We start from the raw sequence: 144,179 nt of genomic DNA on the forward strand, positions 1-144,179 counted from the left end.
AACCTGATAGTAGAGGATGACACCTGTAGGGCATTTTGCTTTGTGCTGTGTTTATTTGTTACTCCATTTATTCATCCTTCTCATACTTTTCTGGAGTATTAAATGTAACAGGTATCTGGTCACACTTACAGGTAATCTAACTTAGACACCATTAAAATATCCAACTACGCCACCCAGTTTTATTAAGAGACTGGGAACTCTTGAAATTTACTTTGAATAGCACACAGGTTTCTTTAAATTGGGCAGGGAGCAAACACACAATGAAAGATGCAACAGTAATTTCAGGAAAAGAAACAGTAACTTCTATTACACAAGACAATATAAAATACATTAAAAACATAAATGAACATAACAAAATCTAAACATATCAGGAACGAATTTCCTTTTTTTTGAAAGGAAAGCACACAGTCAACACTCAAAAAGTCCATTAAAAACAAGGTTTGGAGGATACAACCTTTAGTGGTGCAGAGTCCAGTTTGCGCACTGTGTTACCCCAACACTTAATCGTTCAACTGTCCACGGATGCACTCTGTTCAGCGGACACTCGTTTCCCAACAGAAGTTGTGTCAAATTGTTGAATCTCTGTCAGCGTCTCTTCGTTGTTCCTTTTTTTCCACTCTGGCTCCTTGTGTTGCTACGACCTAGGCACGCCTCATTTCTCGTCTGTCAGCTTTGCTTGGTCCTTTCATGCAGATTCCCTCTCTCGCTGAACCCACATCTGGTGTCTCCTTGTGGAGCTGTCTCTTCCTCCCTGGAAGTAAGTGTTGCAGTCCTCGTGCCTCACATCGGGCCAGCCAGGTACCCTCGTCTGCCTACGAGCCCCTGTGCTCTGTCCGAGTGTCTTGGCAACGTTCTCAGTGGACCGTTCCTCTCTGCCTTCTGCTGCCCAGGAATTTAAATCTCCTTTAGTCCCTGCCGTTGTCAGTCCTGGACAATCAGTTTTAACAATTAATAAAAATGCAAGTTAACAAAATATATTGTTACCGACCATTAATGAGTACAGATCTGCTGATTAGAAACCAATATTGTCAAACATGTTAATTTCAGGTAAATACAGGCATCCTCCAAGGAAGGAGCAGTTCTGTTATCACAACTTGGTATTGTTTGTAATCTCAACCAGCCAAAGTGACTCCTTTGCAATACGGCAAATACCTACATCCTGCAGACAGCCTTTTAACTTCTCACCCCCCAGTCCCAACAATGGGTGCCTAATGGAACCACCCAGTGCACAAAAAAATGTCCCCCTCTGACATTAAACACACATAGAAACCAATTTAGAGTCTCCAATGCATCTATCAAATGTAACTTTAGAATGTGAGAGAAAAAACCAACACTTCAATTGGGAAATCTTGCAGAACTCACAGAGACATTCTCAGGCCAAGATTAATTTGAACCCCAGAGCTGTGAGGCAGAAGCACTAAACACTGTGCCACCATTCGTGTGGTGCAACAGATGTCACTCGACCAACCAAATAACATTTTGCGCACAACACTTGTAGGGTTAGATGGAATAGTGGTGACAGCAAATGTTGTGATGTGCACATTTAGACTTTAATAAAGAAAGGTGCCTGTTCATCTGGGCACACTAAAGGTTTGATCCATAGTGACCAACTTGATGACCAAGCGGTCCATTAGACACTGCATACTGGCAAGGCAGTCTACAAGACAACAGCACCTTGACTGTCTGAATTCTAACATTTTTCATAAATCCTGTATTGAGTCTGTCTTAACATATATTCAGCCACCTTGGTTTGGAAACCTTAAGGTTGCCAATGAAAAAACAGAATAAATAACATTGCTAAATGCAGCATGTATTCTAATAAGGTACCAAAAGTCAAATGAGAAAGGCCAGTTTAATAAAGGAGAGTGTATTCTCCCATACAGGACTCTCCGCCTACAGTCACAATGCCAGTTGTTGCCATTGGACCACAAGTTCCAGAATCGGAGGATAAAGCACAACTGGCTCAAATACTCCTTCATCTTAGCCACCATTAGCTTTTTCAATAAGTTCTACTTCAATAAAAATCCACACATTTAACATATGTGCCCAATTGTTCTTCGTTCTCGATGATGATTAGTAAAGTCTTAATGCTTAATCTTAATCAAGATTAAACTTAATGGTTTAATTTTTATATGCACAAAGTATGATTTTATATCACAATACAGTATATCATAAGTATTGAATTCACCACTTTATTTTATTTTTTGTATAAAATTATGTTATCTTTTACGATGGCTTGGTTTGGATGTAAAAATCTTGGTTGTAAAGCAAATTTTTCTCTGAAACGAAATTAATTCAAATCAATTAATTGGTTCAGTTAATTCAATTAAACAGTATTCAAATATTAATCATGTACCTTCCCCGATAATCCAAACACCACCCTACCGAAACTTCTACTATTATAGAAGTTACCTATCGAACTTTACTGGAATTGAGCTGATGATGGGAGAGAGAATTGGGTCTGTCTGGGGTAAAATTAGCGTAGTTTCAATAAGGCCTAATGTTACTTTGGGCACACGTTTGTTTATCTTGTATGCTTTCAGGAAAGGATTACGCCCAGGATGTGCCAAACACTCCACAGATACCCCTCCCTTTTACTTAATAGGTTTAATTGCACAGAAAAATGAAGTATTTCCCCCTACCCGGTCAGCCTGTTTTATTAAAGTGTGCAGTCGATTCCTAAAACTGAAAACGAGTTCTGCCGTCAGTGTGGAATTTCTGCGGTTTGTGGTGTGAGAAGCGAGAATTTGCTGCCACCTAGCGGTGTAAATAAGGTGAACAACACAGACCAATTCTAAAGCCCTCCTGTGTTTCATGCAAATTCGGAAAAACAAAAAGAAATCAGTGCATACATACAAATATCGGCGAGTGAATTTAGCAAAAAAAAAAAAAAAACGTGAATGTAATTAACTTAAAAAAATATTCACACATTTGCTAGCCCACTGAATCCATTTTTTTTAGAACCGGAGACCATCCTTGCAGCACAATACGCAAATTAGAAATCAGTCCCGTACTCAAGCCACAGAAGCATATCGATGACATTTAATTAAAATGTAGCAAAAGCCATCGCAAAAATAACTAGATGAATTAAAAAAAAAACAAAAAAACAGGTCCCCACTTGGGTGCTGACGTGTTAATCATTCGCTTTTTGTTAAGCCCGTAATAGAGACAGTTATGAAAATGAAATTGACAAGCGTCGTTTCAGTGCAATGGGCTATTATGTGGCCCGCCTCTCTGTTGCCCGCACAAGCTCGGATGTCACTGACGCGCAATCACAGAATTTTAACATTTATTTCCCCTATTTCACCCACACGTTTATGTTTACCGAATATTTAACAGTGTACTATAAATTAAGGCTCTCATAATCTGTGGGCCTGGCAGTTCAGTTTACGATGTCTCATCATGAGTGCTTCGCATCCAATAAAGATGTTGTGTCGTGGGTACAAACAAATTGAAATCGCGCGTGATCGCGGGTCGTTACGTTGAATGCTTTATGCAGGTTGTCGTTTTGTATCTCACTGGTGATTTTTCTGGATTTCAAACACCGTGAAATAATGAACCTGGAAGTGCGCAGTCTTCTTTTTTTTTTTTTTTTATCAAACTCCATCAAAGTCCACCGGCGATAGTCAACATTATTCCACTTCTGGAATATCGAGTGTAAAAAATAGTCTATATTCAGTCCACTTAAGTACAGTATCCATTTATTTACTTATTCGATGTTTAATAACTGGAAAGTGCAAATGTGTCGAATTAAGCGACGCATCAAGGATGGCAATCTGCACTCACAGTTTCGTTGCTAAACTGTAACAAGTCATCTCTTCTAGATAGCATCGCAAAGCTTAGTAATATAAACACTTGTTATGAAAAGTTAACAGTTTTGTTTAGAAAGGCGTTTCAGATAAATTGAAGGGGACTTTTAAATGATCAGTTAAAGAAACATAGTAAGTGTGTTTGTTTTTTCTTATACATTGTACAACGGTGTTCTACTCCATCTTTGTTCAGTGCTTCCCCTCTTTGGTATTTTTTATGAAGATCTGATTAAAAATATAAAACAAATAATTATGTAATTGCCAAGGAAATATTTTACATGTAAACCTAACATTAAGTAATCTTTTCAAGGAAACATGTTAATTTCTTATTGCGCAGCTCATAATAAGATTGAGAACCCCTGGTTTAGTAGATGCACTAAAATAAAAAGTTTAGAATTGTGACCACATTGCAAACTGTACCTGAAATCTCTACTTATTATTTTTTCATATAAGACTAGCCGTCCCTGTCTAGTTGTGAAACAGTACAAACTTTAAAAATCAACAAACATAAAGGTACCGCTAGCTAAGCGGAGGCCCACTCCTGACGTCACGCAGCCCCGTCTCGGTTTAGCGCGAATATATTGCTCCTGCAAACGAACTTTGATTGTTAGCGCGATGAAAGATATCGCAAAATCAACAGGAACGTTCAAGCAAATTCTAGAAAAAAACATCTGTTAAGTAGTTCTCTCGTGAAAAGGGGACAGACATTTAGACAGCCACACAGACGTTGGATTTTATATATAGAGAGATGAAGCCTCGCAACCATCAAGATTCAGCATTAGCAGAGAAGGAAATATTCACTTGAGCAATGAGGGGGAGCACAACATTATGACAGTCTCGAGTGGATGCAACACAACTACCCAGAAACAAGAAGTTAAAGTTAGTGAGTCTGATGGTGAAGAGGTTGAGGATGATGTTGAAGTCTGGGCCCTGCCTGATGATTGGCAGCACAAATCTTAGAACATTTCTGTAGACCCTGTATTATGGAGACCAGGTATCACTCTTAAAAACAAAGGTGCCAGAGTGGTTCTTCAGAGCAATGCCACTGGAGAACCATTTTTTGGTTCCAAAAAGACCCATCCAGAAGAAGGTCCCAGAAAGAACCGTTTCTTTATTCAGATCTGTACCAGGTTCCAGTAACACAGTTCCAATAACACAAGTATTTCTCTACTAGTACTGCAATGACGCCTGTCATACATTCAAAAACTTTTTTTTCCCTACATGTTACAAAATTTTTCAAAGCACAAAGATCCAATTTCACATGCAAAGAACCCTTCCCAGAATGAAATGGTGTTATGTCAAGTAATATTTCTATGAGGAACCACACAACCCATTAAAGAACCGTATAGTGTCATTAAAGAACAGGATTTTTAACAGTGTACAGAGCAAGTAACAGAAGTGGCTATTCAGCAAGGGTCAACTTTTTATAAAGAAGCTGTTTTGTCCTCTGTCGTTTTTCTATTCTTTTGTTCTGCACCCTTTTCTGATTTATAAGTTGTACTGCCATAATACAGATAGTTAAAAGGTATTGTGTATATGTCAGTCAGTTTCTAAGCCGCTTAGTCCAGAACAGGGTCGTGGGGGTCTGCTGGAGCCTATCCCAGCTAGCATAGGGCACAAGGCAGGAAAAAAACCCTGGATAGAGTGCCAGTCCACTGCAGAGCAAACACACATATCCACACACACCAGGGCCAATTTAGGAAACACCAGTATACCTAATCTGCATGTCTTTGGACTGTGGAAAGAAACCAGAGCACCCAAAGGAAACCCACGCAGACACAGGGAGAACACATGCAAACTCCATGCAGGAAGGAATCAGGATGGGAATCCTGGTCTCCATAATGCGAGGCAGCAATGCTACCACTGAGCCACCATGCCACACTTTGTGCCTATGAGCTTTACCCTATTTTGTTGATTTGCTAAATTTTGGGATACAAAAATTAAATACTGTATAATTATAATTATTTATTATTTAACACCCCTATTTATTGTTGTATATTTTGTTTAGAATTTATTACCCTTGTTTAGTACATATAATTACAAAAGATGCGCCCATAGGCCTTATTTTGTTTGGTTGTTTCTATTTTTGGGTAAAAACAACTGTATAAAACTACTTAAAGAAAAATTTAACAAGCGTAAAATAATAATTTTAAAGAAAGTAAACTAATGATGTGCTCTGCCCATTTTCTAAATTTTGTGTATTTTGGAAAGAACATCTTATTTGTAATGTACAAATCATTAACAATTATGAGTGATTACATAGATTCCACAGCAACAGAAACTCACTTCAGTGGACCTTCATTTGGAATCTAAGAAAATGCATACAGGTCCTCCTCGGTGGCTGTCTTTTGGAAGTTTGTTTTGCTTTAATCTCGGCTTATTAAATGGTTTATACTGTAAAGTATATTCCATTCAATTTTCTTAAAAATAAGGTGCCAAAATGGTTCTTCAGAGCGATGCTATAGGGGAAGCATTTTAGGTTCCCAAAAGAACAATTGACATGAAAGTTTGAGAAAGAACCTTTATTTATTTCAATCCTTAGCAGGTAACATAATGAATACATGAGAACAGAATTGTGAAATAGCAATGGCTTTATTATTATCAAATAGCTCTTACTGCATAAAATAACATAGTTTAAGTTTAGGTTTTCTTGATCTGTTAGTATCCTGCTTTAGGTAGCCTACAGTACTATAATTAAAGATTTCTGTATTGTCCACATACAGTATTAGTTACAAATTTAATAGGCAAATAACCCGTCCCAGATCAAACAATAATTCAAGAAGGAACCACACAGTCCAGTGACATTCCATTAAGGAACATTTAGTTTTAAGAGTGTAGAGTCTTAATTGGTCTTTGTTTGGAATCAAAAGAGAATTAAACTAACCTGTACATCGATGATGATGTAGGAGAAAATGTGAAGTACACAAAGGAGAACATACTTAGGCAAAGTGAGAACATACACACACCACAGGGGCAACAACCAGGCAGGGAAGTCAACCCAAAGAAATTAGGCCTGAAAAGCATCAGTGCCCAACCACTGTGTGACCTATTGTGAGGGATGGCTGGCATCCTTACCCAGCCGGGACGGCCTCAAGATGGAACGGACCCGGGGAGTGAGCGTACACAGGGCATTATATCCCCCAGATTGCTAGATGGCAGCCCTCCTGGTTTGCAGCAGTGCCTCGGACTCCCAAAGGGCATCCTGGGAGTTCTTTGACTCTGTGGGTACTACCAGTGAGTACTGCAGGGGCTGTGGAGCCCTACTTCATGGGGAATCCGCATCATTCGGAAGTGGTTTCGGACCACCTGTACAGAACACCAGAAGTGCTTCTGGGTGGTAGATAAAAGGAGCTACCTGCCTCAGTCCCAAGAGCCAGAGTTGGGGGGAATTTGGATTAAGCTCATGAGGAAGACGAAGACAAAGAGTTGTGCTTGTGCTTAATTGTACTTGTGGCTGTGATGGGAAACACTTGCTTAAGAAGATTTTCCCACAATTAAAAGCTCTTTATTCATTTTACATTTGTGTCTGTGCCTGCTTGTGTTGTGTGTTTGGGGAACTGGAGCACCCTCTGGTGGCCACACTACTATCCAAAAAAAACGAGTGATTTAAACAATTAAAATACTGTATGTCAATATCAGAAATACCAGTGAAAAGGATATTTTTTTTCCTTTTTTTAGCATGTTGCCATGAATTTTCTGCATGTCATGTACCCTTATCTAAGACATTATAAAGATGTGTATTAGTATGGAAGCTATCAGCATTCGAACAACTGCCCTCATCCTTCATTCATGTGTCTATTTTCAATCACAGGAATACTGTAAGTCCTTTTAAATGTGTTTTGAGAGACCTTATTATCCTGTTGTTTGAAAAATGGCTAATTTTCTGGTATCATTTTATCAGTTGATGCACTTGCTCACCAAGACTTTGCAGTGGGGCAGTCTTCTATCTAAAGGGCTGTTAATCAGTCCTTCATTTCAGGACTCTTAGTCTTACATGTAAAATTATTCAGTTAGCTACTACTCTGCAGGATGTGTTCTTTTCACCTGCGTGAGGTTTTATGGGAATGCAATGCCCTACTAAAACTGTTTCAACAAAGTATAGTGACATACAGTAAATACCTTCAAAAATGATTAAATTGGTCCAATTGAAAAAACCAAGCAAAAACAAACAAACAAAAAAAAAAAAATTCTGTGATTCAGCAGACCTCTACTGTTGATTCTGGAGCCTTGAAATTAAGAATTAGCTGGTCATAAGAGGCTGTTGCTACAGGGTCCTCAAAAGGGATCAAAACATATAACAAAAAGTGTTCTTTGTTTTTCAAAGAAATATTCCTGCCATTAAACTGGCTTATCTAGTCATCTTCAACCCCTTTATCATTATCTCTGAGATTACTCTCTACCATTAGTTGCACATGCTATCATCCCCGTGTTAACTTGTCTCCAGTGAACAGACAATAGTGATGCAGGGAGAACTGAATACAAGCTGTTGGAGCAGAAAACGCGTGCAGAAGAAAATGTTTTGTTGTGTTATAATGGCGACAGTTCTTCAGCCATGTACAGTGACAGAATTATGCATTCTAGTTCTAGTATTAGTGAAGCATATGAAGGTGATAATCTGCATAAACATTAAATTATGACACCTCTTCTAAATGTGCGTTTTGTAACAAGATCTTTGGGCGACTTCAGAAGCGGCCATTCACTGATCTCTAAGGCTGGTTCATCAGGTCTAGATGATCCCTTGAAGAATTTCAGTCAGTTGATAAGTGACTACAAATTAGATGTAATTGTGGCTGAACCAAACAGATATGCAGGCACGGATTCAGTAGCACACACTGAAACTCAATTCCAGGGTGCGTAAGTGGTCAGATGTCAGTTAGGGCGAGCTGCTGGGTTTCCATATCTATACATATTAATAAAAGGCAAAGCCCTCACTGACTCACTGACTCACTGACTGACTGACTGACTGATTGACTGACTGACTGACTGACTCACTCATCACTAATTCTCAAACTTCCCGTGTAGGTGGAAGGCTGAAATTTGGCAGGCTCATTCCTTACAGCTTACTTACAAAAGTTAGGCAGGTTTCATTTCGAAATTCTACGCGTAATGGTCATAACTGGAACATATTTTTTGTCCATATACTGTAATGGAGGAGGCGGAGTCATGTATCGCGTCATCACGCCTCCTACGTAATCACGTGAACTAAAAACAAAGAAGAGATTTACAGCACGAGTCAAACGCGGGAACGAAGGTAAATGACGTTAATTTTTGACTGTCTTTTAATACTGTGTAAGCATACATATTAACACATGTGCAATTAAACGTGTGCATTTACGGGGTGATTTCTCAGGCTTAAAAGCTCGCCTTTTATCAAACGCGAGAACAAAGGTAAATCACGTTCTTCACTGTCTTTTAATACTGTGTAACCATACATATTAACACATGTGCAATTAAACGTGTGCATTTACGGGGTGATTTCTCAGGCTTAAAAGCTCGCCTTTTACTAAAAAGGTAATTGCAAAACTATTTTCAATCATTCTATGATCTGCTTCTCACAACTGAAGGCACCGTGGCTGATGTTACGTCACTTGCTGTCCAACCATAAGCGTTAACCTGCTAGGTAACCGGACACTCACTTCACTCCCTTTCGGGAATCGAACCTCTGAGGTTTTCTTTTGTTCTTAATTAAAATTTAAAAGCAATACTTCACCGCTGCTAAGCCCCTCTAGCGCTGATGTCCGAGGTTCGATTACCGTAAGCAAGTGCAGTGAGTGTGTAATTACATTCACGGCATTCGTAGTCTGATTCACAATCTGATTGTATGGGTGGTTAGCTACCAGGTAACGCTTATACTTGGCCACCAAGTCAGGTCGAAGTGATCACTCGAGTAAAGGCAGCTTCACAAAAAAACTGATCCTTAACAAACTGTTATTAGTATACTTTCCCTCAATTTAAAAACGTTTTATTTTCTTCTTAATAAAAATTTAAAAGCGGTACTTCGCCGGTGCGAAGCGCGTGGATTTGACCGACTGACACATACAGACATATTCATGAGTGCAGGTACTTCGGAAAGACAGCACCGTGTAAACCTAAAGTTTAAATTAACTTCATAGACCTACAAAAGGTTGCCATTCATTTGAGGCAAGATTGCTTTCTTCTGTACAACTATACGTTGCATTCTCAAGAGTGTGCTTGCACGGATTCAGATACATATATATATATATATATATATATATATATATATATATATATATATATATATATATATATATATATATATATATATATATATATATATATTTATATATATATGTCTATATATAAATATGTAAGCTTATAAGTACTGCCTTACTTCTCTTTAAGAAAGGAAGATGTAATGATACTTGATTTAAACGATTCCATGTCTTCCTGGGTTTGCGTAGCTTATTGTCAATATCTTTACACCTGTTTTTAACACTTATTTACTGAAACGGGCTTTCACGAAAAAAGTTAGGGCTTTGCTACAGGATACACCCTCCACAAGTTAAGCAAGTAAAAATAAAATATATATTTCTGTTTTATTTAAACCTTTTAAGTTCGTATGCATAGCCCCATTTGGCTGTTTAATTTTTTTTTTTCTTTCTTCAGTAATATTTAATCTCCTTAAAGAAAAAGAACATATCCATTTTACTTTTTTTTGTATCTCTTTAGTAATATTTTAGTGTAAAAGGATAACCAGTATTTAAACCTTTTATGTTACTTTATAAAGTTATTTTACACAATGTTGCAAAATTAATAAGAAAGCTACATATTTTGGCAGCTGCTGCTTTATTTTTCAACTAGCAAAATACCCGCGCTTCGCAGCGGAGAAGTAGTGTGTTAAAGAGGTTATGAAAAAAAAAGGAAACATTTTAAAAATAACGTAACATGATTGTCAATGTAATTGTGTTGTCATTGTTATGAGTGTTGCTGTGTTTTATATATATAAAATACACACACACACATATAAACATATATATACATATACATATACACATATATATACATATCTACATATATATATATATATATATATATATATATACATATACACATCCACATATCAACATATATATATACACATATATACACACACACACGCTTTATGGGTGATGATAGTTTTACTCTTTTAATCTTTATTTTATTTTATTGTAGAATCAACTCCTATCTGCGCACAGCAGGGCAGCCTGTGGGCGGATGCGTATGGTGTATTCACTCCATGTTATCGTGCATTGCGCTGTCAGTGGTATTTTGATAAAAGAATTTGAACAACATATAAGAAGCGTATAAATTATTAAACAGTAAAACATTAACATTTAAGAAGTAAAGTTACATTAAGTACTACTGCAGTGCCTTCGGGTATACCTCATTTTTTGTTTGCCCATTACATGCTTAAATGTATACATTTTTTGGTGCACCTACCGGAGAACACGCGACATATAACCGAGCGTGGGAGAAGCATGGATTTTAAACACGCGTTGAGTTCATCTGCTGGTCTCCCTCGTGGAATAACTGGTAATGTTTGACTAAAATCTACAGCGAGTAAAACGACATTACCTCTATTTTTTTTTTTACGATCTCTGAGATCTTGCTTTTTTCAGTTCAAGGCTTCATAAGCTCTTTTATGTTGTATGGTGTACTTATCCCAAACCATCATCTTTGAATGTTGCAAGACTTTCGCCTTGTATGTAGATCGGGGTAATTACATTCATTGCATTCCTAGTCTGAATCACAATCTGATTGTATGTGTGGTTACCTGGCACTGTAGGGTTGCCACCCGTCCTTTAAAATACGGAATCGTGCCGCGTTTGAGAATGAAATTGCGCGTCCCGTTTTGAATCAATACTGGACGGGATTTATCCCGTATTTTTTTTATCATGTTTTTTTTAAAGCAGCGTCTCATGCAAATCATCCCACACGCATTTTATGAAGATGCCTCCTTTCCTACTTTTGATTGGGTAATACTTGATGTCATCGTTAGTTTGATTGGTGTTTTTAACTGTCCAGTGAGGAGGGCGTGTCTTTTAAGTACAGTCTGCAAAGTGTTGGCACTGAGATGTGGCGTCAGCGCCATAGTTGAAGCCCCTAACGTTGCGGTCAGCAAGTCGGCTAACATCCGCCATGTGCCGTGTTTCAGTTGCGAGAAGCAGATCATAGAATGGTTGAAACTGTTGCCCCTAACGTTGCGCCACGGCGTGTGGTTCGTTTATACCTCGTGTCTTCTCATTAAACTTTTATCTCGCGAATATGTTATTGCAATCCGCAGCGGGAGCGTTTCTATAAACTTAATTTAAACTTACGTTTTACACCGTGCTTTGTTTCCCTTATGAACATGCTTGTATGCTTAACTCGGTCCGTTCTCAATTGTTTAATTAATTTTTTGCTCTTCGCTGTTTGCGGCTATTCCTCCATTTCCCCCTACTTCGTTCTTTTATCTCGCGAATATGTTATTGCAATCCTTAACGGGAGCGTTTCAATAAACTGATTGAAAATAGTTTTGCATTTACCTTTTTAGTAAAAGGCGAGCTTTTAAGCCTGAGAAATCACCCCGTAAATGCACACGTTTAATTGGACATGTGTTAATATGTATGGTTACACAGTATTAAAAGACAGTGAACAACGTCAGTTACCTTTGTTCCCGCGTTTGATAAAAGGTGAGCTTTTAAGCCTGACAAATCACCCCGTAAATGCACACGTTTAATTGCACATGTGTTAATATGTATGCTTACACAGTATTAAAAGACAGTCAAAAATTAACGTCATTTACCTTCGTTCCCGCGTGCGACTCGTGCTGTAAATCTCTTCCTTGTTTTTAGTTCACGTGATTACGTAGGAGGCGTGATGACGCGATACGTGACTCCGCCTCCTCCATTACAGTGTATGGACAAAAAATATGTTCCAGTTATGACCATTACGCTTTGAATTTAGAAATGAAACCTGCCTAACTTTTGTAAGTAAGCTGTAAGGAATGAGCCTGCCAAATTTCAGCCTTCCACCTACACGGGAAGTTGGAGAATTAGTGATGAGTGAGTCAGTCAGTCACTGAGTGAGTGAGTGAGTGAGTGAGTGAGTGAGTGAGTCAGTGAGGGCTTTGCCTTTTATTAGTATAGATATATATATATATATATATATATATATATATATATATATATATATATATATATATATATATATATATATTTCATAAACCTGAGCAGAAGGTTGTTGATAAATTGCTTATAGTTTGGAAAAGTAGTTTTGGCACAGAAGCTATACAAACTGTATCTTGTACAACAACTCATTGGCCCTCTCTGTACTGACCTACAGGTAAAGTTTATTGGTGGTTTGACAAGAGTCTGTAAACTGATGAACAATTATACCTGCTGATGTGTTTCCATTTAACATTTTAAATTCATTCATTTATTTAAATTTTTTTTTTCTTAGTCTTACTTTAATAACTGAAAATGACTAATATTTTCAACATAATTGGGCATCAGAAAAATATTTTAAATTTTACTCACATTCTATTTCTTTCTCTCATTCTCTCAATTTAGATAGCTGAAATGGATCACACACTTTTTTTTCTTTTTACTATTTGATGTAGCTCACTGAGCTCTGAAGGCTGTAAATGTAAGACTTACATTGTATGCTCTTTCTTCCATTTTTCCATGGTTCCCTCAGAATGCCCCCTTCCTCCAAAGTCCACCCCTGTTAAGGGTTGGGAACCCCATTCCTGCATCTGAAGGACCACAGATTCAGCAAATACTAATTCCAAAAATATTTATAAACTCTAATAATTTAGTCAATCCCCTGATTATTAAATCTTATTTCTACAACTTCATTTAATTCAAATTACCCTGCATTGGGTCGATTGAGGGGGGTGCAGTGGTGCAGTGGTAGCTCTGCTCCCTCGCAGTAAGGAGACCTGGGTTCGCTTCCCGGGTCCACCATGTGTGGAGTTTGCATGTTCTCACCATGTCTGCGTGGGTTTCCTCTGGGTGCTCCGTGTTTTCCCCCCCACAGTTCAAAGAGGTTAGGTACATTGGCGATCCTAAATTGTCCCTAGTGTGTGCTTGGTGTGTGGGTGTGTGTGTGGCACTCTGCCCGGGATTTGTTCCTGCCTTGCACCCTGTGTTGGCTAGGATTGCCTCCAGCAGACACATGTGACCCTGTGTTAGGATATAGCGGGTTGGACAATGACTGACTGACTGTGTCGATTGATTTCATTTATTAATTTTATATATTGCAATACTGGCATTAGGAACCAAATTAATCAGGGATACAGTCTGTACAGCATCCATTTCATATCACTCTCGACACCCATTACCAACCCAACTCAGAGAGCTGTGTGACTAGCAAACACAATCTGAAGTAGTCCCTCATACATACTTTCCACAAAATATGTTAAACACAGAATATGCTAATTCCTGTGATTTTCTTTTCTTCAATTGTATGAAACCTAGAATTAACCAGTCAGTTTTAAATTAGTGTCTGACGTCATCATTGCCCTGTTAATAGTGGAGGTTATGAGGCGTCAGATTTACAGCTCTTTGCATTTGTGTACAATGTGTTGGATAAAAATGAACTGATTTTTAATCAATTAAAAAATAACTGTGATAGATTAAAGATATAAAGCTGTAGAATATATAATCACCCTACTGTTACTTTGTATCACATCTCAGGTTAAATCTGAATCCATACTGATTTTAAACAATGAATTAGCCTTTAATTGGACTCCAGTTCAGTTCTAGGGTAGAATGTCTCCTTTGTGCATATTATGCACAAGTTCCATTTGGAATGTTTGGTTACCCTGGGGGTCCTATGTGATAATCTAAAATCCTGATCCTATCAAGCTTTTACTGTGCAGCACCCTAGAACCTTATACTAAAAAAAAAGTTAAACAAAAAATTGTTTATCAATTGTCACAAATTACGTGACTTCAGTATCCATATGCTGGCCTACTTCACTGATCACTTCAGTAGTCGCTTTCATTTAAATAATCTTATCTAGTTGGAGGCAGTCAAAGTTGCACCCCTGTGAAGCCGATCATCTAATGTGAGACCAATTAAACTGCAACTGGCTAGGATTAAGCCAAGCAAGTCTGATTTTCTCTTTGGTCAGAGGGGAGGACTTTTTTGTGTGAGGGTTCAGAACCAATGGGCAATCAACCCAAAGTACTATAAATAGAATGAAGCAACGAGGAAAAGGAACACACGTGTTTTGAACCTCACAAACAGAAGAGAAGCTTGTCTGTCTCATATTTGTGTTTTATGTACTTAAACAGAATGAGAAAAAATAAAAGAAGGACAGAGACTGCTGCTGAACTAGATGCAGCTGTTAACCCTTCAAACAGCACTGGCTCTATCAGGCAGCATGCCATTGGCAGTCAGGAAAAGGGGCAAACATGACTGTGCAGGAAGATTGGTGCTCAGTTGGTAAATGTAACATGGGCAGTAATTTCAGTCGTGTAATTTGACATGGTGAAGCAACAAGCTCAGTGACTGCGATCAGCACATCGGCTTTACCGGGCACAAGGCACAATTAAACTAAGGACAGGGAGTCAGTACATCTCAGTAATTAAACAAGTATGGTCTTTTAAAGGTGACAATTGGCATCTAATTATTATGTACATCTATCTATCTATCTATCTATCTATCTATCTATCTATCTATCTATCTATCTATCTATCTATCTATCTATCTATCTATCTATCTATCTATCTATCTATCTATCTATCTATATAAAGAAAGGAAGGATGGGGAAAGGCAGCTACTTTATGACACTGCCTTTGCCAAGACGCTAGATGGCAGCTTCTCTACAGGAAAGAGGTGCTCTGGATTCCCGCAGGGCACCATGGGATCTGGTGTTCAGCTTCACAGCCCTGCTGGGCACTGTGGCTGATACCAGGAGATGCTGCAGGGAGACCTAGGAGTTTCTACTTTCTGTGTAGCCCAGAAGTACTCCAAAGTCATGGGCATTGAAGTCCCGAAGTACATCTGGGCTGAAGAAAATGCAAGTTCTCCATCTGACAGAAGGATAGAAGCACTTCCAGGATAAGGACTATATAAAGGACTATATAAAGGACTGCTGTAAACCCAGCAAGCGAGCTGGAGTTGGGAGGTAGAAGACAGAGCCTGTATGGTTATTGTGCTTATTTACTTGCCTTTGTATGGTGGCTGTGATGCTTAGAGGCACTAATTATAAATATAAAGGAATTAAAATACCTTTTAGTACTTTTACCTGGTGTCCAGGGGCCTCATGCATAACACCATGCATAGAATTCACACTAAAACATGGCGTAAGGACAAAAGCAGAAATGTGCGTATGCACAAAAATATCCAGATGCATAAATCTGTGCGAACGCCAACTTCCTTGTTCTTCCACTCCATAAATCCCAGTCAGCGTGAAAAGTAATGCACGTGCATGCGCCTGCTGCCCCACCCGAACTCCTCCTAGAATTACACCTCTTTGAATATGCAAATCAATGTAAATAGCCCTTAAGCTCAGCATTCTGTGAAAAGGCAATGGCAAAAGCATGAGGGAAAATAGATGAATTTCAGCGAATACCAAGTGGAGGCAAGGAAAAACACATTATTTGTTGGTTTAAAAAGTGGTATAAACAACAAAAGGAAGTTGATTGAGTGACATAGAGTGTTGGAGAAACTCGAATGCACAAGTTCACAAAGTCACACAGTACCTGAACTAAAAAAAAAGTTGTCAGATATCAAAGTAGCCATGAAAAGGCGAGACGCAGCCCACCGTCTGAGTGTCATATGAAAGCTTATTAGGGTACAGAGAAAAGAAAAAAAAATAAGGACACAGTGAGAAAAAAGCTTGAAATGTCAACTTCAATCTCGAAATCTCCACTTTAATCACGTAGTTTATTTTGTCATTAAAGTAGAACATCATAAACTTCATCTTTAAATCGTTTAATTTACTAGTTTCTCAAATACCATCATAACTAAAGTAGCATGTTAAATGCTTTGTGTTCTTCTGTGTGCTCTATGTGTGTGAATCACTATGTGCTTCTTAAACGGGCTTTCTCTTCCTCCGACAGGACATGGAATCCATTACATTCATGATATTACAGTTCTCTGAATAATTAAAATACTGAGATGTATACTTGATATTTTCATGATGATAGCAGTTAAAGTACATTATTAAACATGGGAACATGGTGGCGCAGTGATAGCGACGAGCTGGCGCCCTGTAATGAGATTGTTCCTGCTTCCCCCAAGATGCTTGTTGCGCCGTCCGCGACCTTCAATGAAATAATTTATTGCAGCAGTACTGTCTCTTTCAGACGTACTAACCTCCAATTCCTGTCCTTCCTTTTCTTTCTCCAAGTAACCAATTGGCACACAATCAGCTCTGTAATAGATGTTAAGCCATCTGTAAGTTTAGAACGCCGATTCTTCAAAACTTTTAAGGAACACTGAAATATCTTCGTAGTACATGTTTAGTTATTCTATCCATCTGTCCATCCAGAGTCATGCCAGCTCCAGCAAGAATACAGCGCGAGGCAGGAACAATCCCTGAACTAGCTAGCGTTGCGCCACCGTGTCCTCACATGTTTAATTATTAACAATATAGATTATTTAAATGATGTTAACATTTTATCTGTATAATGTTATAACAATATTTTGCTGCATTTCATCTTAAAAATGCTATCATCACCATATGTAAATACCCGCTTTGTAAAGTGGCTCAGGTTGTGCAATGTTATAACTGTATTGCAAGTTTACAGTGAGGTAATTGTACTAATAAGTACAAATAGTTCTACAAGGAGCACTTGATAGATTGATTGAGTGCATTTATAGTTCTTGGGATGAAACTGTTTCTGAATCGCGATGTCCCTACAGGAAAGGCTCTGAAGCGTTTCCCGTATGGGAGCAGTTCAACAGACAGTGCGCATGGCTAAGGCAGCGTGTGCTTGATGCTGTATACTGATAATTCTCTTTCCGATCCGCTGCTGTAGAGCTGTGATTCCATACTCAGATACAGTGGGATATGTACTCTAAGTGGTGCATTGAGAGGAACAATGCTAAAGCAGCTATGGTATTTGGAATAGTTTGGCCATTCCGTGGACCATTATATTGTTACAGGATAATTACAATCGGATGCCTTAAACTAATAAACAATATGCAGTTAATTTCAGTGAATTTCATCTATCTATCTATCATGCTTTTCATATTTGCATATCTACCTAGCCTCAATTTTTTTCAAGTTTATTAATAATATATTCCGTATCTTGATTATAACCTTAAAAGGAGGAATTACACAATTAATATAAAAACAAATATTTGGCATTACATTTGGGATATAATGTGTCTAACTTGTCTCAGTATTTTTATTAGTAGTAACAATCTTTATTATATGCCATTGGACTGAAAACAAATGTATTATGTATATACATAGCCATGGCAACTCTTAATTTGTATGCCATAAAACTCAAATTACACATTACAGTGAGCATCCTGATATTCCAGAATGTCTGTTTTATCATTTAACAAATGTGATGGAGACTGCTGAACTCTTCTCGGAAAAACAGTGCACTATTTCTTACTGAAGGCCATATAACATGTCAGATTGATCCTTCAAAGCCTCCTTTCCTAAATTTGGAATGGATCTGGAAGCAAGTTTAGGAAAAAAATTGGAAGATGAAAAAGGACAGGTACATACCTGAATTTTTTTAGTCACATTTAAATCAGTGTTTGAAGTGGATCTAAACTCATTGCTGATGCTCCATAATGGGACTTCTCGCTATATAATGACACATGTAGTGGTTATCTCCAGGGAACTGTAGTGAGGGGAGCCCCCCTGCTTGTCATTGTTTTTTTCCTAAAATCTATTTGTTTTCTAGCATTTAAAATGCATTTGTTTTCTTACCTTATATATGTACCCCTTTGTTTTTTTTTCAAATTCAATCACTGATTTAAATAATATGGGTCAATTGAGTTGAATTAATAGTGTGAAGGGACTGATGCACATCCTTTCAGCTGAAATGAATGCTTGGCCTACATATGTCTTCTTTAAAGCAGATGTGCTCTTTTATCGCTTTTATATTATTTTCGTCATTTGACACATTGATGTTTGATCATTGATGTTTAGACAATTGCCTAACCAGCCAATTGATTAACTGGTCATTTTTTAAATTTATATAGTGCTCTTTGCAGAATGTACCATCCAAAATTCTTGATGAAACAACAAAATTTAAAATGCTCATAAACAGGATCATGAATCACTACAAGAAAATAGCTATGGAAAAGTTTTTTTAAGTACTACTGAATCTTAAGTAGACTGAGAGTATCTTTTTATACAGTATAATACACTATCATGGCTGTCCGTTTGTCTGTCCAAGATTTTAAATTAACTGTAGCTTGCATACCGCTTGACCTATTAAAATGAAATTTGGTACACATATACTACATGATGTCTACTATCCGCTTTTGGGGTAATTATTGACCTCCAAGGTTATTCCTCTTTTTATTTTTATTTTTTTTTATTGTAGAATCAACTCTCGGCAGCGGCCAGCAAGCCAGCCGTGCGACGCGTGCGTGTGGGCACTGTTCTCATCCCTACCACCTTCGCTGTCACTTCCCCTAAATCTTCATATCTTAAATCATTCTTGAGGCAGATTGAAGACTTAAGTGCCAACTTAAGTGAAAAATTAAGGAAAATGTACTAAGTAATTACAACACAAACACTGACTTAATCTATTTTAACGCGAAAAGATGCAGATGAAAGAAGAGAAGAAGTGGGCCGTTAGGGTGGAGAAAAGAAGAGCTGCTCAGGAAGCAGCAAGCACATCAACCTCTAAACAAATGAATACTAAATGTACAGAGAAAGAGTTTGAAATCTATCAACGCTCAAGTAAAGTGTATTCACTATATGTTATCGTGCAATGTGCCATTATTGGTGAATCAATGATATACTAAGGTCAGGATTAGCATTATCAGAAGTTTCAAATGGGTGATTATGATTGCTAATACAACCAATTAAAATGAAACATAGGACAATTTTGTGATAGTTTTAATTTTTTAGTGGAGTCAAATATGTCTACTGATGAACCTTCAGGTTAGAGATGTATAACAGATCTTTGGAATAGGGAGAAGGCAATATCAAAAGATGTCAAGTTTCTGGCAGTTTGAGTTGAGACAAGCACAGATGATGATCAATCAGCAATGTTGGAAAAAGCAGCTTTGTTAATTAGTAGCAGAGTTTTGAGGATATTACATTATCAAATGGGAAGTCAGATTAGTTCAGCCAGGTGAGAGGTGTTGTGTTCCAGTGGCATTTTTGGCAGGAAAATGCTTAACCATCCAGAGACGCTGTGCAGAGTGTGTGTGTGAGTGAGTATGAGAGAATGAGATAGATGATCAAAGACCTGAAGTGTGGAATTTATGAGACCCGTTCATCTACTTAAATCCAATGGCCAGTTTTTATAATATGTGGCCACCAGTGAGCTTCAGGAAGTATCCTGGCTTGGAATGGCTTGCAGAGTTGGGGAAAATGAATGCAAATAATGGTGCCTCTGTCTCCAAGTGTGCGTTGTGAGAGGGAGCCAGTAGCGTGAATGAGCAGCAGAAACAAAATCACTGGAGTCATGGGAGCCTGGAGCTGCTTTCAGTAAACCTCACATGACAGGTAAGTGAGAGACACTGCATTTCACAATGTTTAAGGATACCAGGATCAGTTAGGATAAAATGTCAACCAAATAATGTTTTAAAAAATCACATAAATTTCTCAACATTTAAAACAGAATGGTATACATATATTCATAAATTTCCAGTTTTTGCTCAATGGGCAGACTGTTAGATAATAATGTAGATATGTAACTGATGTGATTTATGGTAATGATGATGACTACTCCAAGAAAATCAAATGAATGGCTTCATGCACCTTTTAAATTGCATCACAAAAAAAATAAACAATGAGTCTGTTTAATAGGATATAATCTCCGAGTTCAAGGAAGAACTAAAAAGTAAAGGCTGCTGCCCCACCACACATGTGACCAAAGGTATACTAAAAATATTGCATGCTAGGGGCACCAGACAACCATATAAGAAAACATACTCTAAACAGAAATATTTTTCTATCACTAAGCATACTATGAAAAATTTAGACATGACTACAAACATTTTAAAAATACAAATAAAGTATTGATTTGTGTTCACTACTTGCTTAATTTTTTCACAACAACATCTGCCTTGATCTGCCTTGAAATCCTGTCCATGGAAACCACAAACAGCAGCCAGGGATGTAAGGGATGTCCAGCTGAGGAGACTAGAGATAGCATTGTTGCTTTAGACAGGTGATGTTGTCCTTTTTGCCTCATCTGACTGTGACCTTCATCTGTTGCATGCACTGCCAAATGTGAAGCTGCTGAGATGAGGATCAACACCTCCTAGTCTGAGGTCATAGTTCTCTCTCAGAAAAGAGTGGATTGCTCTGAAGGTGTTCAAGTATCTTGGTATCTTGTTAATGAGTGATGGATAAAGGGAGCAGTATGCACTGGTTCATGGTGGTGAAGTCCTGTGTACACCATAGTCATGAGCTGTGGGTAAAGACAAAAGAATGAGATCATGAGTGCAAGAAACAGAAATGAGGTTTCTTTGCAGGGTGGCTGGACTGGACAGGCTTAGAAGCTCAATGATTCAAGGTAGAGTCACTGCTCCTCTTGATCAGGAGAAGTCAGTTGAGGTGTTATGTGCATGTTGTCAGGATGACCTAAGGGCGGCTCTCCCAGAGTTAATATGAGCATGTCCCACTAGGAAGATACCCTTTGGCAAACCCAGGACAAGCTGGATGAATTTATACCTCTTGGTTGGCTTGGGAACACCTGGGGATTCCCCAGGAAGAACTAGAATTTGCAGATAGGTACAGGGAAGTCAGGGTTGCCCTGCTGACCCATATCAGGAACAGTGGCTTCTGAAAATAAGATGAGAAGATGATGTCTAGGAAGAAGGAATCATTCTTGGAAGGAGTCAAGCTTTCTGTGTTAAGTTATAGATTCCACAAGATGAAGTTATTGTTCCTATCCTATCTGGGAGTGATCATCAACTGGACATCATTTGAACATGAGGGTATCATGCAAGTGACCAAGTGGTAACATGAAGATATTGATAACATGAAGAAGCTTAGCATCATGAGCCACACCACAAGCTGTAGTGAGTTCAGTTGAACACCAAATACTACATTTCTCACTACATCACTTAAAGAGTTACGAACACTTTCATGGAGTGGAGTATTTCATTATATCCAATGCACTTCTTCAAAGAAGAAGCATAAAGGAAGCATGATTATGGGAGTTGATGATTGACAGTGTGATGAGACAAGAGAAAGAAAGAAAGAAAGAAAGAAAAAGAAAGAAAGAAAGAAAGAAAGAAAGAAAGAAAGAAAGAAAGAAAGAAAGAAAGAAAGAAAGAAAGAAAGAAAGAAAGAAAGAAAGAAAAGCTGCATTTTTTAATCAGAAGTATGGTGATTCTTGTCTTTAGATTCCTATTGGTGATGGAGAGATATTTATTTTACAAAGTGTGTCTAATTCAATAGTAAGATACTCCATCAGACATTCATCTGTACCATCCTATTCCCATCTAATGTTGTTCACGAAAGTGTAGCTTCAAAGATTCAAAATGGCATTCGATTTTGTGTGTTTTAACCTCATTATTAACGCGTGGATCTGAAACGTTGCTGACCGAGCAGGATGCGACCATTCAATGGCGCTGTCCCTCGAGAATAATTTAAGACACCATTACCCACCTCCTTTAAAGCCTCACACACAGCCATCAGACAATTCCACGTCAACGGACGGGGGCAGTATGTGTGTTTGGCGGGGGGATATGATTTTATTTTGTGGATGTTGCGTAGAAATTCGTGCTTTAAACGTATGCGTCAGATCATCTTGAAGAAACTAGTTTTGTGAAACACATTTGATAAACTAAGCCACATCAAACTTAAAACTTATTATTTTTTTTATTATAGACAATAAATTGAGTTAGACTCCGAAATAACCTAGATAGATAGTTAGATAGATAGATGAGTGAGAGTCGGTTTTCAAAGGTGCAGCAGGAGCTCGAGCGGTCGATCGGTGTAGTTATTGGTGTTTCTGACTCCTGTGAATAGCAGCCAATGGTGTTTTAAAAGGGGGGCGGTAAGGGGGGGGATGCAGGGAATGCAGCTGAAGCCATATTGGTCGCTGGGCAGGTGACGTACGAGTCCCGCAGTCAGCTGAGAAAGGAGGTGCCCCTCCCGGCAGTCCAGCAAAGCGAGCAGAGCCAAGCTGAGAAGAGCGCAGCGGATCAGGGAGGGCACGGACGCGAAGGCGCTCGGGCATCATGGCACCCATCGGGCTGAAGGCAGTGGTCGGAGAGAGTAAGGAAAGACGGGGCTACTCACATCCGAGGCTGGGTTTGGTTAAGGGGCGAATCGGAGCAGTGGAGAGCTGTCGGCTGCTTGGTGCTGAAGCGGCTTCTCGATGCAGTCCTGTACGCCATGCAGCAGTGTTCTGATCATCTTTGCGGAATCAGGGATTTAGACAAAAGACACCTGGTTGGGTTGCTGCAGGCATACTGTTTATCTTCATGAGTTGTCTTTTATCTCTGGGTGTATTCGTTTGCATGAGTGTCTGTGCGCCCGCTGTCTCACGATCCGCTTATTTGTGTCAAGCATTTGGAAACGAAAGGGGCGGCGCTTCAGTGCGCGGTGTAGGTACCGCATGAAGAATGATCCGCCGGGGCGATTACGGTCTTCTTGGCACTGGCAATCGGAAACAAATAATATTTATAGCTAAAAATCAATTTAATAATAATAATAATAATAATCCATATAAAAACGACGAGTTACATTTTTCATTAAATGTGCAGTACGGAGCGCAGCTGTGCAATTTGACTGACAGTCACGATTCCCTGGAGATCTACGGCCGATCTGACGTCAATAGTCTCTTCTGTTTACTGTTATTATAAGTAGTATTAGTGTTATTATTATCAACCAAAAACATGGTCATTTGTAGAACAAATCGTAACTAAAGCGGACTGGAAGTGTAGACGTACCGTTTCTTCATAACGGGACAAGCTGACTCTTGCGGTTCCTCCTTAATCCGATTTTTAATGCCTGGGCCCTGCGCAGTTTCCAGTTCCTAAACTGACATCCCACATCCCATTGTCCTGTATAAAGGACAGGGGGCGCTGCACTGGCTGTGCTGCGACTTGGGGTGGATGTGACCCACACCATTCCAAAGGGCTGCACCTCCAATTTTCGCCCAAGTCAAAGAGTTAAAATAGCACAATGATGTGCGAAATGTCGAGTACTTAAGAGATTTTCCGACAACAACGTCCACATTTCAAGGCTGTCACAGCCCAGGACTATATGCAGGGTAGGAAGACAAATGAAAATATATTGCTGGTACGCTTTGGGGGAGGATGGATTTGCCTTTTGGAGAGTCTTTTCATCTGTCTGGAGGTTGCGTGTGTTGGGGATTTATTGCCTGTTTCAAGCAGGCTAGGCAGCTGCATCCGTAGGCTTAGCAGTCGTTTTTAATGCGCTAGTCCAGATAGTCTGTCTGGCTCCACCTGACTTCCTTTCCTTTCGACCTGCTTGCTCTCTTTACCTTTTCCTTAGGCTTAGTAGTGTTCAGCCTCACTTCTGTTTGTGTGGCCATTTTACTGTATAGAGCTAAATATTGCAGCCAGATTTGTTGTGTTAATATTTATTTCTTTAAACCGTTATGACATATTACCTTATTTTACTTCTTCTCCACATTACTTAAATTGAACATACTTCCCAGAACTGCTTTCTTGCCATCTTTTTAAAACTCATTTTTATGCATCATTTTCCCATTTTCTAATTTAATTCCACTTTATTTAACTCATCTGTAGTGTTATTCAACTGAATCTGCTGGTCATAATTTCAGTATTTCATTCTGGCATTACCTTTTGCCTGTTTCTATTTTTAGTGTGACCTTCTGTATCAGATTCCTCTTCTATTAGATCAATTAATGCTCAAGTAATCATAAATTTATATAGCAACTCGGCTCTGAATAAAAGAGCTAGAATATGAAAGGCTGGACCCTTCACTGTAAAACATATTCAGTTTTTTGGGTTACTCAATTTGAAGTGAAAGCACACAAGGAAAAATTATGATTCTTTAATAACATTCTACTGGATTGTGTGGCTACACATAGAATTATATTAATTCTGGGAAGGGTTATTTGCATATAAAATTAATTCTCTGGGCTTTAAAAATGTGGACAAAACTGAAATCTTTAATGTGTGGTAGTATGATACCTAATACGATACTAGCAGATCAGGAATATCTGAACTTAGCCTATACGTTATTATATGTAGCAAGAGTCTTATTAAAATCATAAACCCAATGGGATTTGTCAAATCTGATAACATCTTTTCATATCTATTTATAGAGCTGTTTATGGATGTAAATAAATAAAGTTTCTTTTTGGAACCTTCATGTGGATGATTCTTTTTGGAACCAAAAATGGCTTCCTATATCATCAGTTGGAAGGACCACTTTGGCACTTTATTTTTAAGAGTGTAGATGTAAAATTTGAAAAAATTAAGAAAGTCCGAGTGGTTAAATTGTGAATGATCATTCATTCATTCATTCATTCATCATATGTACAGAACTCAAATCTGTCTTTGCAGCATTGGGTGAAAAACAATATTCCGTCTTGGACTGGCCACAGAGACTGATGAGCGAAATGATTTGCACAAAATTAAATTTTCAGTTAAAAAAATGTTTTTAAAGAAATTGTGTTGTGTTTCCAGAGAAATTCATTGTCGTTAACATAAGAAGAAAGGCACTTAATATCTGGCTAGAAAGTTTCAATACTTTGGCCCTCTAATCATTCCCAGTTGTATTGGCTAACTGTCTCTCTCAGCCCTTCAACACCTAATAACTAATAAGTGGTGAGTATGCTGGTGCAAAATGGCTGCTGTCACATCATACAGGTGGATGCTGCCCATTGGTGGTGTTTGAAGTGTCCCTGCCCCCCTATATAAAGTGCCTTGAGTGTCTTAGAAAGCACCATATAAATGCAATAATTTCTTCTTCTTCTGCTTCTTCTTCTTGTTCTTCTTCATTATTTCCTCATGTGTTTGCCTGTCATTTAGTATTTCAATAAAAATCTTCAGTGGAAAAAAAAGAATCACCAGAAGTGTGCATATCCTCAACTAGGATAACTCAGTTGAGTACCAGCATGGGTTGGCAGTGGCGACTTTCTGAGCACTGAGTTTTCCTGTGGAGCAGACACCATATTGTACCTGATATGTCTTTGTTTGGAAAATATGAGGCATGCAACATTTTTAAAAGACATTTTAAAAGTCCTCCACGGTGATATGAATGAGAGGCATAAATAGAATTGATTTTACCAGTGTGGTACAAATTGCATGCTTTACGAAGATGCAGAAAAGAATTATGGGTAAACCCAGAAGTGTGAAAGAGTTTTTAGGAATCAGTATTCCTTGTTTTTCATCCAAAAACTTTAAAACCCCAGACCCCAAAAAAACTCTTTAGTGTCATTTTTGTGAATCATTATGTAAACCGAAATCACTTATCATGGGGGGCACACACACACATACACTTGCAGTCATATATTACAATTTAGGAGTCTTTTATCAACCCAATATAGACATGTCTGCTGTGTGGGAGGAAACCAAATTGCATTTAGACATGCAAAAAAAATATTAACACGTAAGAGTCAGTGAGTGGGGTATTTTCAAGGTTAATTAAATAGTATTCAGTGTTCTATCTATCTATCTATCTATCTATCTATCTATCTATCTATCTATCTATCTATCTATCTATCTATCTGTCTGTCTGTCTGTCTGTCTGTCTGTCTGTCTGTCTGTCTGTCTGTCTGTCTGTCTGTCTGTCTGTCTGTCTGTCTGTCTGTCTGTCTGTTTCTTAGCTGGCACCTCAATCATCACCATTACGTTTGTTTCACTCACCACCATTTTGTGCATTTGGTTTTCATTGGTGCTGCCCTTTAGAGATTCTGGTTACTATGATGGTGTGTGTATTTCTAGGCTTATGGTGCTTACATTATGTGGTGCATGACATTGGGAGCCAAAATGATAAATATGGCTGCATGGTTTGCTTCATGTGCAAAATTTGTTGAAAGATGAAAAAAAAGATGTTGTGAGAATCCTTAATTTTTAAGTAGTCTCACAGTTTAGAAACTCTACCATTGACTCGTTTTATTATGGACTCCAAATTTAGAGAACTCCCTTGAAATTTAATGATCATTTGAAAAACTTTGTGTTTCACTTTTTCAACTCTGGACTTCCTTTCTTAATACACTGTCATCTGATTAAATAAAATGGACCAGTCTGAACTTTTATGAATATATCACTACAGTGACAACAGTTGCCATTTAAATCCAGTCACCTAATGGTGACTATGGGCCAATAAGTCACTTCAGAGTTCAGCATACATTTACAAGTATAGCTAATAAAAAAAAAAATAACATTAATCCAAGAACTATGTAATAAAAATTCATAATAAGACTTTTGGAATCCCTGGTTAGATAATCTCTGGTCAACAAGGCCAAAACTGTCACATGGAAGCCTGAACTTCACGTCTGGCCCTTTCCAAATGACAACATCCAAATCAATGCTGACGGACTGCTGAATAATGTACATATGCAGCTATTTTCTTTATTATGGTGTTGTGAAATGTTTGTTTGCTAGCTGTTATATGTATTATGCTTTTGCTTCAACTAAACCAACCAAAGAGAAATGGCATACTACATTTACATTTAGGAAAACATGCATATACAATAATTCTTGTCCAATTTACCACAATTTATAGAAAACTTTAATAGCAAGTAAACAGCAATTGAAGGTATGTTTGGATCATCACTAGTAATTTTTACTATGTTTTCGACATTGCATTCCTCCTTTATGTGAAGGCTTTTGAATAATGATTTAAATCGAGCTGACATCTTGACATCATCTCTTATGTCTCTTTTATAATATAACAGCAAACTTAGTGATAAAATTGTCATGTGCCTGCACTGTGCAAGGCTTCATGTCAGTAACATACTTGAAAATGAATACAGTGGGAATCAAATCATTTGCCTAGTCAGAATTTGCTTTTTGAGCCATTTGTTTTCTCTACGACTCTAAACTTGAGTGTTTGAATATGGATGGATGGGTTGTTATGCAATTTTTGCTGTATTATAAGAATAATTGGCTTTGTATCTAGTTGACACCATGTTATGCCAAGTGATCTGTGGTTAGATGGATATTGGGTTTAGGATTCTGTGCAGTAAGGAGGCTAGATACCTCATTTGAATCCACCCTGCTTTACCTCCCATAACATGATACAGTAACTGATAAATGTTTGTATGTTTAAGTTCATACTTACAGAAAATCATGCTGTTTATTACAATATAAAAACTGTGAATGATTACAGCTTTGGATCAGCTTGTACAAATCCTTAGTTACTTCTTTGATGTACAATGTAGGGTCATACTGTATGTGTTGATGAATTGTAATGATCTGTATGACATTAGGATAAGCATGTCTAGAATATACAGCAATGCATTGTGAAAGATTAGGCCTATACTGTTAATCTAGAGTAGTGCTATAAAACATCTCCCTCATCTATAGGTGCCAGTGGGTCAATGGCTGTTACGTCTCTTGGACATGAGCATGAAAGTCAGTGAGGTCATGATGTGGGATTATTCATGATTTGTAAACTTTTGTAATTTTCATATGCAAAAGTACATTTGGAAAGCAGGAAAAGAATGAAATCTGTGTCTAGAACTTTGTGGACTGAGGACATCAGGCTTTAGCATAATATCTACTTGTGCCATTGTGGATGATATAAAGAATGTAGTGGGTTTAGAGCAGTTCCAAGTGGGCCAAAAAAGGTGAAAAGTCAGTTGTGTTATATTTGACTGGACCTTTTGTTTGCTGTATAGCTAATCTGATAGGTTTATAGTGCTATTGTTCGTCAGATACATCCATGGACGCCCTAGGGACTCACAACATGTCTCACTCTGCATGGGTGTGTGTCTCTTTGTCATTTCATGGCCCTCCAGTGCTGTGTACTGTGAATGATCCATATGTGCATTGAGACTGCCCATGGTGAAGCTGACGTCACTTCTGACAGGTGGTGTCCAGTAAGCCAGCCTGACCTGAATGAGAGGAGTCTGTAGGCCTTCTTGACAGATGCCTTTGAGGATGGACTAGTTGCCTTGGGGCCATTTGCAAATGTGTTTTGTAGAGATGGCTGACACCTCCTTCAGCTCCTTCATTTCCAGCCGTGCAACTGGAAGTCGGCTTTTCTGATAGAGGCTTCCTGTTGACACAGATCTTGTTTTAGGCACTAAAGGGGAAATTATTTATTTGATGAGGCTATTCTTTAAAACAGGAGTTTTTTTTTTTTTTTTTTAATTTAGTGGGTGCAAGCATTGTGATTGAGTCCATCCTATGACCAATACAAGGGAAAACAATCTGCTAATCAGGGTTCATGGCACAGCCTCCTTCTCACCCACACATTCCCAGACACGTAATCATTCTGGAAGCTTCGGTAATTATGACGATCCCCGGACTCAGGACAGGCTTTCAAAGGTGTATTGCCTCTCCATAATCCTTATCAGATTAGTGAGGAAAATCCTTTTGCAGTTTTGTGCATGTAGGTTACACTATGTGCAGAGAAACCAAAACACAAAGTAAACAGCCATTCGTATCAGAAACAAAGACTGGACACTGCTGATTTAGAGCTGCAAATAATACCTGGAGCAGCAGCAACCAAAATAAGCAGGAGTTATGTTCGCTGTGAAATTAATGGGCTGTTGCTTCACCTCTAGGATGAAATCAGGCTCTGTAGACATGTAATTGACATTGACAATTCTTCAAGTACCAAGATATGCTGTGTTTTGATTTGTCAATTCCCTGTCTGGGTTCTGCTCAGTTGATAGTACTATTTTGATTCCTTAATGTCTAAGATTTGGAAATCTGCACTTCTGTTGATTACATGTTAGAACCTACCGTCATCCACTGTAAACTGTATCTGCGTTCTTTGCACCAGCTTTATTCTTCTTTCATAAGTCTTTTCGGCTCATTTTGCTCATACCAGGTCTCACAACATATCCTTAATACAATTTAAGACATTTTCTCCTAATTCTTAATTATTACTAAAAATTTCAATTTATCTTCTAAATGCATATCCTTCTAAAAACTAGACTAAAATTATTGAAAAATGTACTGTTTTTGAGTTGCAGTTTCAGAATTCCACCACACCACATGTGGCTGTCAAAATATTTTCACTGTGGTGCCAGGATTTCACTCGATTTCTAGTGCTTACATCACCAGTTAACTTCAGATACCTCCATTCATGTCCTTGGTTTATTAATATATCTACCTTATATTCCAATTCCTCATAGAATGTGGGTTGCTTGTCACTTATTTATTTATTAACCATCACCTTTCTATATGTTTGTTCTCACATTTTACCATTGATTTCCTATATGACTCAATATTACTTGAAATAGTTTGATTGAAAATTACTTTTGAGAGCTGGAGTGCGCCCCACGTTTACTGGTTTAGCTCTGGATTTCTTCCCAGTTCCCCCTCTCCAGATAATAATAACCTGCATGTTCTAGTTTACTTGGCTCACTCATTTCTTAGACAGATGTTCTTCTTTTTTGGATTGCAAGGCATTTTCTGAATTGTTGAATATTCATCATTCAATATATATAAATAGAGAGAGAGAGAGAGAGAGAGAGAAAGAGAAAGATAGAGATAGGGAGATAATGATTTTTTGTTACTCTTTTATTTTTATTATTGTTTAATAAAGATAAGCCTATAGTTTTTTATGCCTAAGAGACCTTCTTTATGTATTTTATGTTTTCCCAATGCTACAAGTTGGTTTTCTCTCCTTTTATAAGCTTGTGTACAGTCAAACCTATGTTTGTCCTGTATTGGTGAATGAGTGTGTGAGGGTGCCCTGATATTCAAGATTAGTCCTGGCCTGATGGCCCTTGCTGTTCTGACTATGCTGAACATTTATTTTCTATGCTGAATTTTATTTCACACCCACTGCTCGGGATTCTTATCTCTAAATTGGAACGAATACCCAGCATCCTTCAAACTCTTCAAACTTTGAATCCTGCATGGCTTCCAACATACAAACCATCCACACATCTATTCACAGGCCTGCTTAATCCTATTGTGGAATTACAGAATGGTGATGTTTAACACAAGCCAGGAATCAACTCTGGACAGGATTCTAGTGCATCACACAGCACATTAGCACACACACACATACTGTTCTAATGAACAATTCTCTTTTTTTTCCCTCCTTCTCTGTGAGATCTGAGTACATGTTGTTAATGGAATGTGGGGTTTTAGACTTCAAGCATTATGACATGTGCATCTATTCCTTATCTTATGCAATATATAAAAAGTTGAACTTTAATAATGTCATATTGTGACTCCATTTTGTTTATGAGTTAGGCATTGCTATTTTTTAGCGATTGCATCAACCATTTCCACAGCAATACTTTACAGAATCACTTGAGAGTTTGTGACATGCGATATTATTTGGAATGCCGACATAAAGGTTCGGACGTTCAAGTTGGGGTCATCCGATATTAAGAGACCTGTGTGCTATGCATTGCTTTATTCTTATCTCTCTGTTCCCGGTTGCCAAGAAATATTTTTCTTGTTATTAAGACTTTGGTTTTAGGTTTACATTTAGAAATTGATGTTTAATCATCTGTCTTTTCCAGTTATAACCTTGCCTGTTTTTTCAAAAACATCTCATCTCTTGTTCCTTTTTATTTAAAATCTCTACTGTCTCCTTCTGAGTTTGTACACCCACATTCATTTATACAGTACATGAGTTAATTATTACCAGTTATCCCAGCTTTTGAGTGTGTGAGGGAAATCGAACTGCCTATAGAAAACCACTTCAGATGGAAGGAGACTATGCAGATCCACACAGACAATGGTGGGCAAGGATTCAATGCCAGTCTCCTGGAGCTGTGTGGCAACAATGCTTAAAGCCTCTTTATACTTGACAGGTCTGTGTTGCCACAAGAGTCCCCAAGGGTGTGCATGATGTAGTGTGACCATGTAGTGACCAAGTACCTCCAGAATTTTGTAATCATGTGGCACTGTAGGCGCTTGTTCACATTGACTGTTCATTAAAGGAAGTGTTGTATAAAGTGTAGATACCTGCACCTACACAAACCAATAATAAAGCACACAGTGACAGCCCTATGTCCACAAATTTATGGTAAAAAATTACCCAGACCCTGAGCAAAGATGAAAGTTTGTATAGGCAATAATATCTGTAAGATCAATATGTACAGACAAAGAAAAAACTATGGAGAAAAGCTGGAGGATGCTGTGCACTGAACATTTGAACTACGAACAGATCAGGGTGCACATCCTGTGTGTGCGATTGCCCCTGCAGCTCCATGTAAATGGGTCTTTACTACTGCACCACATCCTGTCATAAATCTGCATTATGGCTTTCCTGAAGTTGTCCTGTGTAATTTTGGAGATTATTATTCATATCTTTTTATTATTTGTTTAATTTGAAGTGTCATTTTCTGTATCTGCCACCATTTTGTTGCTTACTTGGTGGCAGCCATATTGTTGTTGATAATGACGTCTGTTGTCAAGCATGTGATCAGGTTTTGATGTGACGATCATGTGACATAATCGGAATGCAACTATTTAAGACAGTGGTGTGCTATTGTCGGAATCCTACTGTTGGAATTTTCTGAAATCAAATAAAAGTGCTACAAACTTATTATAGTTAGGTCGATATAACTCTACCCAGAGTTAGGACTTTTTCTAGCTTTTTTGTTTTGCTTTGACTATATTTCCACTTTGCATATTTATTTTGGTCTTTTGTTTTTCTCCATTTTCACATGTTTTCAAACCGCTTGCCTTTCTTATTACCTTCTTATCACACTCTTGTTTATTTAATTTTTTTGTAGTCATTAACTAGTGATCCATTCAAATTACCATTTTTTTTCCAGACATGTTGAGATTCGTATTGTCTCTGGCTATTCATAATGTCACTATGCCACCAGATATAGAGCAAATCAGTGAAACTGTTATATCAGTAGTTAAGAAAAATTGGTTGCCTTATTGGTTAGTGGAGAAAATATTGTTGTCTAATTTTAGACAATCAGCAAGTGCAAAACCGACCTCTGCAAGACTGAACATAATCAGTAACTAAATGGGTGACGAAAAGATACCAAATTAAGCTGCATCACAATGAACAGTTGTCTTCATCAGAAATATACTCATTATAGACATCGAAATTGAAATATAAAGTTTTTGAAATACAGGTTTAATTTGATGGTGTTGCAAAAACTGTATTTAGTTCTGTTGAGATGTGACTGGGGCAGTGAAGCTGCCAAAGGGCATTTAATGTAGTGAGACACATTTCGTTTTTCTAATTCCTTTGTTATGCAATGTAGAGTGAACAAGATAATGGCTGGCACACATAAAAAAATCAAGCAATGTGACTGTGTCCTGAGGGAGTAACTGCTCCCGCTCTCTCTTGTCTCATTTTGTCTTGCTCTAACCTCAGATACAAAAACCTTTGCTTTTAATGAATGTAATGTTTAATTGCAAGACTTAAATTCTATATTACTTGATGTGTAGCTCAAGTATAGAATTGGCAATGCAATAAATGAAAAGTGAAAAGATGATGAAGGTCAGCAGAGTGCATGCAGACATCCTGGAGCTGATGACAGCAGCAGTGAACAGCATGTGTGAAGAAAGCATAATTATTGGGTTAGAACATAAACCATTCTGGTTGCCCTGCCTCACCTTGAATAAAATGTGCAAGGATCTCACATGATACCACACTGAAAGGTCTTCTGTCCTCAGTATGCAATAAGCATCACCGTAGCCCTTGGCATTTACATTTTCTCTGAAGAACACTAGGTGAAAGCACAGTTTGGCAGAGAATCATATTGGCATCCTCATGTCACATACAGTATTTTAAAACTCTTTGGGCCACATATCCTCTTTAGGATGGGTTTGAGGAGGTGCTGTGACTTCTGTCACTTTAACAGGGTTCAACTCGTTAATGGAATATCTAGTATTTTAATTGATGGATAGCATATCATCCTCTGAAGAAAACATTGTGAGGTGATTTGTTTCAGGGTCACATAGTGAGTCAGTGGTTAAACTGGGGCTGAACTTTGAGTTCTGTGGGTTGCAGATCCTTTAAACACTGGACCATACAGTGATATGACTTGACAGCATAACACTGGATAAGCTGGGTTTAAACTTGAATGAAATGAGGATCATACCAAACGCTTCCTAATATCAGTGACCTAGGCAGGTGTCTCTTGCCCTAGTGAAAAAGCAAGATTGTTATCTGATTACGATTGCTAGATGAAAATCACTAGAGAAACTCTGCACAGTTCTCCTCTGCACTGCTTTCCTTCCCTGTCTTCCTTTGCCTGTCTGGAGCAAGGACAATAACAGACTGTGTATGAAGCGTCAGATCTTATTACATTTCCTGCCGCAAACCAAGCTACATGTAGGTGGGAGGAGGACTGGTGATCATATTAACCCTCTGCAAGCGGAGTCAACTTCCAAATGATAATGCCATGGATGACTATGCGATTTGAGACAAGTTAGGTCATCTGAGTAGGCATCATTTGATGACTCCTGAGGGTGAGGGTACTGTGGACCATCTGAGTAATTTGTCTACACTGATAAACCAAAATAGATAGATAGATAGATAGATAGATAGATAGATAGATAGATAGATAGATAGATAGATAGATAGATAGATAGATAGATAGATAGATAAATAATTGCTCTAGGAACAACATGGATTATAATACATACAGCAAAACCATAAAAAGTAAAAATTGGCATGTATAGTAAGTGCAAGGCCCAGACCTGTGCACAGAATTTAATAATAATAACATAAATAAATGATATCCCTAAGCCAGTGTGTGTGTTACAACTGGCTAAGGTAATGAGAATCAATTTTGTAAGCGGCATAATACAATAATAACTAGCAAACAAACATTTCACAACACCATAATAAAGAAAATAGCTGCATATGTACATTATTCAGCAGTCCGTCAGCATTGATTTGGATGTTGTCATCTGGTAAGGGCCTGAAGTCAAGCTCAGGCTTCCATGTGACAGTTTTGGCCTTGTTGATCAGAGATTATCTAACCAGGGATTCCAATAGTCTTATTATGAATTTTTATTACATAGTGTCTGGATTATTGTTATTTATTGTTTTTGTTAGCTATATTGGTAAATGTGTGCTGAACTCTGAAGTGACTTATTGGCCTATAGTCACCACTAGGTGACTGGATTTATATGGCAACTGTCGTCACTGTAGTGATACAAGGTGAGACACAAAAATAGCCAGATTGGTAAAAAAAATATATTTTTTGATAAATTACAGCATTCTAAACATTGTCACCTTTTATATACTCCTCCCGATCTCTACACCACTCCATACATATCTTCCATTGATTGAAACAGTGCTAGAAGTCTTCTTGCTTGAGGCTCTTCAACAGGCTTGCCGTTTTTGTCTTCACTTCATCCATTGAAGAAAAATTTGTTCCCTTCAGGTCACAGGGAGCTAAATTGGGCAAATAGGGAGGATGATCGAGGACAGGAATGTTTTGTCAGTCAAAAACTGCTTTACAGAAAAAAAGAAAATTCATAAGAAATCTGATGTTGATTCGCTGCTTGATTTTTTCACCCAACATTATCGTGGCAACTCATGTAGCGATTGTTGTAGGCCTACAAATACTGACTGGGCAAGTCACAGGATATACCTAGCCGGTCGGCTATTTGAGAGGGTGTGTAGGAGGGGATATAGTTCTATGATTCACATCCAGCCGACCTCCAGACAGTTTTCCAGGAAAGCCCCAAGCTCAGTCTGGTTATTTTTTTGTCTCACATCGTATATTCATAAACGTTCAGACTGGTCCAGTTTTATTTAACCGATGACAATGTATTAAGAAAGGAAGTACAGTGATGAGACAATGAAATGCAAAGTTTTTCAAATGATCATTAAATTTCAAGGGAGTTCTCTAAATTTGGAGTCCATAATAAAACAAGCCATAGGTTGAGTTTCTAAACTGGGAGACTACTTAAAAATTATGGATTCTCACAACATCTTTTCTTTTCATTGGGCAACAGATTTTGTACATGATGCAAACCATGCAGTCATATTTATCATTTTGCCTTCCAATGTCATGCATCACATAATGTAAGCACCATGAGCCTAGAAACACACACACCACCATAGTAACCAGAATCTCTAAAGGGCAGCACCAATGAAAGCCACATGTACAAAATGCTGGTGAGTGAAATGAATGTAATGGTGATGATTGTGGTGCCGGCTAAGAAAGAGAGAGAGAGAGAGAGACAGACAGACAGATGGACAGACAGATAGTAGAATACTTTTAGCAACATCATGGAGTATAATACACACAGCAAAACCATAAAAAGTAAAAATTGTCATATACAGTAAGTGCAATGCCCAGCACTGTGCACAAATATAATAATGATATAACAACATAAATAAATGCTGCCCCTAAGTCAATGTGTGTGTTGTAATTGGCTAAGGCAATGCGAGGCAATTTTGGAAGGGTCATTACATAGTCTGATGGCTGCTTGCATAAATGTGCCCTATGAGCAGCACACGCTGGTGGAATGAGCCAGTGTGGCTAAAGGTGCTGCAGAACAACAGATCTGGAGGATAATGGGCAGCATTCAGTCTTACTGGGCTGTCATCGTCTTTTGTGCAACTGCCTCCCATGAGTCCAGAGTTAGTTCTACTGTATAGTACAACTGTCCTTCCTGATAATTTTAACTGGCATCTGGCATCCCCTGAACCAGTGTTTCTTCATAAGCAGAGCACATCACCCTGACCACTATGGACTGCTCCCCTTAACTTCTTGTATACATTAACAGGGCAAGTGTCTTTCAAAGAAAGAAAAGCCTCCTGTGGGTCTTTTTGTACAACAGATCTGCATTATCAACTAATTTAGTCTGCTGTTTGGGTAATCCCCCATGTATTTATTTCCTGTTGTGTCTAATGGCCTTATTGGAATCTGCAGTGTTCATGAATACAAAAGGTGATGCAAGACTGGCTACCAGTCAGACATTAAGTTTGATTTGAATCCTGAAGTTTTTCTTAAGCACATTAATTACATTTTGGCCCATCTGTTTCCTGTTGCCATTTAGGAGGACTCTACTGCTGCTGGACAGCTGTCCCCTCCTTGGCAGATATGAGTGCAGTGCACTTTTACAACACCTAAAAACTCTGCTGTGCTGATGGGACCCAAAGCATGCTGTGGAAACACAGAAACAAGGATAAGCTATTAATTGAACAGTCTCCCTTCCAGGTTACTGTTTACATTCCATAAAGTAAAGTGGACTGTGCTTTGGTCAGTTCATGCAAATTCCTCATAAAATGTCAATTGATGACTGTATATATGACTCATAAAATTTACGATGGTGAGGTGATTAGCCCCATTTTCACTGTAGCAAAGTTGCTATAGATTTAGTGCACTAATGAAGGTGGCACAGATGGTCATGTGTAATAAGACCTTCTGTGGTTTTAAAAGGTCTCACCCTATTTTCCTTGTCACTTGATATCAGAGACTGCTTTCTCTAGATTTGCCATCAGTGAGTCAATACTGCAGACGTTAGCCCTCTGAATGAATGCAAAAAGAATAAGGCAGCTGCTGCCTTTGGTTTCTACAGTATACCATTTGGATTCTCATGCTAAATGCTAAATTTTGTAACAGATTGCTGTCTGAATCAGCTGGTCTCAATATTTAGGTATGGTGAACACTATTTAATGCATTAAACTGAATGACAGAAGACTGCATTAGCTTATATTCCCTTCATTTCCGCACAGGTACCTAACCTAAATGCAGTGTTACTGCTGCCTAAGGCTATCCTGGGAAGGGGCCCTGACTTTCTTCTCCCACATCTGTCTAATATAAAGATATATTGAGCCTGTCCTGTCGCGAATTGTCTTAGGGAATAACTATTTCAATTTACACAGTTAACTACAGAGCTTTAGTTCAAACCAAACATATGCTTAATTATACGTTTTTAATAACAAAGGCAGAGCATACAAATGAACTTAAATTAGAACGTTTACTGAATAAATAAGACAACCTTTTAAACAATAATGACAATAATGATAATAAAAATAAAGATGATAACTTTAGCACTATTTCAACTTACAAAAAATATATGCATGCTAAATTCAACTAAACATATAAGACCCAATAAATTATTATGCCAAACTTTGGTAAAGATAATTTCAGTGCCAGGTCAGATAACTGACTAACTGCAATTTATAAAAGTTAAATGTCAACTGTAATTCACAGTCATGAATTTAATTAATAAGTCACCATTGTATGGGTCCATACAAGCATCCACATGGTCCTGTTGCTGGACGGTATCCATCGCTTGTAAATGTAGTGGCCATAAAACAAGCAAAGCACCCATTCACTCCCATGAGCAAAAAATAAATGAATATATAAATAAAAAGGGTTACTGCTGTTAACATGCCTAATACCCAATTCGGCTGAATGAAACGGTCATACACCACTCAGAGATCCAGCGTTTCACAACAGCATCTCTCCCATATGAATTGAAGAATCCAGTCCTCTCAAAAGGTTCTTCTGCTAACAGGTAAGTGTCCCAAACCTGTCAATTATGACGTCTTTTCTTGTACCCAGCTTTTCAATATTTTAAGCATTCTCTGAGGATATCTTATTAAACGAATGTAAACCATACATTCTGTGAAGCTCAGCAAGTTACTCATCTAATAACTTAGATGCAAAAGAAAAAAAATCGCTTTTCTCTATTTCCTATTTCTGTTCCTTTCTTTTAGTTTCTTTCAGGAGTTTAGGAGTTCTCCAACTCCATTCTCATGCATGCACACCCCATCCCTTCCTCCTTCAGCCACACTGCAGCATTTTCCTAAAGCCCGCCCCTCACAGCAGGTGATTGGATGCTGCTGCCCCACTGACCAATCAGAGACACACACCTACACACAGGATAGCTGCAGGTCTCTCTGCTGTGCAGAGTAAAGAATGGTTAAAGAGACAGTGGTCAATTAACTATGGCAGTCCTGAAATCCAACTGAGCTACTTGTATATTTGGGATTATATAGTGAGTCAGCTCTGGCATTTTAACCAACGCATTGTGATTTTAAGTCTCCTTAAATATAAATCTCAAAAGACTTTAAAATGGATATAATCCATTCATATTGTAATATTACAATTTTTTCAGTCACTGGAGCTACATTTTGTCAGATTTCTGGTTTTCTGCAATTTTAAAAACTAGAATTTTCTCACTTGTTTAAACACCAGGAGTAGGTACAGTTTATGTACCTGGTAAATGTACAAGTTGGATTTTGATATGCTCATATTTTGGTATCATGCTATTTTACATCATCAATCAATCCATATCTGAAGTAGTCAGGAACACAAAACGTTGTTTGAAAACACTAGTTTTTCAGGACACTGTGTTCTTAAGCCTTATTGACAAACGTTGTCAGATCTTCCTGTCTTCTCTGCCTTCACCATTTGGGTCTGTATTCCGGAGTATACCCACCTGGGTTGCGTTCTTCTTAGCTTTTTCTCTTTATCTTTATGGAGTCTAATTCTGTCAGGTCTCTCTGTCCTGCAGCTTTCTGGATCGGTCAGCTGCCTTTTCTCTACAAATCTAACCTCAGAGCAATGTTGACAACAACAAGTCATTTAAACCAACAAGCATTCCATCTAAATTCTCTAAAATAACATGAAGTTGACATTTCAAGTTCTACAAAGTTCAACTGCCTGCCTCACTGCTTGGTAACTTACATGGAATCTAATTTGTCAACTATGTCAGTCCCTAATCTTTCACCGGTGATGCTTGAAATTGCTAGTACTCTGTGAGCACTGTTCCAGTCTCCAAATTCTATGAATTGGCCACAATGAAATTAAGTTTTTCAGTCACTCCTGCTTCTTTTACCATATCCTCTCCACTTCCTCCAGCAACCCCCTTTATTCTATTAACCGCTGATCTGTCAGCTTTTCATATTTTGCAGATTTTGCCATTGGAAAATTATTCTACAGTCTTTCCATGTGTTATACAGCTTTACCTAGATGAACTCTGTAATTTTGTTTGTATTCTACATATTTCCCTCCAAAAGTCTAATGCTGTCAGCTCTTTTTATCCTATAACATTTGCTGCTGGAGTCTATCCTGGTAGGCCTTTCATGTCCAGACAACTTTTATTTTCTCCATATTCTGTATGGCTCTCCGTGGGTCCTGTATTTTCAAGCAGATGGCGTCTTTTACGGTTCTGTCACAATAACTATAGATACTGTCGACTCTTCATTTTTTATTCTGTTCACAACTAGACTGTAACTGGCTGTCTACAGTTTTGAACTTTCACCAGTAGAATCCAATCCTTTGTCTGCTATCAGTGTCCTGAAGACAAAATGTCTGAGAATGAGGTAGCATGGAAGATCTAAACACAGTCTTTTTAATGGACAATTTAGTCCTTGATTATAGTAAGAGCACAATGCATTTTACTGCTGATTACAGGTCAGTTCATAGCAACTCCAAATGTTGTCAGAGCAGAAGAATAACATACACAGTAGGCAATAAAAATATTAATGGCACATTATTCACACATTGAGTTGCAGCACTGTTAATTCCTGACAGCGAAAACTTCTTCTTCTTCTTCTTTCGGCTGCTCCCGTTAGGGGGTCGCCACAGCGGATCATCTTTTTCCATATCTTTCTGTCCTCTGCATCTTGCTCTGTTACACCCATCACCTGCATGTCCTCTCTCACCACATCCATATACCTTCTCTTAAGCCTTCCTCTTTTCCTCTTGCCTAGCAGCTCTATCCTTAGCATCCTTCCCCCAATATACTCAGCATCTCTCCTCTGCACATGTCCAAACCAACACAATCTCACCTCTCTGACTTTATCTCCCAACCGTCCAACTTGAACTGACCCTCTAATGTACTCATTTCTAATCCTGTCCATCCTCGTCACACCCAATGCAAATCTTAGCATCTTTAAATCTGCTACCTCCAGCTCAAAATGAAATATTTTGTTAAGCAAAAAAAAAATAATCATTTCATTAACTAAAACTAAAATAAAATGAAAAAATGTCAAAACTAAAATTAAACAAAAATGAGAAAATAAAAATCATAAGTGAAACTAGTTAAGTCCTGTGGTGTGCTGGCACCCTGCCCGGGATTGTTTCCTGCCTTGTGCCCTGTGTTGGCTGGGATTGGCTCCAGCGGAAGCCCGTGACCCTGTGTTCGGATTCAGCGGGTTGGAAAATAGATGGATGGAAAGTAGTTTATGTAATTTTAATTTTGATTTTCACCACACTAGTCTTTGGGCTTAATGTACATGAGAGCATGCAGCTGTCAGCAAACGTATTAAATATTATTTAAAACGTTGAAGTCGTAAATGTGGTTAGAAATGAGCATTGATTCATGGCATGTGCAAGTATTACTCGCTGTTGGCATCTGAGTCTGTGGCTTTCATTGATCATTTCATCCATCAGTCAGGTTTCCCTTCTAGAACTGAGAGTGAATACCAAAGTCTCATCTCTTGTCAATGACATACTCTGTGGATTTCATTGGCCATAATAGACCATCAATCACAGATGTTCCATTGTCAACGAATGGCTGGCAACTTTCACTAAAATTCAATAAAAAGGAACTTAAAATTAAAATGGGCACATTTTACTTTGGATGATTCTGCAAATCATTTGAAAATTAGACCCATGAAGGATTAACTAAGCTTGAATATCCACACTCGCTGTTTAATTTCAGTCAGGATTTAAAAAATTTATCATTATACACCAAAGAAGGTAGGAATTTCAGCCATTCAACCTTTATTGGAACAGATATTGCTTGTTTATTGATGGTTCCTTTGCAGTGACAGATTATGCAGATGTGTTGCATACAGTCAATGGGATAAAGTGAGCTGACGTTACACGTATATGTTTGCTTTTAATCAGGTTATTAGTACTGATGTTTCAATGTGGGCGGTGCGGTGTCACAGTGTGAGTTCTTGTTACAATATCGTGATGAACGTCTCAATGTTAAATGCTTCAGCAGTAGCAAATGGATGAACTGCAATAGTCTTAATATATTTAGAATGCTGCAGTATTGTAAAGTTTTTAACAGGGGATCTCAATGTCCTGTGCTTGGGAGCTCATCAGCACTCTTAATTCTGAAGTACTCCATTCTGTTTATTTTAACAAAGTTAATGTACTGAATCGGCTAACTTTATTTAAAATCGCTGTGCTTAACATATGGCTAGTAGTGGTAAAGCATTAGAACTATTTGATTCATTGCAGATGGCAATCTTGGTATATCATGCAAAAAAAAAGAAGGAGTTTGCATCTCTAAGTGAAACAACTCCGTCTGAGTGTTTACTTTGCAGTAGGGTGGAGGTCTGACTGGTGCAGCGCTATATAAATAAAATGTATTATTATATCTAAACTGAGCAGCAAATGAATAGCCATTAAATGGTTGAAGTTGTCCAGCGTTTAGCTGTGAAACCAATAACGAAATCCGCTCTTATCCAATTCATTGTTCCTTATCACTGTATGTGATTTTAACTATATTTATATTGCTACATGTAAGTGTTCAAAAATTGTATTATTTGTTCATGGCTTTCTTCTTTTCTCTTTCTTATTTCTTAATACAATTCAAAACTTTATCCTTGAAATATTTCTTATTGTTTGTAACCTGTGTTATTAATATCATCTTTGCTTTTATTTTATTGTATCTCTCTGACTATTTGTGAAGCTACTTAGGCATTTGAAAGGTGCTATAAAAATAAACTTTGGATATTATTTAATAGCTAAATATCTAAAGTGCTTCGCAGTTAGGAGACCTGGGTTCACTTCCCGGGGCCTCCCTGCGTGGAATTTGCATGTTCTCCCCGTTTCTGCGTGGGTTTCCTCCAGGTGCTCTGGTTTCCTTCCACAGTCCAAAGACATTCAGGTTAGGTGCATTGGCAATCCTAAATTGTCCCTAGTGTGTGTGCCCTGCGGTGGGCTGGCGCCCTGTTTGTTTCCTGCCTTGCTCCCTGTGCTGGCTGGGATTGGCACCAGCAGACCCCCGTGACCCTGTAGTTAGGATATAGTGGGTTGGATAATAGATGGATGGATGGATATCTAAAGTGTGTCATTAAGGACTCTCAGTTGGCAAAATCCATTTATTCCTACATGTGTTGCTAGATGACATCCTCCCAGTTTAAACTCACAAGGAGCCCCCCAGGTTTTGCATGTTATTTATTAAGTGAATGATCGGAGATGTTGCTATAACAAATGTTCAGAATTTAATGTTCTGTAAATGGATGCTTGTAGAAATGCAACATATATATGAAGAAACTTTCATCCTATCATTTCTCCAATTATTGTTATTAACACAGTTCAAGTAGTGATAAAATAAATCTAAAATGTGAGTATATGGGTGGTGAACTTACTGCTCACAAGAGGAATCTCAAAAATAAAATCAAAAGCATTTTTGAAATCAGATAGCCATTTGTTTACACTAGTTGCAGGTTAAGCTAACAAATGACATCAGAGCACACTTGCAATTTAATTTCCTGCATTTTTGATTTGTAGTTGCAAAAGTGTTTTCACTATTTAAAACAGATCTTGAAATATCATTGAAAACCTATGCAGTTATCACTGCAATTCTGCATTAAAATTGTCCAGACCATGGAACATCTGTTACATAGCTGTAGTTACATACCCTGATGTTTTTATTACATTTTGAAAGTACAGATACAATGTAACTATGTAAGTACACTTGTTTTTGGATCAGTGATAAATTGTTACATTGTAATTATATTAACTGTAGAATAACAATGACAACTGAGTAATTAACTATAGTGTTACTTTGTATTACACAGTAAGTACGGAGTAATAACTCATAGTTACATTGTACTTATAAAGGTAATTACATAGTAGTTGCAGTGTAATTATGGACACTTAATGTAAAGTGTTACCGATACATCCATCCATCCATTTTCCAACCCGCTGAATCCGAACACAGGGTCACGGGGGTCTGCTGGAGCCAATCCCAGCCAACACAGGGCACAAGGCAGGAACCAATCCCGTGCAGGGTGCCAACCCACCGCAGGACAAAGCTAAAATTAAATAAAACAAAAAAAGAAAATGGCAAAACACTAAAAGTAAAAACTAAAATGAAAAAATATCTTAAAACTAGATAAACGCTGGGTTGCAGAGTGGTGCATTAGGCAGCAGTGTGGTGCCTTCTGATAGTCTGCATGTTCTTCTTGTGCTCATGTGGGTTTCTTCTAGATACTCATGTTTCTTCCCACACCAAGCATCGAGGAGGAATCTGTTGGTAGATAGGTGTCTTAAATTCTAAGTGTGTTGATGATATTTCAGTTGAAATGGAGCCATTAGAACTGTTCAAGTGAAGCTTTACTTTTACTTTCAGTTCCAGTAACAGTAAAGTAATAATTAGTGATGAGTGAAACAGCCGAGTTTAATTTCAAACACTTTCATGAAATTGGATGCAATGACAAAACATTAAATTGTACAAATTCGCAAAACATTAAATTCACTACAAAGACTTTTTTCCAGAATTGTGCAATGTAGGTAATCAGCAGCACACCAGTAAAATATATTATATATTATGGCTTTTGTTCACATGGCCACAGAAGACTGAAGTGTGCTTTTTTAGAAATGCAACATGTTGCACATTTTCTGGTACAAAGAGACCCCAAAACACACCGTTGTGCGCATTACTATGTTTTCTCAACTGGGAAAATGCATTAAACGGGAATTAGCTCATAAAAACACTCCTAGACAGGAACAAAACACTTTTATTCTCGTCTCAAGGGTTTGAATTTCATGGATCACAAAACAGATGTTTTACTCAAGCTTTCATTGCACATTTAGTTTTGCCTGAATTGCAAACTCGTTGCTAGAAAAAACACATACACTAACATTTGGTATTATAAAATCAGTCAAATTCTTAAGTGAATTCATTGTTATTTCATTATCCTATTAATACCCTGTACTCAAACAAAACATATGATTGTATCTTTCATGTCACTCTCCTTAACAGATCCAAATATACTTATAAATATTATTACAAGATAAACATGTTGTGCAGGAAATATGCTCACTTGGTGCACAACAAAGCCATTTCAAAATCCATCACCCTTCATCCTCTTTGTTTAACAAGTTAACTGTTTTTTTATTTAGTCATTTGTTGGACATTACAATTCTAGTTTTAGTCTCATTTCCACACCTTCCATTGTCTTTAATAAATGAATAGAAATAATAAAACTGCTCCATGCCCATTGTGTTGCTTCTCATATTTCCTCCTCTCATTTGCTGCTTTCTCATGACTTCATCCATTTTCACAATGGTCTTCAGTTACTACATGCTGCTTGCTGTGCTTTGTAGATCTTCCTCATAACTGACCACCATCCTTTAGCTGTCCACAAGCCGGTATGTCACTGTTTTCATGTCCTTTATTCTTGGGGAATAGCCAAAGAACTGCTTCTGTGTGGGACACAGACTTTATTTGGTGTTATCTACATACAGTGTTTCCGTGACTATTATGCATTTCACCTTACAGTGCCCTTGATATGCCCGTTAACTGATCTTCATATCAGAGGTATCATTTCTAATGGCTTATAAGCAGCCTAGTAATAGCAGAGGAAAAAGTTAAACGTGTCTTAAACAGAATATGATGAATGTGCTTCACACACACTGACAATTGCTGCTTTACATTTAATTTTTTTTCACTTCTTGTTGACATTCATCATTTAAAAAATGAAATGATCATGGTGGGGCTACATGATCTTTTTGAACTGAAGCCATGGTCTAGAAGTACATATCAAAAGTACGTATTTGTGTTTATCTGCTGAGGTTACAAAGCCCCTTCACTACAAATTCAGATGTGCATCCCATGGTGAAGATGTCTAGTCACATCTGCCCCCTTTGCTCTTTCCAAGATGAGCTTTGCTCACCTGTGCTCCTAACTGGACTTTTTTTATTTTTTTCAGAGATTATGAATGATGTCATCAAGAAAGTGAAGAAGAAGGGAGAATGGAAGGTGAGTTAAAGCATGAGTTAATGGTGAACAATAACATGAGGATAATGTGTATGTAGATGATGAGCAAGTAAAGAATGAAGCAAGCACATCTGGAGAAGGAATGAATGAGAAAGTGAAAGTGTGGGTGATGGTGTAGGTGTGACACAGGTTGAAGAATCAAGCCAACAAATACATGTGGATGAACAAATAAAGCAAATATAAGGAGCGAGGAATGGAGTGAATGAGTATATTTGTTAAGGGAGGAGTGTGAAAGGCAAAAATGTGAATGAATTCATGGATGAGATGGTGAACAATAGACGGATGTGTGAGGGCTAAGAGAATGGAGTGAGACACAGAGAGTACTGGTAGAACTTAACGTTTCTTTCACTGATTGCAGGTTCTGGTAGTTGACCAGCTGAGTATGAGAATGCTGTCATCATGCTGCAAGATGACGGACATCATGACGGAAGGGATTACTAGTGAGAATGCTGTTCTTTTAATGCCCTTGTTTTCCATGTTAAAATGCTTGCCTTCTTTGGTCTTGTCACCGCTGGCGGAAATGAATGGATTAGCTGGTGTCTAGTATCTTATCACACTGACAAAAATAAAACACATGAAGCATCCTGTGTGAGATTAGTGGGAAACCAATAGTACACAGAGGGTGATATGAATGTAGAGCATATGCATAATTTGTGTGACCTGCTCTTGGGGGGTCTGCACATATACAAACCTCCCACACTACATGTGAAGAACCTGCCCACATGCTGACAATGAGTTGTGGCCTATATGTAGTTTCTGTACATATAGTGACCCAGCAGTGTGACCTACACATGGGGTACCTGAACATTTAGGGAGCATGTAGTGTGGCCTTATTGAGCATGTGGTGGGGCTATCATGTAAGCAATAGCATGTCTGTCCTTCACATGAATTGGTGAACCTACATTGTGGCCTATATCTGAAGTGTGTACACATTTTTGCATAGTCTGGTCACCATGTGTGGCAACTTCACAATTAGTGAGATGGAAGTGTGGCCTGTGTATAGGGTATATACACAGCTGGTGATCATGTAGTGTGGCTTGCAGATTGAGCACATGCACATGCAGTAGAGTTTCTTTACATGTAGTGTCGCTGTAGTGTAGCTTTCTTGTATGCACAATAACTGACCATGGAACATGCAAATGAAATACCTGCACATTTCCCAACTTGGGAGTGTGCCTTTTATGTGGAGGTTGTGCATATCTTGTGATCTTGAAGTCTGGAATTCACATGGAGTTACCACATAAATGTTGAACCTGCTGTGTGGCTTGTGTCTCAAGTGTGTAAATATTTTATGGCAGCGTAGTCTGGTCGTCATGAGGGGCGCCTGCACAGGTAACGACCATTGATTATGGGGTACCTACACAGTTAACAAACATACAGTGTACTGTACATTTTTAGTGTCAGACCCTGCAATACAACATGCAGTTCATGGCAATATAGTATGGCTTACATCAAGGGTTACTACACCTTAGTGACCCTATGGTGTATTCGTTTCATGGGATTCTTGCACATTTTACTTGCACATTTTACCAGTATAGCTAGCGAGCTTAAAATATGGCCTGTATATTGCATGCCTGTGTAGTCAGTGACAAATCAGTGTGGCTCACTCATGATGTTTTTGGTGGACAGTCCTGCAGAATGTGACTCCTTGTTTGACTGTGGTTCACTTTGTAATTGACAGTTGTTGAAGACATCAATAAACGGAGAGAGCCACTGCCCAGTCTGGAGGCCGTGTACTTAATCACTCCTTCTGAAAAGGTAAATAGAGATTTGCTGTCTTAGGCTAAACTCTTCATTTTGTGTTTTCAAACAATTTGTGCTGTAGTATTTTTTTATTCTCTATAGTACTTTCCAGCCCTAGGCTGTATAGATTATATACTCGATTCTGCTTTTCACCACTTCTTAACTCCAGTTCCCTTGCCTTCACTTTCTATTATCTGCTTGCTTACTTCTAACTTTTTTACTATTTTATTCAGTTCAAACCTGTTTTCATAGCACAAAACAGGCCTACCAAAACAAAGAGTTTAAAACATGTGGTTCCAGGGATGTCATACCACCATACATTCATCTACAGTACTTACAGCACTTGAGCCTGCTATAAGACACTAAAAGTCTCTGTGTCATGATTCTGGACTTGTCCCATTTTTTTTCCTTGTGAATATGTTTTTCTTGTATTCGTAGGGTTATTATTTATTTTTTAAACAATTCATTTTGTTTGCAGTGGCCGTTTTGTGTTAGTGGTTGTGACAGAGATCAGCTTAGGAAATTACATGTGTCTTGTTAAATTTAGGTGCTTTCCCACCATAGGAACTTTGTTTTCCAGAACCAATGAGCTCCTGGACAATGAAGGCCACTTGTAGTCCATGGCCACTTTTGTGTGTTGCACTCCCTCTGTACAACAGGATCTGAAACATTTTGTAAAATATGTGACATGCACAGAAGAGTGATGCTGTATGAAGTGTGTCGCTATCAGGAGTTACAGGGGACACCTGAACCTTATTACTTTGAAGTGATCACAAATTCAAGGGGGAGATTATTGCTGTGTTACAGTACACCAGGAAGGCCGCTATGTAGAAATGAGAAATGCACCATGATCGGGACTTCACCCCCCCTTTGAATTGATTGGGACTTCATGGGGAGATTTATTGCTTCGACTGCATGGCACGATGCACCATGGAGGTAGCTATAAAGGGTGATGAGGTGCGAAATAAAGCGCTCCATCTTCACAGATAATTCTTCAAAGTCCAAACTACTAACAGAATTGTAAGATGGTGCCAGTGCTTGTGGTGAAGCAATCAGCACAGTTCATCGCCCGAACCCCACCCACAATAGTTCTTGTATGGACGAGAAGTATATACCCTGGAATAGGAGCTAAAAGAAGTACCAGGAATTACTTACCAGAAACTACAAATGTCCCAAGTTCTTGCAATGGGAATTCTACAAATGTTTCTAAAATGTCCCTGGCTTTTCAAAAAAGTTCCTGTGCAGGGAAAGCATCTTATGTGACAGTTAAAAGATTAGTGTAATTAAATTATCTGAGCTATGAGTTTGTTTCCATTATTTCCTTAGTTGACTTCATGGCTCCAGACTTATTGTTTTTGTTTTTTAAATACAGTTCATGGTATAAATTGGTCTGGAGTCTATCACAGCTAGCTAGCACAGGGCAGGAACAAACCCTAGAATGGGGCCCAGTCCATCACAGATTGAACACACACACACCAGCATTACTATTTCACCTAACCTGCATGTGTTTGGACAGTGGAAGGAAACTGGAGCACCCATACATAATACAAAACTTGGGGAGAAATTTTAAGTGTAAAAGTAAAATATGTAACAAATTAAAAATAGCTTAATGTTAGAAGTATCAAAAATAAAACAAATGAGTTGAAGTTGTGTGTAACTGAGCATAATTATGATTTTACAGCAATAACAGAAACCTGGCTAAATAACAAAGATGGGGATGAGTATAATATAGATAGTTACACATATTTCAGGAAGGATATGACAGAAAAGAAAATGAGAGTGTTTGCTGCCTATGTTAAACAAAATTAAATGCATGTCTCCTTCAGTTGGACAAGGAGCCACATTTTAGTGAGGATGTCTGGATTCATCTGGAAAGCATTAGGAAAAGAAGCCTTATTTTAAGAGAGTGCTATAGACACCCAATGCAGACAGTAGTTTCAATGCACAACTGTGAAGTTAACTTTGGTAGGGCAAATTTTGAGCACATATGGTAATGTCTAAAAAAGATAAACTGTGGTAAACATTTAAGTTTAGAAACAGTCAAAGAGCAGTGGAACAGATTTACAATGTTATACATATAATGCAGGACAGATACATCCCAAACTTTATAATAAATAGAAAATTGAAAAAAGGCTCTGCAGTGGGTTAGAAAGGAGTTAAAAAGAAGTTGTAAAGGAAAAACCAGCTATATACAGTGTCTTAGACTGATAACTCCAATGCAGATTCTAGGGCATATGAAAGCATGAGGGCAATAATGAAAAAGGATATTAGGGAATCTAAAAAGCAGATAATGCCAAAGATGACACAAATACATTCAGTATTTTAGAAGTAAAAGAAAAGTGAAGGAGGAAGTGAAGTGTATTAGGAATTGTTAAAGGGGAATTAAAAAATGCAGTAAATAACCTCCAAGCAGTAACAAGGGCTACTAAGGAAGTACTGAGTGACTTGTAAATTGTAAAGTGGTAAGTACTGCTTAGATTAAATAGGCCGAAATCAAATAAATCACCAGAACCAGATAATATTTATTCTAGAGTGTTTAAAAAGGTTAGTGAGCACATATTTTTAAGACTTCAATATGCACAGGGAAAATTCTGATGGGCTGGAAAATGGCAAATATCCCGTTATATAAAAAGGGTGATCCAAGCAACTATAGGCCAGTAAGCTTAACATGCATCACAGGTAAATTAATAGAAGGAACTAATAAGGAAGAGATTGAGAAAGAACAGGAGTTTTACAGTCAGCAAGGGTTCAGAAGAAGGAGGTCATGTTTTACTAACATGCTGGAATTCTATGAGGAGACAACAAAAGGGTACGATCGAAGTGGAGCATATGATAACATTTGATAAGGGACCATCAAGCTGAATGAAGTGGAAGTTCAAGATGCACTTTGTAGATGGGAACGGAATTGGTTAAAACACAGGAACCAGAGAGCTATGGTGCTAGGAACCTTCTCAGAATTTCAGTGATGTTAAGACCTCAGGGGTCACTGCTAATATATATAAATGATTTAGATAGTAATATGAATAATAAGCGGGTTAAGTTTTCAGATGATACCAAGCTAGATGATGGGCAGATAATCTAGAATCCAGTAAATCATAACAGAGGGACCTGGACACCATACAGGTTTAGACAGATTTGTGACAGAAGAAATTTTATAAAAGTAAATATAAAATATTTTATGTAGGAAGTAAAAATGTTAGGTTTGAATACATAATGGGAGGTCTGAAAATTGAGAAGAATTCAGGAGTCTTAATGGACTTGACACTATCAAGTGCCAGAAAGTATTCAGAAGGCTATTAAGATGTGTTAACAGAATGTTAGGTTGTATAGCAGGATGTGTGGAGTGCACACATGTCCAATGGGGGTTATGCTTTATGCAATGGTGAGACCTCATCTGGAGTATTGTTTGCAGTTTTGGTCTCCAGGCTACAAAAAGGACCCAGCTGTGCTAGAAAATTCCAGAGAAGAGTGACTAGGCTGATTCCAGGGCTACAGGTGAGGAATTATGAAGAAAGACTAAAAGAGCTGAGCCTCATCAGTTTAAGCAAAAGGAGATTAAGAGGTGACATGATAGAATTTTGAAGGGAATTAATACAGTGAATCAAGACTGTTACTTTCAATAAGAACATGGGACACAGTTGGAAACTTGTTAAGAGTAAATTTCACACAAACATTAGAAAGTTTTTCTTCACACAGAGAATCATAGACATATGGAATAAGTTACCAAGTAGTTTAATAGACAGTAAGGCCTTCAAAATTAGACTTGATGTTATTTTGGAGGAGTAAAGTGGACTGAATGGCCTATTCTTGTCTACATTTTTGTAATGTTCTAAAATACTGTATACTGTAACAATAAAGAGCCGAGGCTAATTTCTATCCTGCTATCCTTGAATTCTCATGGGTTTCCTTAGGGACTCTGGTTTCCTCCCACTCTCTAAAGATAGGTCACACTTTCATAGTGCTCTGTTGGTGGTAGGTGAGAGACTAATAAAATGTAGATTAGAGTTAAACAACAATAAACTACAAAGAGATAAATACAACTTCATACAAATCTGACACTTAATAAATAAATACTCCTGCACACATATGTCATTTGCTTTTTTTGCTATGCAATACAATCTTCTCTTCTACTGTACAGGCTGGACCTACCAGGTAATCCTTTCAGCCATCTGTTCTAGTTGGCTCAGAGAAGAAGTGGGAGGTGTCTTAATATTTGATGAATTTTAGCAGCTCTTTCCCTCCTCTTCTATATTCTGCTTTAAATGATGTCCTTATCTGTGTGTAGCTCTCCTACTTGCTAGAGTGGAGGGACCACATAGCAGTCCTGTTTTCTGTTTGACCCCATTGGCCTTCCTCTTGACGTCTCCCTTGAAGATTTTTTTCACTGAACTCCATTGAACATCAAATAGCTTTTGACCATCTCAGATATGCAGGTGTTGTTTTGTGAATGCCTTGAAATTTGCCCTTTATTTCACTTTTTATTACCATGTGGTCATGGTACAGTGGTAGCACTGTTGCCTTGGAGTAAGATGACCAGTGTTCTCATCTTGGATCCATCTTGGATCTATACGACTTTCCTCCGGATGCTCCAGTTTTCTCCCACAGTCCAAAGACATGCTGGTTAGGTGGATTGGCAACGCTGAATTGGGCATAGTGTGTATGAGTGTGTGTGTGAGACTGGTGCCCTGTCTAGAGATTTTTCTTGTCTTGTGCCCTATGATTACTGGGATAGGCTCCAGCCACCCACAACCCCACTCAGAATTAAGTGGGCTTTGAAAATAATATGGTACTAGCCAACGCCCGCCTTAGCATATGGCAGTGTAAGAATAGGAACAGAAAACAGTGAAAAAGGAATTCAGAAATCAAGAAGAAATAAATACTTCTTGAAGGATGCAGTGTGCATGTAGGATTTCCAGCCAAGCAGGATTACATGTGAAAGTGATAAATAAATCAGGATTTCCGAATTTACGTATTATGGCCATGGCATCCCGATAGTTTTGTTGCATGTATCTTGGACTTCCTGGAAATGTGGACAGTAATATGATCATTTTGCCTACACGTACGTTGTTATTTTCAGCGTTTGCTTTCAGTGCGTCTGATAGTTCCACACGCAGATCTTGTTGATGTCATCTGAGATAGTTGAGACGCGCGCCCTCTGTTTTAACATACGCATCTACGACGTACTGTTGGAATAGTTTGCTGCTGGAGTGCAAAATACTAAATGTATTCCTCATTGCTAATCTGTACGCATAAAATTGGCATTGAGTAAGCCTTATTCGTTTAGCGGTTCTTTTATCAGGAACATGTTGTAAATCTTTGTGCTAGCCAATGTCTCCGTTAGGGAATAAAAGTGGGTAAACCATAGGATCGCAATTCATATTGAGCGTGGAAATCTGTTTACAGGAGTTGCCTATGGGATAGATACAAATGTCCCTTTTGGCAGGCGGTTCGCCATCTTCTCCGACAAAAATCGCTGCAACATTGGTGTGACATATCGGGGCATTGTATCGTCGTAAATCTTGCCCCGGGTTTTCCCTGAAAACCATTCGTACAGATGCTGTTGGATTGGACTGAGCGATTTCATGCATGTGTTTGTATGATTTAGCGAAGGGGTTGATGGTTCTGAGCATGGAATCTAGGTGGAGAAGTACATTTTCGCTGCATGCAGAGTTTGCTTTATTTTGTAAGCGTACTTCAGTAGCTTGCGCTGTGTCAAAAACATACAACTGTCCATATTCTGGAGAGGTAGAAGTGTTAGCGTATAGTGGAGAGATTTGGTGATAAATTTGCCCGTGTATTTTAAAACAGTATGGTCCGTGGCCAGGAGGTTGAGTTATCTGTGCAGCCATGGAAGCAAACGCTAGAGAAGAGATGTATTCTTGAATGTGTTCACGATAATTTTTAGCTTCTGATGTTTGCTGTGTAAGAAGCTGTTGTAAAGACACAGGTGGCTCCTGCAAAGGTGGTAAAGCTACTTTACTGTTGTGGCAGCATCTCAAGTACTTGTTGGATGTATTACACTCAGCAGGCCAGTATAGTGCATGACATGGAGGAGGACGAATAGGAATTGAGAAATGCCGTGTCGGCTGCATGTGGGCGGGATCGGATTTGAAGAGGAGCCGCAGGTAGCGTGGGGTAGGGTTTGGAAGAGGACGAATAGGAATCGAGAAATGCCGTGTCGGCTGTGTGTGGGCAGGACCAGTTTTGAAGTGGAAGCAGGACAAACCAGAAGAGAAATACTGTATATATAAGAGATGGTATTACCAGGCTTCTCGTATCACCTTTATCCATATACTTGACTGTCTCCATTCTAACTTCCCTCTTTTCTTATTTTTCTGATCTTAAAACTCAAAATGCTCTCTGTGTTCTCTCCACAGTCAGTACAAACACTGGTTGGTGATTTTAAGGATCCCCCCTCTTCAAAGTATAGGGGAGCACACGTCTTCTTCACAGACTGTAAGTATGATGAAATGGCTCACAGCAAGGACCATTACTGCCCTGTCACAAATAACACAAAGCCCTGCTCCTTTACAGTTGAATCAATGAGACATGTGGGCAACCAACAACAAACTGCTTCTATTATTTTGATTTAGACATTTTGTGCCATGAGCCCTCTCTTTGTGAATTGTTTTTTAAGAGGCAAGTTGTTCATTAGTATTTTAGTATTTGCATATATTTACTGAGGGTGGCTTGCACTCACTTTTCCTTAAATAAATATTCCTCACTGGGGGCAAATACACCCTCTAGTACAGTGATTCAAAACCTTTTTGAGTCACAGACCAATTTAACAATCTGATAAAAGCTATGGACCCCCTTCCTCAGTAATATTCACATAAACACAACTTTGCATGCAATGAATATAATGTACTTGATTGTCTCATACATATATGACATACACATATACTGTATTATTAAACTTTAAAGTAAACAATCTAAAAAAACACTCCTTTTTTATGCAAAAAGAAATGGCCACTCATTATAATTATGAAATACAATCCTCTTGTGCAAATTAAAACAGATCTACTACTACTACATTTTCTACTACCATCACTACTACTACTACTACTACGACATCTACTCTAAATCAACAGTACCAGGCTGTATAGTGAATATAAATGTTAATTTTTATCTGACCCTCACAGACCCCTTGAAACCTATTCATGGACCCCCTAGGGGTCCACGGATATCAGGTTAAGAACCCCTACTCTAATACATCTCTTACAAAACACACAGTAATGAGGACAGTCACTTTCAAGTTGTTCTATGATTTTATACTGCTTTATGAGTTTTTGTAAGGCCACTCATCCCCTGCAGTTATTAGTGCACATAGTTGCTCTCAATTTTTAAATTAATGGTGAGTATTTCCTCCTACTGAGTCTATCCCCAAGTGTGTTTTATGCACCGGATTTACCCCTGTGAGTACAGCAGCTGTTTTTTTGTCTCTTATTAAAATAGCCAAGTGATGATATAGTAAAGATTACTTGCCCCACATCTGCCTTGTATGAGGATACTCCAGTGAGGACAGTTACTGTACCTTTTCTTACAAAATGTGCAACAGTGAAGGCAGTTGTGTCACAACTTGGATTTATGCATTTGCCTTGTCTGTACTGCTGCTTTAAAATATATCCTTCAGAGGATGGCTTGCCTCATTTCTCCTGTCAATAAACATACCCAATATAGTAGAAATTCCTACTTTTATAATATATATGCCCTTAAGGTGAATTGTCTCACAGAATGTTTCATTTTTCAAGGACTCGAGTACACATGGTGTAGCTCAGGTACATTATAGGCATACATTTCCTGAGTACTATAATACTATTTAGCCAGTCTGCAGCTGCATGATACATGTAAATCAACAGATTTATGGAGGTTTCCTTTGTCTTTTCACAGCCTGTCCAGACCCCCTGTTCAATGAGGTGGTTAAATCTCGAGCTTCCAAGATGATCAAAACCCTAACTGAAATCAACATTGCTTTCCTCCCATATGAGTCTCAGGTGGGTGCCATGGGAGCACTGGAAATGTCCAGAGTGCTGAAGAGAATCAATCAGTCAAACTCAGTGAGGGAAGCCCCTTCCTCCAAGACACTGGGGTTAGTGAGGTCACAATAGGGTCAATACAAAGGTCTGCATATTCAAGACAGGAGTGTCTCCCTGGGGAGGTATTCATGTGGATGAGCATGCAAGGCAATGATCAGCCATTTGCTATTCTTCTTCTTTGGCTGGAGTGCATGCCATGCAGCAAATAGCTGGTTTCAAACTGCCAGGCCTTGGAAGAGTACTATTATGGTGACCCAGCTTCTGTCACAAATGATTAATGCCACAGACTCAGTTCCGCAGTTTAGCTGACTAAAAATCCCTCCCAGATGACCCACTCGGCCCTTCATTGATCGCTTGATAAATGCAAATCCTGAGCCAATCAGGAAGCACACTCTGCTATCAGAATGGAGGGAGTCCATCTGTCACAACTGGCTCAGTGGCCATCACATTACTACAGACAGATGGGAAAATGGAGGAGGGGAGAAAGATTTAGAATTAAAAGGAGTGTAGAGATCTGTAGCTGGCAGTTTCTGTTCATGCAGAGGTTATTCTGAAAGTAGGAGTAGTTCATATATTGTATGAAATGTAGGATACATTAGGAATACTCTGAATGTGCTTGCAATATGCTAAAATAGGAGCGACCCAGAAGTACTACAGGTGAGGTAAAATATGAGTGTCCAGTAATAGTGGAAACCAGTAGATTGTAGTAATAGATTTGGGCAGAAAAAAACTAGGGGTGTCCCATAAGTTGAAAGGATGCAAAAATAGCAGCACAACATACTGTAAGATGTAAAGGCAGGAGTAAGCATAAAATAGCGCATCCAATCCAAATTTTAGGAAGTCTAAATCAGATGGATACCAAATGAGTTTACAGGAAAACTAACAGGGCATCTGAATCATGGACAGACTAAAATAGGGGTCTTATATACAGTATGAGCTGCAGACATGGAAAAATCAGGTTGTTGCAAATAAGCTGCAGACTTAAACAGCAGAGGGGGTGGGAATTTCTTATGCATAAAGTCAAGAGGCTGGCATAAGATAATAAAATGTGCAGCGTATGTCCAGCGTCCACAACAGGACTGGAATGTCCAATGATAAAAGGCAGCAAAAAACACAAAAAAGAGGGATATAAGGCCTAGAATGAAAACAGACAACAAGATGTACATACAAAAAGGGATGTAAGCTACATCTATTGAACAGAGGTTCATAAATGCATGATGCGATCAAAACAAATGGATTTACCATTGCACCATTAAGCCTGTTTTAATAAACAGCCATTATGCTATGCTAGTCTTAGATGAGCTGCAAGACAGTCAATATACAGTCATCATACAGTATATGATCTATGAGCACACTAATATATTTGACCTATATTTAAAGTATAAAGTAAAGATGCCCAGTTTTGAAACACAGCATGTCAAGCAAATATTTCAAGGCAGTTCTATAATAATTGAATTCGGACAATACTAAAATAGGGCAACCCCAGAAAATGAATTTACAATATTTCAGTGAGATTGCATTTTTTGAGATTTTGTTTTCTTAATGTAATCCATTTAATATAATCTGCAGGTCTATTCCCTGGACAACTCTGATGCATTCCAGAGCTTCTATAGCCCACATAAGACTCAGCTAAAGAACCCTGTGATGGAGCGTCTAGCAGAACAAATTGCAACTCTCTGTGCCACCTTGAAGGAGTATCCAGCAGTGCGATACCGAGGGTGAGGAGATAGAAATATCCTCTCTATGACACTAGGCTGCTTTTAACCTGTCTGACCTTTATTCCTCTGTCTATTCCTCCTACTTAAGAGAGTACAAAGATAATGCCACTCTGGCTCAGTTGGTTCAAGACAAGTTGGACGCCTACAAGGCCGATGACCCAACCATGGGAGAAGTGAGTTAAAGGGTGATGTTGGTGAGGGTTGGTGAAGTTAGAGTATCTGTGTCATCTTTGAATTCTCTACTGAAATGTCCAGGGATACCAACTAGGTGGCATCATTTTGAGCTATTAGTAAAAGCTCTCTTTACTTCTGTTTCTCTGCAGGGACCAGACAAAGCCCGTTCTCAGCTGCTGATTCTGGACCGTGGCTTTGATCCAGTGTCACCAGTCCTTCATGAACTCACCTTCCAGGCCATGAGCTATGACCTGCTTCCTATTGAGAATGATGTCTACAAGTAAGAAGAGCCTCTTCATCCATCTCCAATTATTATGCACATGTTGCCTTGGTGTCCACTCTAAATGGACAGTAGATAGGTCTGGAGCAGTTATCTACTGTATATTTCTGCACACTCTGTTGATTGGCACATCTGTTTGTGTCCTAATGGCCAAGATAGAATGCTTTCCAACCCACCTTCTCTTCCATGAATGTGAAGGATAATGGAGCCTCATTAATAAACAGCTACCAATGTCCTATCATGTGGACTCACCACACTCATTTCCAAGTTTCATTTCCTTTTATGTGGTTAGGTATGAGACAAGTGGTATGGGGGACTCAAGAATGAAGGAGGTGCTGTTGGATGAGGATGATGATCTCTGGATGGCCCTGCGACACAAGCACATTGCTGAAGTCTCCCAGTGAGTAATGCAGAATAGACTTTTTCAATAATTTACATGGATGAAAAAGGTGAGGAGGATGCTTTTCTACTTTTTTTTAATTACTTTGTAGTCTTCATGTTTACAAATACCAAATGTTACTAGTTCAGAGACGTGCCTCTAGCTAGGGTACCTATCATGAAGCCCCTCATAAAATATCTGCTCAGTTCCGATGAGTTACAGGTTGAGACAAGAAGGGCCAACTCAATTTACCTGTCACTCAGTGAGACAAGAGGGGCTTCTGTTTGGATATCAACTCAATTTTTTCCTGTCACTAGCTCAGAAAGAAGAGCACCTCTTCATCTTTGTAGTGTTGTGTCATTGAGTGATGCAATCTACTGCTGTGTTGACCAGTTAGTGCTGATGAGGAATTTGGTGAAGTTGAAGAGGCTTCTATTGACCTTGAGACTCAATATTGACTGGTGTGGTCAAAGTAAGGTTTAAGAGTGCCAATTGTCAGTTTGACACATTGACCTTCTTTTTTCTTTTTCTTTTTAGGGAAGTCACCCGCTCTTTGAAAGAATTCTCTGCCAGTAAGAGGATGCAGACAGGAGAGAAGGTGAGTGGAGGGCTGGCTGCTCTACTCATTTCTCTGCTGGACAAAGCTCTTGCTCCTTCTTAAACAGCTGTCTATTGTCTATCTAGACCACCATGAGAGATTTATCTCAGATGCTGAAGAAGATGCCTCAGTACCAGAAGGAGTTGAGTAAGGTGAGAGAGTATCTGTTCCTGGTGGTAAATAAAGACATTTTGTCAAGGCAAAGCTCAAGTTCTCTTGTATAAATGAAGAGAGCTAGATAAGCAGAAAATAAGTGTGATAACAAAAAAATAAGACAGTGACTTGGACTGCTTGCCTTTTTTAGTACTCAACTCATTTGCACCTGGCTGAAGACTGCATGAAGCACTACCAAGGTACTGTGGACAAGCTCTGCCGTGTCGAACAGGCAAGTCCAGATTTAATTTTCCTTTACCTTAGAAAAACTGTACCATGCACACGAACCTTTGGGAGTTTTGTGGCTCTGCATTGGGGTCTGCATTTAATATATGTTACTGGCTGCTGTACGAAAAGCTGAGGACAACACCAATTATGTTAATACCAGATTGATGTGCCAGTGACTTCAGTGCACTCATTTTCATTTAACAATTTTAACATTTTTTTCACAAAATTATTTAGAATATTGTGTCACAAAATACATTGATCTTCTCAATGGAATAATAATAAGATTTAGCCTAATAATCAGAATACTTAGAATATCATGCCTTCTTACCTGTGTCTCAGATTCACTAGCATGAATTTGTAAAATCTCCTAATCACTCACCCAGTTCTTTAGATAGCCCTCCTGCAAAGACAGACAACTAGATTGACTCACCTTTTTCCTTAAAATGTCCAATGTTTAGGTCAACTCATTTCATCAGATGTATCAACCCAAGTCATTATGAGGTCAGATTTACACAGGCTCCTTATGTGATGCTCCCAGAGATCAGTTCACTTTACCCAAATCTAGAGTATATTATCTGTACTCATTTTAGTTTTTCCATTATGAACCACCAATCTCAGTTTTTCCACTAATAATAAAGGTGATGTTTTCTTTCACAGGACCTGGCAATGGGTACAGATGCGGAGGGTGAGAAGATCAAAGATCCCATGAGGGCCATCGTCCCCATTCTCTTGGATGCCAATGTTTCTACTTATGACAAGATCCGCATTATCCTTCTGTACATCTTTTTAAAGAATGGTATGTTAGTGGAGCACAGAGTTAGGGTCCTTGGAGGCAAGTAGAAGGGTGCTTCTATGCTGAGCAGTGTAGATTTGTTTCACTCCAAACTGCCTGGTACTTCATTGGAACTGGGCCCTCCATGTGATAGTCCTTTGAACTGGCTAACTTCCTCTACATTGTCTCTGTTATATATTCCTACTTATGGCTTTTTGCCTTCTTTCTTTCACAGAATGTACATAGTATATGCATACTTTACAGCAAGAGATAAAAAAAATATTTGAAAGGTCAAAAGAGAAATCAAAAAAAATTGATAGTGAAGCTAAAACACACACCAAGCAATGCTTTGAACACTACTCTAGTAAAAAGACGATAATAGAAAATTTAAGAACCCTCAGTGATAGAAAAGGAGAAATCTTGGAAGATGAGATAGTAATACTAAACAAACTGAACAAACATTTCATAAGTAAAAACATGATGAGTTCAGAGCTTTTAAAATAGAGTCAAGATGTACAAAAAGCTCACAATGTGTTGATGACTAATAAAATTCTGGACCTGATGGGATTTTACCAGTTGTATTAAAAGAAATGAAAGATGCTGTCTATAAGCCTTTATTAGGCATATTTCAGTAGTCACTTGAGAAAGGAGAAGTACTGGAGGACTGAAAACTTGCAAATGTGACTCCAGTCCTCAAGAACAAAAAGGTTCTTTGTAATTACAGACCAATAAGTCTTACTTCTCTGCCATGCAAAATTATAGAAACTATATAAAAATAATTTAGAGGTTGACACAACATTTTCGTGAACTAAGCAATGTGCAGAAGCAAATAAAAAGGCAAATAAAATGTGAAGCTATTTAGTTAAAACTGTTGAATATAAATATGCTCAGACTATATAATGCACTAGTGAGACAGCATCTGGAGTACTGTGTGCAATTTTGGGCACTATGTTACAAGAAAGACATAGTAACACTTGAACTTGTGTAGAGGAGAGCAACCAATACCATACCCATACCATATGCCATACCCTGACAGACTCAGAAAATTAATTAAACCAGTTTAGTGTCAAGTAGATTAGACTGCATGGGAACTAATCCAGGTCTTCAAAATACAAAAAAGACTTTGACAAAATAGATCCAGCAGAATTCATTCAACTTAAAAATGAATAATGTATTCAAAAAGATACCAGTAAAAATTAATAGGAAGTGCATTTAAGACTGAAGCTAGAAATCACCCCTTTGTGCAAAGAGTTGTGGGAATCTGGCGCAAACTACAGAGCCATGTAGTTGAAACAAAAACCTTGACAACCTTTAAGAAGTATCTGGATCAGATATGGAACAGTTGAGTTACTGTACTAGCCAAACAAGCAAGCAAATAGACTGAATTATCTCATCTCTTTTTTCAAATGTATGTTATTATGTTTATAGTAGCCCTTGTCAGTTTAATCAGGCTTGTCCACTGTCAACAAGCACAGCAATACTGCAGGCAACCCCAGGTCTACTCACTTGGTTTTGTCTCTCTCTTTGTATTGCAGGAATCACAGAGGAGAATCTGAACAAACTTATTCAGCATGCCCAGATCCCACCAGAGGATAGTGAGATTATCACCAACATGGCACACTTGGGAGTCCCCATCATCACTGATGTGAGTGCAGACTTTGGCCAGAGAGACTTTTTATCTGATGCCTGCTACTGCTGACTAAATGCTGCTGTCTGCTTGATACTTACTCATTTATCTCTCTTCCTCCTGTCCTATTAGTCCACACTGCGTCGCCGTAGCAAGCCAGAGCGCAAGGAACGTATCAGTGAGCAGACATACCAGCTCTCCAGATGGACGCCGCTAATCAAGGACATCATGGAGGTCAGACATTTTGCACGATGTACTTCATAGTATGCATTGACAGATGGTCAACCAGTTCCAAGGAGTGGCAGAAGATAATGTTGGAAAGACTGAGCAGCCAGCAGTGGGTTGTATTGCTCTGTCTGCTTTACAGTACAGCTGAGTCGAAAGTTAAAAGAGCTGAATGAGATCTCATTTATAACACTGTTCTGGTCACACCTACCTGCCTGCCCTGGATTAAAAGTAGAATTCAGTTTAACTCATTTGATTGTAATATCATAACAAACTGAAGTGTATTTGTTTGGAATTTTTTATCAATAATCAACATCAAACACACAAACTATAATATCAAATTTAAAACCAAATGCTTTATATTCATCATATCTATCTATCTATCAAACCAACATTGTACAATTCAGGGTCTTAAAGTGCCTTGCCTGAGCTTTACTTGTCAATGTTAGGCTTAAGGCAGGAAATAACCTTGTAGGGGCACCACTTGATTACACCGCACACTCACTCATGTTGTCACGCATAATTATGCAAGACCTATCAATTGAAACTGAATGCTTTTGGAATGTGGAAGGAAATCTGGAATCCCTCAATAAAACATACACACATTTTATATATATATATATATATATATATATATATATATATATATATATATATATATATATATATATATATATATATATATACTAGCAAAATACCCGCGCTTCGCAGCGGAGAAGTAGTGTGTTAAAGAGGTTATGAAAAAGTAAAGGAAACATTTTAAAAATAACGTAACATGATTGTCAATGTAATTGTGTTGTCATTGTTATGAGTGTTGCTGTCATATATATATACATATACACATATACACACACATATACACACATATACAGATATATTATATATACATATACACATATATTTTTTATATATATATTTTTTATATATATATATATATATATATATACACATACATACATACATATACACACATAGATGCACTTACAATAACATAGAAATCAATATAAACAACATTAACATCATTATCATATGAGAATATGAAGTAATATATAAGAAGCACATTTCATATAAATATAAATTATTAAACAGTAAAATCTTCTTCAATAATTTGCTACCGTGGCTTTTCGTTGGTCTGTCCAGGATTTTAAATCACATGTAGCTTGCAAACCGTTTCACGTATTGACTTGAAATGTGGTACACATATAATACGTCACGTCTGCTATCCGCTTTATGGGTGATGAATGTATTACTCTTTTTATGTTTATTTTATTTTAGAATCAACTCCTATCTGCGCACACCAGGGCGGCCGTGGGCAGATGCGTATGGTGTATTCACTCCATGTTATCGTGCATTGCGCTGTCACTGGTATTTTCATAAAAGAATTTGAACAATATATAAGAAGCGTATAAATTATTAAACAGTAAAACATTAACATTTAAGAAGTAAAGTTACATTGAGTACTAGTGCAGTGCCTTCGGGTATACCTCATTTTTTCTTTGCCCATTACATGCTTAAATGTATACATTTTTTGGTGTACCTACCCGAGAACACGCGACATATAACCGACCGTGGGAGAAGCATGGATTTTAAACACGCGTTGAGTTCATCTGCTGGTCTCCCTCGTGGAATAACTGGTAATGTTTGAGTAAAATCTACAGCGAGTAAAACGACATTACCTCCTTTTTTTTTTTTACGATCTCTGAGATCTTGCTTTTTTCGGTTCAAGGCTTCATAAGCTCTTTTATGTTCAATGTTGTACTTAATAAGTACTAATTATCCCAAACCATCATCTTTGAATGTTGCAAGACTTTCGCCTTGTATGTAGATCGGGGTAATTACATTCATTGCATTCCTAGTCTGAATCACAATCTGATTGTATGGGTGGTTACCTGGCACTGTAGGGTTGCCACCCGTCCTTTAAAATACGGAATCGTGCCGCGTTTGAGAATGAAATTGCGCGTCCCGTTTTGAATCAATACTGGACGGGATTTATCCCGTATTTTTTTTATCATTTTTTTTTTAAAGCAGCGTCTCATGCAAATCATCCCACACGCATTTTATGAAGATGCCTCCTTTCCTACTTTTGATTGGGTAATACTTGATGTCATCGTTAGTTTGATTGGTGTTTTTAACTGTCCAGTGAGGAGGGCGTGTCTTTTAAGTACAGTCTGCAAAGTGTTGGCACTGAGATGTTGCGTCAGCGCCATAGTTGAAGCCCCTAACGTTGCGGTCAGGAAGTCGGCTAACATCCGCCATGTGCCGTCTTTCAGTTGCGAGAAGCAGATCATAGAATGGTTGAAAGTGTTGCCCCAAACGTTGCGCCACGGCGTGTGCTTCGTTTATACCTCGTGTCTTCTCATTAAACTTTTATCTCGCGAATATGTTATTGCAATCTGCAGCGGGAGCGTTTCTATTAACTTAATTTAAACTTATGTTTTACACCGTGCTTTGTTTCCCTTATGAACACGCTTGTATGCTTAACTCGCTCCGTTCTCAATTGTTTAATTAATTTTTTGCTCTTCGCTGTTTGCGGCTGTTCCTCCATTTCCCCTTACTTCGTTCTTTTATCTTGCGAATATGTTATTGCAATCCTTAACGGGAGCGTTTCAATAAACTGATTGAAAATAGTTTTGCATTTACCTTTTTAGTAAAAGGCGAGCTTTTAAGCCTGAGAAATCACCCCGTAAATGCACACGTTTAATTGGACATGTGTTAATATGTATGGTTACACAGTATTAAAAGACAGTGAACAACGTCAGTTACCTTTCTTCCCGCGTTTGATAAAAGGTGAGCTTTTAAGCCTGAGAAATCACCCCGTAAATGCACACGTTTAATTGCACATGTGTTAATATGTATGCTCACACAGTATTAAAAGACAGTCAAAAATTAACGTAACTTACCTTCGTTGCCGCGTGTGACTCGTGCTGTAAATGTCTTCCTTGTTTTTAGTTCACGTGATTACGTAAGAGGCGTGATGACGCGATACGTGACTCCGCCTCCTCCATTACAGTGTATGGACAAAAAATATGTTCCAGTTATGACCATTACGCTTTGAATTTCGAAATGAAACCTGCCTAACTTTTGTAAGTAAGCTGTAAGGAATGAGCCTGCCAAATTTCAGCCTTCCACCTACACGGGAAGTTGGAGAATTAGTGATGAGTGAGTCAGTGAGTGAGTCAGTCAGTCAGTGAGGGCTTTGCCTTTTATTATTATAGATATATATATATATATATATATATATATATATACTATTATATATATATATATATATATATATATATATATATATATATTGTGGAGCACCGGGATGCACACAGCCGCCCTAACCCAACACACAAAGGCAGACACAAGTTCCAGTCCATCACACACGATTTATTTACAGTTGGGGAGTGTTTTCTCTGTCCCCACAGCACAGTACCTGAGCACAATTCACAGTCCTTTACTCTTCCTTTCTTCTCTTCGTCTCTCTTCCGTCCTTCCACCTCCACACCCTCTCCGGCAAACTTTGTCCACTTCCTCCCGACTCTGGCTGCCTGAATGGAGCGAGGCGGCTCCTTTTATTCAGGTGCTGGGAGTGTTCCAGGTGGCTCTTCAGTATTACCTGCATAGTTTTACTGTCAAATAATGCAAAGAGTACGCAACACGTGTTTCGGCCTAATTCTGGGCTCATCAGGCATACACACTCACTGCACCCTCTCTCGGGGATTGAACCTCGGACGTCAGCATCACATTGCGCCACGGCGTGTGGTTCGCTGCTTCTCACAACTGAAGAGGGCACTGTGGCGGATGTTTGCCAACTTGCAGACCAACCACAAGCGTTACCTGGTAGGTAACCACCCATACAATCAGATTGTGATTCAGACTACGAATGTCATGAATGTGTATACTGTATATATATATATACAGTATATATATATATATATATATACAGTGATCCCTCGCTATATCGCGCTTCGCCTTTCGCGGCTTCACTCCATCGCGGATTTTATATGTAAGCATATTTAAATATATATCGCGGATTTTTCGCTGCTTCGCGGGTTTCTGCGGACAATAGGTCTTTTAATTTCTGGTACATGCTTCCTCAGTTGGTTTGCCCAGTTGATTTCATACAAGGGACGCTATTGGCAGATGGCTGAGAAGCTATCCAGCTTACTTTCTCTCTCTCTCTCTCTCTCTCTCTCTCTCTCTCTCTCTCTCTTGCGCTGACGTAGGGGGGTGTGAGCAGGGGGGCTGTGTACAGCTGCTTCCTGAAGGACATGCTGCACGGAGCTTCGCATACTTAAAAGCTCAAAGGGCACGTATTGATTTTTTTTATCTGTCTCTCTCTCTATCTATCTCTCTCTCTCTCTCTTCCTGCTCCTGACAGAGGGGGTGTGAGCTGCCGCCTTCAACAGCTTTGTACCGGCGGTGCTTCGCATACTTAAAAGCCAAAAAGCCGTATTGATTTTTTTTTTGACTGCTTGCTTTGCACTCCTTTGAAAAGGAAGATATGTTTGCATTCTTTTAATTGTGAGACAGAACTGTCATCTCTGTCTTGTCATGGAGCACAGTTTAAACTTTTGAAAAAGAGACAAATGTTTGTTTGCAGTGTTTGAATAACGTTCCTGTCTCTCTACAACCTCCTGTGTTTCTGCGCAAATCTGTGACCCAAGCATGACATTTTAAAAATAACCATATAAACATATGTTTTCTACTTCGCGGATTTTCCTATTTCGCGGGTGGCTCTGGAACGCAACCCCCGCGATGGAGGAGGGATTACTGTATATATATATATATATATATATATATATATATATATATATATATATATATATATATATATATATATATAGACTACAGCAGAACTCTGTATTAAAGCAGTATATGGTACTGTATAAAGGTGATTTAAAATTGGTTATTCAAAGCTAAATACTGCTAAAAGTCTTGACACTCCGTTAAAATCAAACCCTAAAATTCATACTTCCTTTATATACGGTGGATTTCAATAAATGTCTGCCAACAAAAATCAATGAAACTTGCTAATTAATTTTACTTACTCTAGAGCACTGTCCTGTTCTCTTCTTATAATATTCTGAAAAACAGCACCTCCATCAGCTGTTGAAAAAATCGTGGTTCATTCTGTTCAATCACAGCTTAGCTCCGTTGGTTAAGTGTTTCTTTTTTTTTTGTTAAATTAAAAAAAAAACTATGATTGTTGATTGGTATTGCAAGCTTAATGATGATTTGCATGTGGACAGCAGTATTGTTTTTTCAAAAACACAAAGCTATACACTCTGTAGTACAAGTAATGTAATCAGTTTATCTCATATTTGCTGAATATTACATGTAAGGCCAAGTGCACTGCCACAATATCCTACTTGCAAGAGAGTATTAATGACAGTATTCATTATTCTGTCTCCGGGATGCCCCGAGTTTTATTATGGCTGGACCTCAAGGTGCGGGTCAAATGCCATCACCAGGTGGCTTCTTGGCACTATGGGGAAAGAAGGGGATGACAACATTAGTGTCAACACCCCCTCTTGTGTTGCCGGGTTATTACATACCTTGACTGAGCCTGTAAGGAAGTCCTCCAACACACATGAATGACAATATACTGTATACTGTATATCTAAACCAGAAGGTGACTTACTTTTTATTTATTCACTCCCTGTGTTTGGAACACAACATTTTAGACTCTTATTTCAACTGTGTGCAGGAGGTCCAGGATTTTAGAGAAGAATCACACGTCAGCATAAGAATGACCCGCAACATGCAGGCTTTAATTATGAATAAAGACTAGAGGATGAACTGAAAACTGTGATTCAATAAATGCCACAGTCCAGCTAGTGGGAGCCTGAAGTATTATGATAAAAAAGAAGGGGCAATAAATATTCACCTTTAGTCATTTATGTAAACTGATCTTCAGTGAGTACAAGCTCAGAGCATTGTAACAGTTTTAGAGTTAAAATACAAAATACATAATACACATATAAAAACACTGATTTTGGTTAAATACACAGTGAAACAAAGCTATTCCAAACTGGTTAACATAAATGGAGCCTAACAATATATTTCATTTAATATTATCATTGAGACATAGCTAGTTTAGAATGGAAGGGAGGAAAACAAAAACTATAGTCAAAGCATCCCTGTAAAAAAATAAATCTCTAGGAGGGTCTCTGGTCAATAATAATGCAACATTATAGACAAAGTTGGACTCAGTCCTAGTTCTGGAGACCCTGGCCAACTGATTGGTCACCTCCTTCTATGAATGGTACATCAGAGTTTGTGATGGGCTGTCTAATAAACTTTTTATAGTTGAAAAGTTGGTTCTAGGCATAAGACAAAATTTTGTTGTATGAAATTTCAAGATAGAAAATACTGCCAATGCAAAATTGTATATTGTATGACATTACCACACAGGGCCGTCTTAACAGCATCATGGGCCCCTGGGCAAAGTAATGCACTGGGGCCCCTACCAGCTTGTCCCAACCTAATCACCTACTCTCAAGAATTAAAGTATAAATAGTTGATAGAATCAAACATATTTATTAGTACTTTAAATAAAATCAGTTTTAAACAATAAGAAAACATGCCATAAACCTAAGACTAATCAACACAAATATCCAAACAATATAACAAGATTTGAAGAACAAAAATTTCAGCCTATACACAATATGTTGTTACATTATACAAATAAACATAGCACAAGAGAATTACTATGAATTATTTATTTTTAATAAAGTATTTAGCACAAACTTTTGCATTTTTTTTACAATGAATTATTTGATTAGTACTTAAATACATACTATATATAACAAAGATTAATATAAGCAATATAAGTCTTGAAAAATAAAAATTTCAGCACATGCACAATAAATTGTGTTGAATAAGCGGTTGCTGATGGAGTCCCGAATGAGGCACATTACCTGCACTGTGAGGGAGTGTCAGTTACAGCACTACGGCCATGTGGCCATGTGTAACAGGATCCTCATTGTTGAGGACCCAAGTGGCTGGACCAGGCCAAGGGGACGGCTATGTAACACCTGGATGTGGCAGATAGATGGACATTTCCGGAGGGTGGGAATGGACCACATGTCTGCCTGGGGGATTGCCAACCAAGATCCTAAGCTGTTTCATTGTATGGTGGGTATGGCCACGTGCTTTACCAGTGCATGCTCCCCAACCTGACCTGCACAATAAATTAATTGGTATACTATATAGATTAAACTGTCATAAAAATTAGTATAAAGCATTTATTTTCATCAGTTATTTAACATAAACTTTGCAAATTTTCTTTGATGGAAATTGTTTTATTATTACCTCAAAATCAATAGTCTTCAATACATCAGTTTAAATGCACATCAATGAAAGCCAGTTTAAACACTGCTGTCCCATTGTGCTACAAAGCTGATTTTTTAAAATTAATTTAAGTCTTGAAAATGAACGTTCTCCTGATAAGTTAGTAATCATCATACACATAAATATTCTGAGAGCAATTTGGGAAACACAGCTTTCAAGTTGTCTGAAATTATTTTTTCTTGTAGAGAAAACACACAAATGTGCAGGGTGGCATACTTTAGTTTGTTTTTGGGTAAAAAGTATGCAGCATGTTACATTTTTTTAAAAATGTACTGCACTCTGCAATGATGTGAGTAAGAGGAATAAATGGAATTGATCTGACAGGTGTGGTATGAAGCTGCAGAAAAGAACCCAGATAAACACGGAAGTAGATTTTAGGAAGGAATATTCCTCATTTTGCATAAAAAAACACTAGCGAGTTCCTGCAAAATTAATTTTAGTGTCACTTTTGTGAAAGTGCATACAAATTGAAAGTTGTCAGCAAGGCATTCTTTTAGTTAATTGATACTGTTAATTAAGGACACTATATTAGAAATGATATTTGGTATGAAAATAAGGTATAGCTGAGTTTCATCTGCATATAAGTCAAATACATAGACATCTGGTGGAGACTTGCCCTAAAATATCCATGTCTGTAATTTCTGTCAAAGATTGACTGAAGCAGAATGGACACTGTCTGATATTTAAAAATATTTAAACTTACTTTACAACAATGCATAGAATATTTAAAAAAATGTATTGTAAGTTCTTTGAGTTGAACTGATTAATGTATTATCATTCCATATTGTAATGCTGTAAAAATGTGAAAAGTGGGGTAAAATTCTTTTCACGTTCAATAGTCTTTGAGAGCTATGAGAGCTCTGCTGACTGTCGCACTTTTGATTTGCAGGATGCAGTTGAAGACAAACTGGACACCAAGCACTACCCCTACATTTCCACACGGTCCTCTGCCCCATTTATCACACACCCTGTCAGGTAAGTGTCTGGAAATAAAATGGACAGCTGACGCTAACCTGCAGTATGATGCACTGAAGTTTTACTTTAGTGTTTTCATCTGTCATGTAAAGCACTATAAACAGACGCTTCTGGACACCTTTTTACTGCCTGTTCAGTTCAGGACTCCCAATATATGGTTCCCCTGATGGAATAAACGTTTTTGAAACAAAGACGTCTGTTCTCAGGATGGCTTTGCTTTTGCTCATTTTAAGATGTGTCTTGATATTTCATGCTAGTCAGAAATGCACTTCGTGAAAGCACTGGATATAGACATCTAGCCCTGACTATACTTTGTTGACTCACAGCGCTCGGTATGGACACTGGCACAAGAACAAGACCCCAGGCGAGTATCGAACTGGCCCAAGGGTGCTGGTCTTCATTATTGGAGGTGCGTCTTTCAATGAGATGCGCTGCGCCTATGAGGTGACACAGGCCAATGGCAAATGGGAGGCCATCATTGGTGAGTATGCCAAGGGGGAGTGGGTGGGATTCTGAAGAGTTATGCATATGGCCAGTACCTTAAATCTTCTGAATCGATAAATGTCTCCTTACTAAGACAGCACAATGCACACATTGAAACTGCCTTTCCCTGGGAAAACAATGAATGGAAGTAAAGGGAAGCTGGTCAGCCTTAGACATTTGTTGAAATAATTATTATAAATCTTTGATAACTAAGGGGCATGCTGTAACATTGTGTTATTTTTAAACAGAATTTGTGAATATGAAAAATGATGGCTTAAGCTAACTATTGGATCCTAGGTTTGGCTATTGGACTTGAAGATCCCGGTGAGGCTGTGTGCCAAGAGTCATAGAGAGATGGGCTGATGATTTACTCAACTTATTCCACTGCTTCATCTCTCTTCCTTGCATCAGATGATTGCTGAAATCTGATAGATAAGGACTTTAGGGAAACCTTTTTTTTCTGGTGCAGTGCTGCACAGTTTCTATGGGTGAGGGCCTTCCCATGAAATCAAAGTCATCAGGAAATCCACTTAAAACTAATTCCTGATGTCCTGCCCCTTGAATGTGTAAAATCATGTCAATGACTCGTACTTCCTAATTCTTTAAACTTGGAATCTATAATCACTGTTCACTTACCAGGAATCATACAATTCCATGTCCTTTGAAGCTGTAAATCCAAAGAGAAGTGACAGACTTTTTATCGTCTCAGTCTCCTTACTGGACACTCTGTCTTTTGAAAATCAATGACTTAAGCACAGCCTCAATCTTTATAAGTCCTTACATGTTTAAGCTAAGAACAAGACTGTTATGTTGTTGTGTCATGAAAGTGTACACCTGAGGAAAAATGGCACATTCACTGTCCCTTTGAAACACTAAATCAAAATGACTCATTCTCGATCTTAGACTTCTAGTTACCAATCTCCAGGCCTGCTGTCTCCTAAATTTCCAAAGTGGTATTTATTACTCTCCATCTCAAACATTCCTTTCAAGAAATATTTTTAAAGACATTTCTACAATTGAGATATTGTCTCCTTCTTTTCTTACAAGTTCTTATATTAGTATTAATCTTCGGAGGTGATTCAGTACAATCCCTAATCCCTGTCACTCCAGAGTCAAAACTGTTTGTTATCTCTGTATGTCATGGAACTCCAACCGTGAGGCCCAGTCCCAGAAGACTTATTCTTTACATACAGTATACTTCAAGACCAAAATCCATGATTCTCCATTACTTATAACTATGATTGCAAAGTGTAAAGTGTAATTTTCTCTCTATACAACATTAAAACTTAAATTCTTAGTCCCTGTCAACCCAGGCTATGTCCAGACTCACTGAGTACCAACTTTCTAAATTCTAGGCACAGTGTTCCTAATCTTTAAATCCTTCATTATATATTCTGAATCTTTAAACTAAACTTTGATTATCTATTATCCTGTACACACACAGAATTTGCAGCCTTTGGTCTATTGAATATCAAAACCTGGATTCTTAGAGTTCCCTGAATTCAAAATCTCAGTTCTGTCCTCCTCATCTCTTGAATCTTTGAACCTATTCATTACATCTCATAAATCTCTAAACCCAATCTTTAAATCTCATGATTTGTTTTTAATTTGACTCCAATATTCATCTTTCCTGAACTATCATAGTCTGTAAACCTCGAGGCCCTCTCTTCATCTCATTGTTTCTTAATTCTTTACAATCAAGTTCCATATTCTCAATCTTCTAAACGTTCATTTCTGAGATTATAACTCCCCTGCCTCCCCCATTCCTAACTTAATCTTTTAGACTTCTAATATTTAGTCTCTGACCTTACAGTAACTAATTTTAGGGAATTTCTAAATCCAAAGACAGTTTCCTAACTCCCTTATCATCTTTTAATCTACATGGTAAATCTTTTACTCAGGTACCTTTTAATCAGGTACCGTCTATCACCAGATTCTTCAAATTTGTGTCCACAATACTAAAAATCTGAAGGCCATACCGTCTATTCACTGTCTTCTGAATCTTTAAACACCGAGCTCTAGGCATCCTCTTTCCTCAGTCTCTAAAACTATCTCTCAAGTTTTTGGTCAGTAAAATTTAAAACCAAAGTACCAGCTCTGTGCCATCATTAAAGTCAGGGTTTAAACTAATATCTTCTTGAGTCTTTGATCTGGAGTGCTACACTCTGCCTGGGGAATCTGTGAATTGACAGCCAAATAGTTGATTTATTCCTTAAATTTCACAAGATGTACCAAATATGACTACACATTTTTACTAAAATGATAAACTTTAACCTCAAATCCCAAATATCAAACTTATTGTTTTGTAATTCTTTAAGCTCAAATTCTAGACTCTCTCCATCTGTCCTTAGTCTTTAAAAGTAACCCCCACAGTACTGACCGCAAAATTTTAAATTCAGCTTTTGCACTCTTTGTTTCTTGAATTTCGGAAATTGAACTCGAGACTTTCTCTAGATAATCGCAAAATAAACAACTAATTTTTTGAATCACTGCTCCATGTTTAATTTCTTGTGCCCAGAATCTCTTAGCTCAAGATAGTATCACTAACTCTGTTTCACACAAAACTAAATGTGTGTTCCAAACTCCCACAAAAGGATAAACCTTAAAGTCTAATTATCAACAGTCTTGTCATTTTTAAAGTAAAAATATCAGATTTTTCTTCTCCTCAATCTGCAAAAGTAACTTCCTGAGATTCTTGGCCCTAAAACATTTAAAACATGAACATAACGTCTCAGATTCTCAATTTATGAACTAAATGTTGGTATGCCTTGCACATGAAAAGGCTGATTGGGAAATAGGGATGACTGGGAGAGGAAACATCAATTCAAGCCAAAGTCAGAACCAGATATCTATCCTATCGGTTGTCACTACCAAAACATTAATCAAGGAACTGTAGTAAGGGAAAAAAAACAAAGAGCCAGGAACTGAGTATTCAAAAGCACTTGAACTACTACACATATGAATGAACAATTGTTTTTTGAGGATATCTACAAGCTCCTAATGACCTGTCTGATAGGCCTTTTTTTATATTGTCATGTCATATTTGGAGATGTTCTCTGTAGCAGAGTACACCATTTCAAAATGACAATACCTTAAAATGCCAGTGCCCATAAAAAACAAAATGGCGGCAGAAATGGAATAATTATTTTTATTAATAACTGAAAATAATAATAACAATAAAAAATATGATGTAGCACTTCAGAAAACCCAAACTGGGACAACTACGAATAAAAGAAGCTGAAATGAACACTCTGGATTTTTTTTTAAGCACACAGAATCATAACACTTGTTTTTTCAATTTTACAACTTGAAATTCCTAAATTCAAAATGAAAATGCTGACTGTTTGTCTTGACTTTCAAAGTGCATCATCAACTTATTGTGTCAAGAATTACGTACCAGCTCTACGATCAGATGTCCATAAATTGTATTCATGTAACATCAAAACCCAAGCCTCGCATTTCTCCCACCAGATGATTTCAATTAAACTTGAAATTACATGCGTCATTAAAATCTAAAGCCAATTAGTATCTTTCTGTTTTCTACATCTTGGTATCCAAGTCCAAATTTCTTGACCTTTGAGCCTCAAGAATCTAATCCAAGACTCTGCCTCTTCTGCAGGCTTGATATACTCTTAGCCCTGAGTCATAGTCATCACAATTGCTCATCATGAAATCATGAACTAAAAACCAGATCCATGTTTAATTATCCTGCAAAACTATAGAAATTCCTTTACCAGCTTTGTTAATCATTAATTCTAATTTCTGATTCCTTGGAACCTCCACTTGAAATTTAGACCCCCTTTCTCTTGAATCCCTCACCCTCAGGTCCAGACTTCCTCTCCTAAATCTCTCATCACATGACCACATTGATGATTTATGAAGACCAGAACAAATCAACTTAAGTCAATATTTTCATAATATTTTATACCCAAGACTTGGCTGTCAGGAATGATTTTGAACTGTACCCAGGCCCCTCGTTTCTCATGGTTTTTGCCTATAATGTTGTCCATTTTGCCATGTTGGTTAATATCAATTATATGCGAAAGTTGCAAGATATGAGGAAAAGAGGAGTTCAAAGTAATTCATGATTGACAACCAAACCTGTTAAAGCTCTGATCAGAAGGCCAACATACTTTTGTCTTAAATTTTATATCTGAGGTTTAATTTGTGTGCTTTGAAGCTCTAAAATAGCTCTTATCCCCTCTTCTTAGAAGATTTAAATGTTATATTAAGTCCCTTTTGTTGTAAATTTGGGACCCAAACGTGACATGCAGCTTTTTGAGGCATAGTATCTTGAGGTTCTGGTTACACTTTAGTTGATGTCCCATTATTACTACAAGATCTGGTAGTGGTCTGCCCTGCCCAATACTCTGCCTGGCATCCCACATATCGTGGCCCTGGCATTATGTGCTGCTCATACCTCTTAGCCATGCGTGTCACTCTCTGTTTTGTGTTACATCAATGTTTTCTATGAATGTAAAGTTTGTCCTGTTGTCCATCTGGAACTCACATGCTGTGCTTTGCAGCTGTCTGGGCGTGGGTCTCTTCGGGCGTGTCTCTGCAATCTTGTGTCTGCCTGTGTCCTGTTTAAACTGTTCTTCTTGATTTGCAGCACTGCTGTTCTGTCTTATTTGTCAAGTCTTTATCTCCATACAGCAACCCTTCTTCTTGGAGGACACCAGACTGGTTGTGACTGTTTGTGGGTTTGGAAGTGATAAATTTTCATGGCAACTTCAGTACTTGAATCATGTATCTCAACTGCCCCTCCAAACATGCCCCATGCCCCCAATTACTCTTTAAGCTCTTTGGCCTTGGATGCCCAGTGATCCAAGACAAGAGGGGCATGTGCTGCTTTTGGAGTAGATGCCAACCTCCAAAGTTTCAAAGTGGCAGCACAGGTTCCTGTTTCCATTGGTGCCAGAGCTTGCCCATTTATATACTCCAAATCCCTAACCCATTAATGACTCTGGTCTTTCTACATGCTTTTTATTTCTTGAATGGGAAAAGGTGTCCTCCCCGATAACAAAGGATGTGGGAAGAGGGGATGGTGCCTCCTTCTTGACATGGCACTCTTAACTTGGGGTGGGCTGGTTGTGGGGGTGGGGGGAGCCCCCTAGGGCACCAAGTGACATGCAGCACAATCACGTCAGCCGGCTCTGTTCCTCCGCAGGTTCCACCCACATTCTCACCCCCACCAAATTTCTAATGGACCTGCGCCACCCAGACTTCCGAGAGTCTTCTAGGGTTTCATTTGAAGATCACGCTCCCCCTGAGGAGTGAGGGGACCTCAGAGGCTGCTGACAAAGTAACGCCAGCTTCACGACAAAGAACTGCTTCTGCGATATGAACCAGAAGGGGTTTCTTTACCTTCTAATCTCTCTGTCACTGTCTCTGTCTCACTCTTTGTAAGACTCATCCTATGATTTTACATTCAGACTTGTTGGCTTTGCTTTTCGTTTTGGTTGTTTGATCTCATTAACCAAATCACACCGAGTCTCACACTTTCTTCACTGCACTGAATGTCATCTGCTTGCATCATTGATCTTTAGACTGCGAAGGAGTCCAGTGTTTGTTCAAGGGGGTGTCCCCTGTTCCCCACTCAACTCCCTCTCCCCATCACCACCCTCAATCCTCACCAACACCCAACCCGGCAGTTGCAAGATCAGTCTAAAAGTATGGGTCAGACCTGCCCAAACTCTCAGAATATCCATTTGTTGACCTTAGGGTACTGAACTGACTGCTCATAGTGACACATTGAATGGTTACTGCTGTATACTGGACTTGGTACTGAACCTGGCCAGCACTCCATGAGCAGAATGTAGGTGACATAGAAAGAAAGGAAGGCTAATGGGTATGATTTGGTGGACTGGACAGAAATGCAAAACAGGCCAATGGGAAGACTATAGTGGACTGGGTAACTTAAGAACACATTGATGAACAGAAGTTAGCAGCCTACAGGTAGGATGGTTGGCTAATTACAGTGTAGTGGTCAGAGGACACTTATTTATTTAGGAATTTACCTTGATGGTCACTCCTTATTCACATCAATGGACATAGAAATAGGGGTATCTGAAGACCAAGCTGTAATTAGCTGGTTAGAAAAGTTTGCTATTAAAGTGAACACAGTTTAGAGGACTGGTCCAGGAGACACAGCAGAAAAGTGGATCGTCCAGCATACCAAAGCAGCCTATAGGGTGTACAGCATTAGGCCTGCTGGGGAGTGGACAACGGTAGGACTATGAACAAAATGCAGCTTTTTTTCTGGGCAAACTCCTATTGACCTTAATGGTCAGCAGGTCACAGAAGGCTGGTGGGGTGGCTTCTCCATGAACAAACGCTATTTTTTTTTCTCTTCAGTTGTATTCTCCACAGTCTGAAGGCCAACAAACTCCTGGTATCTCTGATATGCTTTAGCAAGTAAAACACTACCTTCCACCTAGAAAAGACATACAAAATAAGTGACTTCTGATCCCCTCTTCTGGCTCGTTCATGTGACACACAAGAGTGGAAGCTACCAAAGGATAACAGGCCTTCTGCACAGAGCGGCCCGTGGGTTGTGCTACACATTTGCACGTCACAGAGCTTTGACACAAACAAGCACTAGAGTATCTCCTGGCGAGGAGATGGCCAATTAATACCAGACCAGCTGGTTAAAAGTGTAAGGCAAATGCCGAACTCTTGGGTTGTGCAGTCCCAATTCACAATTTGAATATCAAAAAAATATCATATATAATTTGATTATTTCCATGAGATGATGGCAATGCTGAGCATAAATAACGAAGCTTCAGTATTATAAATTAATGAGTGTATGCCTTTGATAACAATTTACTATTTTTACACCTCTGGCTACATTTATTTATTTATGCTTAGCATCCATACTTGTCTTTACATACACACACATGTTTATCTAGTAAACCAATGGTTTTAGTCCCACTAAACTGCACATTTTCAAGAATGGCTCTGTGCCATGACCCTCAATTTCACAACTACAGCTGCAGACCCCTGAATGACATCACAAGGCAGCCACAGAGGGGTCTGCCATTGGACGTCTGCTTTCAGACTCTCCTGAAAAATTGTGTAACTGGAGTGAAGTTAAGGATAAGAGATCTAGTTCTTTCCATTTATATTCGTTTATAATATATTTATAGCTTATAATATTCTCAATACATTGCACAGCAGTGATATTTTTTTACACTACTCAGGCACCACTGGCTACAAGGAAAGCTCCACTTTTATTTGTTACAACATTTAGACCAGGGGTTCTCAAGTTCAATCCTGGAAGACCACTGTGGCTGCAGGTTTTCGCAAATCAGTCGGTCATTTTATTTTATGTTGAATTGATCGTATTGATTAATTAGTTTGTCTTTTATTTCTTTTCTCTTATTCTGCAATCAAAAAAGCACAGTGTTGTGAGATTTACATTTATGATAAATTTAGAAACATCTGAATTTTTGCAGTAACACTTATCTCTCTTGTCATTTTCCTATTAATCCACGTTTGTTGCTCCCTTAATTGCATTCTAATAATGGCAGGTAACAATGAATGAAGCAGGACAGACCAGACGGAAAGATGACAGGATGCAACTACTTGTAGTGTCAGAACCACTAGTGTGTGCATTAGTGAATAATGACCAGGGCACCTGAAAAATTGGAATGACAGTTATGATAAGGATGACTAAATCCTTACAATTAAAGATAAAAACATTAAAGTATTTACATATAACATGCAGAAATGCTTATTAATGAAAATTTAGAAATCCAGTTTTGTATTTTTGTAAACACAGAGACTGGGAAATAACAGCTTGTTAATTATGTTAACAGTCCAAGTAAAAGTAAAGTTGGTTGGGATGAAAACCAGCAGCCACAGCAGTCCTCCAGAAGTGAACTTGGGTGCCACTGATTTAGAGGGTCTGTCTTTCATCATTAGCTCTGCCTCTAAAAGGCAAGACACTACCCTGACTGACACAGCACTTCCTAATTCTGGTTGCAACACTCGCACTCCTGTTAAAATTAAATTGCTGTAGCCTCTCAGGCTCACTTTTGAAGCAGTGAGATGGTTGTTCCAGTACATTGCCTCCCCGCAGTTGAAGATTTAAGACAGAATATTCACAAAAGCAGTAAGGGCAGGCAACTTAAGAAGCATCACATCTGAGGCACACATCAAGGGGCAATTCCCTCTACTCAATGACTTTTATAACAGAGAGCCTTGCTGTCATCACTGCATTTGCACAGCCCTTTGGCTTAAATGCTTCCACCATACTTTACCAGGTTTTAGGTGGAGGAACATTTGTTTGCTTTTTGATGTGGTCTGGATAAGATGCTACTGATGGCACTTAACCTGGTTCAGAACAGTTGTGGCCATCAGGTCTGCACACTGTTTTCACAGAACGTCATGTTGTCCGGAACCCATCCAGTTTGAAACTGCGCACAGATCTGAAATGTTTTGTCGTAACAGTTCAGAACCCCGTCCCACATTATGTTGCTTCCATGTTGGGTTCATGACAGGCACCATGCCTTTTGTGGACCTTCAGCCCGCTGCTCTTCTGTTATTCTTTAGTGTTTCTAGTGTCTATGAACAGCCCTGCTAAAGCACTATCCTCTTATGTTCTTTCTTGTTTGGCTTTTTTTTTTCTTTTTTTACTTTTCTTCTTTTTGTCACAAGATGTGATGTGCGCTATGTGACTGTCTGTCATGCATAGCGATGCATCACCCTGGTGGGGTGTCAGCGGGCGGCGCTTCTGCTCGCCGCCACAAAAGCTGCAGGTTTCTCCTCTGGGAGGCCTGAGCGGTTAGGAACGTGTGCCTATGTAAGGGTTTGGGGGGTATTGTGGGACACAGACATCATGTCATTCTCATAAACAAGGGCACGAGAGATATTCAATTCAACTGTATTTAACTTTTAAATAGTAAAATAAAAAAAAAAACCTTAAAGGCACAAAATGCAGTGTGATCAGGGTGTGCTTAGAGGAGCCCCTTTTGTTTTAAACCTGCTCTGATGGGCAGAAACCTGCAGCTTTATTCACTGAATGGTGTTTCACTTGAAAATCATTCACTATTTTTATGATAAGCAGAGAAAGTGATGTGCTAAGACCATGCAGGAAAGTGTCTTCAACTTTTTAATATAAAGAGTAAAATTTGCATCAAAAGGATAAGAGGGTCAAAGATTACTCTGCTGACCTGAGACTTCAAAGGAAATCTGCTTGTTTTTGAAACTTTTGCTAAAGAATTTACCCCAATGCTGAAGACACATTTCTGTTTTGTGCATGCCTGACTCGTCTGCAGCTGGCCTAATGCTTGTGTTTTCTCTTTTGCCCCTCATCCTGCTTCTACAGGATCCACCCACATCTTCACACCAACTAAAGTCCTTGATGCACTCAAGAAGATGACCAAACCTGATGAAGAGGTTGCCGGATAGATAGTCAGCAGTCTCTCACTCTCTCTCTTTCTCTGACTTCGTTTCGTCTGTCCCATACACCTCTGAACATCCCTCTTATGAATGACCAAGCCAAAGGCCTGCTGTCCGATGCCATCACAGTGACATCATGGGTCACTCCCCCCCCCCCCCCCCGTTACAACACGCGAGCCTCGCTGCAAGAGCGAATTGATGCTGAACACCGGTGGCTTCTCTTTGTGGGTGGACTCCATGCCTCTAACTGCTGTAATTTCCAGATGTAACATAGTTCCCTTGGACCCTTCTCCAATGCCATAGCACAACAGTTTTATTAGGTTTCCTGGTTAACTTGATAGCGTAATATATTTGTGTTTTGGTGGAATTAGCAGAGCTGTGGGTTTCCGGCAGTGCTTTAATTAAAACTAAATCCTATGGGGAATCAGCCAGTTGAAAAATGAAACGATCGCAATGCTCTTAGCTTAAAACTATGAATGTCTGCCCCTTCCTCTCATATAAACAGCCCACGTGATAAATGACATAGTCACCATTTCACCTCTCTGCTTAAACCTGTTCCCTAGAAGGACTTGGGTTTCTCATTTTATGAGTCTCTCCAAAGCTATTCACCCAAAAACTTTCAGTGTTTAACAAAATACAGATTATCTTACCTGGATGACCACCATCTTAGAACCTTAAATGATGAAGTGCAACTCCTCCATGGACAACTGCAGAATTAAAAAACTGCCTTCCTCACTATCCCCAATCATTCCAGGACCTTAGGAAACTTTAGGCTGATCTTTGCCAGGCCCATTTTTCTGCTGACTACCAAGTTGGACTATTCTCCTATAAATACTTAACTAAGCTTGTAGTGTCCCCCGGTCATTGCTTGCAGGGCCAATGGTATTTCAGTATTGTATTTAGTCTCTGGCTAGTGTTTTGGCTGCAGCCTCGCACTGGGCTGTCTAATGTGTGTGTGCGTGCGTGTGTAGCACCATTTGTCCCGTTCTAGTCTCCTAGTGATGCCCGCTTTGTGAAGTTGTGCCCCTTCCGATTGTTTGCATCCCTTCGGTGTCTGTAATGTTTCCCCTTGCATCGTAGTAAACTGAGAGCCCATTTTGCTTTACTTTGTGGTGCCCAGAAATCATCTTCCTGAATGAAGGCTTTGAGTCCCTACCCCGACCCACTAATCCAGTCTTGTTAATACTTTTCCACTTTATGTTGAGATTTGCAACCCACCTTTCTTGCCAGCTGTGACACGCACGGAGAGCTTTTGTGATGCATTGCTTCTGAACTTTTTTTGTCTTCTTTGTAAGTTTTTGTTTTTTTAAGTTGTAAAGCAGATCACTGTGTTGACTTATTGATTTATATAAAAGTTATTTATCAAAGGAAATAATAAAAGGTAGTCTGTCTTGAACCCATCCCTTATGTCTGGTTGCTTATATGTCCTACTGATTCGCTTCTCTTCTACTTTGTTGTTCATGGCAGCATGATGGCTAGCTCAATACCTCAAATGAATTTGAATGTTCTCTCCATGACTGAGGTGGTTTTGGCTTTCAAACCTTAGAGATGCACCATCTAAGGTCAATGGTGACAGTAACTGTTAGGAATAAATGAATGTGGGAGTGTGGATTATGGAAAGTCTTCCTGCTCACAGCTTGTTCCTGATGTGTGCCCGATTCTGCCGATATTGTATAATGAAGTCTGGGCACATCTCATACAATCCCCCCAAAATTTAGTGGGTTAAGTAAAGGCATAGATGATTTGTTAATGGGCCTTAGGCTGGCAGAGTGGGTCTGGTTTTAATTCCTGGGATTTTCACTATACAGTATGTTTGGGATTGGATTTATTTTTGTTTTCCTCCAATATCCCAACGACAAGACACTGGCAGCTTTGATATGTAAAATTATTTGTGCCAAAATTAAATGCAATCCAGTATATTAACTACATTGAAATGCAGTAGATGTGCAAGTGGGCTATTTAATTTTGGCACGGTTTTATCGTGTCATTATTAAAATATAATGTTTGGGACAAACACACATTTTTCCTTGATTTACCACTCTGCTTCGCAGTTTAAAATTACAAACTAATCAATTCAGACATGATTAAAGTGCACATTGCAGACTTTAATTTAAGGGCATTTTACTTGCATTTTGGTCACACCATGTAGGACACTTTTTCTATGTGCTCCTATTTTTCAGGGAACTATAATGTTTGGGGCAATTGGTATCACAGATGTCTGTGATTACCCAGATGTGTTTTGTTGCTTCATTAGTGCAGTCATAAGATACCTAGACTTGCTTCTACCCTTTGGACTCTGTAGTTGCCATTGTTTTAACATAAGAAGAACTGCTGTGCCAATGAAAGCCAAAGAAGCCATTATGAGGCTGAAAAACAAAAATAAAGCCATTACAGACATTGGTAAAACCTTAGGATTACCTAAATTAACTGTCTGGAAAATCATTAAGAAGAAAGGATGCACTGGTGAGCTCAGTAATTGCAAAGGCACTAGTAGGCCAAGGAAGACCATCACTGCTGATGATAGAAGAATCCTCAATACGGTAAAGAAAAAAACATCAAAGCCTGTACAACAGATCAGAAACAGTCTTCAAGAGGCACGTGTGTATGTGTCAGAGAATATATCACATGAATAGTAATACACAGGCCACACTGCAAAACACAAACCACCAGTTAGCCACAAAACCAGGATAGCCAGATAACAGTTTGTAAAAAAAAGTACTTAAAAGAACCTGCTGAATTCTGGAAAAAGGTCTTGTGGACAGACGACACAAAGATGAACCTGTATGAGAGTTATGTATGTGGAATTGTTCATTATATTTATATAGCGCTTTTCTCAGTACTCAAAGCGCTATCCACACAGGGAGGAACCGGGAAGCGAACCCACAATCTTCCATAGTCTCCTTACTGCAAAGCAGCAGCACTACCACTGCGCCACCTGTGAGGACAATAAGGAACTGGTCAAGATCCAAAGCATACCACATCATCTGTTAAACATTGTGTAGGGGGGGGGGGTGTTATGACTAGGTCATGTATGGCTGCAATAGGTACTGCTACAATTATCTTCATTGATGATAAAACTGCTAATTGCACAATGTACAGAAGAATCTTATCTGCCCCAGTAGAAGGTCCAGTCCAAAAAGTCCAGTAAAATCCTCCAAACTCATTGGACAGCAAATCATCCTACAACAAAATAATAATTCCAAACATACTGCTAAGGCAACAGAAGAGTTTTTCAAAGCTAAAAAATATAAAATTCTTGAATGGCCATGGCAGTCACCTGATTTACTGTAAATTCAATTGAGTATGCCTGCCATATGCTGAAGAGAAAACTTAAGGGGCCAAGCCCCTGAAACAAGCAGGAGCTGAAGATGGTTGCATTAGGGGTTTGGCAGAGCATCAACACAGATGATACTGAGCACCCTGGTGATGTCTATGAATCACAGACTTCAAGCAGTCATATTTAGTACAAGGAAAATATACTAAACTTGACTGCTTTAATATTAATACTATTGCTACATCCCAAACATTATGGTGCCCTGAAATGAGGGGAACATGTAGAAAAAGCATTGTAATTTCAACATGATGTGACCAAAATGTAAGCAAATACCCTTAAATTAACATTTCAATTACTGGAGCCTCTATTTGTATTGCATTGCGATTCAAGATCATGCTTTGATCATACCAAAACCAAATGTATTCAAATGATCAATCAGCATCAAAATGTAGGTCAAGAGGCATCAATAGTTGGGGAAATAGGTGTTCCAATCATGAGTGTGTTATTCTTGGAAAAAGATGAACACAGAGTTGATAAGGCATGGGATCTGCCATCTCATGAAATGCGTGGACGGTGGCAATTTAAATAATGATTTAATTTTCTTGTGTGTCCAAAGAAGGAAAAACTATATAATATCTGGTTATCACAGAGAGATATGAATAAAGAGCTACAAAGAAACCAATCTTGGTGAAGCTAACAATTGTTTCGCTATGTTCAGTATTTAGTAGCTAAAATCGCTAACAACCCACACCTTGAAAATGTAACCAAACTTCTTAATTTAATATGTATAACATGAAAGAAAAAAAAAACCAAAAACTTTAGACAACTTAACAGAACAGTACACTTTTTCAGCAAGACCTAAAACATACTTTCACTTTTTCAGTTAAGCACTGCACACTCAATGTTGACTGAACTTTTGGGACCGCCAGAATGCAGAAATGTTTAGAAGTGGAACACCTCTTTCTCCAACTGTTGATGCCCCTTGCAAACCGTCCCCCAAACAATTGCTGATTGGTCATTTGACTAATTTTAGTTTTGGCACGACTAAAGCGTGGTCTGGAATTGAAATGTAATACACCCAGAGCTGCTGCTGCTAAGCAAAATGCAATACGTCTTTAGTTATGACATGAGATCTATGACCATGAATTAAAATGCAAAACGCTTTTTGTATTACATTTTAAACTTACAATAAAATTATGTGCCATAGTGAAAAGCAAGCAGTTGGTGGATATGTTTTTACCTAACAAAAGTCACACTTGCATATGTATTACACATTAACATAGTTAACACGTTGGATTGCGTTTCATTTGGGCATGAATAATCTTCCATAGTTTTAACAGGTCCGTTCTGGTTTAGTACGAGTGTGTGCCCAGTTATGGAATGGTATCTTTAACTTAGGTAACTCTTGTACTCCTCCAATGCTGGGGAGATATAGTAATGGGGAGCTGTATTCCATAATGGAATGAGCCTACGAGCTCAGAAAACGGATTGATGGATGGCAGATGACCCACATGCCTTAATAAAGAAGGAATTAACGGATTCATCACAGAGACACCATTATAGTAAAATGGACCAAGACCTCAAGGGAAGCAGTGCCTGGCAGAAAAGTCAGAGCAGCTCATTTTACATGCAGTTAAAGTTTTTTTAAATCTAGTTTATCTGGGACCAGCAAATTCTACCCTTTAAAGTTTGCGACAAAAGGAGGGAATAAATGTTCTTTAATAAGTAAACGTAAGATCTGTCTGGGGTCAGGAGCACAAGGTCACCATCAACAGAGTAAGAGGTGCAACACTGGAATCTTCAATTTTATTTTTTGTGCCAAAAAAAAAAAAAACAAACAAAAAAAAAACCACAATGCAGACGTGTTTAGTACTGATCTTTAATTAAAAAAAAAAAATTACAGTTCTGTTTCTATTGTTAAATCATTACATCATGTGTTTTAGGGCGAAATAAGAAAGAAAAAAAAACTTTTGCAAAAAAATTAAAAAAACAATTAAATTAATCATCAGCAATATTCAGTAGAAAAATATATTAGAGAGAAAATACTTTGTCTAATACTCTTCACATTCTGTGCAAACAGCAGCTAAACAGTATGTTGTTCATGGGCCACAGTGGACCAGATATAAAACTGAGTGCATACAGCAGCAGGACTGTAGCTAATATAAATTATAAATATTAACAAAGTCACACACCCTCACACCCAACACAGATTCTTACACAGGAGTTTGAGTCTTCATCGGTCACACCTCAGTCAATGTTCACAAAAATAAAAATCACAAAATAAAAAGGAAGAAAAGCACTGGGATAAGTACAGAAAAGAACCAAAATATTTCAAAACGTACAAAGGAAAAGAGAACAATCACACTGAAAGTAAGAAAGAAATTACTTTAAAAGTCATACAAATGAAATGTACAGGGCTGTACCTGTAACTCAGTCACAGTTTCATTAGGTTTTCAAGTTTACCGACTTTCTGATAGACTGAACTAGCTAAGTGACATGTCCACTTATGGGCCTCTGTGTAATACCCTGCATGCAAGATATGGCAAGACCAATTTATATGAGGATATAGGTGAATTTAAAAAGAGGTTTTGCTTAATAAAGAGTAAGTGTAATAAACAAATGGCAATCTCACTTACTCTCAAACAAAAGGATCATTTAATCATTGAGGCCCCTGCAAAATTAACTAAAAGATTCTTTAGTATATAAAGGTAGTCCTTAGTAATCAAGTTCAAAATTACAAAGTATCTATTTGGTAAAAAAAAAGCTAGACCCTAATGAAAAAGACAAATTAACAAAACTAAAGTACAGCTTATTGGAAAATAAATGCTGATTAAGTCAACAGGCCTATCATCTTATAAGGGGGTAAGTCAGTTTAGTAAGAAATGTCAAATCTACAAAAGCAGGCTGTTTCCATATGAGCTAAGTTCAAATAATGTGAAATGTGTCTACCTAATAAACAAAAAGTTAATTTAGTAAAAGACACTAAAGACTAATAAACAAAAAGATCTTTTGGCAATTGAGGCTGGTGCTCAGCAAAGCCTGGATCTAATGAACAAGCTAATTTACTAAAACCTCTGTCATATATGGTGGCTACCCCCAAGAATGTACTGGAAAGGTATGAACAAATGTCAAGAATTAATAATCTCAAAAAATTTGAGTCTGCAATTTAGCAGGTCAAGCTCTAATATGAGTTCAGGGATTTTTTCACCTTGGCATAGGTTTTAAAAAAAAAAAACTAAAATTACACAGTGAAGCACAAAAAACAACAAAATCACTTTACTAAGTGATTTGAGGGTTGTGTTTTCATCGTTTTTGCAAAATTAAGTATTCTTATTTTTCCTGCTTGAGCAACAATGTAATTAGAAATAAGGGTGCAGCTATACAATTACACAGACAAAAAAAATATTAAACAACTTGCATGAGCCATGAAGAACATGAGAAATCACAAAGATCTTGAATGTGCTTGGTACAATGAATTAGAGGCTTTGGGATATAAGCCATGATTTTAGTGAATTATACAAAACTCTATCTAGAAAACAGCTGCCATAGACAAATATAGCACCCAACAGCTGCTATCACCTGAATATTTTACTTCAGTAAAAACAAGGTAATACAAACGGTCACAGAACATTAATAAGGTCCTTCGCCTTAGCTGTCACTGTCATGTGTGAACACTTTGGGCCCATCAAGTTAACAATTTAGCTTAGTTAAATGTGATCAAGGAAATCATAATAATTTCTTTAGATGCTAACTCATTAATGTCTCAGGTTCTCTGTTTGAAGGAGGTTTCAGAATAAAATACTTTATAGTTGAAAAACAAATCATTTAGTAAGATATTTTACTGCATGATAATAAATGGGGAACTTACTGATTAAGGCATCTTACTTCATAGCAAAACTGGAACTCATTTAGTAAGGAATCTGATTTCATAGTGAAAAGTAAGTAAATTAGTAAGACATCTTATTTCACAGTAAAAAAGAAATATTGTTTTGTTCAAGATATTATTTCATTGTGCTAAAAGAAATAATAAGAGATCTTACTTCATTGTGAAAATGGAGAAATCTTTTACTGGAAAAGAAACTCACTTAGAAGGGAGAACTTACTTCAGAGAAAAATTCAAACTTATCAGGTATGGGACCGTATTTCAAAATAAGCCAGTGACCTACTTAACTGTAAGAAAAAGAAACAGTCTATTAAGAGAGCTAATTTCTTAGTGAAAGAGCAACTCATTTTATGAGATGTATTTTGTATGTGAAAAAGGAACTTATCTAACAAGAGCTACATAGTCAAACAATGAACTTGTTTGGTAAACCATCTAATAAATAAATTTAGTAAGATTTATAGTCACTTTATAATTTAACTAAACTCATTTAGTAAAGTCACAACTAAAAATAAGCTTATTTAGAAAATATACCTGATGCCTAATAAAATGAGCTGGCCCAGTGTTTGATAAAGAGAAGGAGCACATTTAGATAGCTATGCTACTACTATTGAAGGACTGCAGAATTGGAGCCATGTCCCAGGGAGCCACAAGTCAGTGCAGGTTTTCATTACTGTATGTCACTTTAATTAAGGCTAACTGTTGCTTTTAACAGAACTCCTTCAGATTTCATGTTTTTTTTTTTTTTTAATATTTTTCACTCAGTCTGGAAGAATTCAAAAATAATCTGGAGTAGTGCAACAACATGTTAAATGTTTTGCAAATTAATTTTGACTTTTCTCTACTAAGCAGAAAATCTGGTTCTGCCATGAGGTATTTGTTTTGATGACGATAAATTAGCTGCTTTAATAACTTCCCATATTTTTAAAAGTTTGTAAACAAACTAATGTGTAGGTCAAGTAGACATTCTGCATTTTGGTGAAGTAAATATCACAAAGAGAATCAATGCTTGCTTAATTTCTGAAAAAGCATAGAATATGACATGAACTTTTAAATTTGGAAAAAGTGTGTAGAATCATGCCAGTATAACAAGTGCAATTAGGAAAGCAGCACAACACAAGCCACACACTTAAAACTTGGTAGTAACTGTGGCTCTCTAGGAACTGGCTTACCAACATCTGATCAAGGAGCTCTTTTAGTACTTAAAGCAGGCATACCAGAAGAAGTCTGTTTGTCTAATAGACAAGTTGTGCTTTTTGAAGTTAAAGTAAATAATTCTCTAGTAAACATATGTGGCACAAACTAAAAAATAAAATAATACAGAAAGTTATAGTTTTTTTTGAAGCAAGTACATCTTTTAAATCACAGATGTACAAATCAGGTAGAAAAAACAATTACAAGACATAGGCTTGTCTCTGGCTATTGTGAAATCCTGAGTGTAAATCTTTATTTTACTGTGCCTTGTTCAAGTCTCAAAGCTTCCTTTCTTCAAAGTGCCATGTGTGTGCTAAATATAGGGTTAGGCCAGAGAGCACAGCAAGGCCGTAATGTTCATTTGTTTTCAAAGAATCATTTACATCAGAAAATACACTGTATAATACAAACAGGATATGACTGACATCAAGAGATCTACTATGTCGGCTGATTTTCTATTGTTAGTATTTTCTAGAAGCTAAAGACCCACTGCTCTGAAATCCCAATGGCTTAAATGTATACACAACCGTCTGGTTTAATTTATGATGTACGGTATTCTAATGGCTAACGGGTAAACAGAACATTTGGGACATCTACCGTCCGAGTAGTAAATTAAATAAAACATACATGAACAGCCTTTTCTTAAGCAGAAAAAAACAACAATTACCTTTCCTCAAAAATATTTACAGTATGTTTAAATGTAGCTCCAATATCAGCATCACTGACTGCCTCAATTTTTCATTTTTTGACAAAGTAGAAATGTAGAATCTAAATTACACAATTGAATTCCCTTTCTAAAATGCAACTAATTAAAAAAACACAAAGTTTAATCATCATCTTGAGAGAATATTAATAGAGCAAGGATTTACGAAGTACCCGACAGTGGTCTAAATCAGCTGTAAGTGAGCGTGCCATACGATTGCTAGTCAGCTTCAACCGACATGCTGCTTCAATGGCCTGACCAAGGGAGAGGTTAAGAGCATCAACTCCTGTAGAGTCCAGGCTGAATGACCTGTGCCTCCGTGGCTGCTGAAACCCGACATCCAGTTTAGGATTTATCTGCATCAGACTGTAGCTGGTAGGGAGATAAAGGCGAGACTCTGGAGAGGAATCAGCAACCTCTGAGGAAGTAGGAGGGCAATACCTAATAAAGACAAGAGATTAAACAAAGTCAAGGAGTATGGGGAAAACTCAGGATATGATACAATGAAATATCCATTTTACACAAGCCCAAACCATTGTCTATTTATTTGTATGAAGCTTGTAACTATGTGGATGAGATTACTGTGATAAAACCTAAAAGTCATGTCACTTCTTTGTCTGCAACATTTGAGCAAGATCTCTGCTATTAATGGGAAGTAAATGGGTACCGGATCTCCAAATATGTCTTCAAATGAGAGCAGACAATATTGTAAACCTAGACACAACTTTCTCTACAGAATATTAAATAAATTCTCATTATTTCTGAATGGACCACAAAAAAATCCCTTTAATATTTTAGAAGATTCCTACTCACAGAATAGTGGGTGAGTAAGGCACATAGCTGACGAAGGGAAAAGGAGATCCAGCAATGAACATGGGACGTGTCTCACTCCTAGTAGAATTAGATAGAGGAGAGCCAGGAATCCCGTCTGCGGGGGAATTTGCTGATAAATAGATCAAATAAATAAAATAAAGGTTTTGGCTAATGGAGATAGAAATACCAAATGATTGACAGGTTAGGATCATATCATACCAGAGTTAGTCTGGTTAGCAGGTGTACTTCCATGAAAATTTTGCTGCCTTTCTCTGCGACACTGTGGACATGGCTGAGTGGTGCTAGCAAAGGCTTCATCGGTTACAGATCTCACACCAGCACTGCCTGAAACAAGATACCAAAGGGGAAGAACTTGACATGTATACACAAAAAACATACCATTTATATTATAAAAGATGTGTCATGAATGTCTTACTGCGTCTGCGGGTTTCCACAGTGCTACAGTTTCGACAGGCTGTAGAGTGTTGATTGCCTCTGCTAGTTGAAAGCCCTGGCACAAGCACAGAATACTCTTTTCCTGATGACACAGAATTAGAATGCAGTTGGTTAGCTTAAACTATGCAATCCAGTACAGTGGCACAAATAAAAACTGCACTTTATCTCTACCCTCTCTAACGGAATTCCTTCCTCTCTGACGTGAGTCATCATGAGCTGGCAACTGCCCTCAACCCCCCTTGTTTCCAGCCTCCGTGATTATTTAGGGTTATCCCTGTCCCATTGGAAGGCACTCTAAAATATGGCTATCAAAACTTCTCCAGAAACTTGCTTCGTCAGTCTTTCAAAAATAATCACATATGGTAGCCCTCTCAAAACTCTTAAATCAAAACCTCCAAACTTTCTCAAATGAAAACACTTCAAGTGCTTGTCGCGACATTTGATTATCAGGTTGATATGTGCTAGGTAAAAAGGCTTTAGAGCAATGACTTAGAGTTGGTCATGTTACCACATGTTGACAATTTCAAATACAAATCTAAGCTGACAACATGCCTTACATTATTATTATTATTAAGTGTAAAGCTTCAGGATGGCAAATACTATGTTAAGATGGGGGAAATGAGGTCACCCAGGACAGAAACATAAAAATATGCTGTCACAGTTCTACCTGTGTAGGGTCCTTTGAACGTGACTGTGTCCAGCCTCTGAGACCCTAAAGGCTGTCTGAAAGTTTCTGCTGGAGTGGGTCTAGGAGACTGTGTTCTGGGTGCAGGCTGAGAATGATCAGAATCACTGCCTATAAAGAAATTCATGAAAAATTATGAGTGAGATTTAGCACATTGCAAAATATCCACCTGACTTCCATAGAACACTTACTGATTTCAAGTTCATGCCTTGCACGAAGGCTGCTAGGATGCCACTGATCATCTGGTTTCTTTGCATGTGCTAGCACATCTTGAAATTGTTCGGGAGATTCACTAGAAGAGAAAAGAACACTATTAAGCTTGAGATAAAATAATGAAATTTATACATTATGCTGTATGACAACATGTTAGAATGTTTTCTCATTATTTATTTTAAAAATAAATTTGTGAAATATTAGTTATTTGTACAACCTGCTTCTCATAGAATCTTAATTACTTCCCTGTAGCCATTATTCCATCCATTTACCAACCCGCTGAATCCGAATACAGGGTCACGGGGGTCTGCTGGAGCCAATCCCAGCCAACACAGGGCACAAGGCAGGAACCAATCTCGGGCAGAGTGCCAACCCACCGCAGGTAGCCATTATTAGATTTTTCAAAATGGAAACATTACTACTAAAAAAAAGTGAAGAGAGTTTATATAAAATTGTGCCTGTACTACTAGGATCTGGATTGATGCTCAAGAAGTACTGTCATGTTATACAAAACTTGAATAACATAAAATTGCATCTAATTTACACCAAGCATTCTATTAAAAGAATGCAAACTGACAATTGTCTAATCTTGCAACCAATAAAGTTCTGCGTATGTTATAGTATACAAAAATAAATGTGTTGCGTGATTTTGTGCATTTTACCTGTGATGGCTTTATAGTTGAATCACAGCAGTGTTTTTATACATCCACATTATCATGCTGCTTTAAATCAGACTCGCACATAAAGCACCCTAAGCTACTTTGCATATAATGCATGAAGCACCTATGGCAATAGCCCAGGCCTATCTGTCTGTCTGTCCGCATGAAACAACTCGGACCCCAGAGGATTAATATTGTTGAGATGGGACACGCTTATTCTTCAATTAAATTTGTCAAGACAGTTCAATTTTCATTGAGATATCTCAAATAGATTGTTCACTACGAAGTTTTGAAATTTCAAAATCTCCCATTGAAAAGTATTTGTAAATCTGCCAAGTTGTCTATCTTAAAAAAAGAGAAATATTCTGTGTGACAAACTACGGTTCCAATTTTAGCCTGAAATCAGTTACATCAACTTGTATATATACATATTTTTGTCTTTTTCACCTTCGATAGCCATTACCAAAGGCGAACAAATTCCCAATATGAAATTAATGAAATGCGGGTAGAAAGTTACTTCCTGTAATAAGCTGCTTGAGCGGGCATCTAATGTCCAGCTGGGCACGTGCAGGAGCCTTTCTATCAGCATGTTTCTTCTGCTTTATGAAGTCTTCCTAGCAGCTTGACTGCAAACAGATGGGAACCAGCAGACCAGCAATTCACTTCTTCCAGTACTTTAAGCCACTGTTTCCCATGGATCAGCACTGGTCCATAAACATTTTGTGCCAGTCCATGAAAAGGCAGATATGTCAGGCAGAAAAAGGCAAATATATCAATCTTATTATTGCTTACTGCTGATCCATATAAAACTGGCTATAAATTGCTTCTAGTCCATGAAGCTCCATTTCTAGTAAACCTGGAAGCAACCCACTCTTCTATTATGAATCAATCAACTCACCACAAAACCTTATGGGGGACCCTCACTCTTTGGTAGAATATTAATCAATCTAGCTACTGAAAACTCAACGGAGTAAAGGTCTACAAAGGTCTATATCTAATAAAATCTAAAACTCACAAGTAATAGCCACTATTGAAAACTAAGCATTAAAAGTATTTGTCTTGATGCAGCCATCTTAATGCTTAAATAAACTGATTTATCAGAAAAAGCCCAGAAAGACCTTTCTTTGTTATTTATGTCACCAAGCTCTGAATAACATTAAATTATATTATAGCATTACTTAAATAGTCAAATAATATATTAACTCGGTCTTTAAACATTCAGTGTTCCAATTTAAAATTATTGCCTATTTTTTGGTACATCCTCTCCTAGACTGTGTGGGTTTTACTCTGGGTACTCATTCTTTCCAACATCCCAAAGACATGCTAATCATGTTATTTATTGTAATTTGCTATTATCATCTAAGGACAAAATGCCATGGTGCTGGCTCCATGTGACCCTGGACTGGACAAATGAGTTAGAAAATAGACAGAACACAAAGGTGACACATTAGCTAGTACTGCTGCTGCCTGAAAGCTTTATAGATCTACCATCAGTTTTTTCTTGATTGAATAAATAAATTAATAAATTAATTAATCATTTTAAATTATAGCATTGGTTTATGTTTGGTTTGGTAGCAAAATGCTGTATAATACAAAATACTGAATGACAAGTGCTGTACAATGTGATATGTTCTACTAGACATTCTTTATATATTATCACTCCAAAAGTAAACGGATACAGTAAAAGGTACTCCAAGAGATAAGAAGTCTAGGACATGTTTATTGGCCTCAAGAAATCAGATAAAAGGAATAAAAACCTTTATTATTAACCTCAAGTGTTATGGAGTTGAGAGAAGAGTCAGCTATCTCTGTGAATTTTAAAATGATCACCGTGGAAATCTCTGCTATCCAAACAGCCTGCATAGTTAAGAAATTCCTGTACCCTTCTGATGAAGCTTACCTTAAAACTGATGACCTTTGTCTGCGCCCAAACTCACGTTCAGCTCGCCTGCTAGTAGGTAAGGTTGCTCTGCCAGAATCTGGTCTGGGCCAACGTAGACTTTCTTCTAGCTTTTCTTTGATCCGAGATACCTCATCCTGCAAAGCCTGGATTGCCTCTCTGAGAAACAGTAAATACATTTTACTTTTTAAAAACTTCATGACCAATGTTCGCAAGTAACCTCATTCTCCAGACTTTTTATTAGCTCCGTCTATCTAATGTGGCCAATTAGAATTAATATACCCATAAGCTCCCTGCATATTCAAGAAGCTAATCATTTTCTCCATGCAAACTTCTTCTCCAGTTATGTACATCTCATACTTACTTAGCTCTACCTGTGATCAGCAGGTTGGATGATGAGTGTATTTCCGGGTCAATTATAAAGTCACTTGGTACACCATCCATAGTTATTAGTGAAAACGTTAGTCGATGCCAATGAAACTTTCCTTGTAGGAGCCACTTAATATATGTTTTCCTGTTAGTCTGCTTTGTCCACTTTGTGCCTACCTATCTTCTCTCCTCAAAAAGCAAATTCTAACATCCTGGACTTTAGCAGCACCTCTCCTTTGTTATGAGTTGCCAGGCACCAAGTTCTCTTCTTTAAGGAAGCTGATCACTTTAGAAATACTTGCTAACAAAGTCACAGGGCAACAGCACACTGAATAAACATAAAAGTCCAAGAGGGCATTATAGTGCAACAGAAGGCAGAGCTGCAGTTAAGAGAACAGCTCTTTATAAGCCATTGGTGAAAAATTTAAAGGTAAAAAAATCTAAATGATCAAGTTTAACATTAGTATTGGAGGCTCAGTCTGCATGGACTACATTTTTGGAACCAGCTCAAGGCTAAGAGATCTAAAACTTAATTATAAAGGATTAAGAAAATGGCCACAGTCTAACTAACACAGAACTTCATGCTACTTTTTGTAAATGTCGGTGGAGTGACCCAACTAGGCAGCGGGCCAGAGCTTCAATGGCTCTGGAATCCTTACAGAAGTGCCCCAGAAAGAGTTATTCTTTCTCAATGAAAGAAAAATGTAAATCTTTAGAATCTGGTTTGGGACATAAGGAGGTAGGCACCAGTGGGTGACAGCCAAAGGACACTGCTCCAAGACTACAAGGGAAGCCCCCCCCAAAAAAAAATGTCACAAAAAAATTATTCATATATGTATTTATATTGTTGTTGCAAAGAGTGTGCAACACCATGTTCACCATCATGGCTACTTCATTCAGAATCAGCAATAACTTCATAACAATGATGAAATCATTGACTGATTATATGATGCAGGACTAAATTGCGCTTCCCCTGTTTGAAAGACCACCAGCCACTATTGGTGACAGCCATATTAGGTGCATGAGCAACCCTAAAACACAGTGAGCCTCAAAGAACAACTCCTGCTTTTAGGAATGTTTGAGATCCTATGATATATCACATAGCTCTCATCTATGCGTTCAAAGGTGCCACTGTTGGGAGGATGTTTGTCACTTTCAGTAATAAGCTCTGTGTCTTTTTCTGTAAATATATAATAGCATAGCCTGAACAAATCTACTGAAAACAACAGTCTTTAGTCCATAGCTTTTTACTAAAGACCCAATGATCAGTGTGAAATGCATTAAGGGACTTCTAGGAGGCACTGGTGTGTGGCAGTTTTAAAAATAAACCCCTAACCTAGACAACCTCTCATCCTAGCAGTGACTTAGAAACATGGTAAACAACCTGAACCATGACATAAACTGAATGTTGTAAGCTAGCAAGTCTCAGACTTGCAGTAGAAAAGACAAAATCAAGAGCTCATTGGTTTTGAAAAATATAGGCTGACAGTTAGGAGGTAAAAAGAAGTATAGAAGTGAAGTAGTCATGCAAGCATCCTTGTCCTGCAGTCAGGGCCTCTTTTGTTTACTTGTCCACTTAAGTTGTTCTTATAATCTGGTTTCATATTATTTTGTGCCAAACCACAAACTTCACCATAAAAAATAAATTTTTTAAACATGTCAGGACATAGAATTATCTCTGTATAGTTTACGTGAAGTACAAGGACTAGGCAAAGGAACTCAGTCATCATGTCTTAAAAGTTAACCTACTGGGGTACCATCAGACTTCACTTTGCACAGGAAGAATGGGACCACAACCTCCTCACAAGGATTAGGTCTTAGAACATAAGACTTACTGGTGGACTGGGCCCAGTTCAGTCCCCTCTGAGACTTTTTGAGCTTTCATGCGCTGGGGAGAAGTGCGTGAGGAGACAGATGTGGGAAACGTTTTAGTTTGCCATTTACTCCTAGGCCAGATGCTAGTATGGACTGCTCCCTGCCTTTCACTCTCTGATTCACTTGGAGCTGCAAATAGAAGAGAAAAAGAAAACAGTAATGACTCATAATTCCCAAAAAAAGGTAAAAAGGAAAGAAGCAGCACTAATGCTACTCACAGACAGTGGAGTCATGCCCGAACTCGCTGACCCTATTTTCAACCCAGGGCTCTGGATAACGTGTTTCAGAGAGGTCCATGTTATTTCTTTGCTTCCGAGTGACAGGAGTTGCTTTTGGGGGCAATGTACTCTGACTATATTTTCTTTGTGGAATCTCAGGGGAAGATTGTCGAAGAGAGGAATTAGAGGAGACAACCTGCCTGGTGAAGCGAGAAGGCACAAGTCTGAAAAATAACAAATATTATACAAAGTGAAGATAGAGGAACACAAACAAAGCTTCAAACCAAAGCCTAACACTTGGCAAGAAATGACTTTTTTTTTTTTTTTTTTAAAAAAGAAAACTGGCACACTAAGAGAAAATGTAACACAACACCTAATCAATAAAGTCAAACTCCAGTTCTTTTCTCCATTAACTAAATTCTCACATGCCAATGGATGCACACTCAAACTCCACCCACAATTAGTATTAATGACAACAACTACAGTTCTGCTGAACTTTTTCACTACTCAGTTTCAAAACCTTTGATTCGGGAGTTATTATGATTCTAAATACCTTGACTTCAGATGCTCAGGGCTGTGAACTGCGGGAGTGAAGCGACTGCACTCCGATCCTATGAAGCCACTATCTGTCTCTGGTGATAAAATGCGCTCCTGAAAAAGTAGAAATAACAAGACTGATAAAGGAACTGTGGTTTCTTTTAAGAAGGGATCTGGATGGTGAGTTGGCAGAGTGTATTCCACAGAAATCAATGATCACTTTGTCTCCTATTACATAAACTTAACAGATTTCACTAGTAAGGAAGTCACTATTCCTTCCTTGATCTCAATCATTAGGAATTCACCTTAATACGAGACTGAATTACATATTTTTATGTTCAAAAAGGAAGTTCATTGATTGCTAAAAACATGCTTTTAGAAAAGAAAGTTTTATAATCTATAAAGGCTGAGCACAGATTAGCTCTCACCTGTGGAGATACAGTCTTCATATGAGTAGTAGCATTTTGTGGTTGTAAATCCAAGGGTTTATTCTTGTCTTCTCTTGCTATACTAGATCGACGAGAAACACCCAGTTCAGGTTTTGAAGCTCTAACTCTCTTAGGTTCTCTGCTATGAGAACTAACTGACTGGTTCCATGGAGATGTTGTGGCATCCACTAGTTTTGGCCAATCTCTTAATCTGTCAGGAGTAGAAGCCGGAGGGTCTGTTTTCATTTCTACTGGTTCTCTAAGAAGAAAGAAGAGAGGCGTTGCAGATTTTGTATGGTCAAGGAAATACACACAAACAGGCATACACCTTACAGGCAGTGTATGATGAAATGACCTTTCATACAGAAGCAGTATGGTACTTAGGAAAACAAAACAGTAAAATCTCAAGCAAGAGAAATCAAGTGTGACTCTTATTTGAGATGAAGCCAAAGATGATGCTACAATCCAACTGCAACACTGCATCCAAATATTACAATAAAAAGCACAACCACAACAAATCCACCTAAGTGAAAAAATACAGACACATCACTCCATACTCTGTATAATTTCATAAATTGGTGTCTTTTTAAGATAATACCAATAAACAATGTTTCACAGTACGTACTCTAGATCGAGGTAAAAAAAAACAAAAAAAAAAAACACAGCAGTAATATTTTGAGACTAGAGATAAATTAATTAATTGATACAGTATAAATAAATAAATAAATAAATAAATACTGATAGAAAACAAAATTAACAGATAACATTAGTACAGAATTATCAGTTATAATTATTACAGCTTTATAAATTATACCAGATAAAATAACACAGGATGCTCTGTTGTAGAAATAAATACTTTACATTATGATGATCTACCTACATGATTCATGGGGCACAGACAGAAGACAGAAATATTAAGAGTAAAATAACCAAAGCAGATGTACTTACGGACGGATTGTTGGTGTGCTTTCATCTACAGAAGGTGATTTTTGGTGCTCATTTGTTCTTGGAGTTAATTCGGAGGACTCATCCTGCTCTGACTTTGGTAAAATCATTTCAGGCAGCTCCCGAAACCTATCATAGCTGAAACAGACAGAAGTAACTTAACTTAAAACAATGCTGCTAATATTTTTTTGAACATTCATTGGTGTGTTTTGGCTTTTGCTTACTGTTCAAGCAGTGTGCTGTATTGCCCTTCTACTTTTTGATGCTTTTGCCTTATAGGTATGGGCAGAAGTTCAGGATGAGGCGTTGATTCTTCTGGCTCGCTGTCTCCACTGATTGAGCTCACATCAGTCTTGCTGGAGCCAGCTGTACGCTCCAGTGTTGGCCAGGAGTTCTATGGATAGAAATTAATGTGTTAGGTGCAGAGCCAACTTAAAGGATTATTTTAGTGTCCAGTTCTCTAAAAGGTGATTAAAGCTAGGGGCTTAAAGACTGTTCTATGCATTCACAGCTATTTAGCTGCTTCCATTTATTCGAAAATCTGTATCCCATTTTTCATTACAAGATGATAAGATAAATGAGTTTCAGGCACCTCCTTTTCTAACAAAAATCATCCTGTACCTTTTAAAATTAGCAACTTTTCTGCAGGTAAAATTCAAGCAGTTTAAGTGATTCTGATTGCCACAGCTTGGATCCAGTTTTGTTTCTCTCATCTCTTAATAACTAAGATTTCTTTAAACTATGCCTGGTAGCACGTTCAAAAATACTGTTGTGTGCTAGAGGAATAACATGATACTTTTAGTTTCTCTTCATTGGATCAAGTGTAAACAACTAAATAATAATAATAATAATAATTTGCAATAAATAAGGCAAGATCACCACCTTGTGGCCAAACTCTGAATCTGCAAACTACTAAGGAGGACAGAACAAATGACTATAAATTTCCGGCCTTCTCCAGGAATGACAAAATATAGCATGAAACAACAGCATTACTCCAACTACACAGAAATGTCACTACAAAGGCAGGGTCTCTCCTCAGCCTATGAGCTGAATAAGTTGTCATAGAACTCTAGCCAGTCAAAACACAGTGCAAGACCTATCAGAGATATTGCAACTTAAAGAAGCTTTCTCAGGAAAACATAAGCTTTTTAAGACTTATTTTATAATAGATAAAAGCTATGTCTCAACAAAAAACAACAACAGAAACAAGGGTGGAGTAAGAATAAAAAAAAAATGTCTTCATACTTGAGGATGAGGTGTGTGTGCAGCAGGAACTGGGATTTGAGCAGAAGGTGTAGGAGGCTGTGTCATGGGGTCAGTGAGAGATGACAGTGCCATGCTGAGAGGGGGAACTGGGGGAGGAACAGGGGATGGTTGACTTTGCATTGCTTGGTCAATCTGGTCCTTTAGATCCTCTAGGCGCATTCCCAGTCGGAAGATCTCTCCTTCTATATCCCTGAGAATAAAGCAGGAATGTCAGGTCATACACATATTTTAACCCAAATATTAAAGCCAATAATTTCAAATAATTTACACATCTCTGTTACAGTACTTTTGACACTAGTGTGAATGAGCCTCTGCTGTCATATGTGCTTAAGAGAAAGAAGAGGAAGATGAAAATGTTGTGATAAACCCATATATTGCCCCAACATATTATGTACTTTGCCTCCCTCTACAAACTGCACTTATTTTATTCAAAAGAAATATCACTGTTACCCAGTGCACAAAACCCACTAATTTTTTTTATATATATTGCACCTTCAATCTGCATTTCATTGATCCATTTTGTGAGCACACAAAATGGAATTTATCATCATTCCAAGTCAGTTTAGAAACATTATACCAAACTTAATAATTGCAAAAAAGGTAGGCCTCTTAATGCAAAAAAAGACAAGAGACTTAGTAATGACCAATTAGTCTGTTAAAATATTTAACATTAAATTGGTTCCCATGGTTTTGTATTTTTATGTAGTTTTTGGTTCCCTATTTTTCACCATCTGCAACCTTTTAGTCCATAAGAAATTTGACAAATGTGTTAAGTAAATTCAATCCATGTTAATCTTGTTTACTAATACCAAAATTATGTCAACATCTTGTCTAGATAGTTTTAAAAGTTTCCATGGTTTCCACATTAACTGTGACTCAAAAGTCTACAGTATTCTTCCTGGGTTCCATCTTCTATGGATTCCCCCTTAATTTCCACTGATATCTTTCAGTATGTAATTCATTATTTAGCTGAATGAATTTTAATAGATAAGCTTTACCCATATCTTTGATAATTTTGAAGATCTGGAATATATTTCTATGCAATCTTCTCAACTCAAGAATAAAGAGTTTTATTCTACTGCAGTAGTACAGATTCTCTGGTCCATGGATTCATTTGGTTGCTCTTCTCTCTACAGTTTCTTACAGCGTGGTTACTAGATCTGCACAGAGTATTTCAGAAAGTGGTCCTATGAACATGTTGTAATGTTTGAACATAAATGACAATTCTATACTATGGATATCAATTAATTTTTTTATTGATTGAGGTTTTTGTTTGGGGCCATATCTTTAATGTAGGTAGCCACATTATAAAGAAATTGTTATTTTTAGTAGTACTTGTAGTAGTAGTAGTAGTAGTAGTAGATTTGTCACATGCATAGAGTACAGTAAAATTCTTGCTTGCTTGTCTGCACAATATGCAATATATCACAACACTTTGGCACCATGAATAATAAAAATATATTAAAATACATAGCTTCATGTTAATTAACTGCAAAACACATCAATTTACCCGAAATACTCCTTACTCCTTGTGGCCCAGCTGGTAAAGGCAAATGGGGCAGAAAAGTGTTACAAAATAAAAATATCTCAAATATTTTATTCAGAGGGGCTCTCTCCATAAACCTAATGTAACATGTCTTGTCCTATGCTTTTCTTGTATTCTATTGTGCAAAAAGAAGCAACTCACCTATTTGGGTCAAAAACCCCTAGTTTTGTGCCTTGTTGTTGTAAATGCTGATGCTCCTCTCTAGATTTAAGGTACCCTCTCTCCAGAGCTTCCTGCTTTTGCCGCAGTTTACAGAATCTCTAAAAACAAACATGGAAAAAAATAAGCAGATGTAAATGAGGTACACTCATCAAGTGTGGAACCTATTTCTCAGACAGTACTGACCAACTACAAAAGGCTTTCAGAACAAACCTGCAACTGCTCATGAGGGCTCATCCGACCTGACTGAATTGAGGACTCAAATTGGTCCACCTAACAAAACAAAAAGAGATGAAACACTGGGGAATGCAATCAAAATAAAGACAAATGGCAAACCACAGCAAAACAGGCAATTAGTGTTTTATTTAGGCAAAAAAAAAAAAAACAGACCTTGAAAAACACTTAATGTATGAGTCAATAACAAAAATAAATAAATAAATAAACAAAAAACCACACACACACAGAAAAATGGTTAAGTATTATATCAGGCCGGGCACACAGGTAAGGCTTTGTGCAGACCTAATAACCACAACAAACACCAAAGATAATGCAGACAGACCTGGCAAACAGCCCACCATGCAGCCCTTCAGAGTGCAATGGCAGGTTGGCCTTCTGTCTCATTAATACCTAAGTGGTCCTTGATGGCTGATGCTTTTGCTTGCACTGTTAAGGAAAATTAAATTATTGGTTGAGACAGAGTTAATTTGGTGAAGAGTCTTGATCTGGAAAAAGCATTTTCCAGCTGGCACTGAGCAGTCTTTCCTTTGTAGAAATAAATGTAAACTGGTTAAACAGTAGGATGTATTGAATGTTTTGCCCACAGCCCCTCACTCTGAAGTCTTGTTTTACTAAGACAGATATTCTGGACAGTCCATTTGACAACAGAGTACTTTCACTTTAAATTATATGACCACCTGCCTCTATATTGTGAATTCTTCTGTTATACTGCCAAGTAAAAAAAAAATCCATAGTTGAATTGATTGTATCCAAAACAACATCTGAATGTTGACTACAAGCTCACCTGATGTTGGAACTCTTTGACAGAAGTGGCTAGGGCCTGTGCCAACCGTTCTCCCCTTCCCTTCTCTGGGTTTTGCAGAGTACTGGGTGAATCAGCAGGATGATGCTCTGGAGATACATAATCATTGCAAATAAAAGGGTAGATCATGTTTTATTAAGAAGCTATCTTAAATAGGACACATATCTGCAATGTGCCAGCAGTATCAAACCCAATTACTGTTCCTGGACTCTACAGTCTTGCATTTGCTTTCTTCTTCTCACTTTAATTACAGTCACTACTTGATTAAATGTGCCATTTCCCCCTTTTGTGAATTTCAAATCAAGAAAAAGAGTCTTTTATTTCTATTAAATCTGGCTAAGAAGTACTGTACACTACAGGTCAAAAGTTTTAGAACACCTCAGTTTTTCAGTTTTTATGGAAATGCATGCAGTTTAATGTCTTAATATTTTATGAAATCAAGGCATAGAACAAATAATCAAGGCAAATAAAAGAAGTCAAGGAATCATTAACTGTTCAAATTTTTTGATTTATCAAAGTATCCACCTTTTGCTGACATAATAGCCAAATTGTTGTAACCCTTCCAATTCAGAATGCCAGTCACCTTGTGCAAGTCACCAACTCTGCCTCCAGCAAAAGAAACCCAGACCATCATACTCCATCCTCCATGTCTGACAGTTGGTGTCACACACTGAGGAACCATCCTTTCACCAACTCGATGGCGTACAAACAACCTGCTTGATGAACCAAACATTTCCAAAAGGCTTTCTTCCAGTCTGCAGTAGTCCACAGCTGGTATTTCAAGGCTCTATTTTGTCCTTTAAGGAATGGCTTTCTTACTGCCACTCACGCTGTCAAACCTGCAGCATAAAGTCTCCTCTTCATAGAAGAAACTGAAACTTGCTTTCTCAACCACTGTTAAGCTGTGCTTGATGCTGTTCTTGAAGTGGTTTTACTGTAAGGCACCTATCATGCAAGCTGGTGACCCTCAGAAATATGTCTTCCGATTGGGTTGTGACTTTGGGTCTGCCAGATTTTTTCATTTCAGGGTTTCTTCCAGCTTCCAATTGCTTTAGAATTGCATAGGACACTTTACTCACTGACACTTTGATTTTTTTTTTGCAATTTCTCTAAATGAAAGGCCTACACTTCTAAGGGTAATAATACTCTCATTTCATTTGTTAATTGTCATTTTCTTGTCATTATCACTGGAATTTACAACTTTCTAAAGTGTACTCTTGTCCAAGTAGTACTTCAGAGGGTGTAGTAACACAGTCTGTTCCAACCCTGCTTTAAGAAAGATACAGGGTTTTTATGTGATCAACAGAAGTTGAGACACCTGTGGAAATTGTTGGGTTCAACTTGCAGGGCTTAATTTACTTTAATTGTTGTAGAACATCTGTAGGTTGCAACCTATTAGTTGTTTCCTGAAGAAGGCCTTTTTCTAATATTCTGAAATTTCCTTTGTTTTCAGGTTTTGCTGACCTAAACTTTAAATTGAAACCTCTGGCAGTTTATTGCTTAACTTTTCACCATTTTAGGTCATTCATTGCATTTCAACTAATTAAATTTGAAGAAAAACTCAAAAAAACTGAGGAGTTCTAAAACATTTGACAGGTAGTGTACGTTGATCTACTGAAAGCATTTCAGGGTTTTGTCTATTCTACTCTTTTTTTTTTTTAACAAGTTACAGTAAACACACTGAGCCAATTGGTATCAGGAGTGCAGTTCAAGTATAAGATTTGTATCAGTCTGTACTCACTTCCACTTATTCAACAAGCCCTCTTAATTCAATTTTACATTTCTCAAGGACTCCAAACTTAAAATGACAGCAACAGGCTTAAGACATTCAACCTCCTTAGACAGCATATTAGTACATCACATGGGCAACATACACACACTCAGTCAGACAGGGCCAATTTATTGTCAATGACTAATCTACCAAGAGAAAAAAAAATACGCGAACAAAGGGAGAATATACATATTTCAAAGAGACTCTGACTGGGCTACTATTTGATCACAGTTTCCAGGAATCAAGAAGCATCAGAGATAATCCCCAAAACACTATTAATTAATGAATTTCATCTTTTGATTTTATAAACCAATATACCAAAAACAGAAAAATGGGGATCACTTTGAAACAATTAAGGGTAAAAAAATTTAGATTTTTGCTTCAGTGCGTTACATTAAAACAACTCATTGCATTTTACATGATCAACACAGTTTAATACAGACAGGTGAGGCAGATGTATGTGATGTTTAGTTAAACAGCTAGACCTTTAAACACCAAAGCCATGGTTATATGCTTTGAATGCAGACAGGTGAATTCATAATGTAGGATTCTACAAAGAATTAGCTTTTAGCTATCATGTTCATGTATGCTGCAAAGGCATATGTTCCAAGTAGATAAAAATTAAAGTCCAGCTGATTAGTTATGAGGATGCACTACCTTTGTTAAAAATTTAACTAATAAGAATAGATTTAATTTTTGCTTGATAACTGCCATCAAAAATATAATATATACTGTATGATATTGATTTCCTGCAGAAGAAAACAAACTGCATATTTAAAAATAGAAAACTAGTTATTTTCATACTAAAAAAAAAGAGAGATTCATTTGCACTATTGTCCTTTATTCGGTGATGCATGTAACAGCTTTAATTTGTAAACATAAAATAAGTTTTCAAATATTTTTCCTTTTTTAGACAGATGCACACCAATACATTGACTTTTTTTTTTTAATCAATGAGAAGATAGTTATGAGTTTGGGATGCCAATCTCACTTACATACTGAGGCCATCTGGCTGACTTAAGCTTGGTTTCCTCATTTTTAAATTAGTTTTCCTAATAAATGTCACACCATTGAGTAGTATACTGCCAGTTATTTGTAAACAACCGCTGGAAACTATCCATAAAAATATGTACACAAGTAAAGACAAAGGAAATATGTTTAATTATGTCAGTTTACCAACTAACCATGTATGGCCCTATTCCAAGCTACCTGACCCCAGATTACAGCCTTAATAATAGACAGCACAGCCTGATTAGCTACTTTTTCTCAGTTAGATCCTAAAACAAGACATGCCATCACCGTGAAAGATATTATTTAGGTTAGAAGCAGAGGTTTAAAAGACTTACCAGAGTTTATAAATGGCTGAAGTAATGGTTCTGGAGAGTGGCCCAGTTCAGCTTTTTGCACTTTAGGAATGGTCAGAGTAACAAACTTTGACCCTTGATGAACAACCCCATTCTGGATGCTATGGCTTGGCTTTGGTGGGTCAGCATAAAGGTTCACCTAAAAAAAAAAAATACACAACACAATTTATCTATGGAACGAGCCATTAGGTACATGGATACAAAAAGGGTTGACACTTATCCCTTGGTATTACAATGTGACATAGAACACTATGGTAGTCATTTAAAAGGCCAATTATGAAAGTTTAAGGCTCACACTGCATGGCATATGTTGCACACAAAGAGTCTAAAAGAACAAAAGAAAAGAGGTTATGAGAGCAAATTACATTAAACAAACCTTGTTACTCCACTCAGCTTACATACAGTCATGGCCGAAATTATCGGCACCCCTGGAATTATCCCAGAAAATGCACCATTTCTCCCAGAAAATTATTGCAATTACAAATGTTTTTGTATATACATATTTCCTTTATGTGCAATGGAACAACACAAAAAAAACAGAAAAAAAGCCAAATCTGACATCATGTCACACAGAACTCCAAAAATGGGCCGGACAAAATTATTGGCACCCTTTCAAAATTGTGGGTAAATCATTTTATTTCAAGCATATGATGCTTGTTTGAACTCATCTGTGGCAAGAAACAGGTGCTGGCAATATAGCAATCACACCTGAAGCCAGTTAAAATGGAGAAAAGTTGACTCAACCTTTCTGTTGTGTGTCTGAGTGTGCCACACTAAGCATGGAGAACAGAAAGAAGAGCAGAGAATTGTCTGAGGACTTGAGAACAAAAATTGTGGAAAAATATCAACAATCTCAAGGCTACAAGTCCATCTCCAGAGATCTTCATGTTCCTTTGTCCACTGTGCGCAACATAATCAAGAAGTTCACAACACATGGCACTGTAGCTAATCTCCCTGGACGTGGATGGAAGAGAAAAATTGATAAAAGACTGCAACAAAGGATAGTCCGAATGGTGGATAAACAACCCCAATCAACTTCAAAACATATTCAAGCTGTTCTGCAGACTCAGGGTGCAACAATGTCAGCTCGAACTATCAGTTGACATCTGAATGAAATGAAACACTATGGCAGGAGAGCCAGGAGGACCCCACTGCTGACACAGAAACATAAAAAAGCCAGACTGGAGTTTGCCAAAATGTACTTGAGGAAGCCAAAATCCTTCTGGGCAGATGTCTTGTGAAAGATGAGACCAAGGTAGAGCTTTTTGGTAAAGCTCATCATTCTACTGTTTACAGAAAACGAAATGAGGCCTATGAAGAAAAGAACACAGTACCTACAGTCAAACATGGTGGAGGTTCTAAGATGTTTTGGGGATGTTTTGCTGCCTCTGGCACTGGATGCCTTGACTGTGTGCAAGACATCATGAAATCTGAAGACTACCAAAAGATATTGGGGCGCAATGTAGAGCCCAGTGTCAGAAAGCTGGGTCTGCGTCAGAGGTCATGGGTGTTCCAGCAGGACAATGACTCCAAACATACCTCTAAAAGCACTCAGAAATGATTGAAGACAAAGCGTTGGAGAGTTCTGAAGTGGCCAGCAATGAGTCCGGATCTAAATCCGATTGAACACTTATGGAGAGATCTCAAAATTGCTGTTGGGAGAAGGTGCCCTTCAAATCTGAGAAACCTTGAGCAGTTTGCAAAAGAAGAGTGGTCGGAAATTCCAGTTCAGAGGTGTAACAAGCTTGTTGATGGTTATAGGAAGCGCTTGATTTCAGTTATTTTTTCCAAAGGGCGTGCAACCAAATATTAAGTAGAGGGTGCCAATAATTTTGTCCAGCCCGGTTTTTAAGTTTTGTGTGAAATGATGTCAGATTTGGCTTTTTTTCCTCTGTTTTTTTGTGTTGTTCCAATGCACATAAAGGAAATAAACATGTGTATACCAAAACATTTGTAATTGTAACAATTTTCTGGGTGAAATGGTGCATTTTCAAGGAAAATTCCAGGGGTGCCGATAATTTCGGCCATGACTGTATACTTTATATACTGTGCACTTATACATTAATTGTTAGATGGGATTGCTTGTCTACTTGCTCATTACTTCCCTCTCACTTAAACGCTGCAGGTCCATCCTTATTCTGAGTCATCTTTACTCTAGAAGCCTTTTAGAAGCTGTCCTCGTTAGCATTCCTGGACAAGTAAACTCACTTCAATTTGGGATGTTATTTAATTTTTCACCTTCAATTCATCTGATGTTCCAGAACATTTTTCTGCAGCTCATACTATTTCTCATTAGGCAAGAAGACTTTAGTATATTTTACCAGATGTACAGCTTCACAATAGCCCTCAAATTACACTTACTTAACTTTAGGAAAACTGTAAACCAATTCTAAAAGCAAATATCTGTAAATCTGGTAACACAATCTAATGTCATCCCATTGTCCACACTAGCCCCTGAAATAGTTCTCCTTCCATTAGCACTGGCCATACAGAACTGCACTATACAAACTTAACGTTGAATTATAGAGAACTTCAAGGCTGATAGCACCATTAACGGTGCTATTCAGTATCAAAATTTGTAAGAATAGCTCCAGTCGTGTACAGTAAATTTCCTGCTGCTCCTTACTCATATTACATTCAAAGGTTGTTACTTACTTTATGCAAAATAGTGTTCTTTCTGAAAACGCTGCAAAAATGTGTCTAGCATATGTGTTACCTTCATAAAGCTGTAATTACCAGTACTAAGACATTGCAGACTGACATGAAATGAAATGGAAGAACCATACTTTGTTGAAACATTCATATCCTCATTCTCTAAGTCTGCTGCAGTTAGCATATAGATATGCAGAAAAATGCAAAAATCATTATCTTTATAGCACAAAATATACTGGAAAATTTTTACTCAAAATCAACTAGCTTCAACAATTTTTATAATGCTGATAACTATCACAAGTTTATTTCGGATAGAGTGTTTGTTTTTTCAATTTTCATGCCCACAGACTCACATTCTAACACAGAAACAGTCATGAACCTAAAAGTGGTAAAATCATGATCAATAATGACTTAAACACATAAATCTATTGCCAACTTTAAGTCAGAATTCAGACCCCATAATAGTACTTTCGCTATGTACAGTATATACCTGTATTTTAATTTTTTTATATAATATACAGAATTCCAGAGAATGGCAATGTGTTGCATGTTGGTCGGACAAAATTGTGCTCTGCTCTGTATAAAATAAACACTGTAACAACTTCCATATACTTACACAGTAAAATAGACATATCAATAACACAAAATAAGATTTAGAGACTATATACACTAAAAAAACAGAAATAGGAGTCAGCCTAACAGACAAAAGGTTTGCAAATCCATAATATGTGGAGGAATGCTATGTGGGACTTGCATTTTTAAATTTGATTTTCACATCAATGAAAAATAATGAAGCTTGCACACAAGCACACTGCCAATTAAGAGTAATGGCTTGTTAAAGCTGTTTAATAATTATGTTTTAAATTCATTATAAAGGACAATAAATATATTTAATAGGAAAGTCTTTTAATAGATTTTTTTCCACAATACAATGTTTATTTTCACCTACTTGTCAAAACTATGACAAAAAACATTTTAATAATTCATCTCTGATGCATATTACATGTGCTGTAGAATTTGTAACTAGGAGCACCAGAATATTTTAAAATGGTTGCTGCAGAAGAATCTGTCAGTATGTCAATTATTTGCCTACCAGCATGGACTGACTACCAGCATTTTTATGAACTCAAAGATGTTACTTAGATTTTTATGATGGTTTGGGCTGCTCATTATTATATGTTCCAATTTCTTAGTCAGAAACCATTACTATCTCAAGGTGACTTCTTAATGTAAATAAATATGCAGTGTAATGGTATCAAAATGTAATGTGCAAATTCAAAATTTCCCAATAATGTGCTTTATTTTGCAAGAACTTAGCAAAGGTTCAAGTGTTTAACACATAGAATGGGTAAATGACTCAGCCAATTTAAAGGTGTTAGTTCATTAAGCATACAAAACTTTGGGAAATGGAGAAAACAGGAATCCTTGGAGAAAACCTTTGCAGGCAAATATACAGTATGTAAATTCCAAATTCAGAGAGTGTCTGTTCAGGTAATCAAACCATGTCTTTAGACCTGAGAGAAAGAAGTGTTAATTACTGCGAGACTGTGGAACCTAAATTAAACCATTTAGAAACAGTTAAAGGATACAACTCTTACACATACAGATAGCAGTTAACTGATCTAGATTAGATAGACTTTGACTCTTCCAAAAAGACTATGGATTCATCCCAGAAGGCTGTTGATGCTGGGTTTTTTTTGTTTTCCTCTCCTCTGATGCCAAAAAGACATATCCTTTACTTGTCTTGATCTAATTAATTTAATTTACAGTGACTGACAAAAACTACTTAAGATGTAAAAATAAATAAAATGGTTAAAAATGCATAAACAATAGTGCAAATAGCACAAGATGTACCTGATATTGTTACCTTCACTTATTCTGTATTCCTATAATTTTAATTTTTTAGATTGATGTTTTTTAAATCACCTTTTGAAGCAGTACACAGAAATCACATATTACTCTACCACCATTCATTTAAGTAGGAATATGTGGTTATATGTATATACAGTAAATACTGCATTATTTTGTACATTTCAATTACTTTCAATTATTTATTTGTAAATTTACGTAAGTGAACAGTACTTGGTCTGCTTTTTGAGATAAGGACTATGTAAAAAAAATTAAAATAAATAAATAAATAAAAAATTAGATGAACAAAAGCTTGTTCACCTCAGCCAACTGTTTCAGTACCTTTGCTTCTAGACGCAGACGATCAATTGTATTCTCGGCCTCTGCATACTTCGTTAGTAATCGATTGTAGTCTTCCTGAAATACAAGGAAAGTCAAACACCTCTCAGTTTAGTATCATCTTAAAATATAAATAAGATAAAAGGAATGACAAACCATCTGCTTCATTAAGCACTAACTTTAGCAAATAAAATTCCAGAAAGCTCACTTTGAAAATTCAGAAGATCAAGTTTTCTCAGTAGCCTCCTAAGATTAAGTACTTTCAAAGCACAACAACAGGTTGAAGTAATCTAAACTGGAGAAATACACTCTACAGTCTGTATCACGATCTCCATCATTCTTTAAGGCACTCAAGCCAACTGTGGACTCTGGAGTGGAGGCTAAGGCTCCTCTTGAGAGTGGTGATCTGCATTCAGGGCCTTAATGAGGCAATAACTATTACAGCAGAAAATTTTTCCTAATAACTATGAGACATTACCTTAAAATGTATTGTTATTTACCTGTAGCTGGCTGACCAACATGGTGGCCTGTTTAGGACTTTTAAATTCCTCTGGCACTTTGGCATTGGCTGTTGTGAAATTATGGGTAGATGGGTCACCATCTGAGTTGCTTAGGAGGACCTCTTTCACAATTTCAGCAGGAGACTTAAATATTAGAGGGGACTTGCTGCCTGCAGTGCTCTTTTGGGGAGAGCCCCTGCCCTTAGGAGGCTTGTAACTGTTCTCTTTGGGGAAGCGGATTCTTGGTTCCACTTTGGAAACATCAGGAATTGGGTGGTTTAGCTGGCCCCTGCCATACCTGTAGCAAAGAGATTACACTTCAGGATTTTAGGAAAAACTATGCACATATCAAAACATAAATACTGACTCACAACACTCTCCAATAGGTTTTCTGCATTTAATATTCTGTTAATAAAAGGGCCTCAAAACAAGGTCAACGCTTGTAGCCCAGGACAGATACAAGTATACACTATTCCAAAGAATACTGCATTCATAATTAGACTAAAAGGAATACAAATACAGAATAATGGTTCAGGTTAACACACAATATACATAATTAAGTACCTCAGATCACAATCATCATGTCTCACTGTCAAGGAACAAATTAAACTATCATTCAAAACAAACAAAAATGTGACAAGTACAGTTTTTATTGGTCAGGCTATCCAGCCACATAAAGCCTCTTTCAAATGTTTTATTAAACTTACACGTTAATTGTTTGAAAATGCATCCTTGTGGTATTTTGGACCTGGTTTAATACCTTGCATTGTAGGAAATAGTGTTTTTAATTCTGTTGAAAGACTGATCTGCCAGTGGTCTGATGTAAAATGTACACAGAGGAAGCACAGCAGCCTAACCGTTCCTTTACTTCCACCTTTGGGCAGGAAGAACACCACCAATCAAAAGACGCCTGATGTCACCCAAGCCCTGCCTCTGTGCTTTCCTCTTTCAGTCACACAGACAAATAAATTGTGCATATTTAAACTTTAAGAGTCACTAGAAGAACTGAGCGCCACTTTGGACTCATGTGCACTTTACTTTGCAGTTTTTTTTCCCAAGAAGCAGAAGAATTATATTAAATGGGATAGCTGATGGTACCCCAAATCTTTGAGATGTCTTGGTCTTTTCTTTTCAGAAATTTTCATTATATACATATTTAGACTTTGAAATACCTTGTTCTGAATTAGAGCAGTAAGAGTTGTCCCTACCATTAGACATAAGACAGATTTGTGACAAAAAAAAATCAGGATGCTACATACGTAACTCAGACTGTAGGCCTTGAGAGGCAATTAGTTGAATTTGACAGCAACAAACTCAAAGTAGTTAAACGTATATAAAACTGAAAATAGCAGGATCAGACACTTGGCCAATATATATATCATACTACACATAGCAGAAAATGCAAAGCTTCAATATGGAAAACATATAAAGATGCACCACACACAATCCTGAAAACTCTACTTAAAGATATACTACACTGGGTCTAGCAATGTAAGAGAAAAAAAGTAAAGGTTTACCTATAGAGATACCTAATTAGATCATACCCCATGGATGATGGTGCAACATGCTAAAGCTGAGAGACTCAGGTAAAAATATAACATTTTAAATTAGCATGATGGAGAAGGTACATAGCCTTGTATCTGATAGGATCAGTCTTTAAAACCTAATTATGCTTAGTATCTGACACAGATAATTCAAAAGCTTAAACATACAACTTCATACAATAATTGCATCAGTAAAGACACTGAATTTGGCAAATCACTTTATATGGACTAGACTGGCTTTGATTCTGGGGTATGGGTATATACACACAGAATCAAACCAAATCAAACTATAGAACAAAATATGCAGACCTACTACATCTACCAGCTTGGCAATGCCACAATAATTATTCAAACTGTTTTCAGTGTTATTTTACCTGAGGTTGTTGGCTGTTACAACAGGCTTGCCTGAAGAGGAATGGTGTGTATTGGTACTCTTTTGTATCTGCTCCTGAGAATCAGAATTCATCATGTGATTTACATTCTTGGGTACAGCCTTGTTGGGAAAAACCTTGGTAACAATAATGTTTGGATTTGGTAACAAAAGATGTATTTGTTGTCGCAGTGCATATTTTTCATTCTTGAGCTCATCTGCTAGAGGTATCAAAGACCCTTTTCTTGGCATCTCGTGCTCAGGCCGCAGTTCAAAACTCCCTTCTCCACCAATCTGGCTGTTATTACCTTTTACTTCCTCTAAGCTCTCTGTGAAGGACGTATCAGGAATCGTCTCTGCATCTATATCAGGCCCATTGGTTAGATCTTCCATGGACAAATGGCTAAAGAGAGCCTGATTTAATGTGACCCTCGGTGTGGAAGTTGTCATTTTGTTAACTGGAAAGCCAATAACAGGCAGATTTTCAAGAGGGCCATCAAAATGATCCTGGTTCCTAGTGCTTTGAACTTCTAAAACACTATTGTCCTGAGTCATCTGGTCTATCTCGTACTGCTCCAAAAAGAATTCAGCAGAATTGCCCACAGAAAGATGACCGATTGAGTTAATTGGGCTAAAGATCTGGCCTTCATGCTCTTGATCCAGTTGTCCATCATATGGAAGGTCTGGGAAATCCTCTCCTTCACTATCCAGACCCTGGTCTCCACCTTCTGACCCAGCAGCTTCTCGCTCATCTTCAGTCATGTCCAGCTGGCGGTCTCTCTCTGGACGGCCATGCTGGTGAGGGACCATCTGTATATGGTCCTGATCTGCAGAGAGTTCATCATCAAACAAATGATCATCATTTTCATGCTGCAGTTCCAGATCATCTAAGAAAAAAATGCAACTCAGTTAATGAACAGATAATCAAGAGAAAAAGAAAAGATGGCATTCTTTTCTATCCTATAATTTCTTATAAATCAGTCTCTACAGTCAACTACATGGAACAACTTTACTCACTCAATAGACTGTAAGTCTGCTCAGACCAATGTTTCTGCAGGTCATGAGCCAGTATGTTAAGGCACATGACAACTGACAAAATAGACCAACTCAATTTAAAACCTCATCAATACTTTAAAATGGACAGGCTTTCTGATCTGCAGTGAGACTTGTTTTGCCTCCCTGCTAAAAACAAGAAGTGGCAGGTGAAGTTGCGTAACTCCGGAAGCAGAGATAAAGCAACAGATGACAATTCCTCTTTTTACTGCTTTCAAAGTCAGAAAATCAGATGTTAATTTCTGAGAACCACATACACAAACAGTTGTGATGGCTTAGCATTTAAGGGACATACAATTCACTTTTCCCTGCAGCCTCCAAGTTTAAAACTTTCACATTTTAACATTCTGCCTAACCCTCCCTTTATCTATCCCACAAAGAGCGATGAGGTACTCACAAAGTGACTGGCCCAAACTTGCAATATCCTCTGGTGAAGGAGACAGAAAATTGGGCTCCAGATCTTGCAGTTCACTGATATTGTAACTCAGGTCTTCTAGGGAGTCATGCTGAAACCTTGCGGACGTACTGTTCCTTCTAGTAACTCTGGGTGGTCCAACATTAGGTTCAGACATAGCTGCCTCAGAAAATGTCCCTAGTTCATCCAGTTCTCCTTCCAACTCCACTGGAAAATCTTCTGTCATTTTATCCAGTCCAATTATCCCATTCTCATCCATTTGCCTCTGAAAATCATCTTCATCTGCAACATTTTCTGCCTCTTCCTCTCCTAATCCTTCCACAGAACTCCAGCTCATCCCAACAGTGGGAAAGCCATTCATTGTGCCCCCCGAAAAGATTGGAGCAAAGGGCCCTTCCTTGTGTGCCATTTTTTTGGGGTGGGTTGAGCTATATTTAGCTCCTAGAAGACCCAAATGATCCCCCAGCCTCAATAACGCTTGTGTCGCTTCATTGGTAGATAACAGACATTAGCATGGGCCAAGTGGGGCTTCTGTTATCATAGCAGCTGTGAGTCAGAATCGGTTTGCCTCCTAATGAAGGGGTTCAAATTACTTTCTGATGAAAATCTGCCTTCTCCCAATGCACATGGAGAACTGAATGGAATAGTCTCAGTTAAGTATGTACAGATTTAGTTGTGGAATGGGAAGGGTGGCACCAAATCCTAAAGAGAAATAAGAAAGAAATGAAGTGAGTGCAGAGCACAGGTCAGCCTAGCTGTCCAGTTTAGTTTGCTGTGTAGTATTTCAAATGTGCTGGGTAATTTTTTCATCTTTGTTCTATGACAGAAATGGGTCAGTTTTACAAGAAGCACAAATCACTGTGTGTCTAGAAAGCAAATAAGTGGCTGCAGGCAGCACTACTGGTAAGTCAAGAAACCTCCTCTAGCACAAACTGTGGTCGTGTATGGTGTCAAGCCAGTATGTAAAATGGTGCATTCTTAAACTTCTGGGTTCAGTTAGAAAACATGTTAAAATGCAAATAATGTTGCTCAGCCTCAGGAGAAGGACAGACACATTTTCTTAAGCACAATGGTCCCAAGTAAGATTGCAAAACCTCAATATTCATTTGCAAGATGTACTGTATACATATTGTAGGCACCACAATAACACCAAACTAACAAGAAAATTGATTTTGCAAAGCTATATTCTGGCGTGCCTCACTTTTCTCTTTGAACAAGGGCTGCCTAGGTCTCACAAACAGATGCCGACTGCATCACCATGACTACAAGACAACAAATGCCAGGGCCCCTCTCCATGGCTACCTGCTGACTACTGAATATTAGACTGCTGTCCCAGATAGGAGATGGGAGGAGAGCACCTCTGAGGAATGCTTCTGTGTCCTCAGCACAACAAGAAAACTACTGCAAAGACAAATCACATAGGTACTATGAAAAACTACAGGCACATACAAGTGGACATTTACATGTGGACATTTAAACAATGACACAACTCTGGCACTGAATTAAACAAATACATACATTTCAAAAGAAAATAACACAATGTGGACAGGGAAAAGGAAATAAAAACAAAAACAAACAAAAATTTTAATTAGAAGTCAAACACACAAACAAACCTTACATCCACACAAGACACAAAAGTCACACAATCCACTTTACAGTACATTAGGCCACTCATAAAACATAAGGCAACACCAAAGATGCATAAACAAGCAACTAAGATCAATACCAGGCAAACACAGTCATAAGTTACTACTAGGCCATATACAAAATACCACAAGTGTATACAAATATTAATAGGAGTGGGGACAAAAAATGAACATAATTGGTTACACACAAAATTACAAACACAATACACACATACCAACAACCAGTCATGCTACACAAACAACTGTATAATATCCCCTAATATACAAAATAGAAGGAATATCAATGAATATGGGAAACACAAAATTGAAGACAGAGCTAAAATACAAACAAGCAGCAAAGAAAATTCCATACGACAAAGGAAAAAAAGAATAATCATGATTAGAAGAACAGATGTAACACAGCAATGAACAGCAGTATATAAAACATCAAAACACAAGCATATTTAAACACACAAGCAAAGTACTGACATATGATTAACTAAATGACTTTTATAAATCTAGACACTGACAAAAAACAACTTGTGATTAGTAAATAACAGGTCACAAAAAATACATATATTAACAATAAACTTGCATGAACTCAAAATTAACTATGTAAAAATGATGCCATAACATGGAATTAAGCATGTACATGTAAAAACACAAACATAATGTACACAACAGTGTGATCTTAATAAACACATTCCCTGGCGTGTGCTTTACAGTGCCAATAAAAGTATTCTATCTATTTGAAAATTCACAGATAGTACTGGGCATCAAGTGCATGGGAAATCCAAAATATGAGCACTGAGAAAACTAGTGTAATGCTGAACAGCAGGGTATATAACAAAAGGGCAAGCAGGACTGACCACAATTCCGTGGCCCTGTTCTTGCGCTTGCAGATGGCTAATTCTATAAATATCATGGATTACAGAAAGCGGTTTATTAGTGTACTGAATCAAGCCTTATCTAAGGCACTCACGGATTGTCAAGTCCAGCCTGTGTACAAAGAGGTGTCCATGGTTCCTTCTAAAAGCCTGGGGTTTGCGTCCCTTTTGCATACTGCAAAAATCAGATTTAAGTTTCAGCCCCACTGAATATTATCAGAGAGACAATAATTTTTAGATGCAGAGCCTCTCAATTCCATTCTCGAAGTAGAAGGACCTTCTCTCCTCTCAGCAACAGAAAAAGAACATCTTCTACTTTAAATGCCGACTGTCAGTCCGTCTGAATTAAGTCAAAACAAATAAGATGTAATTTGCTTCGAAAGTGTTTTGGTGCTGCTTCTGTTGGGCTTTGTTGTGTCCCATTAGCTATACTACAATTCAGGCGTGCAAAGATGTACCCTGGGGGGGCACTTAGTCACACTGACTGCATGCATGTCTCTCTGGAACTTCCCAAGTGATGCAGTCACAATCCTTTTTCAGTTAACTCCTTCAGTTGTTCACTGCAATCTACAGTACATATTAATGGCTAAAACTGAGTAATCAGCATTCAAGTGGGGAATCTACCACAAACTCAATGTATTCACCTAAGTGCAGTTTTCATATTACAGAAAGGCCTATAATCTTTTAAGCACCCCTAAAGACCACTTTTATACACAAATACGGTTGTAATTGGTAAATCTCACATGTGAGATTCATTTTTTAGAAACTAAAAAGTTCTTGACTATTTCAGCGTTATAATGGGCAGCCTTTTTCAAACATACAGAGGACTCCAAAGTGCAACTATTTTGTAAAGGGGTCTGCTTCAAGCAGGTACATTGATTTCTGGGGTCAAAAGCAGCATGTCTGCATTTGAGAAGGTCGGCTCCCACACTGTTCGAATATACATACAGTATTAGCAGAAATTAGGTTTTGCCATCTAGGATAAAACGAATACTCTATCAAGCATTACATAATAAAATAAGGTTTCTCTAAGTTTAGTCTGCATTGCAATTTGGAAGCGCAACATATACAGAAACTTGTCACTGAAAATGTTGTAGTCCATCATATTATGTAAATTAACCATCCATTCATTTCCTTAAACTTCTCACCCAGGGCAGAATTACAGGGAAGCTGGAGCCCATCCAAATCGATCCAATGAATAAATGAATAAATAAATTATATACCCTTTCCAGAGTGACTTGAGTACCATTACAGTATTTAAAAGAAATTCATAACAGACAGCATGACCTGGAAAACTTAGAAGTTGTTTGGAATCTTCCCTGCTTCTAGGTGGTCTTTCAGACAATGGAATGGTTGAATTTCAATTTTTTGAAGATTTTTTTAATCTCTTCCCAAGCTCATAGGCATCTACAACCTTCTCTGAAGGCCTCAGAGAGCTCTCTCTCAATCAAGGTACGGTGATAAGACACAGTTAAACAACAAACAGCACATCAAACTAAATCTTTGAGGTTTACATAAGACCAGTTCCTTCCAGATCTTTACAAATGATATTCTAAATAATTGCACCCGATTCTAATTTTAGGTATCTGAGGTAGTGATGTTTATTATATTCTATAATGCATGTCTATTATGCTTAAATGAAGATTCAATCTTTAAATGTCCACATATGTCACAAAAGATACAAAAACATTTCATGGGGTGTACTTACTTTTTCACAGTGATTGTATGAACAACCTGTGGAGCCTAGTCATTCTCCCTACCTCTACACAGATTATTTGCCAAAACAAAACCAAAAGTATCATTATACTGTACATCACTGTGCTACATGACAGATTATCACTGCAACCTTATCTGGTTTGGCACCCCATGATTCTGTAATGAAATAAGTAGATAAAAAAAATTAATGGATGGTTTGTCTGGTTTTCTGATGCCCCTATGGTATGTTGTTTATAATTATGCTATAACCATTTAGCTTACCATTCCACTCAAAACATTCTGTTCATTATTATTATTTTAGAGATTAAAATAGCATTCTTGCTTTGGAAGTACAGTAATCCCTCACCTATCGCGGGGGTTACATTCCAGAGCCCCCCCGCGATAGGTGAAAATCCGCGAAGTAGCGACCTATATTTATTTTATTATTTATACATATTTTAAGGCTTTATAAACCCTTCCCACACTCTTATAAACCTTTCTCACTCTCTTGTTAACCTTTCCCACACTCTTATAAACACTTCCTATGCTCTTAAACACTTTCTACATTATTAAACACCGCAGACCAACACTGCACACTGCACGCAGTGATCAGATGTCAATGTGTCTGCACTCGCTTTGTGAAGGGGGGCAGCTGAACTCACGCTGAGCAGAAATGGACTTTGTACTGCTTCTGCCAAAATGCCTGCTTGTCGCTCTGCGCGTTCGGAAGGAGGATGAGTGTGTGTGTGAGGGCTGAACGCAAGTTCGCTCAAACCCCCCTCCCTGGAGGCGCAGTTCGCATTGTCAAGGGGGTGGGGAGCTGAATGAACGCTAAGGAGAAGTGGACTTTGTGCTGGCTTTGTGCTGCTTGTCGCTCTGCCTGTCAATAATTTAAAAGCCTGTACATCACCAATTTTCCTGTCTCACTGTCTTATCTTGCGTGAAGTTAAAATGTTTTATAATAGTGAGATGTTACTCATATCCTTAGCCCGACATCCACATATCATATGTGTTAACAAAATGTGTTTTATAAGTTTACATGTGTTTAAAGCATGTGGGATGGGTATTTTAAGGCTTAAACTATAAAAATGTTTATTTATATGGTCTTTCTATATCGCGGATTTTCTCCTGTTGCTGATGGGTCTGGAACATAACTTCCGCGATAGGCGGGCAATCACTTGTATTTAAAAACCCGCGAAGTCGTGAATCCGCGAAAAGTGAACCGCGAAGTAGCGAGGGATTACTGTAACACAGGACTGATCTGTGTGCACTTGGTCTGATTTTACAATTTTTAGATTTATCTGCTCACTTTTTAAAATCTGTATATTATGCATATACACATAATACACACACACACACACACACACATACATACATACATACATATTGTGGCACGCGGCTGGGGGTGGCACCCAGCCGGGACGCCCAGGAAGACCGGAGGAGGGCATGTGCCTCCTCCAGACAACGAGGGGGCGACCTCCCTGGTTCCTTTGGGGGCCATGGGCACGGAGCTGGGAAGCTCAACCCTGTAGGGGCCCGTGGTCGCCACCAGGGGGCGCCCCCATGCCTGGAGAACCCTGGACCCCAGCACTTCTGCCACACCAGGAAGTGCAGGAGGGAAGACGAGTGGGGACACCCGGAGTGCTTCCGGGTACGCAGCCGGCACTTCCGCCACAATGGGGAGTGCCGGTGGGAGATTGTCGGGGAGCACCTGGAGCACATCCGGGTGCACATAAAAGGGGCCGCCTCCCTTCAGAGAGAGGCTGGAGTCAGGAGAGCAGTTGGACAAGGTCTCAGGAGGAGACGCCGAGGCGGCCTGAAGAGTGAGGCATAGTGGTTGGCAAGACTTTGGGGGAGTTTGGGGTTGTGTGGCATTTAAGACTGTACATAATAAACTGTAAATAAACGTGTGTTGGGTGACAAAATGATGTCTGCCTGTCTGTGTCTGGGCTGTTCCCCACTATATATATATATATATATATATATATATATATATATATATATATATATATTCACGGCATTCGTAGTCTGTGTCACAATCTGATAGTGTGGGTGGTTACCTACCAGGTAACGCTTTGTGGTTGGCCAGCAATCTGCTAACATCCGCCACGGTGCCCTCAGTTTGTGAAGAGCAGATCATAGAATGGTTTGAAAATAGTTTACTGTCAAATAAATGCAAAGAGTACACGACACGTGTTTCGCCCTCATTCTGGGCTCATCAGGTGTACACACTCCACTGCACTCCCTCTCGGGAATCGAACCTCGGACGTCAGCGTCAGAGGCGATGCCCCTAACGTTGCGCCACGGCGTGTGGTTCGTTTATTTGACAGCATGTAGATCGGGGTAATTACATTCACGGCATTCGAAGTCTGTGTCACAATCTGATAGTGTGGGTGGTTACCTACCAGGTAACGCTTTGTGGTTGGCCAGCAATCTGCTAACATCCGCCACGGTGCCCTCAGTTTGTGAAGAGCAGATCATAGAATGGTTTGAAAATAGTTTACTGTCAAATAAATGCCCCTAACGTTGCGCCTAGATTGTGACACAGACTACGAATGCCGTGAATGTAATTACCCTGATCTACATGCTGTCAAATAAACAATCCACACGCCGTGGCGCAACGTTAGGGGCATCGCCTCTGGCGCTGACGTCCGAGGTTCGATTCCCGAGAGGAAGTGCAGTGGAGTGTGTACGCCTGATGAGCCCAGAATTAGGGCGAAACACGTGTCGCGTACTCTTTGCATTTATTTGACAGTAAACTATTTCAACCATATATATATATATATTATATGAGGATTCAGGTGGAATTGTTTATATTTTAGCTTTTAATTGTCATATTCACATGCTTTTATTGTTTTAAATTGTCACTTTTTTTTTTAATTTTATTGATTTTATTGTAATCAATCCATACAAATAGATCAATTTTTACAAAAAAAAAACAGGATTGAAAACAAAACAAATCCAACCCCACCCCTAAAAATTGTCACTTTTAACAATGCCAACTTCACTGAAAAGAAAATAATGACTACTGTACCATTAGAAAAATCCATCCATTCTTCCATCTTTTCCACCTATGATTTTATCCACTATATGACACTGGAGCCTTTCCTTACAGTAGCTACACCTAAGCAGGAACTATTGCCATTCCACTTCAGGGCACATTTACACCAAGTTGATTCACAACCCTCAATTAATCTATAACACGCATCTCTGGAATGTATGAGGAAAGTGGGAGAAAATATAAAATTAAATCAGACTGTAACCAGGCCTGAAACTGAACCAATGTCTCTGGAGGTTTAAGGGTAAGCACCATGCCATTCTGACAACTATATAAATTTTGTACATATTAGGCAAATTCTAAAATATTTTGTGAAAAAAAACAAACACCTGCTGTGTATTTCTGACTACTTGGCAAACTAATCATATAAACCATTCAGTTAAAGATGGATCAATTTCTCCACTGCTAATAACCTGGTTGAACTGAACTATTAAAGTAATCGCCAAGACTGAACCACAAACACAACAGAAGACTTTTTAAACTATGAGAAACAGAAAGAAGTTAAGCCATATAATGAGAAACTAGTGGAATCTTTTGAGGGAGGACAAGCCAAATCCACCTAACCGTAGACCTTACAGACAAATATCTACTCATCGATCTATCTTAGCAAATCACCAAAGTTTCATTAAATTTCAATCACAAAGACACTCTGGCCAGGCCAAGATAGCTCCACTGATTAAATATAGGAGTTCACTGTTAACACAAAGGGTACATACAAACATCACACAAGCGCCTGACACATTTAAATCTATGAATCGTCTGGGAAATATTTAGTATTTATAAACAAACAATCAAAAATATTATTTTAAACTGAAACAATCATATATGGTTCAGACTACTGTATGCCTGTACTTTGCACTGAAGAAATGTTTGGCTGTATGAGGAGCAGTGATTGTATTAACAACCATTACTAACAGTTTCTGGATTCCTCCCTATACAGAATTAAATTATCTAGGAAGATGTACAGTATCTAGCTGAAGCACTTTTATAGGGAGTCTCCTTTAACTATTGAAACAGTTAATTGAAAATTCCTTTTTGTGCAGTACAACCTAGCTATAAGCATACAGAATGTCACCTTTAATTTTTGTACAATGTATCTATTTTAGATTCATTTTGCTTTTTGTGTTTCTTTTTATCACTCAATGTGATTATAGGAGGTTGACGAATGCACTTACATTAAAATATTATATACCGGTAATGGCGCACTGCATGATAATGTGCAGCGAACACACTTGACTTGAGCATTCCTAGTTTTCAAACTCTTTCTCTGTACATTTATCATTCGTTTTCTCAGTTGATGCACTTGCTGCTTTCTGAGCAGCTCTTCTTTTCTCCACCCTAGCGGCCTGCTTCCTCTCTTCTTTCGTTGGCATCTCTTAGCATTAAAACTGATTAAGGCAGTGTTTGTGTTGCAATTAGTACGTTTACTTTAATTTTTCACTTAAGCTGGCACTTAAGTCTTCAACCTGCCTCAAGAATGATTTAAGATAAAAAAGAGGTAGAGGAAGTGATGGAGAAAGGATGAGAATGGCGCCCGTACACATGCGCCGCAAGGCCGCCCTGCTGGCTGCTGCCAAGAGCTGATTCTACAATAAAATAAAAAGCGGAATAACCTTGGAGGTCAATCATCACCCCGAAAGCAGATAGTAGATGTCACGTAGTATATGTGTACCAAATTTCAGGTAAGTAGTTCAAACGGTTTGCAAGCAGGTGATTTAAAATTCTGGACAGACAAACAAACAGCCACGGTAGTGTATTATATATAAAGATTTGGATGTAGCAGATTACATAATCCACCTGCACTTTCTTTAAATATTAAAAACTATTAACATTTTTATACCCATTTTCTATGTAACAATTCTGATTTAACTTTAATCTTTTTACCAGCAACCAAACCGCTTGTTTTTTCCTTGAATGGCCTCTTCTCTTTTGTTCAGAATGTTTTTTGTCACATTGCCTACAACAAAGGCTAAATCGAATACTTGATATTCGTTCATAATTTTTTTCTGTGTGTACTGTCAACCCAAAGGTGAAACACATGACCAATAAGAAACACCTTGCAAACATCTGTCTTAAACCTTTTGCTTAGCTGCAATAGGGAACTGGGATAAAAGTGATATTATCAAAAATTGTTAACATACATATATCCAGAATTAAAAGCACGAACATTATCAGGCCCAAGGCAGACACTAAACCTGGATGGGGTACAAGGCCATTGCAGGGCCCACTCACTCAGTAATACACAGTTCCCCACACTCACAAATGGCCAATGTAGAATCAGAAATGAACCTAATAAATAGATTTATGGGATGTGAAAAGACAAACTGAGTACCCAGAGAAAAAAAAAAAACTATGTACACTACAAGAGAACATGCAATCTCCACACAAGCAGTGATCAAATGCAGTATTCAAAACCAGAATGCTACATCTATAAGGTGCTCTGGCAATCAATGTTATCTCTTACCTATGGAGTAGTAAAGTTGATTCGTGACCCAGGTACTACTTGTTTGATATTTTTTGTTCTCCCTGTGTCCTCACAGGATCTCCCCAAATATTCTTATTTAAATCCACATCCTAAACACAGAATGTTAACTAGTACCTAAATCTGAGATTTGAAGTACTGTAGATTAGTAACTACTCCTGAAATTGGCTCCTGTCTTGCGTCTTTTGTGGTTAGGATCAGCTTTGGCTTCTCATAACTATGCAATTCAAAAAGATAAGACTATGCAATTAGGTTCAGGTAGACTTTATTATCCCAGAGGGAAATTTTGTACAGACTTCAATTCAACATGATATTGGATGTCATACTATTCAAAATTAACTGTCACCTGTTAAATAGTCAAGGCATAAAGCTCAAAATTGTTCAACATTAGTTTGAGCAAACCATGCATGTGTTATGCAGGAAGGGTGATTTAGAGACTAATGTTGGTTCAGTTCTCTCCTCTAACTAACTTTATGACTCAGAGTTCAAATCACAAAATTTGTCTACAGCTAATTTTATTAAGTAATTTGCTGTACTTGATGAAGCATGATTAAAAAATGTATACCACACATAAAAATAAATTAAAAATGAGTGCTGAAATAAAGAGATCAAAAAGAAGTCTTACAGATGTGCTAGACAATCAAAAGTGAGATTAATTGAATAGGTTATTAAATTAGCCTCTTTTGGATTATTTATCATATTTCTGGCAAAATTAAATGTGCATTACAACATAGCTGTTGTTTACTACCAAGGATGGGAACAAGGAAAAACAAGCTAAATTTAACAACAATTCTTCACTTTTTTCCAGGATTTTCAATACATAGCCCAGAGTAAAGAACAAGCTGTCTGTTCTACCTTAATATAATTAACTAAAGCAAGAAGTGAGGGTGAGTGATTTGCGTGTGTCTTTCCGTCTTATATGTACTGAATGAACTAATATACCAGCACAATACTGCCTATACTACAAAAAAGATCAACATGACCATTTAATTATAAAAATAAGGTCTTAATTATATAAATAAAGTCCTAGTATCAATATGGACATACTCAAAAATAACGGATGACTGAACAATCAGGTGTCAATAAAATGAGATCCCAGCTCACACAACATATAAAATAAAAGCAAGAAGGAAAAGTATGACCACCAGGTGTGGGTATCTTAATTAAGTCAAATTCAACAAGTCCATTAGCTAAAATGACATTTGGACATTTTCTAAATTTATTCTGTAGATAAGTCAGCTAACTCACAATTAAAGTGACAACACCACTGAAGCTTGCTTTACCTGCATTGAACTAGTTTGCGGGTACACAGTATAATAAACTGCAATGGGCTGGTGCCCTGCCCTGGGATTTGTTCCTGCCTTGTGTCCCGTGTTGGCTGGGATTGGCTCCAGCAGACCCCTGTGACCCTGTGTTAGGATATAGCGGGTTGGATGATGACTGACTGACTGTATAATAAATCCAGCCCTGACATATGCCAATGCATTTGGTCCTTAAGCAGTAGCACAGACACTGTAAATAAAGACAAAATATGTAGCCTACCAAAGAACTCACTGCTCAGTTATTTTTCCCTGCCTTTGTCTTAAGTTTAAATGAAAAAATGGAAACACTTACACTTAACCCCATGCTTCAATTACAAGAACCAAGAAAAAAAACACAGCAGCCATTGATAAAAATGCCAGCTGTATCACTGTGTAACCTTACAAGACTGGAATCACAGGGTCTTTTGTTGAATATTGGAATATTTACAATTCAAAGCAGTGTTATATGTTAATAAAGAAACAGAACACGCACACTGGGTAAAAAGAAAAAAAAAGTTTATGTGCTCTTGGTGGAATTATGCTTATGTATGGAAGTATTATGAAAAAAAAAAATCACTACCACAGTAAAAAAAAAAAAAAAAAGCTTCTGATAATAAAAAAATGATTCTTTGGCAGCTTGGCCTGGACCGAACTATGACACTTTCTGCTCAGCACAGTTCTGCTGTCACTACAGGCACAATTGCACACTGAGAAATCCATGGCACAGACACCCACAGATAACATGAATGTCAAAGACTAGTCAGCTCTATGGTGCAGACACAGTAATGACATAGGTTGGCCCTTTTCATGTTTTTACAAAGGCAACACCAAATTGTAGATACCCAAATGTTGTAATGGACGTGGTAGTGCCAGTATACCAGCACACTACTAGTGTTGTAATGGCAGTGACGTGATGCTACCGCGCAGACTTGGTTAATACATTAACTAGGCAGTGCAATGGTGCATAAACATCAAGCATCCTACACATATTCTACGCAAGGCTGTTGACCAGAACATCATTGTTCTTACTCAGTTTTCCCTGCACCTACACTTGTATACTTTACAGGATGCCCAACTCATAGAGGCCATTTCAAAAAGTTCTGACACTTTCCTCAGCACGAGGGACAGAAAAATGTGGATATTTATACAATTGATGCAATTTTTAAACGGTGTTCCAGACTCATAACATTTCGATATGATCGACTCATGTCCTTTCGCTAGTCTGTCCAGTCTGTTCCGCCCCGCAAACTCGCGCACGCCCTCATCCCAGTCTGGGGATGTCCGCAGAGGAAACCACGCGTGCGGCTGCTTACGTGAACGCGCACGCAAACCACGTTGCGGTTGCCTGGTGACCCACTCAAACTAACGCACAGGTGCCACTTTACACAGGTTCATACCTGGGTTTTATACCACCGATATCATCATCTCCAAAGTTCTACTCTTAACAACTACCCCAAAATATTACGGCCTCTTACTTGGCGCACACCTTGTACTTGCTGGTTCAATATCATATTATATGTCTGTTCTACTGTCGCTTCTACGCCTACATAATCAGCACTCACCTTGCTTTTGTTAGCCTATCTTTGCGCAGAAGCACTCTTACCCGCAGTTTTAACACTCTTCAATACTCGGAGCGTTTAGGGAAGCAGCTTCAACTTGAAAGTACAAACTGAGCAGATTGAGGGGGGAGGGGCTTCACGTCTGTACACCCTATTGCTTGAGACGCTTAAGAGAGATAATCCATTGGTTTACGCGGAGTCGATGGGCGTGGTCGTGTTGGATTGACACGTAGGCGTTGCCAAACAAATCCAGTTGATGACGCGCCAACCATGAAGTCGAACTGCAGGGTTTTAAAGCTGAAAGTGAAATTGTGCTAGCGGTACACATATTTTGCGTAACACGTTTATACTAGTTCTTGCGTTTTCCAAAGTCATTCAGCAAGCTGGAAGAAGAATCCGAAATACAAAATATATTTATAATGGAAATGCAACATTAAATTAGCATTCGAATATGGCAGTGAACAGCGGATTAGAAAGATTAATGGACTAGACAATGTCAACTGAGAGAATAGTTTAGGAGTAAGAAATCATTCATTTATAAATTCGTTTTTAACAAAGGAGTCCAAGGGGGTTGGTGAAGGGGCAGCATGAAGGACCCAAAACTGGACGCAGTAAACCGTATCAGAATTATTTAAATAATACAAGACTAGACAGGAAAGGGCGACTCGTGAAGTTTGCCAGTAGTTGTGAAGTAAAGAAGAGGTCCCTGGACTTGGAAGTGTTGTTTGGTCACAATCCCAAGTGTACTGAAGGAACCATTTAAAAACTAAGTACACAAACACTAATGTGAAAGCTAAGAAGATGGCTGAACTTGAATAGGCACTGCACAAGAACAGCAATAAGTGCCATAGTGTACAATAGGTATGAGTATATGAGTTATACATAAAGAGATCGAGGGACAGAGTATTCAGTATCTTAGAATTATATATGATAGCCATCAGAGTGCCATATGCCATGTCAGATATTAAAACGATAGTCTAATGCTTAATCCTTCAGCTATCTATTTTGAGAGAGACAGAGGAGAGCGGGAGGAAAAATTATTTAAAAACATCATTAAGGCACCAATTTTTTCACAATATCCATTTTTTTCAGTTGTTAAGGTAAAACTATGAAAATAAAAAATTAAATAGATTTAAAAATATAAATATATAAAACAGTTCACCAGTTTGCAAACTCGGGGCACTTTTTTAGGCTACCAAAAAACTTTACCTGTAGTTCACTAGAGGCACTACCAATTCAGTAATTGTATGAGGTTTTTATCACTTCTTTGTCCGAAAAGGTTTTTAAAGTACATGGGATTAGTCAACAATATTCTGCTCAGGTATGTAAAGTGTGGAGAATAATTTGATTTTCATAATGGATTTTTCACTACAGTGTGAAGTGACAGGAGTGTTTTTTTCAACAAAATGCACACATCTGACAAGTATATTGAAATGTTTTTCATTTTCTATATTATGGTTCAATTGAATATTTTGTTGATGAGCATTTTAAGCTTTTGAATATTATACAGTTAGTGCAAGAAAGCCAGCAGATCATCATAATTGACATCAGACCACAGGAATTCCCTTAGAATTTGGTTTCAGTTTGTGCTATTAGATGAGTTACTATGCATGTCTGTTGGGCTCAGGAGCAATCTAACAAGCTGTCACTTATGAATAGACTGAAATGTTGTACATGAATAACTTGCTTTGCACCCTGAAGATCAGTTAACGACAGCTTTGAAGATTGTCCAAAGCTCTTCTTATATCAATTACATTAAGAAGTGGTGTCACAGTTTACTGTTTATTCATAGAAACTATAATGCTGTTGCTGGCCATTGCAGAAAAACCTGTCACTATTATGACACCCTTCTGCACATGCTTCTGTTCTGGTAGCCCATATTCATCAGTCTTGCTGCTGTAAATGCTGTCCAACAGCCAGCTTCTGTCACTACGTACAGTTCACTGGAGACATAGAAATTTGGGGATGACAGGTTACTTGAGACTAGGATGGGCTAGTTTTCTCAACTGTAAAGATGAAGGGGGTTAAAAAGGACTTGGATTGGCCAGACTAGCAGAAGGAATATTTCTTTGAAAAATAAACAACAAAATGTTTTTCATTCATCTTGATTAATACTATTAATCCTGTAGGCAACAGGGCACTGACTTGGCCCATGGGTCCATGCTGAAGTCCAGCTGTGTTTGTGGTGTATATGTTGTATATGTGAATCCTGGACATACTGGAAGCTGTTGTGGAAAGGAGGGTGGTAGCAACATTGGAAAATCCCCTCCAGAAGGTGCTGTCTTGGAGCACTTTTATCCACTTCAATGGTGTGCTAAGAAACACATCTGAGGGGTTCTTTTCTGTTCACTGCCATCAGGCAATTCAATGCTTCCTCCCATTGTCCCAAATTAAATGTTTATACTCTTAAGTTCATTTTGCAGTTTCTGCACAATATACATTTATTTTTTATTTGTTGATTGATTGGTTGTATTATTTGCTCTTTGAGTCTCTATCTCGTTTTTTTGTTTCTGCCGCTATATGCATCTAAATTTCCACTTGGGATTAATAAAGTGTATCTAATTTAACCTAATCTAATCTAAAACCACTTAAGCACAATTACTGTTAGCTTCAACGTGACCTGGGAAGAAGCTCACATAAACAAAAAGAGAACATGAAACCTCCATATAGACGTTAATGGCCCATTATTTGGGTCCCATTTCCTGGGGCTGTAAGGTTGTAGTGCTAACCACTATACCATACCCTCTTATACTCTCAACTTCAAATAGTAAGTATAAATGTAATCACTGTTCACATATACTGCATGATTTAACACTTTCTCAGTAGAAAGTGATGAGTCAGAGGGTGAAGCTCTCGATTTACCAGTCAATTTATATCCCAATCCTTACCTTTGGTCATGAACTTTGGGTAGTGCCAGTGGCCAAAGCATTCTCCGCAGGGTGGCTGAGCTCTCCCTTAGCGATAGGGTGAGAAGCTCAGACATCTGCGAGAGGCTCAGTGCAGAGCTGCTGACCCTCCACATCGAGAGGAGTCAATTGAGAAGGTTTGGGAATCTGATATGGATGCCACCTGAATGCCATCCTGTGGATGTTTTATGGGCACAATCAGATAGGAGGAGACCCCAGGGAACACCCAAGGCTTACTAGGAGGATTTTTATCTCCCAGATGGCCTGAGAATGCCTTGGGATCTCACAGTATCAGTTGGCAAGTGTGGCTGGGGATAAGGATGTATGTGCCTTGCTGCTAAGACTGTTGCCCTTGCAAAGAGGTGGAAAATGAATGAATGAATGAATGAATGAATGAAACTGTTTCAGTAAATGCTATACAATAAAATTGCAAGATCAACTGACATCTGCATACAGAAACTAATTTCATATTGTTTGTTGTATGGCAGCATGAATGATTACTGTTTCAATAGCAAAATATCGTAAAATTGCTCTTGTAGCATTTTGGCTTTGCAATAGGCACTGTGTATTTGACTGAAACATGCAAAACATTTACTTGGATTTGTCATTTTAATTATAGAAGCAATGCTGCTTAGACAGGTCTCCACACTCCAAAGGTTTCTGTTTTGTGCAGATTAGCTTTATTGTGGGAAATGTTGCATCAGATTCAAATAAATGGTGGAATCATGTATAAATATTGGAAATTTATCATGATAAGGCAAATAAAACATTACCATAGCATACAGTTAGGAGGAGGACCATTAATAGTTTGATAATATTTTTCAACTCCACAAAATCAAGGAATTTCATGCTTTTTAAAGAATATAAAAAGTGGTTCTAGAACAAGGTTCTCAAACTCCGGTCCTGGAGGGCTGCAGTGATTGCAAATTTTCATTCTAACCCTTTTCTTTATTAGTGACCTGTTTTTGCGCTAATCAGCTTAGTTTGATTTAATATTAATTGACTTGTTTTTAAAGATTTGTTTCTTTGAATTGCTTCATTTCTTTCTTTAAATGGCACCCAAACAGAAATGAAATCAGAAGTGAGTGACCCAACAGAAGACCAACTAAGTCAGGGCCTCAAACTCCAAACAATTTCACTCTAAGCAGTTGCTTAATTAGGTGCTGATTCTTCTTGTTAATTAAACCCATTCTTTAATTTCATGGCCTGTTACTGCTTTCATTGTGCAATAGCATACATTTCTGAAATTGTTGATCTTTCTTTATTTTCAGATACTGTATGATGGACACAGTTTGCTGGTCACGTTTTGACTCATTTTGTATCTCACTATTGTTTGTCAGCTAATTAAGAAAAAAGAAAACAATTAAGTGGTCTGAGTCTTCAAGAACATGTCAATTAAAATTAATTCAAAAGAAGTTAATCAACTGCCTTAACACATAGGTTTCATATTGCACAATACGAAAAGTCTTTATAAGTGCTTGTTCCCTAGTGCAAGCAGCTGAGATGGAGTAAATTTGTCAATGAAGATTTACTAAATATTTATTTGTGCTTTCAGGTCTGTTTTTTAACTCTGGAATTAAGTGTGCTATCAAAAAAGTTTTATTTGTGCAACAGGATATATAAATATATATATTTCATATGCCCCAACAGTCTCAGGTTTAAATAAACATTTTTTATTAAAAAAAGGCATCCAAGAAATCCAGCAGGACTGCCTATTGGGACTACAACTCCCAGGAAAATTATTACGACATCCTGACTGGGAAAGGAAATTCATCCCAGCCAGGATGACCATCCACCAACATTCTCTATCCATTATGAAGGCCTCTTGGATGGCAACTGATCATCTGTCTGGCTAGCGTTTTAAAGAATATAGTGAATTCCCCAACAGGTTTATTTCCCGTCTCAATTTTTTAAAAGAGTGTTGCAAGCAGTACACATTCTGTCTGGAATAGCAAAAATCCTGTAAAACTCTTTCAAAAAGGTGTCCAGGTGAAAAGTGTGTAGGTGTTTATTAGCACATAGTGCAGAATTTTATTAAGAGGCCTATCTGTAAAGAAATGAACTGTAAATATAATTTTAGCTTGATCATTGGCATATGTGTGTAGTTGTTGATGAAGAAAAAAATCATACAGATATACAAATCTTCCAATTTTTTTATGGTCACTAGGAATATATTCAGAATTAGGGATGTGAGTTTCAGCAATAGCAGCACTCGGAAGGATCAGATTTTCCAGCTTGTTTTAAAAAGGTTACATTATTTAGCAGGTGCTGAACTGTAACATTTCATTTATTTAGCTGCTTCTCAATCAAGGAGGAGATTAAATTCAGCAATAAGTTCAATTCAACATCTTGAGGTCATTCATGATCTCTTAATATGTTAAGAGCCAAATTAATTTTCTGAGGATTAATGTGAAGAGCAAAAGACCAGAGGCCTCATGTATAAACGGTGCGTACGCACAGAAATGTTGCATACGAACGTTTCCACGCTCAAATTGCGACGTATAAAACCTAAACTTGGCATAAAGCCACGCACATTTCCACTGTACCTCATACCCTGGCGTACGCAATTTCTCCGCTTGGTTTTGCAGACTGGCGGCACCCAGCGTCAAAGCAGTGCTACTGTTCCTGTGTGGTCACCCTTTCTTTCTTAGATCCACATTCCTGACGCGGCTTTATAAATACACTGAAACTAACTGCATATTGTTTATTAGTGTAATGCATCTGATTGTAATTAACCTGCAGCAATATAATGGTCCAGGGAATAGCCATAGTATTCCAAATACCATAACTGCTTTAGCGTTGTTACTCTCAATGCATCTTCTTCTTCTTTCAGCTGCTCCCGTTGCCACAGCAGATCATCTTTATCCATATTACTCTCACTGCACCACTCAGAGTATTTATATCACTGTATCTGAGTGGGGAATCACAGCAGCAGCTAATTAGAAAGAGAATTATCGGTATACAGCATGAAGCAGACGCTGCCTGAGCCACGGCAAAATTTTTCAGAGACTTTCCTGTACGGACTTCACGGTTTAGAAAAAGTTTCATCCCAAGAACTATAAACGCACTCAATCAGTCCATCAAGTGCTCCTTGTAGAACTGTTTGTACTTATAAGTACAATTACCTCACTGAAAACTTGCACTACAGTTATAATATTGCACAACCTGCGCCACTTTATAAAGCGCGAATGATGATGATATCATTTTTAAGATGAAATGCAGCAAAATATGTTGATTATATTATACAGATAAAACTTTAACTTCATTTAAATAATCCATCCATCCATCCATTTTCCAACCCTCTGAATCCGAACACAGGGTCACGGGGGTCCGCTGGAGCCAATCCCAGCCAACACAGGGCACAAGGCAGGGAACCAATCCTGGGCAGGGTGCCAACCCACCACAGGACACACACAAACACACCCACACACCAAGCACACACTAGGGCCAATTTAGAATCACCAATCCACCTAACCTGCATGTCTTTGGACTGTGGGAGGAAACCGGAGCACCCGGAGGAAACCCACGCAGACACGGGGAGAACATGCAAACTCCACGCAGGGTGGACCCGGGAAGCGAACCCGGGTCTCCTAACTGCGAGGCAGCAGCGCTACCACTGCGCCACCGTGCCGCCATCATTTAAATAATCTGTATTGTTATTAATTAAACATGTGAGGACACAGTGCCGCAGCGCTAGCTAGTTCAGGGTTTGTTCCTGCATTGCGTTGTATTCTTACTGGTGCTGATGCGACACTGGAAGGATAGAAGGATAGAATAATTAAACATGCACTACGAAGATATTTCAATGTTCCTTAAAAGTTTTGAAGAATCGCCGTTCTAAGCTTACAAATGGCTTCACGTCTATTACAGAGCTGATTGTGTGGTGATTGGGTATTTGGAGAAAGAAAAGTAAGGACAGGAATTGGAGGTTAGTACGTTTGAAAGAGACAGTACTTCTGTAATAAATTATTTAATCGAAAGTCGCGCATGGCGCAGCAAGCCTCTTGCGTGAGACATGAACAAGCACTGCGCCACCTTGTTCTCATGTTTAATAACATGCTTTCATTCCTATCATCATGAAAAAGATATCACGTATACATCTCAGTATTTTAATTATTCAGAGAGCTGTAATATCACGAATGTAATGGATTATGTGTCCTGTTGGAGAAAGAGAAAGCCCGTTTAAGAAGCAGGTAGTGATTCACACACAGAGCACATAGAAGATCAAATACGAAACAAAGCATTTAACGTGCTACTTTAGTTACAATGGGATTTGAGAAACTAGTAAATTAAACGATTTTAAGATGAATGTCAAAATGAACTACGTGATTAAAGTTGAAATTTCGTGCTTTTTTCCCACTGTGTGCCTATTTTTTTTGTCTGTACCCTAATAAGCTTTCATATGACGCTCAGACGGTGGGCTACGACTCGCCTTTTCACGGCGACTTTGACATGTGACTTCTTTTTTATTTCGGGCACTGTGCGACTTTGTGAACTTGAGCTTTCGAGTTTCTCCGACATTATGTCACTCGATCAACTTCCTTTTGTTGATTATACCACTGTTTAAACCAACAAATAGTATGTTTTTCCTTTGCCTCCACTTGGTATTCGCTGAAATTCTTATATTTTCTCCCGTGCTTTTCCCATTGTCTTTTCACAGAAGACTATTTATATTGATTTGCATATTCAAAGAGGCGTAATTCTGGGAGGAGTTGGGGCGGGACAGAAGGCACGTGCACGTGCGTTACTTTTCACGCTGATCGGGATTTATGTAGCGGAAGAATGTGAAAGTTTGCATACGTACAGATTTCTGCATCTGGATTTTTCTGTGCATATGCACATTCCCGCTTTTGTGCTTACGCCATGTTATAGTGAGACGGCGTTATACATGAGGCCCCAGGAGATGGTAATGAAGGACAAGAAACACATTTGTAACCAGGAAGTCAAAATGAACTGAGAACTGGCAAACCAAGAATGTAAGCGAAAATCAACCTAGCACAGAGGTTTCCAAACTTCTTTAAGCCAATGCCCCCCAAAACACTTTTTCATCTGGTCAAGACCACCCACTAATATAAACCCAACACGATGAAGTAGAGCATGATCATCTATTCTTTGTTACTGTTTACGGTAGTTGCACAGCATGATTTTGGATTATAGTAGACCTATTAATCAAAATAATGTAGATGCTTAACTACAGTGGACTATTGGAACATATGTGATCAAATGTTGTGTGATATCTCTTGGTGAGGGTTCTGATCCTTTATTCTTGACATAACCCCTCCAGGAATTGAATTATTTTGTTAAATAAATAATATTTGCTAAATTTTGTTTTTTTTTAAATATTTTTTTTTGGTCTTAAATTGTTAACTAGTAAACTCTTATTAGGCACAAACATTTAAAATGATGTTTCTTCAAACCCCAGCCCTAATTTTGTATTTTGGGATTTTAATAAATGATGACTGGTTGCTTTTTGTGTAGGTTTGTGCCTTTTAATTTTTCATACATAAGAAAAATATTTTTAAAAATTTTTTTAAATGAGATAACAACAGATGTCCCATAGGAGTCAAGCAAAAAAAAAAATCTGTTCAAATGAGTTATTAACTCGTTCGAACAAATTACTTAACTTGTTTGAATGAATTATGTAACTCATTTGAATGGATTATTTTTATTTTTTTCCCTGACTCTTATTTCAGTAGTATGGAGCCCATTCCGTATTAATTTGTTTGAACAGATTATTATTTTTCCCCCTTGCAGTGCAATTCTTGTTTCAGTGCCCTGTATGGTTTTTCTGGCGAACCGCAAGTGAACTGTAAGGTGTTAAAATTAGCGAACTGGAAGAGGAACTAGTTAGAAGGCCACAGTGGTTAAAATGGTTCTTTTGAGGAGTCCTGAATTGAGTTTCAAACGCAGGAGAAATTACAAGGCTGGATTTATGGAGTTTTCTCTATGAATGTGATATTCCAGAGTTTGTGTTGCAAATGTTAATACAAGAAAAGGTAAGTTTAAAATCTAGTCTATATTGTCACTGAACAACATAGAATAGACTGACACTATTGGCTAGCTATACTCTTCTGGTTCCGGTTCACAAAAACTACATACCAGGAAAATTAAATATTTACTGAAATAAGAAAAAAATAAAAATAATCTGTTTAAACAAATTATGTAATTCTTTTGAACGAGTTACAAATTCATTCAAAGGAGTTACTAATTCTTTCAAATAGATTTTTTATTTTTTTTGCCTGACACCTATGGGGCTCTGTATAATAGTTGTTTAATATGGAATAAAAAATAAAAAGCCTAAAATTTTCATATTTTTAATTTACAAATATTATCCACTTATATATGTATTCAGATCAAAAGAAGTATTCACAAGTTACATATGACTTCATGTCAAAATACATTTAATGTAAAGGCTGAGTCTGCGTCTTGGCTACACAGTTCTTCTTCAAGGTTCATACTAGTAAACTCTAAAACGGAATGTCACATACATTTACTTAATTTTTAAAAATGTTAACATTTGCTTTTGTTCCTTTTTGTATATTCTTCAGTATTGTTCTGTCAGTTTCTGCAACTATTATATAAATGATGGTACATTAAAAACGTTTTCTAAAACTACAAATGTTATAATTTTGGTAGACTGGACCTGTGAGAGGGACTTGCACACTGTGCAAACCACTTGAAAAGGGTGTGAGAAACAGAACACACACCTTTTAAGATGCCCTTTTTCTTTTTTTATTTTATTAATTCTAATTAAAAGCAAATAACAATCCATACAATCAAAACAAACTTAACAAAACCAAAATTCAACCCAAACCAAAAGAAAGAGACCACCAATAAAGCAAATCTTTGAAGCTTATTTTAAAATGTTATTAATTAGATCCTGCCATATTTTAAAAAAGTTTTGAACAGATCCTCTGAGTGAAAATTTTATTTTTTCTAATTTCAAAGAGTATAGGACATACCCACTGAATTAAAAGTGGTGGGTTGGGATTCTTCCAGTTGAACAAGATAAGTCAATGTGTTAGTAGTGAGGTAAAGGCAATTACAAATTGTTTTTCCTTCTCCATTTTAAGCCCACCTGGGAGTACACCAAACACAACTGTTAATGAGTTAGGAGTAATTGTGACGCCAAGGCTAGCCTCTTGGCTACACAGTTCTACTTCAGGGTTCATATTAGTAAACTCTAAAAGAAATGTCACATACATTTACTTATTTTTTATTAATTGTTAACATTTGTTTTTGTTCCTTATTGCATATTCTTTAGCAACCCAGCCACATGGTATGCACAAACCAGTGTGTTTCTTCGTGCCGGTCCCAAGCCCAGATACTGTAAATGGGGAGGGTTACGTCAGGAAGGGCATCCAGTGTAAAATTTTGCCAAATCAATATGCGGACAACAATACAAATTTCCATGCCGGATCGGTCGAGCGCCGGGTTAACAACGACCGCCACCAATACTGTTAGCCAACAGGGTGCTGGCGGAAATTGGGCTACTGTTGGCTGAAGAAGAAGAAGGAGAAGAAGAGGGGGGAGACGTGTCCAGAGGCAGGAGGAGAGAAGGAAGGTAAAGAGAGTGGAACTAAGGGTAGGAACTTTGAATGTTGGCAATATGACTGGTAAGGGAAGAGAGTTAGCAGATATGATTGAGAGAAGGAAGGTTGATATATTGTGCATGCAAGAGACTAAATGAAATGGGAGTAAGGCCAGGTGGATCGGAGGCGGATTCAAATTGTTCTGTCATGGTGTGGATGGGAGTAGAAATGGGGTAGGAGTTATTCTGAAGGAACAGTATGTCAAGAGTGTTTTGGAGGTGAAAAGAGTGTCAGGCAGAGTAATGATTATGAAGCTGGAAATTGGAGGTGTTATGATGAATGTTGTTAGTGCATATGCACTGCAAGTTGGGTGTGCAATGGGTGAGAAAGAAGATCTTTGGAGTGAGTTGGATGAAGTGATGAACAGTGTACCCAAGGGACAGAAAGTGGTGATTGGAGCGGATTTCAATGGGCATGTTGGTGAAGGGAACAGTAGAGATGAGGAGGTGATGGGTAGGTATGGTGTCAAGGAGAGGAATTAAGAAGGTCAGAGGATAGTGGATTTTGCCAAAAGGATGGACATGGCTGTGGTGAATATGTATTTTAAGAAGAGGGAGGAACATAAGGTTACGTACAAGAGTGGAGGAACATGCACACAGGTAGATTACATCCTATGCAGAAGAGTTGATCTGAAGGAGACTGAAGACTGCAAAGTGGTGGCAGGGGAAAGTGTAGTTAAGCAGCATAGGATGGTGGTCTGTATGATGATGTTGCAGATCAAGAAGAGGAAGAGAGTGAGAGCAGAGCCAAGGATCAAATGGTGGAAGTTGAAAAAGGAAGACTACAAGGTTGAGTTTAGGGAGGAGGTGAGACAGGCACTGGGTGGCAGTGAAGAGTTACCAAACAGCTGGGAAACTACAGCAGATGTAGTAAGGGTGACAGCAAGAAGGGTGCTTGGCATGACATCTGGAAAGAGGAAGAAGGAAAAGGACACCTGGTGGTGGAATGAGGAAATACAGGAGAATATACAGAGGAAGAGGATGGCAAAGAAGAAGTGGGATAGTCAGAGAGATGCAGAAAGTAGACAAGAGTACAAAGAGATAAGGCGCAAGGTGAAGAGAGAGGTGGCAAAGGCTAAAGAAAAGGTGTATGATAAGTTGTATAAGAGTTTGGACACTAAGGAAGGAGAAAAAGACCTGTACCGATTGGCTAGACAGAGGGACCGAGCTGGAAAAGATGTGCAGCAGGTTAGGGTGATAAAGGATAAAGATGGAAGTTCACTCACAAACGAGGATAGTGTGTTGAGCAGATGGAAAGAGTACTTTGAGAGGCTGAGAAATGAAGAGAATGAGAGAAAAAAGAGGTTGGATGATTTGAAGATAGTGAATCAGGAAGTGCAACGGATTAGCAAGGAGGAAGTAAGGACAGCTATGAAGAGGATGAAAAATGGAAAGGCCGTTGTTCCAGATGACATACCTATGGAAGCATGGAGGTGTTTAGGAGAGATGGCAGTGGAGTTTTTAACCAGATTGTTTAATGGAATCTTGGAAAGAGAGAGGATGCCTGAGGAGTGGAGAAGTGTACTGGTGCTGCTATTTAAGAATAAGAGGGATGTGCAGGACAGCAGTAACTACAGATGGATAAAACTGATGAGCCACAGCATGAAGTTATGGGAAAGAGTAGTGGAAGCTAGGTTAAGAAGTGAGGTGGTGATTAGTGAGCAGCAGTATTGGTTTCATGCTAAGAAAGAGCACCACAGATGCAATGCTTGCTCTGAGGATGTTGATGGAGAAGTTTAGAGAAGGCCAGAAGGAGCTGCATTGCGCCTTTGTGGACCTGGGGCTTCATGTATAATGCTGTGCGTAGAACTCACACTATAACATGGTTTAAGCACAAAAGCGGGAATTTGCGTATGCACAGAAAAACCCAGATGCATAAATCGGTGCGTTCGCCAACTTCCACGTTCTTCCGCTACATAAATCTCGATCAGCGTGAAAAGTAACACACATGAACGCGCCTGCAGTCCCGCCCCAACTCCTCCCAGAATTACGCCTTTTTGAATATGCAAATCAATATAAATAGCCCTTAAGCTCAGTATTCTGTGAAAAGACACTGGCAAAAGCAAGAGGAAAAATAGAAGAATTTCAGCAAATACCAAGTGGAGGCAAGGAAAAACTTACAATTTGCTGGTTTAAACAGTGATATACAGTGATCCCTCGCTATATCACGCTTCGACTTTCGCGGCTTCACTGTATCACGATTTTTTCTCATACACGCTTACGTCACTACTCATGCGCTTTCTGGGAACTTTTATCTAAGCCCCACGATGGCTCCTAAACGTGCTGCTTTTTCTAAGCCTTCTGACAATGAAACTAAGCGCCGGAGGAAGATGCTTACCATCCAGGAGAAGGTGAAACTCTTGGATATGATCAAAGATGGCAATACCCTACAAAAGCCTCCTCATGCATATGAAATGACAGCGCCAGCAACTGCCTATCAAGATGTTCTTCAGCCGTGCACCCAGACACCCACTGCCTACTCCTAGTACTGCTTCAGCGGAAGAAGACAGCGACGCACCTGCTGAAGATACTGCACCACCTGAAGACTCTCCTACTGAGGTCATGCCTTCATAGGTTAGTGGTTGTGTGTAAGAACTGTGTGTGTGTAATTAAATGTACAGTACAATAATAATAATATGATATTTGTAATGTCTAATATGTCTTATTTTGTCTAATATATTGGGTAATACGAGTGTAATGGTGACTAAAGGGTGTTATTTCATGTCTAGAGGGCTCTAATAATGTTAAAAAACGTGTTTAGAAGGTCGTAAACAGGTTTTCTATACTCTAACTACGAAAATAATCGATTTATAAATAAAGAATCCTACTTCGCGAAAATTAATTTATCGCGGTAGAGTCTGGAACGGATTAACCATGATAAACGAGGGTTCACTGTAATCAACAAAAGGAAGCTGATCGAGTGACATATAGTGTCGGGGAAACTCGAAACTTCAAGTTCACAAAGTCGCACAGTGCCCGAAATAAAAAAAGAAGTTGTCACATATCAAAGTCGCCATGAAAAGGCGAGTCGTAGCCCACCGTCTGAGTATCACATGAAAGCTTATTGGGAAAAAAGCTCGAAATGTCAACTTTAATCTCGGAATTTCCACTTTAATCACATAGTTTATTTTGTCATTAAAGTAGAACATCATAAACTTCATCTTAAAATCGTTTAATTTAGTAGTTTCTCAAATCCCATCGTAACTAAAGTAGCACGTTAAATGCTTTGTTTTGTATTTGATCTTCTATGTGCTCTATGTGTGTGAATCACTACGGGCTTTCTCTTCCTTCGACAGAACACAGAATCAATTATATTCATAATATTACAGCTCTCTGAATAATTAAAATACTGAGATGTACACATGATATCTTTTTCATGATGATAGGAATGAAAGCATGTTATTAAACATGGGAACACGGTGGTGCAGTGATTGTTCATATCTCACGCAAGATGCTTGCTGCGCCATGCGCAACCTTCAATGAAATAATTTATTGCAGCAGTACTGTCTCTTTCACACGTACTAACCTCCAATTCCTGTCCTTACTTTTCTTGCTCCAAGTAACCAATCGCCACACAATCAGCTCTGTAATAGACGTTAAGTCATCTGTAAGCTGAGAACGCCGATTCTTCAAAACGTTTAAGGAACATTGAAATATCTTCGTAGTACGTGTTTAATTATTCTATCCAGCGTTGCGCCAGCCCAGCAAGAATACAGCGTGAGGCAGGAACTTTTTTATTTTAAATGAAGTTAAAGTTTTATCTGTATAATATAATCAATATATTCTGCTGCATTTCATCTTAAAAATGATATAGTCATCGTATGTAAATACGCACTTTATACAGTGGCGCAGGTTGTGCAATATTATAACTGTATCGCAAGTTTACAGTGAGGTGAAGTACAAACAGTTCTACAAGGAGCACTTGATGGACTGATTGAGTGCGTTTAAAGTTCTTGGGATGAAACAGTTTCTGAACCGCGAGGTCCGTACAAGAAAGGCTCTGAAGCGTTTTGCCGTGGCTGAGGCAGCATGTGCTTGATGCTGTATACCGATAATTCTCTTTCTGATCAGCTGCTGCTGTGATTCCAAACTCAGATACAGTGATATAAATACTCCAAGTTGTGCAGTGAGAGTAATATGGAAAAAGATGATCTGCTGTGGCAACCCTTAACGGGAGCAGCTGAAAGAAGAACAAGAAGGTGCAGTGAGAGTAACAACGCTAAAGCAGTTATGGTATTTGGAATACTATGGCTATTCCCTAGACCATTATATTGTTACAGGTTAATTACAATCAGATGCATTACACTAATAAACAATATGCAGTTAATGTCAGTGTATTTATAAAGCCGCGTCAGGGATGTAGATCTAAGAAAGAAAGGGTAACCACACTGGAACAGTAGCACTGCTTTGACGCTGGGTGCCACCAGTCTGCAAATCTGAGTGAACTTGCGTACGCCAGGGTATGAGGTACCGTGGAAATGTGCGTGGCTTTACACCAAGTTTAGGTTTTATACATCGCGATTTGAGCGTGGAAACGTTCGTACGCAACATTTCTGTGCGTACGCACCGTTTATACATGAGCCCCGTGGAGAAGCATATGACAGGGTGCCTTGAGAGGAGCTGTGGTATTGTTTGAGGAAGTCGGGAGTGGCAGAGAAGTACGTAAGAGTTGTACAGGATATGTACGAGGGAAGTGTGACAGTGGTGAGGTCTGCGGTAAGAATGACGGATACATTCAAGTTGGAGGTGGGATTACATTAGGGATTGGCTCTGGGCCCTTTCTTATTTGCAATGGTGATGGACAGGTTGACAGACGAGATTAGACAGGAGTCCCCGTGGACTATGATGTTTGCTGATGACACTGTGATCTGTAGCGATGGTAGGGAGCAGGTTGAGGAGACCCTGGAGAGGCAGAGATATGCTCTAGAAAGGAGAGGAATGAAGGTCAGTAGGAACAAGACAGAATACATGTGTGTAAATGCAAGGGAGGTCAGTGGAATGGTGAGCATGCAGGGAGTAGAGTTGGGGAAGGTGGATGAGTTTAAATACTTGGGATCAACAGTACAGAGTAATGGGGATTGTGGAAGAGAGATGAAAAAGAGAGTGCAGGCAGGGTGGAATGATGGGTGGAGAAGAGTGTCAGAAGTAATTTGTGACAGACGGGTATCAGCAAGAGTGAACGGGAAGGTCTACAGGACAGTAGTGAGACCAGCTATTATATGGGTTGGAGACGGTGGCACTGACCAGAAAGCAGGAGACAGAGCTGAAGGTAGCAGAGTTAACGATGCTAAGATTTGCACTTGGTGTGACGAGGATGGATAGGATTCGAAATGAGTACATTAGAGGGTCAGCTCAAGTTGGATGGTTGGGAGACAAAGTCAGTGAGGCAAGATTGCGTTGGTTTGGACATGTGCAGAGGAGAGATGCTGGGTATATTGGGAGAAGGATGCTAAGGATAGAGCTGCCAGGGAAGAGGAAAAGAGGAAGGCCTAAGCAAAGGTTTATGGATGTGGTGAGAGAGGACATGCAGGTGATGGGTGTAAGAGAGCAAGATGCAGAGGGCAGAAAGATATGGAAGAGGATGATCCACTGTGGCAACCCCTAACGGGAGCAGCTGAAAGAAGAAGAAGATTGTATATGTTGCCCTCCCACCATTGAACTGGCACATTACCTATGACATAGGATGAAATTTCACTGGTGGGATCCACATTAAACACCTCCCAATAAATTTTAATAACCAATGGGTCCAATGAAACAATTATTATAATCATTCGAGTACTAAGGGCGCATTATACCTTGATTGGTAGTAAATAGCACCAATCACATCTCTGTTCCTCTTTTTTCCCCAAAGCAAAAAAAAAAGAAACAAATAATAATTGCGTCACTGAGGCTTACTTCTGAGTTTACTATTATACCCAACTAGGAGGGTGCTACACTCTACCCCCACCAAAAAAATCGTTGTGTCCTCATAATGAAGGGAAATACATTAGTCACATTGGATAACACTGAAAACCAAATATACTATAAGCAACATTATGGAAAATTTCACAAGTTAAACAAACTGAAAACTATTTTGCAGTTAGCTCTACTGGATGATGAAACTGTCATCTGTATTTAGGTGCACCTATCCAAATATACCGTGTAGAACAATATCACACTGGACACTTAGTACCTATGTTTGGCTCTCCAAGGAAATCATATTCTTAACGGTTTGGAACTTTCCTGATTCTCTGAGATCTTCTGTATGTTCCAGCCTCTTCATTAGCAATTTGTACTGCCCCTTCATTTCCCACAGAAGAATCAAAGATCGGGTGGCACGGTGGCGCAGTGGTAGCGCTGTTGCCTCACAGTTAGGAGACCTGGGTTCGCTTCCCAGGTCCTCCCTGCGTGGAGTTTGCATGTTCTCCCCGTGTCTGCGTGGGTTTCCTCCGGGTGCTCCGGTTTCCTCCCACAGTCCAAAGACATGCAGGTTAGGTGGATTGGTGATTCTAAATTGGCCCTAGTGTGTGCTTGGTGTTTGTGTGTGTCCTGCGGTGGGTTGGCACCCTGCCCAGGATTGGTTCCCTGCCTTGTGCCCTGTGTTGGCTGGGATTGGCTCCAGCAGACCCCCGTGACCCTGTCTTCGGATTCAGCGGGTTGGAAAATGGATGGATGGATGAATCAAAGATCTCTGGGGCACTATTTTGAGCTCCTTGAGAAAATTCTATAGACCTTACTGTATCTCCACAATCATCACAGAATTCCACAGCAGGACTTCTTATGTTGAAGCTCCCAGACTCCTCATCCGTGACTTGCTCTCTAGCATTCCCTACATGCTCTGATCCAACAGGGTCTAAACCCGTACAGGAAGGTTCCGGGAGATCATAACCACTAGCACCTCTGGAAGGTGCGTAAATCCATTCTCCGTCCTCATCATCTCCACTGTCCTAATCTTTTCCAGAACCTGGCAAATCGACTTCTTT

The 144,179-nt window shown here is 38.3% G+C and overlaps 2 protein-coding genes across 3 annotated transcripts; one reads left to right on the plus strand and one right to left on the minus strand.

Moving 5' to 3' along the window:
* Nucleotides 1-23,019: 23,019 nt before the first annotated feature.
* stxbp1a (syntaxin binding protein 1a) lies at nucleotides 23,020-81,498 on the plus strand. 2 transcript variants are annotated; one of them, XM_028810224.2, is made up of 20 exons: nucleotides 23,020-23,180; nucleotides 45,894-45,943; nucleotides 46,320-46,401; nucleotides 47,643-47,719; nucleotides 54,082-54,160; nucleotides 55,595-55,698; nucleotides 57,310-57,458; nucleotides 57,547-57,631; nucleotides 57,782-57,912; nucleotides 58,205-58,312; nucleotides 58,829-58,889; nucleotides 58,976-59,041; nucleotides 59,194-59,274; nucleotides 59,928-60,066; nucleotides 61,578-61,687; nucleotides 61,802-61,903; nucleotides 70,125-70,210; nucleotides 70,537-70,691; nucleotides 75,864-75,998; nucleotides 80,025-81,498. In XM_028810224.2, exons 1-19 carry the CDS (start codon nucleotides 23,144-23,146, stop codon nucleotides 75,971-75,973), a joined length of 1,812 nt encoding a protein of 603 aa, XP_028666057.1. In that variant the 5' UTR covers nucleotides 23,020-23,143; the 3' UTR covers nucleotides 75,974-75,998; nucleotides 80,025-81,498. The 2 variants fall into 2 exon arrangements, with proteins under 2 accessions (XP_028666057.1, XP_028666058.1); XM_028810225.2 differs by lacking the exon at nucleotides 75,864-75,998.
* Nucleotides 81,499-87,524: 6,026 nt separating this feature from the next.
* On the minus strand, nucleotides 87,525-114,811 carry akna (AT-hook transcription factor). The gene is made up of 22 exons (XM_028810226.2): nucleotides 114,096-114,811; nucleotides 112,650-113,532; nucleotides 110,732-111,029; nucleotides 110,235-110,309; nucleotides 105,375-105,531; nucleotides 102,240-102,346; nucleotides 101,432-101,491; nucleotides 101,201-101,319; nucleotides 99,493-99,703; nucleotides 98,472-98,641; nucleotides 98,251-98,385; nucleotides 97,303-97,561; nucleotides 96,891-96,988; nucleotides 96,338-96,561; nucleotides 96,080-96,248; nucleotides 93,876-94,034; nucleotides 91,295-91,395; nucleotides 91,086-91,214; nucleotides 90,399-90,500; nucleotides 90,182-90,307; nucleotides 89,963-90,092; nucleotides 87,525-89,590 (listed from the first exon to the last, which is right to left on the minus strand). The coding sequence occupies exons 1-22, from the start codon at nucleotides 114,520-114,522 to the stop codon at nucleotides 89,296-89,298; spliced, it is 4,434 nt and encodes a 1,477-aa protein (XP_028666059.1). The 5' UTR covers nucleotides 114,523-114,811; the 3' UTR covers nucleotides 87,525-89,295.
* Nucleotides 114,812-144,179: the final 29,368 nt, after the last annotated feature.

This window comes from Erpetoichthys calabaricus, chromosome 9 (assembly GCF_900747795.2).
Source record: "Erpetoichthys calabaricus chromosome 9, fErpCal1.3, whole genome shotgun sequence".
Taxonomy (NCBI): Eukaryota; Metazoa; Chordata; class Cladistia; order Polypteriformes; family Polypteridae; genus Erpetoichthys; species Erpetoichthys calabaricus.

Excerpts from the sequence above, each read along its gene's own strand:
- stxbp1a (XM_028810224.2), top strand. The coding sequence starts at position 23,144 with ATGGCACCCATCGGGCTGAAGGCAGTGGTCGGAGAGA. Across the intron at positions 60,067-61,577 it reads GTACATCTTTTTAAAGAATG|GAATCACAGAGGAGAATCTG; the intron begins GTATGTTAGTGG and ends TTTGTATTGCAG. Across the intron at positions 70,692-75,863 it reads CAAATGGGAGGCCATCATTG|GTTCCACCCACATTCTCACC; the intron begins GTGAGTATGCCA and ends GTTCCTCCGCAG.
- akna (XM_028810226.2), bottom strand. The coding sequence starts at position 114,522 with ATGGCACACAAGGAAGGGCCCTTTGCTCCAATCTTTTCGGGGGGCACA. Across the intron at positions 94,035-96,079 it reads GAACTGGGCCCAGTCCACCA|AGAGGCAATCCAGGCTTTGC; the intron begins GTAAGTCTTATG and ends ACTGTTTCTCAG. Across the intron at positions 90,093-90,181 it reads TGCTAACCAGACTAACTCTG|CAAATTCCCCCGCAGACGGG; the intron begins GTATGATATGAT and ends TCTATTTATCAG.